The following is a 140,796-nucleotide window of genomic DNA, read 5'->3' as shown; positions in this document are numbered from 1 at the left end:
TTAGGTGGGGTTCATGAATGTCATGCTGTACATTCAAAACCCATGCCTTTTTACGAAACTTTGTCAAATTGTAGAAAAAGGGTTACCTAATGCAGAGCAATTGTAAAAATGGGGGCTTCATGCGCTCTCTTTTGTGCTAGCAGAGCCTCCTTGCGACAGAAATCATCGTAAGACCCCCAAATCTGGTCAGAACCAATGCAGGGATATACGTTGCTAGGATGCATGAATCTCATGCGGTTCACTCAAAACTCCATTTTCTTTTTTTTTTTCTTTTTTTTCAAAAAAAAACAAAAAACGTGTCACAATTGCAGTGATATGGTGGAAAAATATTCAGAAATTAAGGTCCATGTGCGTTTTTGTTATTTCCCTTACGCAACCATAGTGATATCATGTGGACGCAAGTGTGGAAAACTCCACATTAACATGCGTGTGTGTTTGTTTGTTTTACCCACTTGCTGTAACCATGTGCAGAAAATTATAATGGAGGAAGAAGAATAGATATACATCACATGCGCACAAACCCTTTTCTTTTATTTTTGTTTCATGTATTTGTTTGTAGTTTCATGAAGTCATTATTAGGTTTTTTTTAAGCATTTCTGAGGGTCCCATATCGTACAAGCTCGGCCGCCTTTTAGTGGGACCCTCCATTTCCATTACCATCCGTGTAATATGCATATACCTTATAAATGCAATTATGTTGTTACTCATCATCACATGTATCTTGTTGATGTACGTTTATTGAAATTACTATAAATTCGTTTTGTTTATGCATTGTATATAATTTCTCCTGTTTATTTGATGGAAATGAAAAATAAAGTTGAAAGTTGAAAGTTGAGAGTTGAAACCTAAATCCATTGACTGGATAAGATGTCTCTATGCGCATGCGCTGGCCGTCAATTCAGCGTAGTTCTCCCAGGTTCCTGTCTACCGAGTCACATTAAGTCATCAATTCGAACAGACAGGGACTATTGGCAGAACTAATCGTTGCACGAACCCTGTTGTCAATACTTCGACTTTACTGGTAAGTTTTCAAATTGAAGAAATTTTTCGATTTTAAGTTGATATTTCTCCGCTTTACTGCTCTGTCATGATCCTGAATGCTACAGTGCGCATCCTCATTACGCTATGCGTATGGGGCTGCTGGTCGTAGTTAGTATAGGCACCCTACCTCTACACCCCTAGTGGACTCACCTTTTTCACTTTTGATTAAGAAAACGTGCTTTTAATGTTCCGATAAATAAATGTTTGAATTTCCTTTCATTTTCGGACTAACGAACCGTCGTAATGCCAAGAACCATATTTCTTTGTCGGATTAACGAACCTTATTAATAACGAACCTTTGGAATAACGGCAAAGGTTCGTAAAACAAACCCTAGTTTGCTAGACTATTTGTCATTTCCGAACCAGAAACTGTCTAGCCTAAAATAAAAGCATGAGGGCCTATGTGCATCTCACACGTGTTGTCAATAGAATGTAGTTCTACTTCTAGGTGTATTGCCTTGGTTTTAAAATTACAGCGCAACTGTGTAAAAATAACAGTTTCGACACCCCTGTTCGCGTTTTTTCTTTATTTTTAAATTCAGAGCATTTTCTTTACAAGTGAGTCAAATCTCAGGCAAATTGTGACTATTGATAGGTTAGGGTGTCGGATGTGTAGGGACAGCCAACTAGAATTACTAGCAGCAAAACATGAAAAGTCATGGCCACTTTTATGTCACTGGTGATTGTCTTCCGGGTCAGTATCCGATTATTGAACCTGGCATGTTTCTACAGCGCTGAAACGGGAAACTGATCCGGAAAGAACTACCTCATGAGACGTTTAAGATAATCGGAATCGGTATCGGAATCTGAATCTGAAACAGGCCCCTCTATCGGATACAATCCGATAGACCCGGAATTTGGGGTTCTGTAGAAACACGCTGAATGAGAATGGGCCTTATTTTTATGAAGACGCAATGACGACGGGTGTCAGTGGTGCCCTGCGTAGTGCTCGCGTACTGTACTCGTGGTACTAGTACACCATGGACCTACTATTACGCATTTGGATATTCTTCTCTCTTCAATAAATTCATGCAGCCTTTTCTGTCAAAAGTGCAACAAAACATTTTAAACATGCTGTCCTATTTTGATCTCATCATTGCTGCCGAAAATCACCTTGGATAAAACGAAGACGGCCCATAAATAAACACACACTCACACATACACACACACACACACACACACACAAAGAACATAAGCAGAAGCTAATAAATCTCTTAAATCAACAAAAATGAATATGCAAATGAGTGTATTGGGAAATCACCTCCCAAGCAATTTCATTTGTGAAATGCACATACTCTGCGAGTAAACGTATTTTGGGCAGTTGATTGTGATTTTGTAGTGTATTTCCCCCCATTTTTGCTCATTGTTTCGAAAAAAACATGGACAGTGAGGATGACATGTATAGGACTTGTATGTTGTCAACATTGAACAACTGTATACGCGTGTAAAGTGTCCACTTCAGTAATTACCCATTTGGTGACGCACACGCTAAAACTTTTCATATTTTGAGGTTTGCTGCTTGATCCCCATCAGTGGTGCTTATTCAGTGGCATATGAGTTTGAAAAGGCTCCTTAGCCAAGTAAGACCGAAATGAGGGAAACGTTCTTCAGCAGTCAATGACGATGCACGGTTATGATGGTATCAAAGAAATTTCTCCGTTAATGTGTCGCAGGTTCATATCACCGATCTCGTTGCAATTTAATTTTCAGTATTGCATCAGAGCACGAAAACAACATTCATGGCGGACATGCCAAGGTTAGGGAGCAGCTTAAAGGAAACCGGATGATTTTCAGACTTTTGCATTTGAACAACAATAAACAGGGGCGTATCCAGGAATTCTGTAAAGGGGGGGGGGGGCGTGACTAATATTTTTTGGTGCCACTTCCGGGTTTCATTTCATTCTTTTCTATTTATTTTCTTTGTTTTTAACAAAAATTAAAGGGGGGCGTGCGCCGCTTCCGCCCCCCTCTGGATCCGCCACTGAATAAATTAGTTATACCAACTACAGAGTTTCAGAATTCATAGTGATTTGGTTTAGGAACAAGAACGTTTTCGAAATTTATAACAAATTGCAATGAACAAGGATGATGACATGGAAGCCTCACCATAAGAATGCATGAGTTGGAGCTCAAGGAAGCAGAATATAAGAAGATGGCATGCATACATTCTACACAGGCGAACTTGTTAAGCAAGTTGTATTGTAATGGAATTACACTGGTACACTTCTGAACTATGTGAGGCTCCTGTGATGTCATCAACACTGTTCAGTGTAATTTGTTTAAGATTTTTCAGAGTATTGTTTCTCTGTTGAAGGACCACAATAAATTCCACAAATCTATATATGGAGCTGTCGATTTATGTACTACATGATGTGAAACTATGAAAATAGTTATGCTATTGTCTGGAATGCCCCTTTAAAGAGAGATTTTGCAAGGTCTTTTGTTAATCATAATAAAACAGAGCTGCCAATTTTACTGATTCTGCAGAACGCTTCCCGAAAGCAGGGAGGTATCAGAGAAGGGGAGACAACTATGCTGCTCTCCTTAAGTCATGCTACTGTAGACAATGTTTTGCATGGTTCATTCGCCACCAAAGGGCATATTTTAAGTCTATCAAATATTATTCAAGTTGGCTTCGCTGCAACTCCTGAAACAATAGAGGGGGTCGGTGCAATATATTGCTAACCCACACAATAGTCATTTAGAGATAATCGCTGTTGAATATTTGGAAAGTTCATACATTGTACATTAATAAAACATGAAAGCATGCATTTTTTACCATCTAATTGGTTGAATTCAAATATGATATTTTCACGAAGGTTAGAGTGAAGGATAAGGATTATGAAAATGCATGTAACTCATATTTGACAAAAGTGTGGGGTAGCACTACATTGCACCGAACCCCTCAATAATGAATACATGAGGTATAAGGACTTGCCTCCACTATCAGTAAGTAAATCGCGACTGAGTGCACACGGTGGCGCGGTCGCATTTGAAGGTAATGATGGGGGATTTTTTTTCTTCGTCTGTATGTTTTCTTTTGATTTTGTTTTCTTTTAAAGGCGGGGGGGGGGTAGAGGTGAGCTCTAAAAAGAAAGATGGAAAAAAAAGGACTAAGGTACACTCAGTGATATTTGCCATTTACGTAGAATTTCTTTTTTTTACAGTGGAAGTTCATCATGACCCTACTTCATATGAATCAATTGTTGTAATTAAAGACGTATCATACAACTTTACGACAGGCATAAATAAAAATTATTGCCACAGCATAATTTCTTCTGTAGGACTATGGCGCATGAAATACGAATACGAAGAAAACCTTCATGTGCGATGGAGATAATGCATGATTATACATAGTGCAGATAAAAATCATTAAAAACAGTAAAACATGTAGGTCTTATCAGGGGCGGATCCAGGAATTCTGTGAAGAAGAGGCGCCTTTACAAAATTAAAGCGGCGCACGCATCCCTCCCCCATTTTTCCTTTTATTTCTTTGGTTTTAACTGAAGATAAAGGGGGAGGTGAGGAGCGCGCCCTGTGCGCTCCCCTCTGGATCCGCCACTGCGTCATAACCTGTTGACTGAATAATATATCGTTCGTGTTAGGTGCAATTTTGGAATAATATGCGTGCATTGTAGTAGTAGTAGTAGGGGCCCATACAGGCAGAAAATTGAGGCCACTGTAGAATGAAGTGAGGCAAGAATAGAATGAGCTTCGGTCTTATTTTGTTCTTAAATTAAGATTAAATTTGAGAAAAGCGAGTGACATTGAACGCTGCTATTCTTCCCTAAACAACATGCGTTCTGTAAATGAGATTAAAAATCGAAGCTATACAGCAGAGCGATGTGAGGCAACCAGTAGACTGAAGTTTGGTCGTATTGGTAGATTGTATTGTATTGTATCGCATGTATTACGATGTGATCTGAGCATTATATCTTAGTATCTATTATATTCCCATGTGTATGTGTTGAAGATTATAAAAAAATACTCTGGAGTAGAGTAAGTTTTGGTCATAATGTTGTATGTATACCAATGAAATCATATTTCTAACACACTTAGTATTTTGTCTGGCAACAGAAAAGCAAACAAGAGCTGCCTCAAATCATGAACGATGATGTGATTTGAATGAAAATGACAAAGATGACTATTCTTCTCATGTGTACAGTGTGTAGATTAAAAAAACTAGGTGACAGTAGAGTGATGTGAGGCGACAGTAAACTGATGAGGCTTGGTCATTGGTGGATTTATAGATGAAATTTTATTTCCAATATAAATTTCTGGTAGTAGAGAGACAAACTAAACACTTGTAGCTTGAATACATGCGTTTTGAAGGGATCCTGAGTGTGAAAATGAAAATATCTTAGTATCAAATACTCTTCGAGCAAGATTCCTTTATTTTCATATTTTTCTTTTCAGTTAAAAAGATGATACTAATAGTGTTTACTCTGAATTCATTACAGACACCCAACCCCTTCTTCGCCATTTGCATTTCACGTTTGAGCGAACAATAATAGAATTATCATGAAGTTATGACAGAAATGTTTAACATTCCATTTGTAGGCTGTCATGACACAGGTTGCTTATTATTTCCTCTCAGAATTCCAGACGCTCTTCGGAGCGCCAGAGGTATAGATTTGTTTCCCAAAACTATCTGTTTTTTTATTCTTCTTCTAAATGGTTGTTCCACAACAGTGTTGGCATCCCAACTCATTGATGTACTACAGCAAGACTCCTTTATTTTCATTTTCCCACTTAAAATACAGGAATCAAAGAGTGTTTATTCACGAATCATTATAGGCTTTGACCCTGAAGCCAACAATAACAGAATTATCATCAAGTCATGACAGAAATGTTTAACATTCCACTCATGATACAGGTTTCTTATTATTTCCTCTCAGAATTCCGGACGCTCTTCGGAGCGCCAAAAGTAAACTTGTTGCCCTGAATCATCTGATTTTATATTCAGGTCCTCACACTAACAATACTCTCGAAAAAAAAAATCGAGTGAAAATTTTCACTCTATAAGGAGTGAAGACAAAAAAAGAGTGAATTTAGAGTGAACTTGGACTGAATTTCGAGTGAAAATTTTCATTTTCACTCGTTTTAGAGTGACGTCAGGGATCACTCCAAAATCTTAGAGGGATCCCTGAGGTCACTCCAAAATGAGTGAAAATGAAAATGAAAAATTTTTACTCGAAATTCACTCCAATTTAACTCAATATTAACTCTTTTTTTTTTTTTGGTATTCACTCCTTCAAGAGTGAACATTTTCACTCGATTTTTTTTTAGAGAGTATCCCGTAAACAGAAATATATTGCGTATCCCTCAAAAATACATTCTAATACCTGTGTCATATTTCACGTTACCGTTACAGTGCATATACGATATGATAGTAATCATTTTCACCTAGAATATGATTACACATGCCCATATTAATGCTATATCAATCAACATGCAGGGACTCGAATTCCGACAAATAGAATATAGTACTAAGTAGTAATGGGAGCATATACCATTGTAAATGGTAAATCTATATGTAATACAATGTACATAATGTATAGTCAAACCTGCTTTAGCGGTCACCTGTCATTACGTCCACCAGCCGTATACGAAGACAGAAAGATCCCCCAAGAGAGAAGCCATGCCCTCCTATCTATAACGCGGCCAACGGCCAACTGTTGACAAAATTCAACAAAGAGAAAAGCATCTGAATTTTGCTGACAGTGCACGATCTTGTTTGAAACGAAATAAGAGTAGATTTTGTTCAAAGGGAATTGTAGAAACTAGACAGTTCAAAAATTTTGGGCAAGATGAAATCCATCCCAGATTTGTGAAAATACCCTTTATAGATAGCCTCATGTACCTTTAGCGCATATCTGTAAATGTAAGTTGCATGTATGCATTGTATTGCACATATACGTATCTATACAATATGAAGAAACGGGGGGCTGTCTGTTCAGCCATATCTGCAAAATATGACTGTTCTTCCACAGGGTCCCATATATACAATCGCTTTGCACGGCAATGGACATTTCTAGTTTGCATACGGCACGATTGCTTATACTGATTTTTTTCATATAAATGTTGCTATTGTCATGTAAAACTTACATTAAAGGGGATGGCTAGTATTAAACTGATGAGTGGAAATCAGTGAGAATGCTGGGGGATGATTGCTCCAACCCTTGTGGGATTCATTTAAGAGTACATTCTATATCTATTGTCATATGAAAATTATTTGCTTTAGAATGGTCGCATATTCAAGTAATGTGCCGTTTAATGCTTAACAGCCCGTTAACAATCGCCCCGTCACTGTACAGACATGCTATTGCTAATCTGGAAACATTAAACTTCTCGTTAGTTGAATATGAGACCATTCTGAAGCAAAACATTTTCACAAAAGAATAGATATATAATGTACTCTTTAATGAATCCCACAAGGATTGGAACAATCATCCCCCAACATTCCCACAGATTCCTACTGATTAGTTACTAGCCATCCCCTTTAAAGTCACATTGAATGAGAGAGAGAGAGAGAGAGAGAGAGAGAGAGAGAGAAAGAAGAGAAAGAAAAAAATAATCATCTACGAAACATAACATTCTATGTGTCCTTTCAGGGCATGACGTTATAGAGAACCATGATTTGCCCAGTATAAAATGAACAATGATGAATCCCACTAAGATCACAGGAGCACAATATACTGCTAGGGCATCCGCAAAGACTCAGAAATAAACATGATAGATATACAACAATGAATAAAGAATGAGTTGTTAAAGTATGGTGAATAAATATATATATGTACATATATATATATATATATATATATATATATATATATATATATATATATAGTGAAAACTTTGAGCCCAGAAAATGGGTTTCCATCGGTTTCGTTTTCTTTTCTCATTTTCTTTGCTCAAATTTTTCACTATTTATCATTTGTTTCTGGTCAGTTTTCCCTTTCTTTGTTTCAATATATATATATATATATATATATATATATATATACGGCCGCCATCATATTCGGTGCTGAATCAGGGTGCAATTATTGCAAAGAGGGTAATAACACACCTAATCTTATTTTGTCTTCATTTTTCCTTCTGACGAGATAGCTGGATAGCCCGTATGCAATTAGCTGGTCTGTTTGTTTAGCTGACCAGTTGTATGTGTTTTGGGTGGACCACCTGCCGGGTTATGCACCTTGAGTTTTCGGATAACGGAATGCCGATTCGGGATCTTTTAATGTGTCTGGGTTGTGATTCTTTCACACACGGAACTTCCACTTTCTTATCCTAGTGCTGAGGTGCAAAGTGTTGTGCCTCTTGGGGGGGGGGGGGGGGGGTATGACAACTCACACCATTGCTCAGCTAGACTTGACATAAGTGGGATTCGAACCAGCGCCGGAACACAAGTCTTTAGACTGCAAGTCATACGCTACTGACTGAGCCACCTCGTCACCTTTCATGGTCAATTATACAACTTTCCAGCTGGCAAGCGATATTGTTCTCCTCCTTTTCAAATTCCCTTGACGAGACAGCGTCTGCATCTTCAGTGAATGAAGCAATGGTCGAAGCTTAGATCGCAGGGAATCGAGCTCCTCTATCCAGGTCAGACCAGCATTCTAGGGGCTTATCAGAGTCCTTTAATGGCAGTATCTTATCAAAGTAGGTGAAGACAATCCAGCTTCAGGTTTTTTCTTATCTTTTTTCTTTTTTTTTAATCAAACGAAATCGTTTCTTTACTTAAGACTAATGACTAGGGAAACTTAACACATATTGATGTTGTATGGGATACTGATCCTAAAGAAAATAATAGAATAAAAGAAGATAATAACATTTTTGTGCAGCAACAATGTGCAGTCCTCTGACAAGAGATGGTGATGGCACCACTCAAACCTGAAAAATAAAATTGACAAATAAAGAACTGCCCTCATGATTTTATCAGCGCACAGATATCCAAGAATAAATGGGACGGAAAACTCATCCTGAGCACCTGATTCGAGACTGCAAAAAGGAGTATGGGTCAACAAACCAGAGCTCACTAATACATTAACTACACAGATTTCATCCTGGACCTGAGCTCGACGGTATCGAGTCCGTTCACATGCAACGGGTAGAACACTTTAATAATCGTGCTCACGTGCAGCAAGGACTGATGAGCAAAAAGGTTTATGGTGCAGCCAGCGTCAACGCGGGTAGGCATCATCTCGTCATAACGTGGGAGCAGATCATCAGAAACCACCCTATCTGCTCAAGCGGCGCTGTATCAACATTTCGAAGATGAGTGCTGCTACAAGCGAGTTTCTACTGGAAAGCATGGGTCATGATGTGATCCCTGACTTCAGGGAAAGGGTTGGAGTAAAGATGGCACAGGTACATGACAATTACTATCAGCCACTCTCCGCAATGCTTCAGTACCAAATTTCATTCCTCTGCACTACAGCTGTTTCAAGACATGCATTGGGAGGTGGAAAAATGGAAATGAAAAAAAAAATGAATGAAATGAATGAATGAATGAATGAATGAATGAATGAATGAATGAATGAATGAATGAATGAATGAGTGGAGGTGAAAATGCACAATGTAGAGGAGGTGTCAGACGAGCCATGATCAGTAGTTTGATATTGCTGCGAACTTAAATTGGGGGGGGGGGGATCGAGGGCCTAAGCTGACGGGAGGTGACATTGTCGCAATGTCAGCGTCTCGGAAAAAAAAATATTTTTGCTGTCGCAACTAACGCGATTTCCAGGGCGACGTCCGAGACGTCTTCAAACAAAGGGACAACTTATTTGCTTGGAAGTCACGGGGATGTCGGCACGGCTTTTGCAGTCGTATAAAGGGACTTGTCAGAGACGTCTCTTCTCAGTGACTTCTCCATCTCGTCGCCATTACGTTATTACTGGTCTCCACAAGATACGGGGCATCTCGAAGAGTTGCAGACAAATTTAGTCCCCACGACATGGCCACAGTGATGGAGACTTCGCGGAGGCGTCTCCGAGACAAGCTGGAAGCCGGAAATAGTCTCTGCAAAAATCGAAAGTGTTCGATTCTCCTGCGACTCCTAGAGATTGGGCTCGTCTCGAGGAGACGTGCGTTGTAGAGATGTTGCGGGGACTAGAGTTGCAACCTATAGTCTTCAGACCAACGAGATACCAACTTATATAAAGTCTTGTGATATCATAACCATTCGCGTCCAAGCACTTTGGATCGAATCTTAATAGACCCTAGACGGTGTCATGAAAGTTGTACTATAGCATAACTAATCTGTACCCCGTAAAATGGTGTCACTGTGGCACCTGTGAAATATGCTCGTTCCCTACATGGCGTCACCAGGACCGTCATATTCTCTAAACGGCATATTTAGCTGTGATGGCACATAAAAATTTCCTATAAGGACTTTAGAATCGAGCTTTCTTACACAAGTTAAGAAATAGCGAATTGACCCATAGCAAATTGACCCATGGACCCCATGGAAGACCAGCTTAGTGTAGATGAATATGGGATATCCGGCCGTCTTCACAGATGGAAGTAAACAACAACAACAATGCAAACATGATCTACTAAAAACTCTCTTATAACACGACAGAATGATTCTTTTTTTTTCCATCCAGATTAGGATCGATCTTAATAATTATTATTCTATTGAATTTAAATCTGGATTATGAAAATCTATTGTAATTGAAGATCCCTGAAGTGCAACAGAAAAATAAAAACACTTCTCTTTTTAGTGGCAACGTCAAGGAGGCTGGTAATATAGAGAGTAGCCCCCCACCCCCCTTATTGCTAAACTATTAATGTATTAGGCAGCAGTAGGATTCTATTTCTCATATAAGTATGTTTTCATCGCATTCCTTGCAGATGAAGATGAAAATAATTATCCAATAATCAAACCTTGAAAACTCTTTGAAAGGGCATTACCCATAATCCTATCTAGCTCCTTTGGCTGTCATTAAAGCGAACGCAAACATATCGAATTCCGCAAATATGACCAGTCGGTGAGGACCTTTCCTCTTAGCGCCTGTAAAAATAAAAAAAAAATAAAAAATGGAATAAATTTGACATGAACTATGATATTTCATAGCTTTGGACAGAACCTAACTTAAACTCTTGTGTAGCCATATGATAAAAGGCCATAATTGAAATGATGCAGAAAAAAAAATACCGTAAGTAATCATTAGAGTGAAATTGAAGGGTGACCAAGTCTTCAAATTGAATTGTGAAATGAGGATATGAGTAAGATCCGCAGAACCTTATTACTCTCAGAAAGGGGTTCTTATTAATATTATTCATGAGTGTATACCTAATGTTTGAAATCTTTAACACGAAAGCAGACATATTGATGTTACTCGTTAGAAAGCCCACTCCTCCCTCTCCCACAGCCCTCAACAACTGCAATTCTATTAGCAAGGCTTTTGGCCTTTTGCGCGTTTACACTGAAATGAAGGTGGGCTCGGCCACGACCGAGCCGCGGCCCAGCCCCGCACTGTAAACGGGGTCATATTCTCCAACTTGAACAATATGGAACTGCAATAGCAACACCATTTCAACAGCAATTACAAGAAATTTAAATTTGCTGGACCAATGTCAATATTTTAACCTTCATGGCCATGCAAATTGTAATTTAGCAGTTATTTGGTGTTGATATAACACCGGCAAATAAATCAAACCAATGTGTATTTGAGGAAAAAATTTTGTTAAATTAAAATAATTATTCTTTGAAATATGCCTGTGTTACTTTTTGTTGAGATAACTGTTTCTGTAACAGTACAAACTACCAACCTCTTTAAATTAAACATCTCTAATGATAATTTTAAAAATCTTAGGGCCTATGCTTAAGCAAAGTGAAAATATTTTTTTCTCATCAATTTAAAAAATCGTCAAAATTGTAATTGATCTCAAACGAATTAAGACGGAGAGTGGAAATGTGTTTTAGATATATAAGCCTAAGTGTGGCATATATTACCCCTGACACCACTGATGACAGTTGTTAACCACACAAACCAATAATATACCGTGCAATATCTGCAATGCAGGTTTAATCTGCAATTTAATATGAATATATAAACATTTGTTTAGTCAAATATGTCTCCATTGTTATAATTCTTCTTTCATCATGAACTGATTATGATGTTTGAATTTGTCTTTTTTTTTTAAATTGGGTAGGGTTATAAAACCATAAACGCCACCGATAAAATCACAATCGCTCTCAATTACAATCTAACAGGAGCAGTAGGGTAGTACGTCTCCGTAACAGCTAATTACTTATGCATCGTATCCATGGGCAACTGCGGGGTAATTGCAACAAGGTGCATGGAATTTAGACTTGAGACAAGAACTAATTGTATATATTACTTTTTTATTCAAAATAAAATGATTCCTTGAACTAAAAAAATAACAGGAAAACTCAAAATATCTTATATTACTCTTCCAAAATATATAATGAGTATATAAAGTATTTTCAATTGCGATTTTATGAAGAATTAGAATTATTACACAAATATAAATACTAGATGGGCTGTATAATGAAGGCCTGTGACAGGCCGCCTGTAGCAATTGCTAAAGCGCGTGCTTTCACTGAAGAAGATACTTGCCAGCAATTGTTTTATCCCTGAATAAGGCCCAATTCTTTCCATCCCATATCCAAATGACGAAAAGATCTGATAATGATGATGATGATGATGACGAAGAAGGAGAAGAAGAAAAGAAGAAGAAGAAGAAATTGGGGTGAGATATGGGACTACGCACCACTTCCACACCTCTGTTAGCTGCCCTTCCATCAAACATCAAAGACCATCAAACTCTGGCAACTATGTCAACAATATGACAAATATGACACTTTCATGATCATGTTCAACAAAGGAAGAATATAGCAATGCTAGAGATGATGTTCCATAATTATGAAAGCGGCGCGAAAGGAAAAGTCATGAGAGGAGAAGATAAAAGATCAACGTGACATAAATTATTGGTGTTTAGAATTTTACAGACGTTATGCAATTAGAAAGTTCAGCTTACAAACTGCGGTAAATTTTGGACACGTTAGTTGTTGGAAAGGTTAACACTTAGCACTTTGTTTAGTTTTCTTGCATTGACCAAACTATATACGATTCAGTCACCAACTAGATTCTGATTTATATCACGATTTATCTCTTAAAATAATCATGCTCTCATATTAGGGTGAGCATCAGGTAAACCCCAGAATTGAGGGTCTTCGGCCCCGGGGCTGGCGATTATGTTGAAGATCCAGAGTATGGAAGCTTGAAGGCATCGTTTACCATTGGGAGCAGTGATTTGAAAAATGTGCGAGTTATTACATTTGATGTATGTGTAGGTCAGTTTTAAAAGAGATAACTGTAAACAGTTTACGCTATAGAAACAATTCAGTTAATCATAACCATTGTTCACATTTTGTATATTTGTGACCCTGCACCACAAAACAAACAAAAAGTCGCCGGACATGATTTTTCAGTTAAGACCATATTCTAAAAGAACAGGCCTTAACCCTAACCAGGCCGGGCTTTTCTGGGTGTTCTGTGGCCGGGGAGGGGTTGATTCAACCCCCCCCCCCCCTGAGATCTCAGCCGTCGATCGCGCAATCGCCATGAAATTTGGCACGTGCATTACCTGTGGCGTAATCTACCAAGGTATACAAAAAGAAATGGAAATTTTCGTCATAATAATTAATTATGCTAATATATGCATAAAATCATACATTTTGCTCTAAATCAGAAATTAAAGCTCCTAGAATCCTAATTTTTGGTGAAAACATTCTTTGTAACATTCCTAACAATGTACTTGAAAAAAAAATTGGTATCAAAATCAATTTCTTATGTATTTTATTGTTTTATGAATTTCTTATGTATTTCTTGGGAGAGCTACATACACTGAATACTACGGCCAGCGCATGCGCACACATCACATGCGCACAAATTTCAAATTCATGAACGGATAAGATGTTTGTGTGCGCATGCGCTGGCCGTCAATTCAGTGTAGCTCTCCCAAGGTCCTCTCGACCGAGTCACATTCAGTCATCAATTCGAACAAAAAGGGACTATTGGCAAAACCAAACGTTGCCCGAAGCCTGTTTTCAATACTTTAACTTAACTTGTAAGTCTTCAAATTGAAGAAATTTCTGGATTTTAAGTTGATATTTACCTACGATACTAAATCTGTCATGATCCTGTATGCTACTATGCGAAGCCCCATTTTAAATATTGCTGAATTGATAATGATGATGATAATAATGATAATAATAATAATAATAATAATAATAATGATAATAACTAGAGATTGTAATTTGTCATCACTGACAAATTAAGGTGATCCGATTTTTTTTATCAATGATTCGACTCCTGATACTGCAAAGTCTCAGCTACAACATATCAAAATCTGAGAGAAATTCACCGAAGCATAAGTAAGATAGTGCTCGATAAAGAGAGTCATGTCAATTTTCACATCTAAAAAATTCCCTCCCATAGAGATAACACGTCATAGCGAACATAGAAAAACAAGTACATATGACCTTTGACCCCACTTTGCACAGACAAGATGGCATCTGAGCAAAAAGTGGTTATTTTATGAAATGATCCCTGTAACATGGATTTTACGTGTGCAAAATATGGGAAAGATAGGTCATGTATTCACCAAGATACAGGATGAAACATTTATGACCTTTGACCCTAATTTACATACCCAAGATGGCGTCTGATCAAGTAGTTGTTATTTTATGAAATAATGTTCGTGACATGAACTAAACATGTGCAAAATATGGTGGTGATAGGGTATGTTTTTCTTGAGTTATTGCACATAAAGTTGCAAAAAGAAAGGAATATCTCAATACATCGAAGATAAACTTTAATTTCAACCAAGTTTTTTCACGTGATCCCGACAACGTATGAAAAAACAAAGGGCACACTTACGATAGCCCTACGTCTCAGCTACAACATATTAAAACCTTAGAGAAATTCACTAAAGCATAAGTGAGCTAGTGCTCGATAAAGATAGTCATGTCAATTTTCATTTCCATAAAAATTGCACTCCCATAGAGATTACACGTAAACTGGTCAAATTTGACAAGGTTACCTTCAATCCATTTTTTCGAGGTGATGTCGTCATCTAATGAAAATTGTGTATTTAATTTATGAAAGAGCATTTCATAAGCTACAACATATTGAAATTTGGGTGAAAATTGGCAAAGGATAAGTGAGATACGCTCGAGTAAACTTGAAATTTGATGACGTCATTTTGAAAATTTACTTTTTTTACTTTATTAAGAAATTTGATATCTTTTAATCATTTTTTCAGCATCGCCAACCCATGAAATGACATATACAACTCATCAGCTTTCAGAATATGTAAAGGAAATGGGGGGTCACCGTCCATCCTGACGAGTAAAATCGGATTTAAGATTTGCGGTTTTTTGGCATAGTTGCACTGTCTATCGCCATTGACGCGCGCGCGGAACTTCAACTTTGACGGGCCCGTATGACGTCATATTGAGTCGGATTGACTTGAAACTTGGTAGAAATATTCCTTCACATTTCAGACATCTGATCACAGTGAAAAAAATGGGAAATTTCTATTGCATATGAGCTGTGCGTGCGTATATGCGCGCGCGCGTACGCGTCCGTCCGATTTTTTCATTTTTTCAAAAAATGCTCTAAATGGTCTGAAACGTGTGCAAAAAAATTTTGGGCTTGATTGGAGCATACAAATATTTCAACGCGCGCGTACGCGCACGTTTTAAGAGAAAATATAAATTTTGACAATATGAATAGAATTCGCTTGACTTGAAATATATGTGACGTAAATTTCATTTAAAAATTCCATCCCATTAATGAGATATGATTGAGAATGTGTTTTCATATAATGACGTCATAGTGACGTCACGGTCAACTGATCACAATGATTTTACTTGATCTGTCGTCTTTGGGACACGATACATACATGGTATAAGTTTGAACTTGATAGGCATAGCACTTTCTGAGCTAACCTCTGCACAACTTTTGAGGAGAAATAAAGAAAGAAACAAAGAAAGAAGAATAAAGAATCAGTACAGATACAGAAGGTGATCCGAGAGGATACTCGGATCACCTAATAATAAGGTCTTACTTATCCAGGGTAGCCTCTTCAGTGTTGCCACTGCTCTACCAGAGGGCCCTGCCATTATTATTACCCCCCAGCGTTGCCAGGTAGCCATTTATACACCTCGGTCAAGAGGGACATAGTGGGTAAAAACATCTTGTCCAAGGACGTAAGCACAGGGCTAGAATGGAACTCGGGTCCTCCGATTAGGAGTCGGGAGTCTTATCCACTATGCCACAGCGCCCCCACTCAATCCACACGTATAATATATGAGGTTAATTTTCCTTTAACAGGATATATCCCCGATCTTGCCATCTGATTATTCATTCTACACGATGCAGACATGACGGGATCTACGATCTTCTCATCTGATCAGCTCAGTCTTCTACTGGATGTCGAGATGACAAGATCCGAGATCTTGTCATTGGATCATGTGCCCTACTGGATGTCGACATGACGGGTTGATAATCAAAGACATCTGGATGGCACTTTCAAGTTTCCATAGCAGAGCAAAGGACAGCTTAGGAGTAATCAACCAACTGGTTCCCCAACCTCAAGTTCATATTCGTCATAGAAGATTTACATAAAAAATTAATATATCTTATACCATATCAAAGGTACTTTAATTTTTCTGGTGGTAGATCAGTACAAAGGGAAACTTTACACATGAGTGAACGCATTCGCCTTTGTCCTCCAAAGCACAAAAGTAAAAATTGCAAAAATCGACATGTCATTCATGTGCAAATGCCCTCCGAGATAACAATGGTAACAAAAGACCAGATTAATACAATGATAGACATGAACGAAATAACAAGAGTAAAGCTTTCGCTATCCTGCATCGCTTTATAACCTCACACAAAAACAAAATGGGAAACTGAAGGGGAAAATAAGAATTTTCTGTCAATTCCAACTTCAAATGACAAGGGGAGTGTAGCCAAAAGGTGACTTAATGGACAACATTTCTTTATTTCATCGTTTTAATTTAGGAATTCAAGAATTCATCAGTCAAATTCAAGAACCCAATATTACTTTCAAGTTTCCTAATTTAAAATAACTTAAATTTGTACCATTATGGTTAATACTGGTTCTTCTCTCTTGTCATTTGAATTTGGATTTGACAGATTTTCCATTTTCCTCTATCATCTTTAGCCTTTCTTTGTCTTTATGGGTACGAAGAAATCAAAGAAATCATAATAAGTTTATTTTCGCAAATCAATAAATGTTTCTTACTTTGATAAATTTGTCCTTTGTTCTCATTGTTATTTGGAAGATTACTTACGCATGGATAACAACTTGTTCATTTTTGCAATACATTGTGTTTACCTTCGTGCCGTGGAAGAAAAAACGATTGTGTTCATTCATGCGTAAGTTTCCCTTTCCACTGGCCTAGCAGGTTGATAGCCCATTAAATTACCTTCAATATGGTGTATAAATACAGTGTACATTAATTTCTTAGCAAAATATTCAATGAGAAAATAATATTAACTTGAAAAGTGTTTACTTTCTTTTTTTGTTAGTATATATACATAATATATATATATATATATATATATATATATATATATATATATATATATAATTATACATGTTTGCATGTATGTTTCTTTCTTATTAGGATTAAAGTGATAATGCAATAGAAATGCATGTTGAATTTTCAACATAATGATTCATAATATTCTCATCATTTCATGTGTGGTCAAAGTGGTATCTAATTATTTACCAAATTTTTTGATAATTTTCTAATATTTTTCTTCAGATTACTTATGGACTGTTATGTCTCCATGCAATGTCATTTGTCAATCATGATTAGTTACATAGAAACAAAAATCAAATCAATTCAATTCAATTCAATTCATTTCAATTTACCATACTTTATTCCCAAAGGAAATACAAAATACAAAGTGATAATAATATTCATCAATTCAGTTGTTAAACAATTAAACAGTACAAATCATTACGTATTGTGCCAATATGTGTATAGATAATAATTCAGCGGGAAAAAAAAAGAACAATTCCCATTTTGCAATCTTAACAAAAGCAAACATATAGATAATCGTACGGCGATGGAAAAGAGTAATTCACCGAAAAGCAAGGATTATAGGCCATAGATATTTCAAAAATTGAAGCAAAACAAAACAAAATACCACCACCATTACCAATATGGCGTAGTGCCTATTATTATATAGCATTTATATTCCATTGGAGCATTTGATATACGTAGATACTAAAAGCATATCTTTTACACCGTTGGAGCATTTGATCATTGATACAGTTACTAAAAGCATATCGTTTACACCGTTGGAGCATTTGATCATTGATACATAGGAAGACACTAAAAGCATATTGCTTACAGTACTTGTTTTAAAGTAAACGTGCAAGATATTATTATTCTCGGGAAAGGTAAGCCCCCTACGTACATTTTATTGTCATTTGTTTATCATTGGGATTTATACAGTAACAATGATCAACAGATGATAACAAAATATTGTTCTAACGTGCTTTTTTTCCGGCGTATCCGAATAATCTAAAGAAAAATAGTAGAACTATTATAAGAAATAATTTGACTTGGATATTTATTTGGCCATATAAGTGATATTTAGGGAATTATTTATTAATAGAAGTCAACTTGTATGTGCATTTCATAGTCCCTTTGATGGTGTGTGTGTGAGTTTCGCTGACTCAGCAAATTTCAGAATGAATTCAAAGTCCATTTAACAATTGGCGCTAATAATGAAATTGGCGCTAATAATAAAAGTCACGGTCATCGAATTGAGCATGATAGCACATATATAATTAGAAACATGAAAACACGCACAGTTGAATATCACTCACCTCTTCCGGAATGACAAGTCTAATTATTAGACAAAAACAAAGTAAGAGGTTTCCATGCGTGCAATCACGAAATTTCCGTTTAATCATTACATTGCCAGAGTTGCAATTACTCTGGCATTTTAATTCCCCCTGGTACAGCTGTATTTGATATGGCATGCATATTGAATAAAAAGGCGTCAAATTCTTAACATAAAATGTAAGTTTTGACATCACGATAACACAAATTATCTTATGTTATAGAACGTATAGGTTTATCATAAATCGAGCTTAGTATACCTTGCGCATCATAATGATTTAAGCCTGTCTTTCATCAAATTACACTACATTGTATATTCCCACTAGGTCCATTGATATACACTGCTGCAAAATCAGGAAAATATCGGAATATTTCACCTATAAAGTATACGAGTTCGACATATAGGGACGGAGTTACAGGCGAGAATGCAGTATTGTTCAAAGTATGTGCCCAAACCATTCAGAACCATCAAGAAATACAATGTTAAAGTATCCAATGTGAGCTCATTGTCATAGTGTGGAATTACCCCTTTATGTAATGATATTTTTACATCCCATTTGTCCAGGACAGAACAGTACTACATCCAACGGCGTAAATCCGTACTGAGGAGTGGGTGCAGGGGGGGGGGGGGGGGGGGGGATGATCGGCGATAGTCACCATCACCACGATTACAAGCCCATAACTGGACCCCCCCCCCCACACACACACATACTTTACAGGGATTAAATGTCCCACTCTTTTCCATGCAAAGTGGGAGGGAAGTGGCAGCAAAAATAGGAAGACTTTTTGTTCTTGTTTTTGTTTGTTTGTTTGTTTGTTTGTTTGTTTTTTGGTTGTCAGCCGACTTCTGGTGGAAAATCAGACTCTATAAGTATGAAGACTTTTTGTTGTTGTTTCTCTTGTCTTTTGATGTTCTTTCTTCTTGACTGACAGGCGATTTTGACACCCCCCCCCCTTTAAAAAACGCAGCGCAGTCCTGAGTATTGGCCAAATAAATTCAATAAAATGCTAGTATGGATATCCATTTCTTTGTACGTAATAACGTATCCTGTAGCTATTAATTATATTCTCTAATTTTCTTGATTTAAGTCAATAAAGCAATCATACCAGGGGCATCGTTCCGTTTTAATGATGGGGTGGGGGAGGGACTTTGAGTTTGAATATCTGTGCGAGGGAGAGGAGCGGCCTAGCGGGGGGAGGGGGGAGGGGGGAGGGGGGAGGGGGGTATCCCCCTCCCATACGAGGAAAATTTGGCATTTTCAGACCTGACATTCAGCGATCTGGTGCACACTTTTGGTGAAATTTGGGATTCTCTTCCTATCAAAAAACAAGTAAGAAAAAGAAATATTCATAGATAATTGAATGACTACATCGTAGTATTTCAGTTCTCGCTCCACCTGTGCGACATCACTGTGAAGGCCTACAAAATAGTGGGGCCTATCACCGGTGTAGCCAGGATTTGATCTTAGGGGGAGCGGTTAGATGCGAGGGAGCAATGCGATGCAATGCAATGCAATTTGGTGCATTTTGTTGCGTGTTTTATCGACTTGAAACAGTTCAACATGTTTAAGGTAGCAGTACATTTCATGCAGATTATTATTGAACAATTTTGCCTATAATCATTTAGATAAACTTCTTGTATTAATTCTTACACTGAAAATCATGAACGCGATCATAAATTTTGACATCGACAGTCCAAAAAAGGCCGTTTGTAGCTATATTTGAAGTGTTTGTTCGCAAAAACCGATAAGTCCATATTTGTCAAATGGAGATATTTGCAATTTAAGGTGAAAAAAATAAAGAAAAAAATAAGAAAATTTCTGCTTCTTTTAACCATAGCTTCAAAAATGTACCTTTATATGTGACCCTGCACCACAAAACAAACAAAAAGTCGCCCCAAACTTGGATTTTGGGTTAAGGGCAGATTCTAAAAGAGCAGACTCTAAGCTTTAAAATGATGTATAACTCAATTCAAATGGACTCTCCTAACCTATCTAAATGTTGGAAAGAATGCACACACTCTGGAAAAGTGTGAACTGAGAAAAGACGCTCTGAAGTTAAGAGTCTATTCAAGTGCTTAATCTTTCCAAGCCACAATAGCTGTGCCATGAATGGGACAAAAAAACAAGGTGTTTAACCACTGGAGCAATAATAGTGAAGGAATTATTAAATTAAGCTTAAATTAGTCATGCTTTATCGACACAGTTTGTCCATGATCAATAAAGCAGTAGCAGCATCCTTTCAAAAGTTATTACAGTTGAAAGTGAAGAGTGTGTACATGGTTTCTAAAAAATGAAAAGGGGACTCTATAAGAAACATCTAATCACACTGTTCAACAATAAAGTGTTAGAGAAAATCTGCGAAAAACACAGTTTCCTGTTTCTTTCTTGATCCCAAACTTTAACATAATGTAGAAGAAGACTTGCTCTTTCAGAAAATATGAAAAACTCAAGATTGGCTAGGTTGACCCATTTCACCTATTTTCAGTACTCACACAAAATCACTGGTTGCGACTTTTATTTATTTATTTATTTATCTATTTATATTTATTTATATGTTTTATTTTCACAGGGTGGCTCCATCAGTGGGTTAAACACTGTTGTTCTTGGATTCCCTGCATGAACACATACATACAAGTAGACACATGATAATTATACAATACCAACATCAAAATAAAGTTTGCAGTATCAAATCTGTATATATCGTAACATACTATATACTAATATATTATATTAAACTCAAAATTTAACAAATATTATGTAACACATTACATCCTCATATCCTTGAATTTCCCCTACCTAAAAAAAAAGCCCAAAAAAAAAAACAAACAAAAAAAAAAACAGAAGAAGAAGAACAGAACTATACTTGGGCACAGTGGAGTGCCCTCCAAAATTGGGCTGAGAATGAATGTGTAGATGGGGCATGCCTTAAGTTTATTGGTAGACTGTTCCATTCGAGTGCTCCGGTGTATGAAAAAGACTGTTTCCCAGCATTAGTTCGAGCTCTGTTTGTTTTGTTCGTTTTGTAATGCACGGTCACATGTAGTGGCCAATATATCATTTAAAAGGTATTATTTTGTACTTATGACAGAGACCGTACTTCAAAATCCTCAAAAATGGACTTATCGGTTTTTGCGAGCAAACTCTTCATTTTTTTCGCCAAGGAAATTAAGGGGGGTGGGGCGCACCGGGCGCAACTGCTTGCAATTACTGGCAGCAACATCAGGAGAATGACATGACGATTAAATGCGAACGAGCGAAGCAAGCGAGCTTGAAAATTTTGACATTTTACAGTCTAAAAACTGCAGTTTGTAGCTATATTTTTTCGCTTTGAAAATTAAGGAGGGGGGGGGGGGGCGCACCGGGCACAACTGCTGGCAATTACTGGCAGCAACATCAGGAGAATGGCATGACGATTAAATGCGAACGAGCGAAGCAAGCGAGCTTGAAAATTTTGACATTGTAGAGTCCAAAAACGGCTGTTTGTAGCTGTATTTTTTGCTTTGGAAATTGAGGGGGGTGGAGGCGCACAGGGAGCAACTGCTGCCAATTACTGGCAGCAACATCAGGAGAATGACATAAAGATTAAATGCGAGTGAGCTTGAACATTTTGATATTTTACAGTCCCCAAACTGCCGTTTGTAGCTATATTTTGTTTTCGCTTTGAAAATTAAGGGGGGGGGGGCGCACCGGGCACAACTGCTGGCAATTACTGGCAGCAACATCAGGAGAATGGCATGACGATTAAATGCGAACGAGCGAAGCAAGCGAGCTTGAAAATTTTGACATTGTAGAGTCCAAAAACGGCTGTTTGTAGCTGTATTTTTTGCTTTGGAAATTGAGGGGGGTGGAGGCGCACAGGGAGCAACTGCTGCCAATTACTGGCAGCAACATCAGGAGAATGACATAAAGATTAAATGCGAGTGAGCTTGAAAATTTTGATATTTTACAGTCCCCAAACTGCCGTTTGTAGCTATATATTTTTTTCGCTTTGAAAATTAAGGGGGGGGGGGGGGAGGCGCACCGGGCGCAACTGCTGGCGATTACCCTGAAGCAACATCAGAAGTATGGCATGACGATTGAATGCGAGCGAGCAAAGCAAGCGAGGCTGAAAATTTGGATATTGTGCAGTTCAAAAACGGCCGTTTGTAGCTATGTTTTTTCGCTATGGAAATTAAAGGACAAGTTCACCTTCATAAACATAAGGATTGAGAGAATGTAGCAATATTAGTAGAACACATCATTGAAAGTTTGAGGGAAATCGGACAATCCGTTCAAAAGTTATGAATTTTTGAAGTTTTTGTGCAGTAACCGTTGGATGAAAAGACTACTGCAGTGTGTGAATAACTTAGATGTCACATGCGTACAACAATATAAGGAAAATATAAAGAGAATTTCACAAAATTTCATTTTTTGAAAAAAGTACGCATTCCCCCGACTCGTTACCGACAAATGTTATGGATAATATTATTCCCCCTGCCTTTAGAAAGAGGCAAGTCAAGTGCTCTTTTATTATACGAAAAAAGTGAAAATATGTTGAATTTTCTTTACATTTTCTTTATACTGTTGTACGCATATGACTCACAAGCTGTAGTAGTCTCCTTATCCAGCGGTTCCAACACAAAAATTTTAAAAATTCATAACTTTCGCATCGATTGTCCAATTTTCCTCAAACTTTCACTGATGTGTTCTACTAATATTGTTGCATTCTCTCAATCCTTATGTTTATGAAGGTGAACTTGTCCTTTTTAAGGTGGGTGGGGCGCACCAAGCGCAACTGCTGGCAATTACTAGCAGCAACATCAGGAGAATGGCATGGCGAAATGCGAGCGATTGAAGCGAGCGAGCTTGAAAATTTGGGCAGTGTACAGTCCGAAAGTAAGTGAAAGATCTGCTGCACACTCTTTGATAGAGATAAGGAAATAAAACGTCAATTTCAAAAGTGTACAAAGTCTATCGAAAGGGACCCAGTAGCGGAGCTTTTGCATATTTATGATTGCAATTCAGCGATCCGGAGCATAATTGGTAATCTCGGGAATTGCTTGGGGGACAAATGATTTGTCTGCCCCCAACATTTCCGTAGGGGCGGGGCAATTCCAATGCCTCTTTGCCCCCCCCCCCCCAAGATAAATTCGACGACGCCCCTGATCATCCCTGGGTATGCCCATAGATGTATCAGAGTCATCATCGTTTCAGGGATGATTCAGGAAATGGAGGGGGGGGGGGTCAATTATGGCGGTAGAGTTTTTGTTATTTTTTGTTTGTTTTCGTACATAATTTGTGATGGTCCCGAGTTGCTCGCTTCATAGCATGTTTACATGTAAGCCTGTGCTATTTAACTTCTCCATTTTTTCTCAAATTTCGGGGGGGGGGGGGGGACGATTGTGCAGGCCATCCCCGGCCCTCCTCCATTTCAGGGGGATATATCCCCCCACCCCCCCCCCCCCCCCGGATTTACGCCCGTGCCTACATCTATTGCATAAGAACGAGAGGCAAGATCACTCGGCACAGGTAGGTGTCTGAATCTTGTTCTTCCTTTCGCAATGTAAAGCTTGAAACAAGCAAACAAACACAACGACTAAAACGTCTTGCATTTTCAAGCTATGTCTAACACAGACACAATGTCCCAATCCAACAAATTTTTGATGAGGATACTTTTTCATTCATTCATTTTTTTTTTTCTGCACTAAGTTTCTTGACTGTGGAATATCTTGTCTAAAATGATTTTCGCTCCTCACTTGACTTATCACATCACTTCATTTCAGGTCCGATCAAAAAGAAAAAGCAAAAGACAAAACATTTTGGTGCTTTATGCTCAATGGTGCATGACGTCAGAGCATGATGTAGGATACGTAAACACTCCTGACAGTCTTATGTGTATAATTGCAGTAGTTATGGCGTGACTGATCAAAAGGCGTGTGTGTGTGGGGGGGGGGGGGGGGGGGGAGGGGGTATGCATTGTGTTTGTGAGTGCGCGAATGCGTTTGTTTGCCGTCACATGTATATGATGTAGGCCTACATGTGTCATAAATGGCGCGACGCGAAGTGTTATCCTTCGGAGTACGTGCGAGTATGTGTGGGTGTGGGTGTGCAAAGGTTACGTAAAATATGCAGTCCCTCGGAAAGGACGGGCTTCACGTTTTCTAAGCTCTTGTTTTGTTGTTGATCGGTAATAATAATGAATTGTGGTGAATTATAGATTTGTAATGATGTATGTGTTTACTGTATTGTGAGTATGAATTATGCTTAATTTGTATGTTTGTGTATATATTGAAAATTGTATCTATTTATATGTGTACATGTACATGAATGTACGTATGTATGTATATATGCAGATATTCCTATGTGTATGCCCATATGCCAACAAGAATTTCCTATATGGACAATAAATGAATCTGAATCTGAAAACAAACAAACAAACAAACAAACCATCAACCGAATTCGTTCAGCATACATCCCTAAATAAAACTTAACTCGCATGCAGCCTGATAAATTGTAGATATATTACCTCGTTAAAAAACGATCACGTACATTCACGACCATACAATCTGAAGATTAAAATGTGTACGTAATGATAAGCAGCGTGTGAGTAGATGCATAATGATAACCACATTACAGTAACATTGATGTGAAGACCATACCAAAAGGAAAACTACTCTCTAAAAAAAAATCGAGTGAAAATTTTCACTCTAAAAAGAGTGAATACAAAAAAGAGTGAATTTCGAGTGAAATTGGAGTGAATTTTGAGTGAAAATGCTCATTTTCACTCATTTTGGAGTGACCTCAGGGATCACTCGAAGATTTTGGAGTGATCCCTGACGTCACTCCAAAATGAGTGAAAATTAGCATTTTCACTCAAAATTCACTCCAATTTCACTCGAAATTCACTCTTTTTTGTATTCACTCTTTTTAGAGTGAAAATTTTCACTCGATTTTTTTTAGAGAGTAACCATGCTACCAACCAAATAACGCTGAGTCGGCAGAAAATGGTACCAGTATCACATGATTTTGGCCTAGGCTTGTGAAGCTTCAGGGACGGCAAGAACATTACTTCATGTCCATGATATTCCTACCACAGAGCATCATTTCCTCAAACGAGGAAATGATGCGACACCACAATAAGAGGGAGGCTTCACCCTGCCCAGTATACTCACATACCCACAAAAACTAAAGAAATAGAATAAAAACAAGGATTTTTATTTGTGCCAATATATTAAACAAACATTGGTTCATGGTATTGTAACAAAGGTGTCAGTAATGCGAATGATTTCTTTGATTTTATTTAGATCAATTTCGTTTATTTCATTTCCAAAAGTTAATAATGTCGTCCATTGAAACACGTATTTGTAATTAGTAAAGAAACAAAAATTTAAACACTGCATAAGAATTTTACCACATAACTGAGGACCTGTGTGTCAGTATAGGACTCTTGCCAACCGAGGACTCATTCGTATAATACATGTATTACCATCCAACCGTGGACTTACTACAGTAATGCTAATCGAGGACCTACAAACATGTACCCCTACGTGTAAAAGCACACTGTTTGGAATGGTCTGCGTACAGAGGACGTCCTCGGTTCTCTGTGTGTCCTCGGTTTAAATGAATAGTTCGTATGTGTGTCCTCGTATTACACCATGGGTAAGTGCACACACACACACACACACACACACACACACACATACACACACACACACTTCTTGCGTTCATAAGTTCGCTATAAAACGAGTCCACCCCCCCCCCCCCCCCCCCCCCCCGCAGGAAGACTGTTGTATCCGGGCCACCAACTATATACAGGTACAGCACACTTTTCCCATCTCAAAGAAAAATGTGACATACGACGCATTTTACTCGAAGTTCTGTCCCAGGACTCTGATCTTTGACATGACGGATTCCCAGTCTAAATAACCTCCCTCCAAGTGGCGGGAAGAGCCCGATTTCATGGTGAAAGCCTCCCGACCATGCAACACCCGATGGTTGTCCAGTACGAGAATGTCACCTGTAGGGGTCAAGAGAGAGTGCGTGTACGATCGAGAGACTAAGAAGGAGAGAGGGGCACTTGAATGGCAGATATACAGATAGACAGATGATTATATTAAATGAGTTAGTTAAATACCGGTTAGTGATTGGCTAAACACAGTCACGTGATGGAGGCACATTGTTTATGTTCGCTCATGGGCAGAACATTTTTGTAATGTTCTCCCATGGTAAAACATTTTCACGTATCAAACAAATGACAAACGATACGGAACGATTGATACGATCATTTTTTCACGCAATCGATAGGATAAATTTGCCTATACATTTGACTAACTCATATAATATAACAGACGGTGACTTTTGATGTCGGGAACATGTACCAAAGTTAAACCAAACGTTCCACCTTCAGGGTTTGAAATGCTATTTCGGGAGGTTATAAGTCCCTCGACTTCGTCTCGGAAATTACATGTATAACCTCCTTTCAAACCCTTCGGGTGGGACATTCGGTATGTTCCCTCCCCCGACAGTCATCATCTATAGTATATTGAGTAGATGAAAGAAGACTATAATAAGGGAGCTTTAGATTTTCGTGCACGTGGACGATCAGGAAAAAGGTATTCTGCACATGCGCAAATTTGCATAAAAATCGACCTCTCAAATCGTCTGAGTTTGCACGCCCGCGGTCGGTTCTGGGCGCTGTTTCTGGGCCGTTTTGCGTCCGCTCGAATTCACACCGCAGAGAGCTACCAGTAATTGATGAACTGATCATAATATATGGGGGCGCCATTTTACTAATTTTCATAGGCTGCATTCTCGCGTAATAAACCTACTTTGTAACACGACGGAGGGAGAGAGGAGAACGACCAAAGCAGTCGTCGTCTTTGAATGACCGCGTCGCATATAGTACTAACCATTATCATCATCATCATATTGTAATTGTACCATTTCAATGGATTTCTTTATCACGGCTCTCTTAATGTCATCTACACCATCTTTCCACAGCATGATGAGTATGGTAAGGTCTCTTCTGCTGTATCATTATGTTTCCTTTGACCATACATCAGTGAGAAGCAGAGAGACCAGTCTGATGTCCCTGCATGGGCGCTATTTCACTAACATCGAGACTTACATCCAGCGGGAAAAAAATGAGCCTAAAGTTAGGACAGATTCAGATCAAATCTAGCTGTGATGGATGCATCGACATTCAAGATGTATTCCGGAACGCGGCAAGGGGGGCGCAAGATATTGTTCCCATCTGGCTTATTGAAACAATTACGAATACATGAGGACTGATTGATCTCATAACTGTCCTGAAGATTAATCGCAATTGAATTTAGGATTGATTTTATGACCAAGTGTAACAGACCCGAGGAGACCAATGCGTGAGTAAATTACCTGGAATGCGCTTGGCACAAGGACACTTACCACCTCTCATCCTATACCGGAAGACATTGATGGGGTCATGCAAAAGGTCCGCAAAGCAAGCCAGAGCCTCGTACGTCGCGACGACGTTGTCCACGTCCATGCGGAACATTGCACTCCGCCCGTGGTCACTGAATATGATCTTGTTGACAACGCCCTTGTCATTTAGTCTTTGTCCAAATCGTAAAAAAGAGGTCATTACAGATTATCTGGAGGATCGAGGGTCATCTTGTTTCTATCATCTTTATCAACGTTGACAAGAATAAATCCTCTGTGTGCCACATTTATTCCTGTCCACAGATTTATTTGTGAAATTTGTGCACATTTGACTCGTTGACATAGAAAAGGTTAGATATAACTGCAAGTGTCATTGAATCATTTTATAACTGGTGTAGTCTTCTACTTTTTTGTTACATTGCGCTATTGATGTTGCCTTATAGGCTTTTTTTTTTCGAACATAAACACAAAAAGATATTGGTAGAGATCATTTTGTACAGTAGAGAGTATCAAAGGTCTTAATTAATCTATGAACCCAAGAAAACAAATATCAAAAACGGAAATCTATTTGTTGATTCTTAATCATTTAACCTCCCCGTTTTGTCTCCCTTTTTATTCATTGCCAATAGTTAGGACTTCAAAACATTACAATAATGATCATCGTTTACCACGTTGTACTGTCTTTTAAGAACAAATAACAATAATATCGTATATGACTTGGCAACCATGGCAAGCGCGTAATGTGCGATGTTTACAGTAATAGTAAGATTCACGAAATTGTCCTTTAAAAGTCAACAACAGATGAAACAATAAAAACAACGACAATACTAACAACGGCAACAGCGGCAACAACGACAACTTTTAAGATATGTAGGCCTATACCTTATGGTTCGGACTCGTGAATGTTGGAAAAAGTCGCCCACAGCGTCGTGCCCGTGATCGTGGTACTCTAGCACTTCTGTCGTGAGGATGTCGAACAGTTTGGGAGCGCTCTGCCGGAGGTCGTTGGCGATCTTGAACCCGTCGACGAGCATGTTCTCACCTCCTTCACCGTCCGCCTGGGCAATGCAATGTAACATCAGGACCTGCGGAGACAAGACGTTGCTAATGTCAGTGAATGTCATAGTTACAATCCGCAAAAGCTTAGGCACAGCCATGCAATCTCGTGATACGAATTCCGAAAACCTACAAGTAGCTTATCATTATAGGTTTTCCCGGTCAATTTCATACTTTTGTCACTCAAATTCATCAATGTGCATTCAAATTCACGCAGCGCACGCACGCGAAAATATTGGGGCATTCAAATTCAGAATCCGAGCGATCAATTTCATTTATGAGCGTTCTATTTCGTTTTCGTGAAATCAAATTCACGATTGGCCATTCAATTTCAAAATGCGAGCACCAACTTTCCTACTCGTGCATTCAAATTCATGCGATAGTCACGTGATAGTCCCAATGAGCTTGTTTGGAGCGTTCAAATTCATTTTTAGGCGATCAAGTTCCTACTTCGTGCAATCAATTTAACGAGGAAAATGGAGGAGACTTTTAAGAAAGGAAAAAGGCCAACACAACCAATGAATGCTTGCATATAGCAGTGTATAGTGTAATTAGGACTGTTTACATGTTCTACATTGTTCTCTGTTCATGTATTCTTTGTTTTTCATCTCAATAAATTTCAAATTGCAATGTCCAATCAGCAGTGCATCCAAACAACACAACGACTAGTAATCATATTTCTTGACGATACTGCATGCTGACAACGCCCCAAACCAACCATATAATGACAATTCATCAATTTAAGACAAACTGACACACAATGATCTCACATAGTCCCGCAAAATTAAATCAATAAGACAGCAATACACAACAGACGACAAGTATAAAATGCTCATGTGTCAGTTTCAATATAGTCGAAATTGTTTTTTTTTTTCCTCGAAAGTGTCAACCAACCCTCCGTATCATGCTCGTCTGTAGGCCTAGTGCCTAATTTTTGTTTGTTTGTTTAATTTTCTATCAAAGAAGATGGCTGGATAACCCATATTCAGCTGCAAAAGCTGGTCTTCCATATGGGGTCCAGTTAGATGTTTTGCTCTTTGTGATGAATAAATGAAGTGGGATCTTACGTGCATGAGTTGTGACTCTTACACGTGGGACCTCTATTTTATGTCCAATCCCAGGGAAATGTGCCTGTATATTTCTATTTGATAAGCGCGAGTTCAAAATTGTCAATTAACAGGTGGACCTCTACTGCAAAATAAATAGTCATCATAAATCCCAATATTCAAGGCACCAAACTAACTAAATTCAGGGCTTCTTTTAAATTGAATGCAGTTATTTGGAACATGGTTGCCTATTCACGAATTTGAATGACCGACGAGATTCCGTCGCCAGCTTGACATGAATTTGAATGCTCTTTGATGAAATGCTTGCTCCTCTCTTAAATTTGAATGCTCCGATAGTGAATTTGAATGCTCCGATAGTGAATTTGAATGCTCCGAGAGTGAATTTGAATGCTCGGATAGTGAATTCGAATGACCGGATTTTGAATTTGATTGCTGATTCAGTGCTGCGAGCGTGGAATGCGTGAAATCGAATGCTCGGAATAGGAACTTGAATGACAAAAGTATGAAATTGACCGGGAAAACCTATATTACTTATCATTATTATTATAATCATCATTATTAGTAGTTTTATTTTATGCAGGACATGCAGCCGACACAGATGCAGAGCTTCGTGTAGTTTTGAGACATTGTGCAATATTTTACAAATTTAAAAATAATTTTACTACGTCTTAAACAGCGGGATCATTAAAGAAAATAAAAGCATCAAGAGGCTTGTTGAATATGAAATGTTGTGTTTTTTGAAATCCGGTCTAATGGGAGATGAATATTTTGAGCATTTCAAGTGTTAAATTCATGACTGCAACAATTCAAAATATATCAAGTATAATATCTTTCAGTAAAAGAACAAATATATTTAAGAGAAAAAAATTATATTAAGCATTGTTAAGGGCAAGCAACATCTTATAGATTAGAGGGGATGACATCATCTTAGTGATCTGTATTTTGATGCTTTGATCCCATCATAACCGCCGACAACCAGCATGGACAAAAAAAAAAAAAAAAACCAAGGAGAAATATACGAAAGCAAATACATTGTCAGGCTAATTGTGATTTGTAATCTAATTTGTCCCATTTTTCGCACATTGTTTCAGAGTAAATATGGACAGTAGCGATAGACGACATGACCCTGTATGTGTTCATATTACGCGACGTTACCGTGTCCATTATGTGTCCACTTCAGTAATTACCAATTCTGCAGCCAAAAATTTGTCAAGTTTTGAGGTTTGCTGCTCCCCATCATGAATGTATTATTCAATTGCGGAGGAATATGAAAAGGCACTGCAGCCCCCCCCCAAAAAAAACAAACAAACAAACAAAAAAACAACAACAACAACACACAAACAAACAAACAAACCCAAAAAACAAAACAAAAAAAAATGAGGGAAACATTTTTTTTTTAATGTCAGTGACAATGTACGATTACCAATCTAACTAATATAATAATAATTATATGATAATATGTATATGATATACGGTAATCAAAATTATCCAAACATCTGAATTAGTGGAGCGGCATAGCCGAACAATTGTGCATTTTGTGATAAAAGCACCAAATTTCGGACACAGGTTGACAATCACGTTCAGATTAAATCTAGATATTGGGCCATCGTAAATAGCGCCCTCAACGTCCATCGCAGCCATCTTTCAAAATGGCTGCCATAAATGCCATGTTTTCATAAAATTTGCTAATTTTAGGGGAGAAAAGTCAATAAGATTTTGGTTACAAATGGGAACTTACATTCAGGATAAATCTAGATATCGGGCCATCGGGAAATAGCGCCCTCAACGGCCATAGCAGCCATTTTTCAAAATGGCCACCATAAATGTCATTTTTTCAAAACATTTGCTAACTTCAAAAGGGAAAGGCAGTAAGATTTTGCAAACAAGTGGGAAGTTACTTTCAAAATAAATCCAGATATTGGGCCATCGTGAATAGCGCCCTCAACGTCCATGGCAGCCATATTTCAAAATGGCTGCCATAAATGCCATGTTTACGTCAAATTTCCTAATTTTAGGGGAGAAAAGTCAATAAGATTTTGGTTACAAATGGCAAACTACATTTAAAGTAAGTCTAGATATCGGGCCATCGGAAATAGCGCCCTCAACGGCCATGGCAGCCATTTTTCAAAATGGCCTCCATAAATGTCATTTTTTTTCAAAATATTTGCTAACTTCAAAAGAAGAAGCCAGTAAAATTTTGCAAACAAGTGGGAAATTACATTCAAAATGAATTCAAATATTTGGCCATTGCTAATTGCGCCCTCAACGTCCATGACAGCCATTTTTCAAAATGGCTGTCTAATGTGCCACTTCTTCGATGATTTTGCAAATTTCAGAAGGGAAAAGTTAATAAGATTTTGCCCATAATTGTTAATTATACATTCAAAATAAATCTAGATATTGGGCCATCGGAAATTGCGCCCTCAACGGCCATGGTAGCCATTTTTCAAAATGGCCGCCATTAATGTCATTTAAAAAAAAATGCAAATTTCAGATGGGAAAGCCATTTTTTCCTATTTTCTATTTTTGTTTTTTGCAAACAGCGGGAAATTACACCAAAAAATAATTCCAGATATTGGGCTATTGAAAATTATGCCCTCAAAAGCTATGGCAGCCATTGTTTTTAAATTTGCACCACAAGTGCCACTTTTTCATTGAAAAGAAATGCTAATTTCAAAAGGAGAAGTCAATGAAATTTTGCTTATACATGGGAAATGACATTTAAAATTAATCTCGATATTGGGCCATCGGAAATTGCGCTCTCAACGGTCGTGGCAAGCATTTTTCAAAATGGCCGTCATAAATGCTATATTTACTAAAATCAGAAGAAAAGCCAACGAGATTTTGCAAACAGGTGGAAAATTACATTCAAAAGTAAACTTATTGGGCCATTGCAAATGCCCCCTCAAAGGCCATTCCAGCCATTTTTCAAAATGGCCACCATGAATGTCATTTTTCGTAAAGTGTTGCAGACGTCAATCAGAATTTCCACAAAGATGGAAAATTACTTTCAAACTGAATTTGATAATAGGCCATCCAAAAGTGCACCCTCAACAGCCATAGCAGCCAAGTTTCAAAAAAACTGCCATGGATGCCCCCCTTTTTTATTTGCAAAATATTGCTGATGTCAGAAGGAAAAGTCAATACGATTTTGCAAGCAAGTTGAAAATCATGCTTAAGAATAAATCTAAGTATAAGGTCTTCTTGTAAGGCGCCCTCAAGGGCCATGCTGACCGCCATGGATGTCTGCTTTTTTATGGAAAGATTTGCTAATTTCAGAGAGAAAATCAATGAAATTTGTACATTAGTCGAAAATCATATTCAAAAGAAAATGATATATTAAGTCATTACAAATGGCACCATTAACGACCATGGTATCAGTCATTTTCCAAATGGCCACTATAGATGCTATTTATTTCGTGAAAATATGATAATGCCAGAGGAAGACAAAAACATTTCCTGTGCAAATTGACAAAAGACATTCAAATAAATGAAGTTTGAATTTGAATTTGAATTTGAAATGGAGATATTGAGCCATCATTTAAACATCGTCCCCAATGGCTAGGGTAGCTCTTTGTCAAAATGGATTCCACACACTTCTTCTAATGGAATCTGGTGTTCAAAGAAATCAAAATTATATAAAAAAAAAGGTTTCATTGATGGGTTAGTTCTAAATTCATGTTTTCAGTTAAGTTCTTATTGCAGTATTTCGCGTGCGTGTGACGGCTAACAGTATGAATATAAAAGGTATGTGTTTTTATGGAAGCATAGCAAGTAGATTATTCTTTTTCGTAAATTGAAAGGCCATTTTTTCGTATATTTAGAAAGTTACACTTTAGAATAGATACACGTCATATAGTCCCATATAGGCCTATTCAATGATATGGTGTTACTGTCAAAGTAAATACATGGCGCCATTATCCCCCGTTATTCATATTACTCTTTTTCGGAAATTTTTCATGTTTGCCACCTAAAATATGCATTCATCATTGGTGATATATAGTCGCAAAGCATTTGCCTTATTTCAGTTGTTCTTCAAATGATTTATTTAACACCATATTTCAGATTATATAATGTGTCTGTGAGTATTCTATTGCCTTCTCCTTTGAAGGTAAGCAAATTTTTAAGACACACACAAAAAAAGAAGAGTGTATTATAGCCAAACCATGTATTTATGGCAGCCAATTTTAAATATGGCCGCCATTGGCGTTCAGGGCAAAATTTTGCGATGGCCCAACATCTAAATTTTTCTTGAATCTTATTTCCAACTCGTTTGCAAAGTCTTATTGATTTTCCTTTCTGAAATTTTAATTTTTTGTGAAAAATGGCATTCATGGCGACCATTTGGGAAAAATGGCTGCCATGACCACTAGGGGCGCAATTTGCGATGGCGCTATGTCTAAATTCATTTTAAATGTTATATCCCACTCGTTTGCAAAATCTTATAGATTTTAAATCCTGAAATTTGTAAATTTTGCGAAAACTTGCATTTACGGCGGTCATTTTGAAAAATGGCTGCTATGGCCGTTGAGGGCGCAATTTGCGATGGCCCAATATCTAAATTTACTTTAAATTTTATTTCCCACTAGTTTGAAAAATCTTATTGATTTGCCTTTCCGATATTTGTAATTTTTTGCAAAAAATGGCATTTGTAGTATGGTGATCATTGTGTAAAAAAATGGCTGCCATGGCCGATGAGGGCGCTATTTACGATGGCCCAATATCTTAATTTATTTTGAATGCTATTTCCGACATGTTTACAAAATTGTATTGAGTTTCCTTTCTGAAATTTGTAAATTTTTACGAAAAATGGCATTTATGAAAAATGGCTGCCATGGCCGTTGAGGGCGCTATTTACGATGGCCAATTATATGAATTTATTTTGAATGTTATTTCCCACTCGTTTGCAAAATCTTACTGATTTTCCCTTCTGAAATTTATAATTTTTTGTGAAAAATGGCATTTATGGCGGCCATTTTGAAAAATGGCTGCCGTGGCCTTGGAGGGCGCTATTTACGATGGCCCAATATATGAATTTATTTTGAATGTTATTTCCCAGTCGTTTGCAAAATCTTACTGATTTTCCCTTCTGAAATTTATAATTTCTTTGCGAAAAATGGCATTTATGGCGGCCATTTTGAAAAATGGCTGCCATGGCCGTTGAGGGCGCTATTTACGATGGCCCAATATCTGATTTTTTTTTCAAATGTAATTGTCAACATGTGTGCGAAATTTGGTGCTTTTATCACAAAATGCACAATTCCTCTAATTGTTCAAGGTATGCCGCTCCACTAAATGTACTCGTAAAGATGCAGATATTTAGGTGGCTGCAGTGATGATGGGATGAAAGAAAGGCATTCGTTCATAATCCATGTGTGTAGTAGGTCCGTGGTGATACGAATCAAGTATCTACTATCGTGGACATTCCACAAACAAAACAGAATCACGCTCCGACTGATATCTCATAAGCCTCCCCTTCCCTCCCTGTTCCTTTATCACTCTTTTATCTCCCTTCTTGTATAAAGAGAGAGAGAGAAAGAGAGGGGAGAGAGAGAGAGAGAGAGAAAGAAAGACAGAAAGGGGGTAGAGTTTGCCTCACGATACACTCATTCCTTCTTATTAATAAAAATGCAGTTGCTGACACTCACATCGAGTGTGTCATTGAAATACGTCAGGTCGGTGTGAACGCTCAGGTAGCTCGACGTGTCGGCTATGCTACTCGGGTCCACCTTTGCCTTCACCTGAAACGCCTCCCTGTACGTGTACGTTGAGAGAGAAAAAAAAACAACATCCCACCTTTTTAATGCAAATAGCAGAAAAATTAAGCAAGTTCGGGACTCCAGTCTGCACAGGGGCAGAAAAAGGGCATTTGTACTGAGAGACCGGTTGGTTTTCATATTCACTATAGGCGTTTTTACATCAGCCCGATGTTTCGAAATAGCGCGCTATTTTCTGACTTGGGAAATTAACCCGATCACGAAATAGCGCGCTATTTGATAATGTGAAGACAAATTAGCGCGCTAATTGATCGAGAAAATTTCTCGAGTCCAACTCGGGAAATTTCCGAAATAGCAGGATAATTAATGCGAACTAGCGCGCTATTTGATTATGATCGGGATGATGTGAATAGGAAATGAAAAAGCGCGCTAATTTGCGATGGCGAAAAATATCTCGAGCTGATGTGAAAACGCCTACTTAAGCTACCCTGACAATTGCACGAATTTGGGTTTTGGCATGGTTTCAGCATTGTCACGTATCATTTCGTGCCAATGCGAGAAACACTCGTGACAACCTGCAGGAGAATCCTGGCCAATGCCGTCAATGCGTGAAAAATTTTCGAATTGTTCAAAATTTTGGCACGACAAAATGTTTGGTCAAGTTTCGCGAACCCTTCTTGAACTATGCACAACATATGCCCAAACTAGCCGAACCAGTACGTACTAATGCGTGCCCATCAACCTAGTGGCACGCAGGTCACGAATAAATCACGACCCCTAGTTCACGACTAACTTGCGTGTCCTTTGCCCATAAAATGCGCATACTCCCGCATAGTTTTCGCATGTCAATCGCACAGTCTACGCATGATAAGCGCGTTAAAGGAAACCAAAACCCAAATGTGAATTTGGATTGAGTGAAAGCAGCGGTATTAACAGATCATATCAGCTAAAGTTTTTAGGAAATCGGCTGTAAATTCAAAAGTCATGATTTTTTTTTTCGATGCAGTAATTGCTGGATAAGGAGGCTACCATACAGTTAATGAAAAATGTTTCATTTTTCTTGGAAAGTACACGTTTAATCGACCAGCTACTGACATTGGTTAAGGGTAACATTATTTCCTCTACTTTCTGAAAAGAGGTAAGCCAGAATGCTCTTCATAATGCTAAAAAGTGAAAATATGTGGAATTTTCTTCCTGTTTTCTATATTGTTATCCATAATGATGCATGGGATATGAACTGTGGTAGTCTCCTCGTCCAAAGATGGCGGCACCGAAACTTTAAGAATTTATATATATATATTTTTTGTATATTTATATATATATTTATATCTCTGTTTTCCTTTAAGTGATCAAGAGCAGTCGTCACAATACAGATTAATAAAAATCTGTTCGTATCATGGCATCACAGCAACCAGCTCATCCTCTGACAGAACCTCTGCAGTCCAAGACCAGTTGTTCAAAGGCCAAAGACAAGGGAAGGAAGACAGTTGGTGGGTCAAGGAAGGCCATTTCGGGATACACGATAATGTTGTTTGTTGAATTTTTTCAAACACATTGTGTTAAAAAAGAGGGCAAAGAATCGATTAAGGTGTATAAACGAAGGCCAGATTATGAACTCAAGTTTGGGCTTAACAATATAGGATTACACTTTGTTATGCCGTAGTTTTGTAGATAATCCGAATGTTTGTTTATCCTATTGATGCAGGGCTCGTTCATTCTGAAAACTGGAGATCCACAATGTTCCTTATTTAAGACGAAAATGGATAATGACATACATTTGACAATTCTTATGATGAAAAAAACAAACCTTCTTTTAGTGACAAAGTACGGTGGTATCATTAGATTTGTAGATAAAGTATGATATTAAGCATTTGAAAAGTGAATGAAAACATGAACACACACATGCACACACACACACACACACATATATATATATATATATATATATATACATATATACATATATATATATATATATACATATATACATATATATACATATATACATATATATATATATATATATATATATACATATATACATATATATACGATATACATGTGTTATGTAATGTTGAAACATAAATACAAACATACAAACACATTTTGTTTTGCGACCTGGGATGTTAATTTGTAATAACTGAATTCTAATGAACAAAAATAACATCTCCTCCTCTCTTACATTATCATCGGGATGATTCACACAATTGTTTTTGTACGGAATAACAATAAACTCAAAGGCAGACTCCCCTCCAAAAATTACACATTTATGTAGGGCCTATTGATCGTTACTTTTGAAAGGATCCTGCATGTTCCCCTATATAGTCATGATGGATCAGCCCCTTCCCACTCTTATATAACTACTCAACAGAAACAGTCATTGTTAACAGATTATTAAATGACCTTCGGTTAACGAAGCTTTTTCATTGTCGGATTAACGAGACTTTCGAATGAGGAAAACTCAGGACAACGCGACAATTGTTGCGATTTTATGCTATGTCATGTTAGGATTACCGAATCTTCGGAATAACGCACGTATTTCATTTTTAGACTTGCTTATCTTCGGAATAACAAACATGCCGGCAAACATCATTGCAACTTTACCCACCTTCATTTTCTCAGGCGTCCTTCTCCTTTTAAGATTTGGTGTTGCTCCAAAACAATGAGCCCTACAGTCACTACATTATAAACATTTTCTTAATGTTTCTTTGATGTTTCTTATTATCATTAGATACAATCAGGTACTAGGAAATGGAAGCAAGTTTTATGATCCAGAAAATGAAAGGACAAATATATACTGCAAGTGGTGTACTGGCAACGAATACGAATACGTAAATAATGCGTAAATGTGTCGTAAACATGACGTATCATTGAGTTTCATTGATAATACTCATTTCTTGAACTATTCGTAAATTCGAAATGACTAAACTCGGCCTGTGCGCCACAAAATACCACGTACTGACACGCCATAATGCGGTGCAGGTCGCAAGCCAAAATTCATGCAAGTGTCAGGGTAGCTTTTGACCGCGTTTACAGTGCGGGGCTGGGCCGCGGCTGGGCCGCGGCAGAGCTCTCCTTCATTTCAGTGTAAACGCCCAAAAGACTAAATGCGGGGCCAAAATTGGCCGCGCATTTGGCCACGCTCTGGAGCCCGGCCTTTTCTCAGACCCCGTTTACAGTGCGGGGCTGGGCCGAGCCGCGGCCGAGCCCAGCCTCAATTGCGGGACCGAGCCCCGCAATACACTGCCGGACTCGGCCGCGCTTTTAATTCAAACCTTTCACTATTTTGTCGTAGTGGCGCTCTACTTGTAAACAAACGCAATTTGGTATAATCTGGTTTTCAGACCCTTTGCCAACTGAATTCCGTTCATTCGGGCAAAGGCCTTTGCCGAAGGAAAAATCCTTTGCAGGACAAAACCCCTTAAACTATACTAATTTTTGACGTTGAAGGGGTTGATATCCTGAATAACGAAATAGTACGGGCAGAGGGTTTGGAAGCCACACTAAAATCGGCCGCGCATTTGGCCCTGTTTGCGTTTACGCTGAGAAAAGGCCGGCCAAATGCGTGGCCAAATGCGCGACCAATTTTGGCCCCGCATTTGGCCTTTTGCGCGTTTACTGAAATGAAGGCGGGCTCGGCCACGGCCGTGCCGCACTGTAAACGGGGTCTTTGTCCATGGGCCAGGCCAGATATTGGTACCACCTGAGGTGGCAAAACCTTTTTGGTGTCATTTTGTTTGTCGGGCATAGATATGCTTATCACGCTATGATAGCACTTCTAAATGAGTAGCTTAGCCATAATAAATGAATTTTTAACCAATTTGGTCTCGTTGTTATATTCCTATACTTCTGAATCGAGACTAACTGCTATACAAAGAGAGCACTGTCTCCTGTATGTCCACAGGTGTTCTGTTGTAAACGCGGTGCGTTTTAACAAAGTGAGGCCGTTATCCCGGTCAAACAACTTGCTTAATGATGACGGTCTCCTCCACCTGTGTCTTCAAATGAGTTAAAAATGTTATCGTTTACACGTATAATTACATTCATTATTTTATAGTACCCTTTAAGCAATCTTATTTATATGTTGAGAACGTTGTTTTTCATCTGTCATAATCATTTCATTTGAACAGATGGTGAATAACAAACAAACTGAAAGTAGTTTGTCAAGATTTTCAAGACTTTGTTAAAGATTCAGAATATTTTAGCGTTTCTTATGTTTCGCTGAGCAGTGTTATCGATTGTAACTATAAATGCGCAATATGGTATGGAGGAATGATGTTTAAACAAAAACGTTATAACCCATGGTTTTTGGTGATGATTAATCTTTTGTTTGCTAAAACTCTTTCCCCCATACTCCGACGTCATTATTTCTCAATTAGCAAACACATTATGATGTGAAACATGCACGTTGGTTTTTTTTTTTTTCTGAGGTTTGTTTCAACATATGGGAATGGAATGGAAAATAAATGTGTGCATGGCCGGTCAATGGCAGATTAACTTACCAAATTTGCATATTCGTTTAACACGTATAATTACATTCATTATTTTATAGTACCCTTTAAGCAATCTTATTTATATGTTGAGAACGTTGTTTTTGATTTGTCATAATCATTTCATTTGAACAAATGGTGAAAAACAAACAAACTGAAAGTAGTTTGTCAAGATTTTCAAGACTTTGTTAAAGATTCAGAATATTTGTAAGTTTCTAATGTTTCGCTGAGCAGCGTTATTGATTGTAACTATAAATGCGCAATATGGTATGGAGGAATGATGTTTAAACGAAAACGTTATAACCCATGGTTTTTGGTGATGATTAATCTTTTGTTTGCTAAAACTCTTTCCCCATACCCCGACGTCATTATTTCTCAATTAGCAAACACATTATGATGTGAAACATGCACGTTGTTTTTTTTTTCCTGAGGTTTGTTTCAACATAGGGAATGGAATGGAAAATAAATGTGTGCATGGCCGGTCAAAGGCAGATTAACATACCAAATTTGCATATTTATAAACTGATTTCAAAAACGTGAATACGTTTATTACATCAAACTTGAACGTGCGTTTTTCATGCAAAAAATTCGATGAATTAACCTCTGTACCACATCACAGGTTGGTTCTTACTTGTTTTCACTCAAGTTTACTATGCATGAAGCGGAATTGCACTTTTCACAGAATTGACCCGCTGATTTGTAAGGGCGTACCCGTAGTTGCAAGGGGTTAGGTAGCCACATCTCTCCGCCAAACGATGAATCTGCCGGACCTTTTGCGGGACGTTTTCGATGATGGCGATTCCAAGTCCTTTCACTTCGCGCAGGAGTGCGAAGAGGGCACGGTCGTCGCTCAGGAGGTTGTTGAAGTCGAAGATTTGAATTCGGTCCCGACACGTGGCCGCGTCCCACAACTGAGGTGGCATGTCGGCAACGGGGTCGGGGTCCGACTCGGAGAAAACATTGCAGCGAAGCCAGGTAGCTGGGTAGTGGCTTACATGGCCATCCTTCCATTGTATCGTCATCTGGAAATCATTATTATTCATCTGCCAGTACTAACTAAACAGCGTGATGGCTCAAAAATAGGAAAATGGTGCATCATAGGCAAGTTTCTGCGACTTTCTACTTTCCAACATACTGGTATGGTAAAGGGCTACTGGCATGCTGAAATTCTATTCAAATCTCAGTTTTGTATGACAACAGTCATACAATACCTGTAATTATTCCATTTACAGGGAGTAATTGCTAACAAAGCCAGCATCATTTCAACATTTTGATATAAGCTCTCTTTACAATTATATACATGATAATTATACGTATTTATAGTTTGCCAGTATACTTAAGTTTGGTGTGTACAGATAGCAGCACAAAGTGGCTCTTGCATCATATGTGGCATGAAAGGGATATATTGTACCATCTTTTCAGAGCTCTGCTGATCAGGCTTCTGCACAGAGGGCCCCGTTTAATCAGGATAAAGTTAGCGTCGATTGTGAAATCAACTATAACTTTGATCAACTTAAAGTCGACTTTAACTTTAAATCAACTTTAAGTTTCCGTTTTACGAAGAGACTTAATAGTCGATTATAGTTATAGCTAATCATCATTACTTAATTATTGATTTAGTCAAAACAAAACAAAGACAGGACGAGGCTGGTTTCCGGTACTGTCTGCCTAAAAACAATACAATACATAAAGCAAAACAAACAACAAAAACACAAGTGTACATGATTGTTTGCCACGGCCACGGTTCAAGCGGAGTCTGCTAGTGCGCCGCAGTATGATTAACGCTACAGCCGCTGAAACTGATTCATGCTTTTCAAATTACCTCCAGCAAAATTGTACACGATTGAGCTATTGCTCATGTCAATGTCAGTGTTATCTGATTTATAGTTTTTGAACTATAAAGGATCAAAAGTGTTTTTTTTAACACCTTGTATAAAGCTAATCACCATTGTACTTCTTAAATGTAGGCTTATTTTTCACGGCAGGGAGCCACCTCCCCGTTCACAGCACTACCTCAGCTCTATCCCTTGTTCTAGATAAAGAATGTTTTTTCTTTTTCTTCTTCTTCCTTTCTTTCTTTAGGATTCCTTCACTTGGTGCCCATTTGGGGCCCCAGCCAGAGCCAGTCGGGAGGGGTTTCCAAGGAGACGCTGAAAATGGAAAGAAATGACATCACACGACGCAAGTTACATGACGAGCGTCTTACGATGAATGATCGATCGCAATAGTTCACTTTGCTAGCTAATCACTAATAAGGGGAAATGTATAGATAGATTGGTCAATAATGTCATAATCATATTGCTTTCGGAGATTATGACGTGTCATGAATTTTGAACCTTGAAATTAAGAATCTTCTAACTTGATTTTATACAAATCTATACATGTTTCTTTTTCAAATTCTACGATTCTGACCTTCGCTGATTTCACTTCCCTGATCTATTCCAACCAATCAAGACATGGGGTAGAATTCCATTTTAATTCTGGACTTGTTATAAAGAGGGATTCTTGAGACTTGAGTAAGGTAGTAGAGCCATATCCGTGTGACTTAAGTTTATAAATTTACTTGTTGATGATACGATAACTTACTGATTTGCCATCTTCACTTCGCCTCACCGTCTCTACTCCACACCTCGCTAAGAGCCCATGCAGATTAACCGTTCGAGACTTGGAAGACTTGTTGAAGCATTCGTTACATCGACAGTTATCTCTCAGCCAGCTGTAGGGAAAAGAGTTTTTCGTGGTACCCTCGCTAACCTCTATTTCACCATCACTCTGCCCATCCCGTGCCCATGTTACTTCAACCCGGTCACCAACATCAGACCATTCGACATTGGCAAGCCTGAATTCAGAATATTCCCCCCATCGTGGATGCAGGAGCCTTTCGGAGGCGAAAGTGGTGTCCAGGACCGACTTCTCCTCCTCGGTCAAGAAGGGGACGTCGGATGACCATGAGGAACTCTGAGAAGCCGAAGCGAGCGAAGCCGACACGACTCTGTGACGTCCATTAAAGTTTGGAACATTGAGGACCCTCGTTTGGCATTTCTGCGGCTGACTGTCGCAGCTCGTAGCGGACGAAGCCCAAGAAGAAGACAAGTAACGACTGTTTTGTCTTCTAATGTTCAATGCAGACGAAAACCGAGAGAACTTGAAAGCAGGTATGTTACGTAATGATTCCTTTAATCCTCGAGAGGCCCAAAATGCGGCCATGTTGCTGGGGATGTTTGGCTGGTGTGGAAGCTGACGCAAAAGACAATTGAAAAGTATACCACAGTAACACAGTGTGCGTCTGTTGACAATTTGAGGGAGGAAGATACTATACAATGACGGGTGTCAGTGGTGCCCTGTGTAGTGCGCGCGTACTGTACTGGTGGTACTAGTATACACCATGCACCTATACTACACATTCGGACATTCATCCCTCTTTAATAAATTCATGCACCTATTTCCGCCTGTTTCCTGCTGATTTCCCACTTTTGTTACCCACCAGTGATCACCCTCTATAATGCAAGATAGAGATCGCATTTTGCCATTAAATGTACAGGTATCCTATGAGTAGTATACTCACCCTCATGAATTTATATCATACGGTGCTTGTGCAATAAGAAATGATTTATTAGTTTGTGTATTTCTATTGTAAAGTATTCTTTGTTTTGTGTTTTCTGTAATAATTGATATGAGTAAGTGGATTTGGGGAATTGACGTTAAGTTCAGTTAAAAATGAATGCAAACACAGTTATTTGAGTATCAAATTGTTAATGGTTAATGAGGTTTTTTTCTTTTTTTTAAACAAATGATATGTATAATATATTTAATGAATTTTTATATTGCATTGAATTAATCATAGGGAAATGTAGTGTATTTGTTATTGTTAAAATGTTTATATAATGTCTGTTGTTTGATGCAATTTATACGTTTTTCATGTGATGCATTATAATTTAGCCTTCGGGCTACTACTTTGCATGTTTATTCCAATAGACCATTATCAATCAAAAGTGCCGCAACATGCTATCCTATTTTGATCGAAGTATCACCGCGGAAAACCAGCTTGGATAAAAAGAAGACGGCCCCTAGAGAAATACAAAAAGAAGAAGAAGAAGAAGAAGATAACCACATGCGCAGAAGCTAAGTAAAAAATCTCTTAAATCAAGAAATGCATATAATATAGGTTTTCCCGGTCAATTTCATACTTTTGTCATTCAAGTTCCTATTCCGAGCATTCGATTTCACGCATTCCACGCTCGCAGCACTGAATCAGCAATCAAATTCAAAATCCGGTCATTCGAATTCACTATCCGAGCATTCAAATTCACTCTCGGAGCATTCAAATTCACTATCGGAGCATTCAAATTCACTATCGGAACATTCAAATTCACTATCGGAGCATTCAAATTTAAGAGAGGAGCACGCATTTCATCAAAGAGCATTCAAATTCATGTCAAGCTGGCGACGGAATCTCGTCGGTCATTCAAATTCGTGAATAGGCAACCATGTTCCAAATAACTGCATTCAATTTAAAAGAATTCTTGAATTTAGTTACTTTGGGGCCGTGTATGCATGTTTTTCTCACTTGGCTTTGAATATATTGGGATTTATGATGATTATTTATTTTGCAGTAGAGGTCCACCTGTTAATTGACAATTTTGAACTCGCGCTTAGCAAATAGGAATATACAGGCACATTTCCCTGGGATTGGACATAAAATGGAGGTCACACGTGTAAAAGAGTCACTACTCATGCACGTATTCACCCCACTTCATTTATTCATCGCAAAGAGCAAAACATCTAACTGGACCCCAAATGGAAGACCAGCTTTTGCAGCTGAATATGGGTTATCCAGCCATCTTCTTTGATAGAAAATTAAACAAACAAACAGAAATTAGGCACTGTATAGGCCTACAGACGAGCACAATACGGAGGGTTGGTTGACACTTTCGAGGGAAAAAACAATTTTGACTATATTGAAACTGATACATGAGCATTCTATACGTGTTGTCTGTTGTGTATTGCTGTCTTATTGATTTAATTTTGCGGGACTATGTGAGATCATTGTGTGTCAGTTTGTCTTAAATTGATGAATTGTCATTATAATATGGTTGGTGTTGGGGCGTTGTCAGCATGCAGTATATCATCAAGAAATATGATTACTAGTCGTCGTGTTGTTTGGATGCACTGCTGATTGGACATTGCAATTTGAACTTTATTGAGATGAAAAACAAAGAATACATGAACAGAGAACAATGTAGAACATGTAAACAATCCTAATTACACTACATGCAAGCATTCATTGGTTGTGTTGGCCCTTTTTCCTTTCTTAAAAGTCTCCTCCATTTTCCTCGTTAAATTGATTGCACGAAGTAGGAACTTGATATCCTAAAAATGAATTTGAACGCTCCAAACAAGCTCATTGGGACTATCACGTGACTATCGTATGAATTTGAATGCACGAGTAGGAAAGTCGGTGCTCGCATTTTGAAATTGAATGCCCAATCGTGAATTTGATTTCACGAAAACGAAATAGAACCCTCATAAATGAAATTGATCGCTCGGATTCTGAATTTGAATGCACATTAATGAATTTGAGTGACAAAAGTATGAAATTGACCGGGAAAACCTATATTATATGCAAATGTTATGTGTATCGTGAAAACATCGCTCAATTTCATTTGTGAAATGCACATACTATACAAGCAAAAGTATTTTGGCAAGTTGATTGTGATTTTGTAGTGTATTTTCCCTCATTTTCGCTCATTGTTTCGAAAAAACAAAACAAAACATGAACAGTAATGATGGATGACATGTATAGGACTTGTATGTCTCAACATTGAACAACAGTTAAACGCGTGTCGACAAGACTTAGTGCATGTCCACTTCAGTAATTTCCCATTTTGTGACACAAAACTTGTAATATTCCATGTGTGTGCTGTCGTAGGTCCATATCACTGATCTCGTTGCAATTTCACTTTTAGTATTGTATCAGAACACACGAACAACATTCATGGCGGACATGCTAAGGTTAGGATTTTGCAATGTGTTTTGTAAATCATAATAAAACAGCTGCCAAGTTTGACTGATTCTGCAGAACGCTTCCCGAAAGCAGGGAGGTGTTATTATTATTATTATTATTATTATTATTATTATTATTATTATTATTATTATTATTATTATCATTATTGTTATTACTATTATCATTATTATTATCATTATTATCATTATTATTATTATTATTATCATTATTATTATTATTATCTATTCGACCAGGTAAAGAATATAGGATACATATCATTAACATCACAAACATGAAACAAAAATCAGAATGAACATTACAAAGGATACACTGTACTGTACACGTTACACAAAATGAAAATGAAATGAATGGAGACTACATGAGGGTCAGGGCACACAAAAGTAAATACAGTGTTGGAGAAGGAGTGACAACTACTGCTCTCCTTTGATGTTATACTCGGCATCGCCGAGATGTTTGTGCGTTCCACTACGGTAGACAATGCTTTGCAGGGTTCATTCGCCACCAAAGCACATACATCAAATATATCAAATGTTATTCAAGTTGGCGCCGCTGCATCTCCTGAAACAATCGAATACATAAGGTGAGACTTCTACGCTCGCCTCCACGATCGGTAAGTAAATCGCGACTGAGTGCACGCTGGCGCGGTCGCGTTTGAAGGGAATGATGGGGGATTTTTTTTCTGCGTCTGTATGTTTTCGTTTTAAATTTTGTTTTCTTTAAACGTGTGTGTGGCGGGGGGGGGGGTAGAGATGGGCTCGAAAAAGAAAGATGGAAAAAAGGGAATAAGGTACACTCACTGATATCTGTTATTTACGCAGAATTTCTTTATTACAGCGGAAGTTCATCTTGACTCTACTTCATATGAATTAATTGTGATAATTAATGATATATCATACAAGTTGACAGGCATAAACGGAAATGATTACAACGGCAAAATATCTTCTATAAGACTATGGCGCATAAGATATGAATACGAAGAAAGGGATAAAAGGACAAGTTCACCTTCATCTGTTCCATTGCTGCATTATCTCAATCGCACATGTTTATTATACATGTGCGATTGAGATAATGCAGCAATGGAACAGATCAGTGAAAATTTGAGGAAAATTTGGACAATCCGTTCAAGAGTTATGAATTTTTACAGTTCCTGTGCAGTCACTGCTGGATGAGAAGACCACTGCATATTTTGAAAAAAAAAAACAACAAAAGTACACATTCCCTCAACTTTTAAGTTCAAGTTGATTTATTTCACTTCCAACAAACAAATAAAAAATACAAAGAAACGCTCATATACACAGACGTCATGAAATCAGTATACCACAATGCGATGAACAGAATAACATTGTAAGAAAAATATAGGTAAATTATCAACAGAGATACAAATAACTGTTACGTCACTGTGGTAAATGCATAAACGATATTGCTGGAAATGGAGGGGACTGCTAAAAAGCAGAGCTTGTAGAATGCAGTCCCCTCATAGAGAAAAAAAATGCAAAAAACAACAACAACAACAACAAATTTCCCTAAGCGGTAGCAAAAAAAAAACCAAAAAAAAAAACCCACAAACAAACAAACAAACAAACAAAAAAGACAGACAGAGTAATACACACATACATGCACACATACGGACGCACATTAACAAACACATGGTGGCTCTCTTGTAAGGAAAAACTTGATGAGAGGATAGAAAGATATAAAGATATAGTAGTGAAGAAGGTAGTAAGTCCGAGGTGGAAAAGGGGGGGGGGGGAGGGAGAGGAGAGGAAAATGGTGGGTCATAACCAGGGCACTGGAGGCACAGAAGCACGGGTTCGCTGATGAAGAAAGAGTAGTGAGAATAACGAAGCAACAACAACTTTGAAAATCAAAAGTAAAAAAAGAAAAATGAATTATGCTGCGTACGAAGTTTTTAGATGATTCTTTAACTTTAAAGAAAATGTATAAAAACTTAAAGCTTCTTTTATATTATTATCCAGAGAATTCCAGAATTTTGGTCCAGAAAAGGAGAATAAATATTTTGCGAAAACCGTCCTAGTCAAAGGCAAATGATATTCATGGGATTGACGGGTTGGGTATGCATGAACAGTTTCATTCTTTAAAAACATGGAATCAAGCACAAGGAGGAGAGAATGGTTGGTGAGTTTATACATGAATTGTCCTAGTTGCAAACGATAAAGATCATGAATTTTCAAAATATTATTTTCGTGGAATAAATTATTAGTATGACTTCTCCACGATTCGTGACAAATGATACGAAGAGCTTTTTTCTGTAATAATAATATTCTTTCTGTATAAGTAGAAAAAGTGTTTCCCCATGCGAGTATCCCATAATTTAAGTAAGGTAGTATCAAAGTTGAATATAACATAAAAAGTGCATTTTTGGGAAGATAAAATTTAACTTTGTTTATAACACCTATATTCCTTGAAATAACACGACATACAGAATCAATATGCGAACCCCAGGTAAGTTTATTGTCCAGGATCAAACCTAAGAATTTGATGGAGGAAACTTCTTCTATGACCGTGTCTTCCAAGAAAATATTTCTCGGTAAATTTTCCAGCGAATTACTGAACAACATGCTTTTTGTTTTTTGCAAATTTATTGATAATTTGTTCGCTCTTATCCACTGAAGTAACTTCATTAATTCACCATTTAGAATATCAATTAATCGATCAGAATCAGAATCGGATAAAAACTCATTGGTATCATCCGCAAATAATAAGAAAGAGAGGATGCTTGAAGAATTTGACATATCATTAACATAGAGAATAACTTAATAAAAGGGGACCTATAGTAAGCTTCCTTGAGGAACACCACAGTTAACATTTTGTGTAGTCGATGCATGTCCGTTGATAAATACAAACTGTTTTCGATTAGTAAGGTAACTCCTGAACCACTCCAAGACCTTTCCTCTGATACCATAATGTGATAATTTGTGAAGTAGTATGCTGTGGTCTATGGTGTCAAAGGCCTTGGAGAGGTCCAGGAAAACTCCAATAGTATGATGAAATGTGTCTATCGCTTTTGAAACCCTATCAAGGAAGGTAAGGATTGCATGAGATGTGCAATGCTTTTGCCGAAATCCGAATTGATAATCAGAAATAATTTTATGGGTGTCTAAGAACTTCAAAAGCCTGGTGTAAACAACCCTTTCTAATATTTTCGAAACAGAGGTTAGCAGGGATATTGGTCTATAATTGGAGACATCTTCCCTTTCCCCTTTTTTATGGACGGGAATTACTTTGGAGACTTTCATAGCCTCAGGGACAACACCATTACCTATAGACAAATTAAATACATATATAAGTGGATCAACAATATAATCAATAATACTTTTTAAAAGGACATTATCAATGCCGTCATATCCAGAGCTTTTTTATTTTTCAAATTCTGAACTATATCTAATAATTCATTTCTATGCAAAGGCACGAAAAACAATGAGCTTGGATTGGGGACTTCTAAATAATCTTGAAAATTCAGATGACTATGTGGAATATTTTGGGCAAGATTACTTCCTATTTGTGAAAAATACTGGTTGAAAATATCAACTATTGAGGAAACATCATCAACAAATACATCACCATATTTGATTGATGTAATACGGGGTTTGTCCTTATTTTTGTTGATAGCCTTATTCATAACTTTCCAAGTATTTTGGATATCATGTTTAAACAAACTTATCTGAGTGGTGAAATATTTCCGTTTCTCATAACGTAATATTTGTGTGAGGACGTTTTTATATGAAGTGTATTTATCATGAGATTGCTGGGTACGTTTAATTTTGTCAGCATAATACAAATTATTCTTTCGATTGATTGATCGCAGTAAGGACTTAGATACCCATGGAAGTCTAGGGGATCTTTTATAATTTCTGGACTTCTTTTTAACAACAGGAACATGCTTATCCATAACCGAAATTAAAGTACTCATAGTCAAGTCATATAAGCCTCATTTGTATTTTCGGTATTATATACAAAAGACCAATCCACATTACCGAGGTCATTTTGCAACCTCTCTATATTTCCAGGTGTCACCTTCCGGAAAGTTGACACGGGGTCGTTTATGGTGATTTTTTTTCTGAAGGGGTATGTGAGTGAAAATAGGATAATGATGTGATAAATCTGAAAGGATGATACCGGAGACCGGTAAGGGGTTAATATTACAAAATATATTATCAATAAGAGTAGCCGAGTGATTGGTTACTCGAGTTGGTTTGGTTATAAGGGGTAAAAAAGATGTGGACATCATAATATCAAGAAAAGATTGAGCAGTATTCATTGTTTGAAACTTAGATAAATCTATATTGAAATCTCCCATGATATAACAGTCTTTATTATGAAATATTGGATTATGGAATAGAAATTGCAAATAATCCAAAAAATCTTGGGTGTTACAATTAGGAGGTCTATACATTATAAATACAAGTATGTTTTTGGCATGGGCGACCTTAATTTCAACACATAATGATTCAACGATTAAATCTTTTTGTATAACGTAATCAAGGTTTTGTTTAACGTATAAACCAACACCTCCGCCCATTCTATCGCGTCTACTATTCTCTATAAAATCATAGCCTGGAAGAGAATATGCGGAAGCAGAATCCTGAGTAATCCATGTTTCAGTAAGACCTATTACAGAAAAAGATATGTCATGAGTATTATTCAGAAAACAACAGAATTTATCAAAATTCTTGTTCAAACTCCTTATGTTCAAATGCAATAATGAAAAACAATTGGTGAGTCCGGTTAAAGATTTGAATTGATTCATAGTATAACACTTGGAGCTTAAATATCGTTCATTATTATCCTCATCAAATTCTACATCTGTTTCACAGCAATCGAAATCATAGACAGCAGGATACTCATCATTTTGGGAGTCATTGATTGTGTTTGATACTGGATCTTGATGAAACATTTAAGAAAATTCGTCGTTATTTAGTGAACTGAAAGCGAAGTTTTCAATTCGCATCATCTAAAATATAAAGGATGAATGGCAAGACCGAACTCGAGTTTCAGCGAGAACCAAGCAGAGTGTGTTCGAGTGCACAAGGCAATGACTCAAGGAACAGAAGAAAAGGGATAGCAGAACATAATGTTCCGTGACATAAGTGACATAATAATGTTAAAGGTAATAGTACTCCCCCTGCCTTCTGAAAGAGGCAAGTCATGTGCTCTTGTGTTATGCTAGAAAAGTGAAAATATGTTGAATTTTCTTTATTTTCTTTACATCATTCACACATATGACATCACAAGCTGTCGTAGTCTTGACATCCACCGATCGCGGAACAAAAACTTCAAAAATGCATAACTTTTGAACAAATTGTCCGATTTTACTCAAACTTTCACGTATCATGTGTTCTCCTAATATTGCTGCACTATCTCAATTCACATATTTATAAAGGTAGACTTGTCCTTTAATAATTATCATGACTACCGCGCAGATAAAAAGCATTAAAAACAGTAAAACATATAGGCCATATCAGGGGCGGATCCAGGAATTCCGTAAAGAAGGGGTACCTTTACAACAACAAAAAAAAGCCGGGGGCGCACGCACGTACCCCTCCCCCAGTTTTTCTTTTTATTTCTTTTGTTTTAACTAAAAATAAAGGGGGAGGTGAGGCGCGCGCCCGGTGCGCTCCCATCTGCATCCGCCACTGCCCTTTGAGGTGCAATTTTGGAATAATATGCGTGCATTGTATAGTAGTAGGGACCTATACAGGCAGAAAATTGAGGCCACTGTAGAACGAGGTGAGGCAAGAATAGAATGAGGTTCGATCTTATTTTGTTCTTAAATTAAGATGGGTTTTACTTGATATTCGAAGATTTGAGAATAGCGAATAATAAAGTAGTGTTAAGGCTGCGTTTAATAAACAACGTGCGTTCTATAATGAGATTAAAAAACGAGGCTACAGCAGAGCAATGTGAGGCAACCAGTAGAGCGAGGTTTGGTCGTATTGGTAGATTTACAGATACGATTTTATTTCTCTCATAAATATTTGGTAATAGAGTGACAGATTTCACCCCCAAGCAGCATTAACGCATGTATTGTGATGTGATCTGAGCATGTAAAATGAGAATATCTTAGTATCAATTGTATTCCCATGTGTATGTGTTGAGGATTAAAAAAAAAGAGGCGGCAGCAGAGTGAGGTTTGGTCATAATGGTGTATGTATACCAATGAAATGAGATTTCAAACACATTAAGTATTTCTGGCAATAGAGAAATAAACGTAAGCGCCTGCTGCCTCAAATCTTGCATGGTAATGTGATTTGAATGAAAATGACAAAAATATGGTTAATATTCTTCTATGTGCGTAGTGTGCCAGGCGACAGTACCATATGTCCCCCCCCCCCCCAAAAAAAAAAAAAAAATACAACGGGAGCTCCGCAATGATATCTTTAAAAATAGTGAATCAATCTAAATACAAATCCAGGGTATGAAACTATAACTCATAGCCCACATCTTACCGAAAACCCCATTCGATTTGCTTCACTGGTCAAAGAGAAATGAGGAATTTTGTAGAGGATGTCAGGAATCTCTTCCCTCCAAGTTTTGTCTATTGTATCCACACACAAGAGCATCGAAGTGCTAAACTTGGAAGAATCAGACTCATGACATGCTTTACAACAATCCACATTTCTCTGTGACCGCTTAACCAAATTTATCGGAGTTTTCTGCAAAATAGAGCTAAGATGTTATATTTTAAGACCTTGAAGTAACATTTAGACAGTTTAATCATATTGGGTGTTGTCAGTGCGAAAATCTTATTGTAATTTTTGCGGGACATACTTTAGAGTGATGTGAGGCGACAGTAAACTGAGGTTTGGCCATTGGTCGATTTGTAGATGAAATTTTATTTCCAACATAAATTCTTGGTAGTAGAGTGACAAACTAAACACCTGCAGCTTGAACACTTGCGTTTTGATGGGATCCTGAGTGTGACAATGAAAATATCTTAGTATCAAATGCTCTTCCAGCAAGATTCTCTTTTCATTTTCACTTTTTTTTTCTCTCTCAGTAAATAAAAAGGATTACTAGTGTTTATTCCGAATTCATTATAGATTCCAAACCCCTTCTGGATGTGGTGAGGCAATCGCCATTTGCATTTTGACGTTTATGAGCATATTACCAGATTTATCATTAAGTCATGGCAGAAATGTTTAACATTCCATTTGTAGGCTGTCATGATACATGTTTCTTATTACTTCCCCTCAGAATTCCGGACGCTCTTCGGAGCGCCAGGGGTATAGATTTGTTTCCCCAAACTATCTGATTTTCACGCTGTTTTTTTTTTCTTCTTTCGTATTAAATAATTGTTCCGCAACGGTGGTGGCATACCAAATCATTGATGTACTACAGCAAGACTCCTTTATTTCCAAATTCCCACTAAAAAAAGAAGAATTAAGAGTGTCTATTCAGGAATCATTATAGGCTTTGATTGTGGCAAGGCAATCGCAATTTGCCTTTGACCCTTAAGCCAACAATAACAAACTTATCATCAAGTCATGACAGAAATGTTTAACATTCCCCTCATGATACAGGTTTCTTATTATTTCCTCTCAGAATTCCGGACGCTCTTCGGAGCGCCAGAGGTATAAACTTGTTGCCTTGAATTATCTGATTTTATATTCAGGTCGTCACACTAACAATATCTCGTGAACAGAAATATATTGTGTATCACTCAAAATACATTCAAATACCTGTGTCATATTTCACGTTACCGTTACAGCGTATATACGATATGATAATAATTATTTCACATTATAGAATATGATTACATGCTATGATGCCCATGTTATATACTATATCGATCAACATGCAGGGACTCGAATTCTGACGAATAGAATATAGTTCTGTAGTAATGGGAATATATATCATTGTACATGGTAAACTTATATGTAATACAATGTACATAATATATAGTCGAACCTGCATTAGCGGTCACCTGTTTATAGCGGCCAACTGCCATATACGAACACTGAAAAATCCCCCTAGAGAAAAGCCATGGCTACCTATCTAACGCGGCCAACGGCCACCAATAATTCAACAAAGATAACAATTTCTGAATTTTGTTGACAGTGCACGATCTTCTTTTTGTTTAGACAAAATAAGTGTAGATTTTATTTAAAGGGAATTGTAGAAACTAGACAGTTCAAAATTTGTGGTCATGTGGTCATGTGATATTTAAAGGGAATGGCTAGTAACTGATCAATGGGAATCAGTGGGAATGCTGGAGGATGATTGTTCCAATCCTTGTGGGATTCATTTAAGAGTACATTAAATATCTATTGTTGTGTGAAAATTATTTGCTTCAGAATGGTCTCATATTCAAGTAATGTGCAGTTTAATGTTTCCAGGTTAGCGTGCCTGGTCAGTGACGGGGCATTCATCTGCAAATTACTTGAATATGAGACCATTTTGAAGGAAATAATTTTCACACAACAGTGGATATATAATGTACTCTTATGATTCCCACAAGGATTGGAACAATCATCCCTCAGCATTCCCACTGATTCCCACTGATCGGTTACTAGCCATCCCCTTTAATCCATTACAAAGGGGCGAAATGACCTTGGAGTTACTCTGGACAAAATGTTACGCTTTTGGGATCTAGCTGAAACATACGACCAAACAAACAAAGTTAACTATGGGTCGAACTGTTAGAAATATTTCCTGAAAGCAAAAACAAAAGGTTATGCGTGCAGGGATTAAAAGGCTCTGTCACACAATTCCAGGTAAGCCTTGCGTTTGACTTGCGGAGGACATCCCGCAGAACATCTCCCCCATTTTACCCGCAACCACTTTTAGGCCCTGTCACACCTTTCCGGACAAGTTACACATGCTTGTTACGTGTGGAGAATTTCCAGGATGCAGGACAATTTCTGAGAGTGGACAAGGATTTAGGCGAGTCTTTTACTTGCTGGACGCGTGCTACCTAAGTTCTACTTGTGGGTTTTCTGTGTGACATGCGTGCCAGGCGCGTGGGGGCTGACAATCAGTGAATGAATTCCTCTGAAGGAGTCTATTTGGCAGAGGTGCCAGAGAATGTCATTATTCTGGCCGCATCCGACTCTCAACTAATTAGCAGCATGGCAGTAATTGAACCTCAGCATGCACGTAATTTGCTCTTATATCTTGTCCCATGATTGCAAAACTGACAAGGTACATGGATGTTGCATGCCAGTAAAACACCCCTATTATGCTCGTAGAATGTCGTCTGCGTGGATCTCTGCTGACAATCTCCACGACTCACTCGGAACAAGTTTTGAGCATGCTCAAAACTTGGCCGCAGGTAAATCGGACGTGCGTGCGCAACTACGGGCGACTACATGCTAGGTTCTGTCACTGTGTAGGCCATCTGCGGGGACTTCCAGGTAGCAAAAATTGTTGCCCGCAAGTCACAAGCAAAGCTTGCCCGGAAAGGTGTGATGGGTCCTTGAGTATGGTCAAACTTATTCCGGGTGGGTCGCTGGGGTTGTTCATAAAAGTCCATGCAGAACACCCCAGTAGAAGGGCCGCAGCGGTAGCACCTAGCGGGCAACCCCTATGCAACTTGCCCGTAACTAGAACGTGAGTATATAGAACGTATAAAAGTAGTACACGTCCAGCAGTTAAAACGCACACGAAACTCGCCCGAATCCTTTTCCGCCGCGGAAAATTATGCTGCGTGCTATTAGAAAATCCATGCACGCAACAAGCCTGCGTAGCTTGTCCGGAAAGGAGTGACAGGGCCTTTCCGAGCAAGCTACGCGGGCTTGTGGCGAGGAGGGATTTTACGGCACGCAGGAGATTTTCCGCGAACGAACAAGAATGTTTGCAAGTTTCGCACTTTTTTCTTATCTATACTAGACGCGTGCTACTTAGCTTCTACTTGCGTGCATTCCGTGTGACCTGCGTGAGATCTTTGAAACCGATCCGTTTTCTCTTACGAGCGACTTATGGGTACTGAGAAGTACCTGCGTTGGAGTTGCCTGCGATGCATGTGCTGCCGGTAAGGGTCTCCTACTGGTGTTCTGCGTGTACCTCTACGAGCGAACCCACGAGACTCACTCGGAACAAATTTTGAGCATGATCAAGGCCTTGTCATACCGTATCTGGGGAAGTTTTGCGGCTTGACTTGCGGGGAAACAAGTTCGCTACCCGGAGCTCTCCGCAGTTGGTCCGCACCTGACAGTACCTAGCGCGTATCCCGCCTGTAGTTGCCCTGAGGTGCGCACGCAAGTCCGATTTAACCGCAGCCAAGTTTTGAGCATGACCAAAACTTTTTTCCGGATGAGTCGCGGGGATGCCATGAGAGGTCCACGCAGAACGCCAGTAGGAGACCCTTACCGGCAGCACTTCGCAGGCAACTCCAACACAGGTACTTCGCAATCCCCGTATGCAGCCAAGATAATGACATTCCGTGGGACGTTTGCCATTCCTTCAGAAGAATTCCTTCACTGAGTTGTCAGCCCCCACCCGACTGGTGCACAGGTCACACAGTATACCCGCAAGTAGAATTTAAGTAGAACGCGTCCAGCAAGTAAGACACATGCACTTTGTCCGCCCTCAGAAATTGTCCCGTATGCTGGAAAATCCCTACAAGCGTAGCTTGCCCGGAAAGGTGTGACAGGGCCTAAACATGGTCGCGGGTAAAAAGATTTGCGTGCGCACCTCCGGGCGACTACGGGTGAGATACGTGCTAGGTACTGTCATGTGCGGTTCATCTACGGGGACCTCCGGGTAGTAAAAATTGTTCTTTGCAAGTCGCACGCAAGGCTTGCCCGGAAAGGTGTGACACGGCCTTTAGCATGCATCTGGCAAAGCGCGTGCCTGCACTGAAGCAAATGCTTGTCAGCAATCATTATATTCCTGAATAAGACCCAGTTCTTTCCATCACATCACAATGACGAAAAAACGAGGGAGAAGAAGAAGAAGAAGAAAATGGGATGAGATGGGACTACGTAGCATTTTCCATACCTCTGTTATCTGCCCTTCCATTTCACGTAATAGTCTATCGATCTCTGGCAGCTTGTACACAATATGACATTTTCATGATCATGTTCAACAAAGGAACATTATACAGCAACGCTGGAAATGATGTTCCATAGATAGCAACGCCAGAGGAAAAGGCATGAGAAGAAAAAAATCAAAGATCAACGTGACATGATCTGTTGGTGTCTGGAATTTTACCGACCAGCAACATGAGCAATGAGAAATTCTCGACACATTCGTTGTTTGGAAGGTTAACATTAAGCATTTTGTTGAGTTTTTCTTGCATTGTCCAAACTATATACGGTCACGAACTAGTTTTTTTTTTTTTATTACATCATGATTTACCTGGCATCTCTCAAATTATGCTGTACGTCATATTAGGGTTAACATCAAGCATAAACCCCAGAATTGAGGGTCTTCAGTTGCTTGATTTCAATCAAAGCAGCACTTTCCTCCAGCTATTTAAACATTAAACAACATGGAGTTGGCATGCCATGAGTGTTCGAACTTTAAAAACTGTAAAATTTCATATTTTTGTCGGATTTTCCTTACTTTCATTCACGTGTTCTATGTTATCACTGCTTGCTGCTTTCACCATAACCAAATCTATATTTGGCTTTTTGTTTCCTTTAATGGACACAGGTTGTGCACCGAATTTGCAAAGATTGAAAAGCAAAAGCTTTTGCTAGCAAGCGCAAGCAATTGCTCACTGCCCGGCCGCAGGCAATTGCTTAGAGGTCAAGCATTTACTCAAAAATCTATGCATAAAGCAAATATTTTACTTGTTCTTGCTAGCAATTTTCCAAGCTGTGTAAAATGAGCTTGCGCTTTTGCTTATTAAACTGGGATGTTCGCTTTTTTGTGTAAGTATCATTTTCATATTAACAAAAGAAATACCAAACTTGTGAAGGAGTGGTATAAATCCACAAGAAATTCGTCTGAAGTTGTGCAAAAAGTTGGTTTTTTTTTTTCAGCAACGAGAATGTACATGCGGTTTATAGATGTGTGTGAGCGTCTGTGCGTGTGCATTATGAGTATCATTTCATAGCTCTTGACCTGCTATGTCAGGAAAATGTTTAAGCACACACACACCCTTTCAAAATAATACTAGTACATGCTCTCACACGTATACCGCCTTTATTCTTGTGTTCGCACAGGCGTGACGTCCCTTTTGTTGAAAACGTAAGCTAGTGCAGGACAAGCAAGAGGTATAAACAAAAGCAAAAATAATCAATATCATGATTATGTATAATGATTTAAGCAATAAATTGCTTCACCTATAGATCTTTTACTACACGAGCTTGTGCTTGTGCTTGAAGCAATTGATTATAAGCAACTGCTAGGTTTATGCATTCGGCCCAATACGCTCGGTGTGGGAGAAGGTCATGGAGCGAACGACGTATACCAAAATCTTTGTCAGGTGTTCACGATTTTGTGAGACAATGATGTCCGTTCAGCTCGCTTTCCTGCTCATAGCTTTTCCATAAACGTCGATGTTACCAGCATATCGTTACAAGAAATAGGACCGAATGCATAAAAAAAACTATCAATTGCTTCAAACACAAGCACAAGCTCGTCTAGTAAAAGATCTTTCTCAAGCAATTGCTTTAGTCCACATGCATACACACACAACCTAAATGGGTCAATTCCTGGCCTGACTAGCATTAAACTAGTCGAGCACGGTTAGTAAAAATTGCTATACGAACATGATGATAGTAAAATGCGGCAATGCAGCTAGTAATGCTCTGCTGGATTAAATCAGGCCATGGTTTACTAACCCAAAGCTAGTCAATCAAGTCTGACTAGCATAAAATTGTATGCTGTACTAGTTTGCAGTGTATACGCCAAGAATTAGTCAAAGTGGAGGAACTAGTGTAAAGCTAGTCGAAGTGGAGAAACTATCATAAACTCGTTGATCTTACGAAAACAGCGCATGTTAGTAAAACTGAAGGAACTACCGTGAACTAGTAAGTCAAGCTGGCAGAACTAGGGTGAATTCCAGTGAATACATATTTGAATGCATTTAGTTAGGCCAATAGAAATTGAGAATTCCCCTGTCATGTGTTTACTTTAAGCCAATCACCAGCCGCAATTTCCCCTGGTTTGGGCGCGGGAAGGTTTACCTGAGCGACGCGTCGCCTGTGCGTGGACGTACTGTGTGCATATGTGTATACGATGTGCTGTGCGTGTATATATGCATTAGGATTTACGTGCGTGTGCAATCGTGAGAATCAGCGCCTGGATGTAATGGACGTGAGAAAATGTCTGTCTTCAAATGGAGTGGGGCAGAGATATTATTCACATTTTTGAAGGTAAGCAAACCATAGATCGATCTAATTATAACTTGTTGAGTTTTTCCAGTATTATGGGCTAGTCTACCTCTCCGTAAACGACCATCTAAGTTACCTTACGAATAACCCCGGGCCCGGGACGCTCCTTGTAACGTTAGTGTACACAGTTAGCTATGGGGCTGGTCGCAGTTACCTTACGATCTAACACCTAACAGCTAGAATCCGAGGCCGAAACTCAACTGTTAGGTGTCAGGATCTAATACTACAGTAATACTTTGAGTCTTTGTGCATGTTGGGATGGGGCTCGGCCTATTCGCGGACTATAAAGTCTTTAACTTTTTTCAAACAAAATAGAGTCTAGACCGGGTTATGATTTCCAAAATTAACAAAAATGAGTGACGAATGTAACCGGCACCTATAACAAACTGCTAGAGCGAAGTTGAAAAAATGCCTCATGATACATCGATCATCAGGAGCTATCTTCTAATAGAGTTCTAAAAGTTCTAACGTTAACATTATGCGTTTCAGAAAATATTGGGACACACTAAACTCTGAGTCTAAATTCTCCAGAACGTTAGTCGTAGGCCTAACGTTAACTACAATGTACTAACAGTGTAATGTTAGATCTTAATAGAGAAACAATAGAACTAGACACGGTCTAGTCTACATGTACAAATGTACTTAAGTTGGGGTTCTACCGAGGTAGGGCTTACTCTAAGTCTAACTGTAAAAGTCTAACCGTTAGTCTAAACAAGTCTCACAACCGTTGGCGTTAATTGTAGGCCCTACTCATTTATTCTATTCCAACTAGAACAGCATTAACGCGAAATAGACCTACTATTACTAACGGGTTAGGCCCAACTAGTATTAGTAGGTAGTCTTAGAACTCCGGTTAGGTCCCCACTCACCCTTCACCGCTATAGCTGGGGACTTCTTTCAACCTCCATAGACTTTGCGCATTAGTGGAGACACACACGCAGAATGAGAGGGGACCGATATCACGATTTAGCCCTAGAACGTAGTAGAAGCAGAACCTAGACCACTGTTAAACATCTAGGGCCTACATTGAACGGTTTTCCAGGATAAGCTATATCCTAGGGCCTAGGTCCGGTTCTCATTGCGGTATTATAGACCTAACGTTAGGCCTACAGTGCAGTGCTATGAACTCTACATGGACTACAAGCATAGCATCATGCACACAGAGATGATCACTGTAAAGTATGTAGAGGGAGACGTCTAGTCGAGTTTAGACCACGGTTAGAGATCGACGTATATAAAGCTGTGCTATAATTAACCCTATTTTAACTGGGGGGGGGGGGGGGGGGGTCAAATTGACCCCTTTCTCGACATTTCACGCCACGATTCCGCAACGCGCAAAGATTTTACCGCGTCATTTCATGACTTTTTTCATTGAAGTCTCCCGCATATTTTGAGACCAAATTTGCGACGTCCGGGTACACCGTTTTGAAGTTACGCAATGTTTTGCATATGCATGTCAACCTGAAAACAGGTCAAATTCATGATTTCTGTGCAAATCCTATGCAAATTGTGGTTTGTTTGTTTTTTTGGTTTAATTGATATAAATTAGATTATTTCAACTTTTAACCATTGAAATTAATCAATTGTAATGTAGATAAGCTTGAAAAAGTGCCTGCAACAAATTTTTGAAAAAAAACAAACAATGGGAAACAAAAGATCGAAAAAACAGTAAAATACATGAAAAATTAACAAAACAATAAAAAAAACAAAAGAAACTGATTTTGACTGCGCTCTTTTTTTAAAAGAAAATTGTTTGATGTGTCTTGAGGAACTCTGACACAAAAATTTAGCAATCCTTCAGTCTTTTTGTTGGAGTTATATGTAAAAATATAATTTCATGCATAAATTTGCATAATTAATTTATTCAAAAATATAAAATCAACATTTTTTCTATTGTATGACCATGTAATCTTGTAGTTGACATCCGGCTCTATTTTCAGGCAAAATTTTGCGGCGATCACGCGATCGGCGGCCAAGATCTGAAGTGGGGGGGGGGGTCAAATTGACACCCCCCCCCCGTAAAAACTTGGTCTCCAATAGCCCAGTTGAAATAGGGTTAATGCAATAGACTAGAAGCGTCTAGAAACTCTACATTGCTATTGAGTCGACAGCCGAATCACTGACACTGTGTTGCCAGACGGTGATCTAGATTGATACGGTAATAAAAAAAAATGGTGAAATTTGGTGATTTATATAATTGTGATGACCTATGTAGTAAAAAGGACTTTTATTTGCCACCACATTCGAGCATCCACACAGCTGGGAGAATACCATAGTGCTATTGCACTCCCACGTCATGTGTGGCAATCATCTAAGTAAGAAATACGATGCATGCACTGTTAAGTGTTAGTCCACTGTGACATCACACTTCTAGCTGAAGATCAACGTGCTCACACATCATGGAGATCGATCCCCCTTTTAGCAGACGACAACGGGTACTATATTTGAACATTGTTTTTTATGAAAGTTACAGGTGACCTTAGGCATTGAAATTTGGCAGAGATCATCTTTGGGTCTTTCTAAATATGCTGATCGATGTAGCTAAAAAGTAATTACTAGCTTTTCTATTGATGCACACTTAGTATTTGTGTGGACAAAACGGAACTGCATATTGTCTTGTGGAGATGAGTTACAGTTCTAAATCCATTTCTGAACATTGTGTTTTCATGCTTTCCTCCAGATAAAAAGACGTAACATGACAGTTCTTCGGGTGTGATGGTGATTTAAAGGAACTCAGTATAGGGGTCATCATTTGGAGAACGAAGACAGATTGATAGCTGTACAGTCTCTGTCACACCACTAGGGTGCAGATCACCAGATTGAAGAAGTACATGTAACAGATGTGGCCAACGACTAGCCATTGAATGCAGGGTTGACGAATGCTGGAAACACCGGGCCAACATCAGCAAAGGAGCCTCTGAGATATGGACTTCCATTGCACTAACCCTGCTGTAAGCTATTCTGTTGTTTTCCACGATGATTAATGAAGGGAGACTAGTTTGAAATTGATTCACATTTATTTTACATTCTAGAGTCTCAGTAATTACATAAGAGGCTACATTAAGAGACTGAAAGCTTTGTTGGTTTTGTTTTGTTTGAAGAAATGATTTTCAAGTATTAATTATTCTTCATGGAGCAGTTTTGGAGCTGTCCTTCTCTCTGAAAATGAAAGCCTTGAGAGGTAGATACTCGTATTTAAGAAAAATGTGTACTTGCTGTATCGACAGAAGTGAAAACCATGTTATGGTCAGTCTTGAGTTGTGTAAGTAGAGCTGAACGTTGCTTATGGCAAATATGTATATTAAATGATTTTGCACTTCAAGTTTATAATGTAAACTGGAGGGACCTATTATCCTCATGCCATAATTTGTATGATTTGTAAAACCTTTAAATTTTACTTATTTGCCCAGGAATTCAACACACACATCACTCCAAGGGGGAGGAGATACTTCAATAGCTGATGGAAGGACTTCTGACTGCTCCAAGGAGACACCTGCTTATCCAGATCATTGTAGCATATTTCTTGTTGATAATGGAAGCAGAAAACTGTACAGCGTAAGTTCAATTGTTTGAATACTGGTCTGGAAAACCCGTTTCCCATTGTCATGTCTTGTACTATACATTTCCATGCAATATAGCACCATCTAATTTGCCTGTTCACTTTTGTTTTTGTCTTCTCAAATATAGAGAATAACAGACTAAAATGTGCCCCCCCCCCCAAAAAAAAAAAAAAAAAAAAAAATAAATGAATAAATAAAAAAAAATAAAAATGAAGGGACCGGTAAGTATAACGTTGTAAATGAAGTGATGGTTATAGATTTAAAAATAAAGACTGATATACTTGTATGAAACATGTAAACAGAGTGTACCTACAAGACTCCGCGCTGACTTATTTTCTTGGTAGCCCCATTGGGCCACATGTAAAGGATAATAGTCCTAATACTTATGATATAATTATAATAATGATGAATAAAAAAAAAATGGAAATTGATTTGCCATAAAGTTCGATGGATAATCACATCTTGTATTTTTCTACTAACTGTGCACATCCCCACTTAACCCATCTGCATGACATTTTCATTTGTATTAACTGATATTTGGTGTAAGAAGCACATGAATAAATGTACTTGAAACAGCGGTACTGAATAGCAATAGAAATTAATGCCAAGAAAAAAAAAAAAACATGAAAATAGTTCAGCCCCTTAAAAGATTGAAATGAGGGTCAATTTTTTGATGTTATATATAGTCTGGGTGCCAAAGGCTGAACCTTGTTTTACCGTCCACCCAATCTTTTTTGACGGTTTTACCCTATATCGGGGACGCTGAATCCGAATCTGCATGATGCAACTTTTGCATCCTTGAGGGTTTTGAGATATTCAAGATGGCCACCAAAATGGCCGCCCAAACCGGAAATTCCCATGTATTTTCTTCTAAATGGTGAGGAAATTGAAAACAATTGATGGTTTTACCCTATATCGAGGGTGCTGAATCCGAATCTGGCTGATGCGACTCTTGCATCCTTGAGGATATTGAGATATTCAAGATGGCCGCCAAAATGGCCGCCAAAACCCGGAAATTCCTATGTATTTCCTTCTTAATGGTGAGAAGTTCAAAACAATTGGTAGTTCTAAGCTATTTCAAGGGTGCTGAATCCGAATCTGGCTGATGCGACTCTTGCATCCTTGAGGATTTTGAGATATTCAAGATGGCCGCCAAAATGGCCGCCCAAACCGGAAATTCCTATGTATTTCCTTCTTAATGGTGAGTAATTGAAAACAATTGATAGTTCGAAGCTGTTTCGACAGTGGTGAATCCGAATCAGGATAATGCAACTCTTGCATCGTTAAGGGTTCTGAGATATTCAAAATGGTCGCCAAAATGGCCGCCAAAACCGAAAATTCCCCTGTATTTCCTTCTAAATGGTGAGAGATTGAAAAACTGTTGGCCCAAATGGCCGTCAAAAACGGAAATTCCCATGTAGGCCCCCTAATCCGTTCTGAATGGTGTAAAATTGAAAACAATTGGTGGTTTTACCCTATTTTGAGGGTGCTGAATCCGAACCTGGTTGATGCAACTCTTGTGTTTTGGGTTTTTTGAGAATTCCAAGATGACCGCCAAAATATCTGTCAATATTGAAATTTTTGAGACCCCATTCAGCACCCTCGACATTTTGTTGTTGCCATTTTTGCATTCCTTATAGGGTTATCAGATGTGCACGATGACCGCCAAAATAATTGGCAGAAATTGAAATTCCAATGTTAATATTTTTTTTTCTAAATGGTGAAAATTTGAAAATAAATTGATGGTCTCACCCCATTTCGAGGATGCTAAAGGCTTTGAGATATTTACAAATGTCCTGTATAAACGAAAATTCCTTGATATTTTCTTATAGATTGTAAAATATTGTGCTATAACGTGAAACGAGGGATTAAAAGCAATAATCCGTATTCTTGAATTCAACTCGGTTGAGCAAATTTGTCAAATCAGCCAACAATTAATGGCATCCAAAATGACTGTCACAATGGTATTGTAATATACTGAGATATTCCGATATGTCTCAAACGGAACTTTAACACGCAATGGAAAGAAAAATGATATTGACATCATATTGAAACGTACAAACACAAAGATAAGACTGAATTTTTTTATGCACAGTTGTTATAACGTAATGCCTGTGGTAGCCAATAAGAGCTCTGCAGACTGATGTGAAGTTAATCCTTTTTGGCAATAAGAGTAATATCAAATTATGGCCTGCTGGTATTTGGTGTCGAATTTTTTTTTTTGTATTTTTATGAGTCTCGCCGCGTACTCTTATGAAACTTGTGGCATATTCTGATTACGTCACTAGAAATGGTTGCATCCATGACCACTATAGTAGATATCAATATAAGGGTAATTTCAAAAGCACTCTGCGTGATTATGATATTCGTAAGTACTGGACTATCAACTATTACCTTACATGTTGTCGTTTGTTTTTACTGCGAGTTACCTGTGATTTTTCCATCCCCTCGTGTGTATATATGATATCGTCGCTTGGTCGACAAGACCCTATATCTGAAATTTTAGTGAAAATGACTTTTTTGAATAAACAGTCAGATAATCAGTTAATGATGTCCTGTCCAAACCTTAGCTGTCTTACCCCAAAAATGAAGCTACCATGGCATGTCAAAGGAAAAGTTCTCTCATTTGTTATAGTGCTTTGGCTGCCATGTTTGTTTGCTTTTTGTTTTTGTTTTTGTTTTTCTCTCCTGAACATGTGACATTTTGTAGATACGAGGTTTGTCGCCACATTTATTATATATGATATTACATCATATTGAAGAAAAATTTGAAGCAGAACTATAAAAATGTCCAACTCTTGTCTTCAACAATGTCATCAAGACCACCAATATAAACCAATTAACCAATGTGAGTGTTCATGGATGAAACGATTAAAACTGTTCATGGATTAAAACAGGTAATGTTGGGAATCTCGGTATACTTCTCTACATCACTATCACTATTTGATCGAGATGGGTATGTCTTGTCCACTGATTGTTAGTGTTCAAAACGTATCCATGATATGTAGATGAAACAGTGTAATCTTTCAAACATTCAACCGCATCTGTAGTCTTGCAGGATTCATTCCTGGCACAGCTGTATCTTACAAACTCCAAGATATCCGGTAAAGCTGGTTTCACAGTACAGCAAGTTCAAACTGGGATGTACAATATGCGTTCGTTTATCAGCAGAGTATGGTTGGGTTTAGATTTTGCCATTGACGAAAACCTGAAATAGGGTAAAACCATCAATTGTTATCAATTTCTCACCATTCTGGCGAGCATTTTGGCGGCTATCTTGAATATCTCCAAACTCTCAATGATGCAAGGGTGGTATCGTCCAGATTCGCATTCAGCACAGTGATCAAAATAGGGTAGAATCATAAATAAAATTGTTCTCAATTGCGAAACATTAGAATTGGAATACGTGGAAACTTCCGGTTTTGGCGGCCATTTTGAAATCGGAATAGGATAGAACCATCAATTGTTCTCAATTTTAAACCATTGAGAATGAAATAACGTGAGAATTTCCGGTTTTGGCGGCCATTTCGGTGGCCATCTTGAATATCTCAAAATCCTCAAGGATCCTTGAGTTGCATCATCAAGATTCGGATTCAGCACCCTCCAAACAGGGTAAAACCATCAATTGTTTTCAATTTCTTACCATTAAAAAGGAAATACATCGGAATTTCTGGTTTTAATCGGCGGTCATTTCGGCGGCCACTTTGGCGGCCATCTTGAATATCTCAAAACCCTCAAGGTTGCAAGATTTGCATCATCCAGATTCGGATTCAACACCATCGAAATAGGGTAAAATCATCAATTGCTTTCAATTTCTCACCATTTAAAAGGAAATACATAGGAATTTCCGGTTTGGGCGGCCATTTTGGCGGCCATCTTGAATATCTCAAAATCCTCAACGATGCAAGAGTTGCATCATCCAGATTTGGATTCAGCACCCTCAAAATAGAGTAAAACCATCAATTGTTTTCAATTTCTCACCATTGAGAATGAAATACGTGAGAATTTCCGGTTTTGGCGGCCATTTTGGTGGCCATCTTGAATATCTCAAAATCCTCAAGGATGCAGGAGTTTCATCATCAAGATTCGGATTCAGCACCCTCCAAACAGGGTAAAACCATCAACTGTTTTCAATTTCTCACCATTTAGAAGGAAATACATCGGAATTTCTGGTTTTAATTGGCAGTCATTTCGGCGGCCACTTTGGCTGCCATCTTGAATATCTCAAAACCCTCAAGGATGCAAGAGTTGCATCATCCAGATTCGGATTCAGCACCATCGAAATAGGGTAAAACCATCAATTGTTTTCAATTTCTCACCATTTAAAAGGGAATATATAGGAATTTCCGGTTTGGGCGGCCATTTTGGCGGCCATCTTGAATATCTCAAAATCCTCAAGGATGCAAGACTTGCATCATCTAGATTTGGATTCAGCGTCCTCGAAATAGGGCAAAACCATCAATTGTTCTCAATTTCTCACCATTTAGAAGGAAATACATGGGAATTTCCGGTTTGGGCGGCCATTTTGGCGGCCATCTTGAATATCTTAAAACCCTCAAGGATGCAAGAGTTGCATCATCCAGATTCGGATTCAGCACCCTCGAAATAGGGCAAAACCATCAAAAAACATTGGGTGGACGGTAAAACAAGGTTAGGCCCAAAAAGTGGCTTTGGCACCCAGACTAATATTTGCTTCGTAGAATATGATTAACATTCTTCTTGCTTCCTTTTTAAATTCAGATACCCAAGTAGTAAGCAAAAGACGCGTTGAAGCCAAGGCAGTTGCGATGCAGTACCCCACTTTGTGAGACACCACACAAGGTGCACAAGGATATGTAAGTTTATGTTTATGATCTACAACTTTTTAGCCCTCTTTAGCAGAAAGCTTAAGTGACATACATGGTATCTTATTCATCTAGCTTGCAAAAACTTGAACATTTTCAACTTTCCTCCAGAGATAGTGGACAGAATTCAACCATACTAGGAGTTGATCATCCTTGTTTAGTTAGGGGGCAAGGACCCAAAGTTGTTCAGGATATGGTCATGAGCCCCCCCCCCCCCCCCCCAAAAAAAAAAGGGCCTTTACAGGGAAATTAATTGCATCTGGTTCATGTCTTAATTAAAGGACAAGTTCACCTTCATAAACATAAGGATTGAGAGAATGTAGCAATATTAGTAGAACACATCATTGAAAGTTTGAGGAAAATCAGACAATCCGTTCAAAAGTTATGAATTTTTGAAGTTTTTGTGCAGTACCCGCTGAATGAGAAGACTACTGCAGTGTATGAATAACTTAGATGTCACATGCGTACAACAATATAAGGAAAATATAAAGAGAATTTCATAAAATTCCATCTTTTGAAAAAAGTACACGTTCCCCTGACTCGTTACCGATAAATGTTATGGGTAATATTATTCCCCCTGCCTTTAGAAAGAGGCAAGGCAATTGCTCTTTTATTATGCGAAAAAAGTGAAAAATATGTTGAAGTTTCTTTTATATTTTCTTTATACTGTTGTACACATATGACTCACAAGCTGTAGTAGTCTCCTCATCCAGCAGTTCCAACACAAAAATTTAAAAAATTCATAACTTTTGCATCGATTGTCCAATTTTCCTCAAACTTTCATTGATGTGTTCTACTAATATTGTTGCATTTTCTCAATTCTTATGTTTTATGAAGGTGAACTTGTCCTTTAAATCATTGGGCAAATATACAGGCAATGTGGGGGCTTTGATGTACATGTTCATAGATGTCTAATAAATTTTGTGTGCAGATTGGTCTGATTCCATGACTTAGGTTGGATGTACGTAAACTCCAACGTAACTTAATGTAACGTAAGCTCCAACATGCCAGTTGCGCCGTTCATTTATTATAAACCTATTCTCGTTTTCTTCCATAAGAATGCCACTACATGTATTTCTACTGCTATCAGATCTTCATCAGTTATAGTCAACTCTGTGCCAAAGTGAAATTTGTTGAGACTCGAGAAAAAGCTTTGACCTATAATGCATTCTTATATTTCAGGAGTACCTGTATGACAAGGATCTCGGGATTCATTGAGTATCGTTTGGAGTTCTTGAGGAGCTATGACACCACTCATCAACTCAGGCAGAGAGAGAGTAGTTGCAGCTCCCACCAAGCCCCTGACTGAACACAATTCCAACGTTAGATTAGAAGCCCAACGAGAAGAGACAGCTACCATCGGTGTATAGGCCTACGTACATATCCTTGCTTTTTCCTGTTTTGAGATACATTAAATGCTCCTCTGAAGTTGGAACTATACATTCTTGTTGAAGAGTCAGCCTCATCAAGCTCATCTGTAGTTGAACATGAAGCTGTTACCAGGACGTACTGCAGCACTTCAACACTAAAAGTAGAACAGGGCTCGTCTATGAAAAGAGTTTGTTTTGAAACTTCAAGCTGCCCTGAAAACAACCTTATTATAGGGAAGATTTTATTTTCCCAAACAACTGGCAGTATTCACCAAATATTGTGATGACACATAACGATCCAAATTCTGTATGTACATCCATGCTTCCTTCCATGTGTCCATCTGTTACAGTTTCAGTAACTTTTTTGAACTTCAATCATAACCAAACCTGGATAATAGGTGCACTATGGTAACTTTCCCCTTATGACACACTTTGAAGTCACATGACAGGGTCAAAGCCTCAAAAGTAAAAAAAAAAAAAGGTCATTTGAGGTATAATTGTTAGTTTATTTTGGTTAACTGTTTCAAATTGCTCCCATTTGAAGAAGTTTTTTTGTCAATTAGTGCTAGTTGATATTTAATTTGAATATTAGATGATCAAATATCAGTAACACAATAAACTGCCTTTAGTCAGAAACTGGCTTTCTGGTGAAAAAAAAAAAAGATCTATTTTTAGGACAGAGACTGGTCGATCCCTGTACTGTTTTCAAAATGTGGTCTTAACAACTGCTAGTGAAGTGGGTAATGTTCATTGTGTCTATTTTAAACTCAACTGAGCCAAAGGCTTGAGTGAGCTATTGCGATCGATCGCTTTTTGTTCGTCATGCGTCGTGCATAGACTTTTACATTTTCATCTTCTTCTCAAGAACTGGTGGGCGGATATCAACCAAACTTGGTGGGGATCATTCTTAGGGGGTAGGGACCAAAAGTTGTTCATGTGGAGCATGTGGCCCAGGGGGACGGCCCCAAGGGGAAAAAGGGGGTAATCTTTAAAAATCTTCTTCTCCAGACCCCAAAACAATGCAGTTAATATGTTATTTGTAGATCTATACATTTACCTATAAAGAATATAGTTTGTTCATGGAAAGACCCAAGTTTCGGTGGTGGGGGCCAAGGGGAAAAAACACATGTCCATCTTCTTCAAACCGGAGTCCAGATTTCAGTCAAACTTGGTTGGGATCATCCTTAGTGGGTAGGGTCCCAAGGTTGTTCATGTTGAGCATGTGATCGAGGGGGGGCAAGGGAAGATGGGAGAAACTTTTGTGCTCCAGATCCAAAAGCATTATAGGCAAGATATGGTGTATGTGGATATCTTTATAGGTGAAGAATATACGTTCATGACAATGCCTCAATACCTATGATAACCTCCTTAGAGCTCGGGGGGGGGGGGGGGGGGCAGAGGATAGGGCCCCCAAGAGAGGAAAAAAAAATCTTGCTCTCCAGACCCGAAAGCATTACAGTCAAGATACGTTTTAAGTAGATACCTTAAAGATAGAGAATATTCATGAAATGTTGTTCATGACAATACCTCGGAAAACCCCTTTGGACAGACTGTTTTGTGTACTAACATCGGTCTTGTACTAGTCTGATTTCATACCTTGATACCACCTTCAGAAATGCATCCTTTCTGTACAAAATGGCATGATATAAAAAGAAAGTCAAAATCTGAAATTTTTAGAGAATTTGTTCCGTTTGTTGTATTTTTAGATCAGATTAATACATCACATGTACCTACATTTGTATTGGATGTTACATCACTGCAAGCCTCATTACATCTTATTCTTATATGGACAGTAATGGGTTTGTGTGTGAAAGTTTATGAAATATACTCTGTAATAACGAAATTGTATAGGAACCACACACATTATCTCAATGAGTTATTACTATATGCCTATGTTATAATCATTTGTAAGAAAGCAACCAGAGTCAGATTTCTCTAATTAACTTCCAAAATACATGTACCGGTACTGTACATTTAGTACACAATCCTTGGGAATGAATTTCTGCTTTAGTTTCAGACTTTGCCTTGCGGCTACTCCTTGACACAGATTTCGAGTTGTATAGCCACATATGATTTATAGTTCTTAATACACTGTACAATAAAACATGCGTTATGAAGCTGAAATAATGAGAAGGATGAGAAAGACTCAAATCAAGTTTGTAGCCCATATTATACCAAAATTATGAATTATAATAAATTTGCTCTCATAGTGTTAAGTTGACTTGGTCATATGATTAAAGCTTTTGTGACTTGATTTGAGATAATTCTCATTGAGAAATTTGTAATGCATTTGGAGTTGGATTATTATACCTGTCCTAGCTGTAAGATAAAACCAAAATCAACTGCCTAGTTCCTAGTATAGCAAAGTTATTCACATAATTAAAAAAATCGCTCCCATAGACTTTATGTGTACCGTTTCTCTCCCCTCTCCCCCTCACCTCCCCTGCACCTTCATCGTTTTTTTATTCTGTCACTTGCCGTGTCACAATTTCATGTGCTTAATGAGCTCATATAACAATGAATCATAACATAATTTTTTTTTTTTGTCCACCCTTTTGGGTTGCAAGTTCACAACACATGGCCATTTACGGGTTCAATTTTATATAAATGTTGTATATAAGGAGATATGCAGTTGTAGAGCTTGACTCTTGATTTATTTCATGCTTCCCATTGTGCATTGAGTGTTTCTATGTAACCCTGTATATTCATTTGTGTATTCAATGCTGCAATTCAATTTCTTTTCAATTATGTAAGATTCATTTGTGATATTCATGATGCCTACATTAATTTGCTGCATTCGTTGGATGAATAAAATTTGAGATTTTTAACCTGATATTATTGTTTTTGTTTTAATGTATTTTGGTCACAGTTACATTATCTGCATACATGTAATTTCATTTCAGATTCATCTCCGAGACCTTGACTAGCTTTCGCTTGTCACGCATGCTGCACTAGGTTTGGTGAAAGCTAGTCAAAAGGGCCAGACCAGCAATAAGCTAGTCTAGCTGTTTGTACTAGCTCTATGTTAGTGTAACTTGACACCATCTACACTAGTTTAAAGCTAGTCGTTTTCTAGTCAAGCAGCAATGACTAGCCTTACTCAGCATAGTCCAGCGTCCATTACAAGTCTCATGCTAGTTCAGCAGTCATGACTAGCATGGAAATCCAAAGCTAGTAACTTAGTTCAGCAGACATGACTAGCTTTGTGCTAGTCCAGCACTCTTTGACTATCTTTTGCCTAACTAGTCCAGCAATCACTACTAACATGATGAGTAGTTTTATGCTCATTACTAGCTTGATTTCCCTAGTCCAGCAGTGTTAACTAACATGATGACTAGCATTATGCAAGTCCAGAAGTCATTACTTGCCTTGGCTTACCAAGTCCAGTAGTCATTACTAACTTCACGGTAGTCCAATAAGCAAGTCAAGCTAGCATTACTAGAATAACACTAGTCCAGGGTGACACCATCTGGACTAGCTTCTTATTAGTCCTGCCTACCAATTTAGGTTGTGTGTGTAACCTTTTGCTTGCATGTGCTTATACCTTTTGCTTGTCCTGCATAAGCAATTGCTTGCGGTTTTTTTTTTACAAAAGAGACGTCACGCCTGCTGTGCGAACAAAACCGGGAGTGACAGCATGATGTTTGAAAGGGCGAGTGTGTGCGGAAACATTTCGTGACATAGCAGAAGAGCTGTGAAATGACATTCATAACTGCACACACATAGAAGCACACACACATCTAATAAACACACACGTTCTGGCTGATTCCCAACACTGCTGTAGTAGCTCGGATCTGCCAGATCGCACAGGGAGAGAGGTCTCCACAGATGCAGACATCCTATCTATTTTTCATCACATTTTCCGTGCCAACCATTGGACTTTCCCGTTGTTGAAATGAAAAAAAGTTCCTATATGCAACTTAGGAGATTTTTTTTTCTGTAGATTTATACCACTCCTGCACAAGTTTGGTCTTTTATGAATATGAAAATGATACTAAAAAGTGCGACGTCCCAGTTAAGCAAAAGCTGGAGCTCATTTTACAGAGCTTGGAAAATCGTAAGCAATTGCTAGCAAGAGCAAGCAAAAGGTCTGTTTTATGCAATGTTATGCATACGTTTTTAAGCAAATGCTTGCGGGCAGCAAGCATGCAGCAAACAATTGCTTGTGGTTGCTAGCAAAAGCTTTTGCTCGCAAGCAATTGCTACATTTATGCATCCGGCCAATAGACTCTCTCCTGGAAGTGATGGCGATGTTTCAGCTTGTAAGATTTCATATTGGGACCTCCACGGTTTAACAAGAGGGAGATGGCGACCCTACCCCGGGGGCTGGCGGTCGTGGTGAAGATCCAGAGTATGGAAGCCTTAAGGTATCGTTTTGCCACTGGGAGCAGTAATTCTAAAAATGTGCGAGTTATCACATTTGATGCATATGTGCAGGTCAGTTATATCACAAAACATCCTTCCATATAAACACTTTGCAATTAAGCCTAAAACATAAGGAGATATCACTATTTTCTTAAAAAAACATATTGGACGGTTTACTCTATATTAGAAACAATTTACTACAAGCGTCTTCAACATTTTGTATATTTTATAATACTTAGCATGAAATAGATTATACTGATTATAGCATTTTCATTCTGGTGTTTCTATTCCTAACTCACATTTTAGAACTATTTTGAAGCACAAATGCTGGGTTTTTTGTTTCATCTGCAGGTGGTAAATAATGCCTTTAAAAATGTCATCCAGATGTCCAGATAATCAGTTCACCATGTTGACATCCGGTAGGATGGCAAGATCTCGGATCTTTTTTTTTTTCAAACTTTTTAGCCCTCCATGGACAATTGTCTCAATGTTAACATAGTACAACTCATAATCTTCAGCCACGATCAAATTTTTTCTTGACATTTCCCTCGTTATCATTTACACAAGCAAATATAGGGTTGACTGCCACTTTAAATTGAAATTGTTTTCCCCGACACAGCATAAATATATATTTCATCTGCATAATATTCAAGAATTTTTCTTCGTAAAGTTAAACCCAGGAACTTTGTTCTTTAACTTTTGTACCTCGGATCTTGTCTTCTTGGTATCATGTAGAATAGATGATTTGATGACAAAATCTATCCCGGATCTAGTCATGTTGACATCTTGTAGAACTAGGGAGGTGGAAGGTGACAGGATCTCATATCTCGTTATGTCAACATTCTGTACTATAGGAAAGATGATTAGTTGACAATATTATTTATTATTGGAAAATTGAGCCAAGAAAACGGGATTCCATCGGGATTCGAACCCGAGTTGGATCTCTTCATGTCTACACTCTGTAGAATAGATGATTAGATGACTACATCTGGGATCTCGTCATATCGATCCAACAGATGATCAGATGACAAAGATTCGTCATGTCTTCTACTTCTAGTTATGGTTCTCCTTCATTAAGCTGTAGATTCTTGCAGACTATGTTATTTACATATAATACAATTTATTTACGGAGGTTTACAAGCACATAACAAATTTTGAAGAACAAAGACCAGTCACTGTGATCAACCGTTAGTCGGTTAGGGAGTGCTCCCGCAGATGGCGTTGCAACAATTTCTGACGACAGGGAATTCCAGCTTCTTACGGTTCTCGGAAAGAACGATTGGCGATGCAATTCAGTTCTCGAGTATGGTATCTAAGAGGAATGTCTTTGGGTGACTCTCGTCAACCGAGTAATTTGTATGATAGTATTTAGTCCTGCGCCGAAAGATGAGTAAGATTGTGTATTTTGTACATCATGGTTAGCCTGTCATTTTCTCTGCGCTATTCCAGAGTGGTCCAAGTTCTTGCAGCATTTTAGTGACACTTGAGGTATTATGGTAGCGATTCAGAGTGAATCTCGCAGCTCTTCTCAGGACCATTTTCACTTTGTGGATAAGGTTCTTAGAAGATGGGTCCCAAACTGAGGAAGCATACTCTACAGTTGGTCGAACCAACGTTTTGTAAGCTGTGGCTTTGACATAAGAGGATTTTATGTGATTGCGTCTTAGAAATGCAAGGACATTATTGGCTTTATTGACAGTATCGTTGATGTGTTGGGTGCTCTTCAAATCAGAAGTGATGGTTACATCCGAGTACTTCACGGCTTCAACATATCCGAGACGGGCGTAGTTTAGATGATACACGTGTAGCATCTTTCTTCTTTTCCTGGAAATTGTCAAATCCGTGCATTTATCTTTATTCAAAACCACATATCAGAGAAGATGATTAGACACTGTTAGATGACTTAAGTCAATCTCGTCATTTCTACATCCCTTAGAAGAGATGATTAGATGACCAGATCTTAGATCAATGTCCACGAGCTCGACATCCACGAGTCATTAGACCCACGAACTCGACATTGAAAAAGGGTCTGGGTCATAAAGCCCACGAGTCATGCAGCCAATGAGCTCCACACTATCCAAGAAAGACCCACAATCTCGACGCTAGGCAAACAAGAGTATAAAAAACTAAAAACAAACAAACAAACAAACAAACAAACAAATGTACAAGGCCAACGAGAGGTCTCTTGCAACTCCCTTTTGCCTCTTTAGTGTTGGACTCGTATAGCCTTATTATTTGCATAATATCGTACTCATGGGCCTTACTTGCCTAATATCGAGCAGGTGGACCGTATAGTGCGTGGGCCAATGCTTCTTCATATCGAGCTCGTGGGCCTTGTTCGCCAAGTGTCTGTGTAGCTCGTGGGCTGTATGACTATGTATGACTCCTGGATGTCAGTCCCGTGACGTGACGTCTATACATACCTTTTACTTTTGGATAGTAGATGTAGATATGAAAATATCCGAGATCTATGTAATATAGTCATCTGAATGTCTCTTAAGGACAAATAACCTAAAAAAAAACACGTTGATTGAGTGAATGGAGCAATATCATTGTAGTAGAATACATCAATGAAAGTTTGAGGAAAATCGGACAATCCTTTCAAAAGTTATAATTTTTTGAAGTTTTGGCGATGAGACCACTGGATCAGAAGCTTTTTTAAAACTTTTCTAGCATAGTGAAAGAGCACTAGACTTACTTCTTTCAGAAAGCAGGGGGAATAATATTTCCCTTAAAGGGATAGTACAGTTTTGGTTGAGATGAGAAATAGGCTTTCGAATTTTTGCAAGATACCAAGAAAACACTTATGATATAGCTCAGAGCATACCATTTTAAGAGGAATTCAAAGTTTATTTGATGAAAATCGGGTTTGGAATAACTGAAACATCCAAAAACAAAGTAAAACAAAGCGATCGTTACAAAGTGTGGGCCCCACACTTTATTAGAATCGTTCTTTTTTAGATATCTCAGCCATTTCAAAACCAATTTTTATCAAATTGAAACGTTGAATTCCTCATAAAATTGCATGCTCTTTCATATTTCATATGAGATTTCTCATTATCTCACCTAAAAATGTTAGAAACCTGAAATTAGGTCTCAACCAGAACTGTACGATCCCTTTAACATACGACATGTCAGTAAAAAGTCCAGGGAATGTGCACTTTTTATATGAAATTATATTTTGTGCAAGTTCTTTTATATTTTTTCTGATATCATAGTCCAATTGTGATGTCATGATATGTAGCAGTCTTCTTATCCAGTGGTCTCGTCACGAAAATTCCAAAAATTCATAATTTTTCAACGGATTGTCCCATTTTCCTCAAAATTTCACTGATGTGTTCTACTAATTACTGCTGAATTGATAATGATGATGATGATGATAATAATAATAATAATAATAATAATAATAATAATAATAATAATAATAATAAGATCTTATTTATCCAGGGTAGCCTCTTCAGTGTTGCCACTGCTCTACCAGAGGGCCCTGCCATTATTATTACCCCCCAGCGTTGCCAGGTACCCATTTATACACCTCGGTCAAGAGGGACATAGTGGGTAAAAACATCTTGTCCAAGGACGTAAGCACAGGGCGAGAATGGAACTCGGGTCCTCCGATTAGGAGTCGGGAGTCTTATCCACTATGCCACAGCGCCCCCACTCAATTCACACGTATAATATATGAGGTTAATTCCCCTTTAACAGGACATATCCCCGATCTTGCAATCTGATTATTCATTCTATATACACGATGCAGACATGACGGGATCTACGATCTTCTCATCTGATCACCTCAGTCTTCTACTGGATGTCGAGATGACAAGATCCGAGATGTTGTCATTGGATCATGCGCCCTACTGGATGTCGACATGACGGGTTGATAATCAAAGACATCTGGATGGCACTTTCAAGCTTCCATAGCAGAGCAAAGGACAGCTTAGGAGTAATCAACAAACTGGTTCCCCAACCTCAAGTTCATATTTGTCATAGTACAGGCCCGTAACCAGGGGGGGGGGGGGGGGGGGGGGGGGTGTCGGGTGCGTACGCACCCCCCCAATTCTGAAAGGTCCAATTTTTCATAATAACGGTTTTTAGCAATTCTCAAGATAACAATCCAAATAAATATAAAGACACATTATATGCTACGTAAATGTGGAAGAGTACGTTTAACAATTTTAAAAATAATTGTACGAAACCCTTTTGTTGTATGAACCATCGGATCGTCCCCATGCACACAAACACAAATGTTATGTATCAATTTGTGCGAGCTATTATTATATTGGTACTGCATGCCATGGCCCTTGGCGCGTGTGACCGGTGTTTTTTTTTTTCCACTGGCCGCCCGAGTACGTGCGATTCGTGGATGACATTGAGGTTGACACTTGCATTTTTTCACAGGAACAGAGGTAAGTGGATGAAAATCTAATAGCCTCAAGTTGACATATATGATAAAAATTAAAGAAATTTCCTCGAAATTACTATAATCGAAAACCTGAGACATTTTATATCTACGTCTCACAAAGATATAGTACATGTATATATAAGTACATGTTGGCATGATAATGCCTGGGGATAGATTATTATGTCAACTATTTTCCATTATGAATGCATGTTCCAATCAAATTGTGAAAAGGTGGTCATGAATTAGCATTTCTTACGAACGATCAGGAGAGACAAAACAAAATGAAAGGCCTGTCTTACTCCAGTTCTCTTGTAACACTCATTGGGCCATTATGCATGCCTAACGAATTATAATAGCTGCTTTTTCTAGCCCTTTTGCTAGTACCAACATTCGAGAAAAGATCATCTATCAAGTAACTGTACGATCTCCGTGCATAATCTAATGCTTTTAAACACACACTTATTCATATTTTTCATAAAAAACACAGGTAATGAGCCGGATTGGGTTAAAATTCTCACTTACAGCTTTGTAGAAGTCTGAGTCAACAGTATCACACAGTACTTCAAGACGTATTAGTACAAATGATTTCTTGAGCCTGCACCGTTTCAGGCTCTGTTCTGGATACGGCGGTAGAAACTCATTCTTTTTTGTTGTTTATTTTATCATTATTTACTAATCTCTTTTCTAACTTACAGGTAGCGGATTTCTTTGCAGGCCAAATTCGGAAATGTTCTGTTGATTATTACTTATACATTTTCTCATGTTGTGACAGTTCTATTGGTTCTCATTTTAAAGTGAGCCAAAACCTAAGAACATTCTCACTTATAATTTCCAAAGAGAATTATGCAGGCACGCAAACTCACTTTAGTTGTATTTCATTTAAATGTAATGGGTAAGAGGGTATGAGAGAGAATGGAAAGTGCAGAGCTATGAAGTAAAATGGTAAAGTAAAAAGTTTGTCAGATAGTATTACAAAAGCCTGAATATTGCAAGAGCTCCGGAGTAAAAACAGTCAGTGAAAAACCCTATGTATGATAGCATTGTGAGAGCGTTAGACTGCATTGTGACGCATCGTTATTTAATTTACATTCTTTATTGATATATTTTCATAAATATCTCAGGTAATGAGTCGGATTGGATTACAATTCTCACTTACAGCTTTGTAAAAGTCTGAGTCAACAGTATCACACAGTACTTCAAGACGTATTATAGTACAAACGATTTCTTGAGCCTACACCGTTTCAGGCTCTGTTCTGGATACGGCGGTAGACACTCATTCTTTTTTGTTGTTTATCATTTTTATCATTATTTACTAATCTCTTTTCTAACTTACAGGTAGCGGATTTCTTTGCAGGCCAAATTCGGAAATGTAGTGTTGATTATTACTTATACATTTTCTCATGTTGTGACAGTTCTATTGGTTCTCATTTTAAAGTGAGCCAAAACCTAAGAACATTTTCACTTATAATGTCCAAAGAGTATTATGCAGGCACGCAAACTCATTTTAGTTGTATTTCATTTAAATGTAATGGGTAAGAGGGTATGAGAGAGAATGGAAAGTGCTGAGCTATGAAGTAAAATGGTAAAGTAAAAAGTTTGTCAGATAGTATTACAAAAGAAACTCATTCTTTTTTGTTTGTTTATTTCATCATTATTTACTTATCTCTCTTCTAACTTAAAGGTAGTGGATCTCTTTGCAGCCCAAATTCGAAAATGCCTAGAGACAGCTAGTAACCAAATATGCTACTATAATTTGATAAATAAGAAATAACCATTCCAGTATGTATCTTAGTGTGCACAGTAAGACAGATCAAATCAAATAGGAAAACATCTGAGCATTAAGCCTGAGGTCTGAATTTGCACTCAACTTCTTCCAATGGCTAACGTATGTTTAATTTTTGAATTTCACTGACCTCCAAATTTCACAAAGAAAACCTTCTTAGCATGATGGTTAATATGACATTTGACTGATATTGGAGATGTTTGCGAATCGGATCTACTACCTTTAATAATTATTAAATCTAAAATGATTATTTGAAAGTTCGGAAATGCTGGAAATATCCTACCACAAGGAGGCAAAATATAAATGGTTCACATTTACAATTCATTTTGTTTTAAAAATTTTCTTATTTATTTTCGTTTTTGACAAACTCGCATACCAACGGCTGATATACTGTATAGTAAAGTGAATGTTTCATCTTCCAAACAGCATCCAATGGGATGGAAAACTCCAACTGAAAAGTGGACACCGTGACCATACTCGCTAAAGAAAACGCGTAATAGGGGTCGTTTTTTTTCTCACGGATTAGATGGAAAGTGTGATGTACGAGCGTATATAATCAAAGGGTATCAAAAAGGCCGAAATTTGGGAAAATGGTATATTGTTCAATCATGATGAAGTACTTCTTTAGGGTGCAGGAAACATTTAAGGAATACTTGTTTTTAAGGCCCGAAAAAATCATATGATCATTACTCGTTTAGGGGCCATTTTGAAAGTCCATGTATGAGCATGGTGTCCACCTTTTAATTGTCGCTACCCCTCCCGGGACAGTATCAAAGGACCGTTTTGTTAATTAACGCAATCCCCCCTTCCTTTAAAAATCCTGGCATCAGGCCTGCTAACGCGGGTATACAATAGAAAAAATAAAAGTTAAAACAACACCAAGAAAATCACTATTCTCAATTTTGCGGCGCGCTACGCGCGCAGAGTCTCGAACACAATTAAACTTTGCAACTTCCTGGCAAAATGAGTTTTTACTACTTCCTAGATGAAATACCGTAACGTGATTGCATGCAACAGACAAAAATACAAATTTCCTCGAGACTTTAAAACGTCATTAAAACAGTCAAAATTCACAATTTGCGCAAATTCTTATACAACTTTTGTAGTTCGGTCGTCCAAAGAATATATATATATATATATATATATATATATATATATATATATAATTGTGTGTGTGTGTGTGTGTGTGTGTGTTTGTGTGTGTCATCATTGGTGTTGGTACCGAAGGTCCGTTTTTTTAGTGACCGCACCCCCTTGAAAAATCCTGGCTACGGGCCTGTAGTAGATTTAGATAAAAAATCAATGTATCTTATACCATATCAAAGGTACTTTAATTTTCTATATTCTGGTGGCAGGTCAGTACAAAGGGAAACTTTACACCCGAGTGAACGCATTCGCTTTTGTTCTCCAAAGCACAAAAGTAAAAATTGCAAAAATCGACATGTCATTCATGTGCAAATGCCCTCCGAGATAACAATGATAACAAAAGACCAGATTAATACAATGATAGACATGAACGAAATAGCAAGAGTAAAGCTTTCGCTATCCTGCATCGCTTTATAACCTCAAACAAAAACAAAATGGGGAACTGAAGGGGAAAATCAGAATTTTCTGTCAATTCCAACTTCAAATGACAAGGGGAGTGTAGCCAAAAGGTGACTTAATGGACAACATTTCTTTATTTCATCGTTTTAATCTAGGAATTAAAGAATTCATCAGTCAAATTCAAGAACCCAATATTACTTTCAAGTTTCCTAATTTAAAATAACTTAAATTTGTACCATTATGGTTAATACTGGTTCTTCTCTCTTGTCATTTGAATTTGGATTTGACAGATTTTCCATTTTCCTCTATTATCTTTAGCCTTTCTTTGTCTTTATGGGTACGAAGAAATCAAAGAAATCATAATAAGTTTATTTTCGCAAATCAATAAATGTTTCTTACTTTGATAAATTTGTCCTTTGTTCTCATTGTTATTTGGAAGATTACTTACGCATGGATAACAACTTGTTCATTTTTGCAATACATTGTATTTACCTTCGTGCCGTGGAAGAAAAAACGATTGTGTTCATTCATGCGTAAGTTTCCCTTTCCACTGGCCTAGCAGGTTGATAGCCCATTAAATTACCTTCAATATGGTGTATAAATACAGTGTACATTAATTTCTTAACAAAATATTCAATGAGAAAATTATGTTAACTTGAAAAGTGTTTACTTTCTTTTTTTGTTAGTATATATACATAATATATATATATATAATTACACATGTTTGCATGTATGTTTCTTTCTTATTAGGATTAAAGTGATAATGCAATAGAAATGCGTGTTGACTTTTCAACATAATGATTCATAAATTCTCATCATTTCATGTGTGGTCAAAGTGGTATCTAATTATTTACCAAATTTTTTGATAATTTTCTAATATTTTTCTTCAGATTACTTATGGACTGTTATGTCTCCATGCAATGTCATTTGTCAATCATGATTAGTTACATAGAAACAAAAATCAAATCAATTCAATTCATTTCAATTCACCATACTTTATTCCCAAAGGAAATACAAAATACAAAGTGATAATAATATTCATCAATTCAGTTGTTAAACAATTAAACAGTACAAATCATTACGTATTGTACCAATATGTGTATAGATAATAATTCAGCTTAAAAAAAGAACAATTCCCATTTTGCAATCTTAACAAAAGCAAACATAGATAATCGTACGGCGATGGAAAAGAGTAATTCACAGAAAAGCAAGGATTATAGGCCATAGATATTTCAAAAATTGAAGCAAAACAAAACAAAATACCACCACCATTACCAATTATATGGCGTAGTGCCTATTATATATAGCATTTATATTCCATTGGAGCATTTGATATACGTAGATACTACAAGCATATCTTTTACACCGTTGGAGCATTTGATCATTGATACAGTTACTAAAAGCATATCGTTTACACCGTTGGAGCATTTGATCATTGATACATAGGAAGACACTAAAAGCATATTGCTTACAGTACTTGTTTTAAAGTAAACGTGCAAGATATTATTATTCTCCGGAAAGGTAAGCCCCCTACGTACATTTCATTGTCATTTGTTTATCATTGGGATTTATACAGTAACAATGATCAACAGATGATAACAAAATATTGTTCTAACGTGCTTTTTTTCCGGCGTATCCAAATAATCTAAAGAAAAATAGTAGAACTATTATAAGAAATAATTTGACTTGGATATTTATTTGGCCATATAAGTGATATTTAGGGAATTATTTATCAATAGAAGTCAACTTGTATGTGCATTTCATAGTCCCTTTGATGGTGTGTGTGAGTTTCGCTGACTCAGCAAATTTCAGAATGAATTCAAAGTCCATTTAACAATTGGCGCTAATAATGAAATTGGCGCTAATAATAAAAGTCACGGTCATCGAATTGAGCATGATAGCACATAATCAGGAAACATGAAAACATGCACAGTTGAATGTCACCCACCTCTTCCGGAATGACATGTCTAATTATTAGACAAAAACAAAGTAAGAGGTTTCCATGCAACAAAATAAGAGGTTTCCAAGCGTGCAATCACGAAATTTTCGTTTAATCATTACATTGCCAGAGTTGCGATTACTCTGGCATTTTAATTTCCCCTACAGCTGTATTTGATATGGCATGCATATTGAACAAAAAGGCGTCAAATTCTTAACATAAAATGTAAGTTTTGACATCATGATAACACAAATTATCTTATGTTATAGAACGTATAGGTTTATCATAAATCGAGCTTAGCATACCTTGCGCATAATAATGATTTCAGCCTGTCTTTCATCAAAATACACTACATTGTATATCCCCACTAGGTCCATTGATATACACTGCTGCAAAATCAGGAAAATATCGGAATATTTCACCTATAAGGTATACGAGTTCGACATATAGGGACGGAGTTACAGGCGAGAATACAGTATTGTTCAAAGTAACTGCCCAAACCATTCAGAACCATCAAGAAATACAATGTTAAAGAAACCAATGTGAGCTCATTGTCATAGCGTGGAATTACCCTTTCATGTTTTTGTAATCACATCTTTACAGCCCATTTTTTCCAGGACAGAACAGTACCACATGTATTGCATAAAAACGAGAGACAAAATCACACGGCACCAGACTGGTGTTTGAATGTTGTTATTTCTTTCGCAATGTAAAGCTTGAAACAAACAAACAAACAAACAAACAAACATACAAACAAACAAACAAACAAACATACCGACTAAAACGTCTTGCATTTTCAAGCTATCTTTAACACAGACACAATATCCCAATTCAACACATTTTTGATGAGGATACTTCTCCATCCATTCATTTTTTTTTTTTCTGCATTAAGTTTTTTAAAAGTGGAATATCTTGTCTAAAACAATTTTCGCTCCTCACTTGACTTACCACATCACTTCATTTCAGGTCCGATCAAAAAGCAAAAGCAAAAGACAAAACGTTTTGGTGCGTTATGCTCAATGGTGCATGACGTCAGAGCATGATGTAGGATACGTAAACTCTCCTGACAGTCTTATGTGTATAATTGCAGTAGTTATGGTGTGACTGATCAAACGGTGTGTGTGTGTGTGTGTGTGTGTGTGTGTGTGTACATTGTGTTTGTGAGTTCGCGCATGCGTTTGTTTGCCTTCACCTGTATGTGATGTACATGTGTCATAAATGGCGCGACGCGAAGTGTCATCCTTTGGAGTACGTGCGAGTGTGTGTATGTGTGGGTGTTCAAAGGTTACGTAAAATATGCACTCCCTCGGAAAGGACGGGCTTCACGTTTTTAAGCTCTTGTTTTGTTGTTGATCGGTAACAATAATGAATTGTGATGAATTATGAATTTGTAATGATGTATGTGTTTACTGTATCGTGAGTATAAATCATGCTTGTATGTTTGTGTATATATTGAAAATTGTATTTATTTATATGTGTACATGTACATGAATGTACGTATGTATGTATGTATGCAGATATTCCTATATGTATGCCCATATGCCAACAAGAAGAATTTCCTATATGGACAATAAATGAATCTGAATCTGAATCTGAATCTGAATCTGAATCTGAAAACAAAAAACAAACAAACAAACAAACCATCAACCGAATTCGTTCAGCATACATCCCTATACAAAACTTAACTCGCATGCAGCCTGATAAATTGTAGATACATGACCTCGTTAAAACACGTATGTTACGTGAACTTAAATATGAGCGAGTACATTCACGACCAAGCAATGTGAAGATGAAATAATGTGTACGTAATGATAAACAGCGTGTGAGTAAATGCATAATGATAACCACATTACAGTAACATTGATGTGAAGACCATACCAAAAGGAAAACTAACCATGCTACCAACCAAATAATGCTGAGTCCGCAGAAAACGGTGCCAATATCACATGATTTGGGCCTAGGCTTGTGAAGTTTCAGGGACGGCAAGGACATTACTTCTCGTCCATGATATACCTACCACAGAGCATTGTTTCCTCAATCGAGGAAATAATGCGACCCGACAGGAAGAGGGAGGCTATACCCTGCCCAATATACTCACATACCCACAAAAACTAAAGAAACTAGAGATTGTAATTTGTCATCACTGACAAATTAAGGTGATCCGATTTTTTTTTATCAATGATTCGAGTCCTGATCGCAATAGGCATGACCATACAAGTTTCATCTGTGTTTAGAGACATTGGCCATGTGATGTTTGCATTCTCATTTAGAAAAGGGAGTCATATCTGCCATCTTTGGTACCAAATTCTGTATACACTGAATAACGAAGATACAGCAATGAATACATATGACCTTTGACCCACCTTTGCACTCCCAAGATTGCATCTGATGAAATAGTGGTTATTTTGTGAAATGATTCTCGCGACATCGTCTATACGTGTGAAAAATATGGGAAAGATAGGACAGGTATTCACTAAGATACAAGATGAAACATTTATGACCTTTGACCCTAATTTACATACCCAAGATGTTGTCCGATCTAGTAGTTGTTATTTTATGAAATAATGTACGAGACATGAACTAAACATGTGCAAAATATGGGGGTGATAGGGCGTGTTTTTCTTGAGTTATTGCAAAGAAAGTTGCAGAAAGAAAGAAATATCTCAATACATAGAAGATAAGCTTTAATTTCAACCAATTTTTTATCGTAATTCCGACATCGTATGAAAAAACGAAGGAAATGAAACGATAGCGCAAAGTCTCAGCTACAATATATTAAAATCTGGGAGAAATTCACCGAAGGGTAAGTGAGCTAGTGCTCGATAGAGACAATCATGTCAATTTTCACATTAAAGAAAATTCCCTCCCATAGAGATAACACGTCATAACGAAGATACAAAAAGAAGTACATATGACCTTTGACCTCAATTTGCACAGACAAGATGGCACCTGAGTAAAAAGTGATTATTTTGTGAAATGATCCTTGTAACATGGTCTTTGCGTGTGCAAAATATGGGAAAGATAGGACATGTATTCACTAAGATACAGGGTGAAACACCTATGACCTTTGACCCTAATTTACATACCCAAGATGGTGTCCGATCAAGTAGCTGTTATTTTATGAAATAATTCACGTGACATGAACTAAACATGTGCAAAATATAGAAGTGATAGAGGCCGTTTTTCTTGAGTTATTGCAAAGAAAGTTGCAGAAAGAAAGAAATATCTCAATACATCGAAGATAAGCCTGAATTTCAACCCAATTTTTTGACGTGATTTTGACATCGTATGAAAAAACAAAGGGCACACTTACGGTAGCGTAAAGTCTCAGCTACAACATATTTAAATCTGGGAGAAATTTACCGAAGCTTAAGTGAGCTAGTACTCGATAAAGATAGTCATGTCAATTTTCATTTCCAGAAAAACTGCACTCCCATAGAGATAACACGTAAACTGGTCAAATTTGACAAGATTACTTTTAATCCATTTTTACGAGGTGATACCGTTATCCAATCAGAACACTGTAATTTTATGTTTGAAAGAACATTAAATAAGCTACATCATACTGAAATCTGGGTGAAAACTGACAAAGGACTAGTGAGATACGCTCGAATGAACTTGAAATTTGATGACGTCATTTTGAAAATTTACTTTTTTTACTTTATTAAGAAATTTGATATCTTTTAATCATTTTGTCAGCGTTGCCAACCCATGAAATGACATGTACAACTCATCAGTTTTCAAAATATGTATAGAAAATGGGGGGTCACCGTCCATCCTGACGAGTAAAATCGGATTTAAAATTGGCAGTTTTTTGGCATAGTTGTACTGTATATCGCCATTGACGCGCGCGCGGAATTTCAACTTTGACGGGCCCGTATGACGTCATATTGAGTCGGATTGACTTGAAACTTGGTAGAAATATTCCTTGACATTTCAGGCAGCCGATACGTGTGAAAAAAAACGGGAAATTTCTATTGCATATAAGCTGTGCGTGCGTATATGCGTGCGCGCGTACGCGTCCGTCCGATTTTTTCAATTTTTCAAAAAATGCTCCAAATGGTCTGAAACGTGTGCAAAAAAAATTTGAGCTCGATTTGAGCATACAAATATTTCAACGCGCGCGTACGCGCACGTACCAAGAGAAAATGTGAATTTTGAGAATATGAGTAGAATGCGCATAACTTGAAATATATGTGACGTAAATTTCATTGAAAAACTTCATTCCATTAATGAGATATGACTGAAAATGTGTTTTCATATAATGACGTCATAGTGACGTCACGGTCGACTGATCACTTTGATTTTAGTTCGATTGCCGTCTTTGGGACACGATACATACATGGTATAAGTTTGAAATTGATAGGCAGAGTACTTTCTGAGCTAACCTCTGCACAACTTTTGGGGAGAAATAAAGAAAGAAGAAGAAGAAGAAGAAAGAATCCGTACAGATACAATAGGTGATCCGAGAGGATACTCGGATCACCTAATAAAATAAAAACAAGGATTTTTATTTGTGCCAAGGTATTTAACAAATATTGGTTCATGGTATTGTAACAAAGGTGTCAGTAATGCGAATAATTTCTTTGATTTTATTTAGATCATTTTCATTTTATATAATTTCGTTTATTTCATTTCCAAAAGTTAATAATGTAGTCACACGTATTTGTAATTAGTAAAGAAACAAAACTTAAAGCACTGTATCTGGACTCGCTGTTAAATTCCGAGAACGATACCCATCGGCGCAGACGGTGGGCTTTCCGCCATCACACCAGACGACCGAGCCGATGGAGAGTCTAAGATCGGACGTGAAACCTTTCTCTGAATTAAACAGTGAGTCCAGATTAAATTCTTCTTTCTTCAAGTGAATGTTACCTGGATGAATCAGAATTACATCAGTTTATAATACGTGCAAATAGATGGAAATATTTATTCATCATTTCGCATCGCCGAGTATATGATATGACCCGCTTCCATTCATCTACAATATGTCTCATTCAAGCTGTAATGGTCCTCTCACGGACCAACACCACACACACACTCACACACACGCACACACACACACATACACACACACGCACACACACACACACACACACACACACACTTCTTGCGTTCATAAGCTCGCTATAAAACGAGTCCACCCCCCGGAGGAAGCCTGTTGTATCCGGGGCACCAACTATATACAGGTACACCACACTTTTCCCATCTCAAAGAAAAAGGTGCCATAAACCACGTATTTTACTCGACGCTTTGTCCTAGGACTCTTATCTTTGACAAGACGGCATCCCAGTCTAAAAAACCTCCCTCCAAGTGGCGAGAAGAGCCGGGTTTCAAGGTGAAAGCCTCCCGACCATGCAACACCCGATGGTTGTCCCGTACGACAATGTCACCTGTAGGGGGTCAAGAGAGAGTGCAATACGAGAGACCGGGAGAGAGGTGCACTTAAAAGGCAGATGGGTATACAGATAGACAGATGATTATATTAAATGGATTAGTCAAATACCGGTTAGTATTTGGCTAAACACAGTCACGCGATGGAGGCACATTGGATATGTTTGCCCATGGGCAGAACATTTTTGTAATGTTCTCCCATGGTAAAACATTTTCACGTATCAAACAAATGACAAACGATACAAAACGATTGATACGATCATTTTTTTCACGCAATCGATAGGATAAACTTGCCTATACATTTGACTAACCCATATAATATAACAGATGGTGACTTTTGTTGTCGGGAACATGTACCAAAGTTATTTTAAAACCAAACGTTCTACCTTCAGGGTTTGAAATGCTATTTCGGGAGGCTATAAGTCCCGAGACGAAGTCTCGGGACTTAGGCCCCTACATGTATTGTATAACCTCCTTTCAAACCCTTCGGGTAGAACATTCGGTATGTTCCCTCCCCCGCCAGTCATCATCTATATATAAGTATATTGAGTAGATTATAATAAGGGAGCTTTAGATTTTCGTGGACGTTTACGATCAGAAAAAAAAAGTGTTCTGCGCATGCGCAAATTTGCATAAAAATCGACCTCTCAAATCGTCTGAGTTTGCACGCGCACGGTCGGTTCTGGGCACTGTTTCTGGGCCGTTTTGCGTCCGCTCGAATTCACACCCGTCCGCAGAGAGCTACCAGTAATTGATGCACTGATCTTATATGGGGGCGCCATTTTACTAATTTTTATAGACTGCATCCTAGCGTAATAAAGCTACTTTGTAACACGACGCAGGGAGAGAGGAGATCGGCCAAAGCAGTCGTCGTCTTTGAACGACCGCGTCGCATATATTTCTAACCATTATCATCATCATCATATTGTAATTGTACCATTTCAATAAATTTCTTTATCACGGCTCTCTTAATGTCATCTACACCGTCTTTCCACAGCATGAGGAGTATGATAAGGTCTCTTCTGCTGTATCATTATGTTTCCTTTGACCATACATCAGTGAGAAGCACAGAGACCACTCTGATGCTCCTGGGAGCTATTTCACTAACATCAAGACTTACATCCAGCGGGGAAAAAAAATGAGCCTTAAGTTAGGACAGATTCAGATCAAATCTAGCTGTGATGGATTTATCGACGTTCAAGATGTATTCCAGAACGCGGCAAGGTGGGCGCAGGATATTGTTCCCATCTGGCTTATTGAAACAATTACGAATACATGAGGATTGATTGATCTCAAAACTGTCCGGAAGATCAATCGCAATTGAATTTAGGATTGATTTTATGACCAAGTGTAACAGACCCGAGGACACCAATGCGTGAGTAAATTACCTGGAATGCGCGTGGCACAAGGACACTTACCACCTCTCATCCTATACCGGAAGACATTGACGGGGTCATACAAAAGGTCCGCAAAGCAAGCCAGAGCCTCGTACGTCGCGACGACGTTGTCCACGTCCATGCGGAGCATTGCACTCCGCCCGTGGTCACTGAATATGATCTTGTCGACAACGCCCTTGTCATTTAGTCTTTGTCCAAATCGTAAAAAAGAGGTCATTACAGATTATCTGGAGGATCGAGGGTCATCTTGTTTCTATCATCTTTATCAACGTTGACAAGAATATATCCTCTGTGTGCCACATTTATACCTGTCCACAGATTTATTTGTGAGATTTGTGCATATTTGAATCGTTGGCATAGAAAAGGTTAAATATAACTGCAAGTGTCATTGAATCATTTTATAACTGGTGTATTCTTCTACTTTTTTTGTTACATTGCGCTATTGATGTGGCCTTGGGCTTTTTTCCAACATAAACACAAAAAGTTATTGGTACAAATCATTTTGTAAAGTCCTTCCAGAGTATCAAAGATCTTGATTAATCCATGTACCCAAGAAAACAAATATTAAAACGGAAATCTATTTGTTGATTCTTAATCATTTAACCTCCCCGTTTTGTCTCCCTTTTTATTCATTGCCAATAGTCAAAACATTTATACTCGTTTACCACGTTGTACTGTCTTTTAAGAACAAATAACAATAATATCGTATATGACTTGGCAACCATGGCAAGCGCGTAATGTGCGATGTTTAGAGTAATGGTAATATTCACGAAATTGTCCTTTAAAAGTCAACAACAAATGAAACAACAAAAACAACAAAACAACGACAATACCAACAACGGCAACAACGACAACTTTTAAGATATGTAGGCCTATACCTTATGGTTCGGACTCGTGAATGTTGGAAAAAGTCGCCCACAGCGTCGCGCCCAACATCGTGGTACTCTAGCACTTCTGTCGTGAGGATGTCGAACAGTTTGGGAGCGCTCTGCCGGAGGTCGTTGGCAATCTTGAACCCGTCGACGAGCATGTTCTCACCTCCTTCACCGTCCGCCTGGGCAATGCAATGTAACATCTGGATCTGCGGAGACAAGACGTTGCTAATGTCAGCGAATGTCGTGGTTAAAATCCGCAAAAGCTTAGACACAGCCATGGGCAAGCAACATCTTAGAAACTAGAGGGGATGACATCATCTTAGTGATCTGTATTTTGATGCTTTTATCCCATCATAACCGCCGACACCAGCATGGACGAAAACAAACAAAAAACAAAAAACAAAACAAAACAAGGTGAAATATACGAAAGCAAATATATTGTCAGGCTAATTGTGATTTGTAATTTAATTTGTCCCATTTTTCGAACATTGTTTCAGAGTATGAATATGGACAGTAGCGATAGACGACATGACCATGTATTTGTTAACATTACGCGACGTTACCGTGTCCATTATGTGTCCACTTCAGTAATTACCAATTCTGTGGCCAAAAATTTGTCAAGTTTTGAGGTTTGCTGCTCCCCATCATGAATATATATTCAATTGCGGTGGAATGTGAAAAGGCACTGCAGCCCCCCCCCCCCCCCAAAAAAAAAACAAAAAACAAAAAAAAAACAAAAAAAAAAAAACCCCCCCAAAAAAAAAAACCAAAAAAAAAAAAAAAAAAACCCCAAACACACTAACAAGCAAACAAACCACAAACAAACAAAACAAAACAAAATGAGGGAAACATCTTTTTTTTTTATGTCAGTGACAATGTACGATTACCAATCTAACTAATGTAATAATAATTATATGATAATATGTATGATATAGCCTACGGTAATCAAAATTTTCCAAACATCTGAATGTACTCGTCAAGATGCAGATATTTAGGTGGCTGCAGTGATGATGGGATGAAAGAAAGGCATTCGCTCATAATCCATGTGTGTAGTAGGTCCGTGGTGATACGAATCAAGTATCTACTATCATGGACATTCCACAAACAAAACAGAATCACGCTCCGACTGATATCTCATAAGCCCCCCCCCTCCCTGTTCCTTTATTACTCTTTTATTTCCCTTCTTGTATAAAGAGAGAGAGAGAGAGAGAGAGAGAGAGAGAGAGAAAAGGGGGGGGGGGTAGAGTTTGCCTCACCATACTCTCATTTCTTCTTATAAATAAAAATGCAGTCGCTGACACTCACATCGTATGTGTCGTTGAAATACGTCAGGTCGGTGTGACTGCTCAGGAAGCTCGAGGTGTAGGCTATGTTACTCGGGTCCACCTTTGCCTTCACGTGAAACGTCTCCCTGTACGTGTACATTGAGAAAAAAAAAAACACCCCACCTTTTTTGTGCAAATAGCAGAATAAATAAGCAAGTTCGGGACTCCAGTCTGCACATGAGCAGAAAAAGGTAATTTGTACTGAGATACCGGTTGGTTTTCATATTCACTAGGCGTTTTCACATCAGCCCGATATTTCGAAATAGCGCGCTATTTTCTGACTTGGGAAATTAACCCGATCACGAAATAGCGCGCTATTTGATAATGTGAATACAAATTAGCGCGCTAATTGATCGAGAAAATTTCTCGAGTCCAACTCGGGAAATTTCCGAAATAGCAGGATAATTAATTGATTATGTTCGGGCTGATGTGAATATGGAATGAAATAGCGCGCTAATTTGCGATCTCGAGAAATATCTCGAGCTTGGAATTTTATCGGGCTGATGTGAAAACGCCTACTTAAGCTACCCTGACACTTGCACGAATTTGGGTTTGCGCATGGTTTCAGCATTGTCACGTATCATTTCGTGCCAATGCGAGAAACACTCGTGGCAACCTGCGGGAGAATGCTGGCCAATGCCGTCAATGCGTGAAAATTTTACGAACTGTTCAAAATTTTGGCACGACAAAATGTTTAGTCAAGTTTCGCGAACCCTTCTTGAACTACGCACAACCTATGCCCAAACTAGCCGAACCAGTGCTTACTAATGCGTGCCCATCAACCTAGTGACACGCAGGTCACGAATAAATCACGACCAATTCGCAAGTAGTTCACGACTAACTTGCGTGTTCTTTGCGCGTAAAATGCGCATACTCCCGCATAGTTTTCGCATGCCAATCGCATAGTCTACGCATGATAAGCGCGTTAAAGGAAACCAAAACCCAAATGTGAATTTGGATTGAGTGAAAGTAGCAGTATCAACAGATCATATCAGCCAAAGTTTGAGGAAATCGGCTGTCAATTCAAAAGTCATGATTTTTTTTTTTATTTCGATGCAGTAATTGCTGGACAAGGAGGCTATTATACAGTGGGTTAATGAAAAAGGTTTAATTTTTCTTGGAAAGTACACGTTTAATCGACCAGCTACTGACATTGGTTAAGGGTAACATTATTTCCTCTACTTTTTGAAAAGAAGTAAGCCAGAATGCTCTTCATAATGCTAAAAAGTGAAATATGTGGAATTTTCTTCCTGTTTTCTATATTGTTATCCGTATTGATGCATGTGATATGAACTGTGATAGTCTCCTCGTCCAAAGATGGCGGCACCGAAACTTTCAGAATTTATAATTTTTTTTATAACTCTGTTTTCCTTTAAGTGATAAAGAGCAGTCGTCACAATACAGATTAATAACAATCTGTTCGTATCATGGCAACAACCAGCTCATCCTCTGACAGAACCTCTGCAGTCCAAGACCAGTTGTTCAAAGGCCAAAGACAAGGGAAGGAAGACAGTTGGTGGGTCAAAGAAGGACATTTCGGGATACACGATAATGTTGTTTGTTGAATTTTTCCAAACACATTGTGTTAAAAAAGAGGGCAAAGAATTGATTAGGATGTATAAACTAAGGCCAGATTGTGAACTCAAGTTTGGGCTTAACAATATAGGATTACACTTTGTTATACCGTAGTTTTGTAGATATTCGGAATGTTTGTTTATCCTAATGATGCAGGGTTCGTTCATTCTGAAAACTGGATAATGACATACATTTGACAATTCTTATGGTGAAAAAAAAAACTTCTATTAGTGACAAAGTACGGTGATATCATTAGATTTTTAGATAAAGTATGATATTAAGCATTTGAAAAGTGAATGAAAACATGCACACACACATATATGTATATATATACAAACATACAAACACATTTTGTTTTGCGACCTGGGATGTTAATTTGTAATAACTGAATTCTAATGAACAAAAATAACATCTTCTCCTCTCTTACATTATCATCGGGATGATTCACACTATTGTTTTTGTACGAAACAACAATAAACTCAAAGGCAGACTCCCCTCCAAAAATTACACATTTATGTAGGGCCTATTGATCGTTACTTTTGAAAGGATCCTGCATGTTCCCCTATATAGTCATGATGGATCAGCCCCTTCCCACTGGAATATAACTACTCAACAGAAACAGTAATTGTTAACAGATTATTAAATGACCTTCGGTTAACGAACCGTTTTCATTGTCGGATTAACGAGACTTTAGAATGAGGAAAACTCAGGACAATTGATGCAATTTTATGCTATTTCATGTTAGGATTACCGAATCTTCGGAATAACGCACGTATTTCATTTTTAGACTTGCTTATCTTCGGAATAACAAACATCCCCGCAAACATCATTGCAACTTTACCCACCTTCATTTCTCAGGCGTCCTTCTCCTTTTAAGATTTGGAGTTGCTCAAAAACAATGAGCCCTATAGTCACTACATTATAAACATTTTCTTAATGTTTCTTTGATGTTGTCGAATTTCTTATTATCATTAGATACAATCAGGTACTTGGAAATGGAAGCAAGTTTTATGATCTAGAAAATGAAAGGACAAATATGCTGCAAGTGGTGTCCTGGCAACGAATACGAATACTTAAATAATGCGTAAATGTGTCGTAAACATGACGTATCACTGAGTTTCATTGAGAATACTCATTTCTTGAACTATTCGTAAATTCGAAATGACTAAACTCGGCCTGCGCACCACAAAATCCCACGTACTGGCACGCCATAATGCGGTGCAGGGCGCAAGCCAAAATTCGTGCAAGTGTCAGGGTAGCTTTTGACCCCGTTTACAGTGCGGGGCTGGGCCGCGGCTCGGCCGCGGCCGAGCCCTCCTTCATTTCAGTGTAAACGCCCTAAAGACCAAATGCGGGGCCAAAATTGGCCGCGCATTTCGCCACGCTCTGGAGCCCGGCCTTTTCTCAGTCCCCGTTTACAGTGCGGGGCTGGGCCGAGCCGCGGCCGAGCCCAGCCTCAATTGCGGGGCCGAGCCCCGCAATTTTGTCCGTTTACACTGCCGGACTCGGCCGCGCTTTTAATTCAAAGTTTTCAATATTTTGTCGTAGTGGCGCTCTGCTTGTAAACAAACGCAATTTGGTACAGTCTGGTTTTCAGACCCTTTGCCAACTGAATGCCCATTATTCGGGCAAAGGCCTTTGCCGAAGGAAAAGTCCTTTGCAGGACAAAACCATCTTAAACTATACTAATTTTCGACGTTGAGGGGGTTGATATCCTGAAAAACGAAATAGTACGGGCAGAGGGGTTTGGAAGCCACACTAAAATTGGCCGCGCATTTGGCCCAATTTACGTTTACGCTGAGAAAAGGCCGAGACTACCTCCAGAGCGTGGCCAAATGCGAAGCAAATTTTGGTCCCGCATTTGGCCTTTTCCCCGTTTACACTGAATTGAAGGCGGGCTCGGCAGCGGCCGAACCGCGGCCGAGCCTCGCACTGTAAACGGGGTCTCAGTGTCAACGCAAACTGGGCCAAATGCGCGGCCAATTTTAGTCTGGCTTCCAGACCCTTTGCCCGTACTATTTCGCTATTCAGGATATTAACCCCCTCAACGTCGAAAACAAGTATAGTTTAAGGTGGTTTTGTCCTGCACAGGATTTTTCCTTCGGCAAAAGCCTTTGCCCGAACTGCGACTTCGTCGCCACGGAATCCAGGTGGCAAAGAGTCTGAAAACCAGACTGTACCAAATTGCATTTGTTTACAAGCAAAGCGCCACTACGACAAAATTTTGAAAGGTTTGAATGAAAAGCCAGTGCCGAGCCCAGCAGTGTAAACGGACAGAATTGCGGGGCTCGGCCCCGCAATTGAGGCCGGGCTCGGCCGCGGCTCGGCCCAATCCCGCACTGTAAACGGGGTCTTTGTCCATGGACCAGGCCAGATATTGGTACCACCTGAGGTGGCAAAATCTTTTTGGTGTCATTTTGTTTGTCGGGCATAGATATGCTTATCAAGCTATGATAGCATTTCTAAATGAGTAGCTTAGTCATAATAGATGAATTTTTAACCAATTTGGTCTCGTTGTTATATTCCTATACTTCTGAATCGAGACTAACCGGTATACAAAGAGAGCACTGTCTTCTGTATGTCCACAGGTGTTCTGTGGTAAACGCGGTGAGCTTAGTATTTATTCAAGGCAGCGAAGGGAATATCCAAAGGTTATGATGTCCACAGCCCTTAGTTTTTATTCAAGACGGCGAAGAGAATATCCCAAGCTTATATACAGTGTATATCCCTTTATCTAAAAACAAAAAAGAAAAAAGCAGTTCCTCGTGGATTTTGCCGTATTTTTCAATTATTCATCATTTTCCGGTGAAAACGCTACGGTGAAAACGCTAATGCGCTAAATGAACAGAGTGATTTTTGTTTAAAAACTGATGTATTTGTTGAGAGGGTAGTATAAAAACAGTACTTTTTCTAATTCACTCCCTCTCTCTCTCTCTCTCTCTCTCTCTTGTCATGGCATTCACGGTATTTTATGTTCATGAAACAATTGTTCTGTCCTGCATTATCACCTCAAAGATTTGCTGCGTCGAATACCCCCCCCCCCCCCCCATGCCGGGAGAAAGGACAGGAGACTTCGCATCTTCAGCCCAGGGCTGGGTGTATAATAATGTTATCGTACAAAGGAAGTTACGGAGAGTGCATAAATGAGCTAGGTGAATAGTACCTTTGTTTTGTTTTTTGTTTTGTTTTGTTTTGTTTTGTTTTTTTAAGATTGTAGTGTGTGTTCTTACGCCTTTGGTTTTGTTTTGTCTGGTCTTTGGTAATATTTGGTGTTTCCATTGAAGCCTATTTTTTTTCCCCTCGTTTTCTGTGTATACGATTCTAGAACTATTGGTGTTAACGTGTATTAGAGACTATAGTCCAAAAAAGGATCAGACGCCTGGTAGTTTTACTATCATTGAATGCTATCAAACTTTTGCTTTGTGATTTCAAAAATGTATTTGTCATATACCCTGTGAAAAAGCACGATGTTCTTCGATCTGATCAATAAAATCCAGAAATACAAAAAAAAATAAAAACAGTATAGATAATCCCTTTTATTAGGAACTTTAGATATGATAACGGTACATTGTTTTGTTTGTTTTTCTTTTGAGCAGTGTTTACCAGAATATTGTTGTTAATCAGGCAAAACACACACACACACACACACACATACACACACACAGACACGGAAACAATAGTCACATAATGTAAAGACGCAGTATTGTAGCAGAAATTAAGAACACATTGACAGGACAATGAAAAGGTCAAAGAGACAAGAGAAGGGGGTGAGAAGAAAGAAAGAGAGATCTGATGCCACGCAACTCCATCACCAGCTGGAAGTACGAATGGAAGTCGTCCCGGAGATCAAGGTGAGTTGTTACTTTTCACTGTGCTTCTGTTTTAATATAACCGGTGAAATTTTGATGGTGTCCTTTTTTAGAGCATCATATGCTGAATATAGTGTGCCAAATTTCAGAGGAATTGGTTTAAAAACCTTGAAATTATCAAAGGTCACACTCGACCTGTCTTTGGTGAAAGAGCGTCAAAAATATTTGGTCTTGGTCGGGTTAATGGCTGAAATCTATGACTAAGCTACTACTCTCGAAATGCTATCATAGCAAAATATAATCCTAGATAGATATATGCCATTTCAAAATGCACAACATATAGAACTTGCCACCTCAGGTGGTACCAATAACCCATTTTTTGGGTCTTGGCCCATGGACTAGTTTATTATGTGACAATTGTTTCCGTGTCTGTGTGTGTGTGTTTTTTTTTTTGTTTATTGTTTTTGCCTGATTAACAATATTCTGGTAAACACTGCTAAAAAGAAAAACAAAACAAAACAATGTACCGTTATCATATCTAAAGTTCCTAGTAAAAGGGATTATCTATACTGTATTTATGCTACCCTATAATTCGTGTTTCAAATTGTAAGTATCTGGGTGTGCAAATTGATCAATATCTAGAGTGGACAAATCAAATCGATTCATTGCATAGAAAATTACAAACTCTTTTATACTTGTTAAAAAGAATTCGACCCTGTATAACAGAGCAAATGGCATTGATTTTTCATAAAATCATTATTCAAAGTAGAATTGATTACTGTATTATAATTTGGGGAAACGCGGGGAAAATACGCATTGATAAAATTCAGAAATTATTAAATAGGGCACTAAGAGTTTCTATGAATGTAAAATGGGAGATTTTCAAGTGCAGCATTATTTGATTTGATACAGACAAAATTTAAAGTTAAAGATTGATACATTTACTGAAAGAAGTGATAAACAGTTATTGTATGTAATGTATAGAATTGTAAATAGTATGGTTGGGTGTTCATAATACCGGACACCTAACGTTTTTCTATCAATAGAAACGTGAAAAATCTCACAATTTGCCTGAAATTTTACTCACGTGTGGAGAAAATACTCCGGATTCTCAAGCGCGCACTGAAAATGCGATCTGAGGTACGCGCTCTTAGATGGCGGCTTCGAACGCGTGGGGTGTCATTTTTTCCGCACTCAGTTGCCCTGCTCATTTCTACCGACCACCCTGACAATGCGTATAAAGGGCACTTAAATGCGTTTTTTCGACAGGCCGCTGTTTTTTTCTATCCGTCATTTTTTCCCCAATAATATTTGAATATATTTTGAATCCTTCGATATTACTTTTGAAGGACTGTTTGATGAATTTGACTTGATTTTTATTAGGAAACTTTTCATCGTAATTGAAATAAATTAGATGAGTCGGTTTGTTTTTTCACATTCATTTCTCGTTTCTGCATCAACTCGTACGGTCGTAGCGGGCGACAAAATGTTTGTCATGTGTATGTGTAACGTGTGTGCACGATCGTACAAGCGGCGGTGACAATTTTGCGGTCAAAATCGTCAAATTTATTACGGAAGGATACTCTACATCTAACAACGAGTCAGCAATGGTAGGCCTAGTTATATGTAGTTACACGATAAACCTTATTCGATTTTGCTAAATTTCGGTAATTTAGAGGGAATACTTAGTTGTTTTCGCCACATTTTACTCGGTAGCGTAGCCCAGTGAAGAATCGAACACCGTTGCGCGTAGTCCCATGCGTACATTTTCTGTCTGTACGCGCAATGCCATTATAATGCGTGGTCGGTCGTTATGGACCCGGTCGGTGGGTTGAACACCTACCATACCATGCCACAAATTATATTGTAGTGGATATCCCTCATCCTGGCAACGCGCATCATACTGCGTTGCCAGGCAGCGCACAGCGCGTCATCCATGGCCATGGATGTGCGCGGAGAAGATGCACCTTGGGCGGTTGGAGACCTGCAGTGGATAAGCTAACACATAAGTCAATTCAACCCGCTGTTATTAATTCAGTTTATTTGTAACCCGTTGTAACAATTATGTAATTTATTTCCATTTAAGCAGACTACTTATATACTGAGAAAAGGAATAATGAAACTAGATGTTCCACACCCAAGAAGTAATTTCAAGAAACGTAGTGTAACATATCGAGGCGCTAAACTATGGCATAATTCATCAGATGGTGTGAAGCAAAGTGTATCTCTTTCTATATTAAAAAGTCATCTCTTGAAGTAATGTATTTTCTGTTTGAATTTCTTGTATGCATGTCATTTTGTAATGCGCAGTAGAGTATATTATTATAGTAGCTGCGCAATATAAATGTCCTTTATTATTATTATTATTATATTTAAGAATAAGGTGGATAAATTGTATACGTAGTAATTGTTTGCATTGAACTGTAACATCAGGGAGCTTTAGATTTTGACGCGCGGACGTTTGAGCTGACGCTTGCACTGGACGTTCTCCTCTCCCTGCATCGTGTGGAAAAGTTGCTTTAGATTACGCTGGGACGCAACGTATAAAAAATAAAATCGCGCCCCCATATGATCAGTGCATGAAGAAGCTCTCTACGTCGCAAACTGTGCGGACGTGAAAATAGCCCAGTACGCGTAGTGAAAAACTCAGGCGACGCAAGCTAAAAATAGATTGACTTTACGCGCGCTACTGCGCACGCTCAGAACATGTTTTTTTTCCTTTAAACGTCCGCGCGTCTAAAATCTAAAGCTCCCTATTGTGCATCAATCATTTTTTTTTCAGTATCTTAATTCCCATTTTCTTTATGTAATATGCATGATTTTGTATCATTTGTTTTTGTGTGTTTGTTTGTTTTTGTTTTTTGTTTTTTTGTTGTTCTTTTTTAACGTTTCCTATACTATGTATAAAATGTTGTATTTTGTAATTGTATATTTTTTACTTCGCGGACTCACAGAAGAACAGCCATTGGCTGAAGTGAGTGACCCGTGGTGAAATAAAAAAAACTCAAACTCAACTCATACCCTCTCAACGAATACATCAGTTTTAAACAAAAATCACTCTGTTCATTTACAATATTATTTATCATAATGTATATTGTAGTGTGCCGGTACATTGTTTTTGCATTATCTTTCACTGTTGGATGGAAATAAAGCGATAATTGGCGTGATATTAGCGTTTTCACCGTAGCATTTTCACCGGAAAATGATGAATAATTGAAAAAATACGGCGAAATTCACGAGGAATTGTTTTTTGTTGTTGTCGTTGTTGTTAATTTTAGATAAAGGGATATACACTGTATCATAAGCTTTGGATATTCCCTTCGTTGTCTTGAATAAAGACTAAGCGCACCGCGTGACAGCTGTGGACATCATAACCCTTTGGATATTCCCTTCGCTGCTTTGAATAAAGACTAAGTGCACCGGGTTTACAACAGAACACCTGTGGACATCCAGAAGAAGTGCTCTTCTTTGTATAGCGGTTAGTTTCGATTCAGAAATATAGAGATATAATAGCGAGACCAAATTGGTTAAACATTCATTTATTATGACTAAGCTACTCATTTAGAAATGCTATCATAGCTTGATAAGCATATCTATGCCCGACAAACAAAATGACACCAAAAAGGTTTTGCCACCTCTGGTGGTACCAATAACCCATTTTTCGGGTCTTGGCCCATGGACTAAGTGAGATAAGCATCTGTGATGTTATAATTATTCATGTCATCCCTTTAGATGGTGCTTACCAGTACATCCACCTGACAGCGAGTCTGGCATTTGGCAATGTTAAAAGAAAAAGTTTGTTGTGATGCACTTGATACAAAACAATGAAACGAATGCTCCCCTGAGTGTTGATTGACGAACCATTCTGGTCACCTGGTATATGAAGGTCCATTATTTGTTTGAATACGAATTCCATGAATTGCTATGTTGGGCAAGCTGAACAATCATGTCGCTTTGAATCGAGTGAAGTGCGTAACCAACTGGGAATTGACCTCCGATCCTCTCTTAGACCATCATTTCAAATTGCTATTGACATCGAATGCATGCTGGCTGTAGATATTACATATAAACAGGTTTAATGTAATATCTAGACGGAGATATCAACACAAATATTTCGATCACAAATTCTCTTAACAAGATTCATGAATGCGAATTGTGGCACCCAGGTGAGAGACGGACTGAGGGCGAGCGAGAGAAAAGCGGATACCCAAGCGCAACAGACCGGTTCTGTAATGTATTCAGATTTTATGCATGCTTTGTCCACAAAGGTTACCCTTGGCAACCACAAATCTTGCAGGAATCTACATGTATATCCCCGCCTACCAACAATTCCATACATGCCATACACGTGAATTCCTACTCATTGTGAAGTCAGAGGGAGCAGGTCAATGAAATGCTTAATTACAAGGACGTAGGGAAAAAATACTGTATTCAGATACACATGTATAGAACCGGTTTATTCCGATTCAAACTGACATTGGCTTTGTTTACAGAAAAAAATCTTTTCCATACGCGAAACAAAGCCAGAAAGGCTCATCAAAATCTCACATTAACAGTAAACATATCTTAAACCGCAAACGTCAAAAGGCAAAACCGCAATGTTCAAGTGCAAACATAGTTGTAGGCCCCTATTCAATCTTGAATTTTTGCAAACAAACTCTCCTTAAACATTAAAAAACTCATTATATCTTGTTTAGTAATTCCCCACCTGTGCTACCTATCTCTGTCAAGACCAATTTACAACATACGATGTGTCACAGGTCAATAGTACAAGATTTTTGAAATTGATTTTTCTTTGAGAACCCATGTTGGTTATAAAGTAGAATTATTGCTGGAAATACAGGGGTTCTAAACAAACTTAGTTTTATATTATTTTCCATGTAATATTCTACAGAGTACATATTCAACTTTGATATCCCCTTATCTTAATTTTGGGATTCTGGCGTGGGGAAATGCTTCTAAAAACCTTATCGATTCGCTATTTATTGTGCAAAAACGCGCTATAAGAATTGTAAACCAGGCTGGATACTTATCCTACACGTATGAACTTTTTGTGAGTAATAAAATTTAGAAAATTCCTGAGTTTTTTTTTTGTTACAACGTTTGTCTATTCATGTTTCAATTGGCCAATTACCATATGTATTTTCCCAAATGTTTACAAGAAACTATGCAGTTCATGATTATCCAACGTTATGCGTATCACTTTCCACGTACCCGAACAATTTTTGCGAAAAAAACAACATTATGTTCGCTGAGCCTAAGTACTGGAATGAACTCCCATGGAACTTATAAGCTGCACCACTTTAACCTCATTCAAACGAAAATTAAAACAATATCTTTTGAGCAGCTACGACATGCATATGGTATAGTACTTGTCGCTCAGTATTTCCCCCTTGTCTATATTCTATTAGTAGTCCGACGGGATCCTAAACATGTACATTCATTATGTTTTGATCAGTCTGCCTGTTGCGTAAGCACTGTACTTATTGTTACACTCGATTGTTGGAATTCTTGCGCATGGCAGCTGTCTATTATCATGGTCACACGGCCTGCATGGTTTAGGACCCTTTTTATTCTTATTAGCCCACCTTCTATTTATGTATTTAAGTCAAACTGTTACGCCATCATCTATACCATCACACCCACTTGAATCCCTACAATCTCTGTCGTTGTTCTCCCAATGTCCTTACTTGTAAAAGGTTATAGATGCAACATGTGACCTTTCTGTATTCTATTTAGAAACACTTGATCTGATTTTTGTTCGTTTCTATCGGATCCCCCGGTTATAGTATGATCTTTAAAAAAAATATCTGTACTCATACTTCCCCTAATCTGATTTTATCACGGGACCTGCGCGGCTCTGTACAAGCTTGCTTTTACGCAGGCCCCATCATATTTTTCGCATTATGACCTCAGTTTAAAGTGAAAACTAAGTTTCGGTAAGTGCTTGAGAACCCGTCTAGCACCATTTCATTTTTTCTTGCAATATATCGAAAGAGTCCACTAAGAAACTTACCTGGCTGACGCGGTTTGCCGGAATAATGAGTCGGTTTGGAGTATTTTGAGAAAAATGATAATAGTAGGAAAACCGACTTTTATTCCAGAAGGCTCCAGACTAACTCGGTCTCGGGAAAAATTCGACCCTACTTCAGACAATTCACACGCAGTTCGTGATCGCCACAGTCTACTGGCCACTGCATAATACCAAATGAGGCCTAACTGAATGGACAGGAAAGTGCGTGCTAACGTAATCCTGTACAAACAAAACAAAAAATGACAGCGCGCGGTCCTCAGTTGCTGACACGCGCGGTCTTTGGAGTTTTTGTTGTTGTTTATCATAGTAGGCCAGCCAAGACGATTTTTTTTACTTTGGACGGCAAAATTTGTTAATGCTAAGTTTTCCAGCTGAAAGTCTTGCAAAAATACTCAAGTTTAGCGTACGGCCGGATGTCAAGCGCGTTTTTGCCGAAAAATGTCTTTTTTAGCACAAAATTTGAAAGAATGTAAAAAATCACGATTTTTATTTTTTTACCGAAATAAGTAATGGTTGATAAGTACCTTTCAAACTAGAAATGTGTTATCTTCCATTTCAAGTTTAGAACCTGACTAATATGCATTTGAATGTAGAATTTTTACACGCACATATATGGCGCAATGAAACATAAAAACTTGATTTACTCAAAATTGTACTTTGTAAAATCTACCAATATTTCAAAGTTTTTTTAAACTACCTAAATCAATCTATTCAAAAGTTTTTATTATTCCGAAATATAATATATATTCTGATATCTTATGCAGCAAAGAAATTACAAGATAAGGCGAAAGATAACTCGTTTTATGTTATCCTAAATGGGACGATGTATTTTTACCGGACGCGCATTTTGAATGAAAAATCGAATGTATAGCGTAAGCCCATATATATTGTACATGGTATAGTGCGTGTAGGTATTTATCTTACATAATTGGCGAAGTCAATGGACAGGTTGGATAGCTGACTGCAAAACCCTTTGTGGCACCTTGATATGACTGAAATGTGCTTCTTCCCCACCCCCCCCCCCACCCAAAAAAAAAAATAAAATCAGCAGTGTTGTTACCATGGCAACTGATCATCATTAGGTCACTCCCTGAAAATTTCAAATATTCATAATTGTAAAACGTACGAAAGTGTTGAAACATTTTGTGTGTGTGTGAAAAATGTGTCAATCTAACTAATCTATGTTTAACAATGAAACCTAAGAGTTATATAAAATTGTTTACTATGTTCGGAAATGGTTGTCATGGAAACCGTGATAACAAATCACATGTTACTGGGAAAAATTACGATACCAAATCTCCCATCCTGCATACTCACCCCTTCCCCCGAGAATGCTTTGGAATTCGTAATGCTATATAGTTTGCATTCTCAGGCCCTGAAACGGAGCCCTGCAAGGGATAGGCACGAAATCACTTTTACTTTGGTAATGTTCTAAGGCGAGGTGTTTGCATTTTATTTTGATTTATTCTCCCGCAGAAGACTTATACTAAATGTTTCTTTTATGATGGTTGATTGTTGACATGAACGTTGTTTAGAACGCACACTTAGTCGGCGACATAAAAATGTTATAATGTATCCCGGATTTGTGTGAAAAAGTAAGGCAAATATCACCCTCAAAAGAGAAAATAAGAAGCGAAAAGGAAGTAGAAGTGAAATGCGTACAATGCAATAACAGCTTTATTTCCCCTTCCCATCATTAAGTCGGTTATATCATCGAGTCTATATTGCAGATTATATTAATCCTTGGCCAAGTTCTATGTCCTTGGAGCAGACATGTAACAACTTGTTTGTTTGCAATTCGATTTTTTTTCTATATTATCACAAATTTGTGAAAAAAAAAATCATTTCAGTTATCACCAACACTCTAAATTCCCAGTCAACCAACAAAACGTACTACACAATGTGCACACGCCCGCAACCACCGTCTCAAACAGCGTTCACGAATGAAATACAGTAAACAGTAAACGAGGCAATTTCTCTTTTTTAAAGCAATGATTTGCCATTAGCGTACATTTACTAGAATAGCAGCACTTGACATCTATGTTGCTGGTTACCAAAATGCTGATTAGAATACCATACACAGTAAGAACATGCTTGAATCCTGCAAAATATATATAATTATTTCTCTTCAACAGTATTTCGTTTTGAAAGGTAAAGAACCTCAGTCTCCATTTGTGGACGTCTAAAAACAAACAAAAAAATCCATCTGAAAGCAATCTTCTTAAATGATTAAAAGCTTTAGAAAAGAATGAGTCCTCAGTGAAAATGTCTTTCATGAACAAATCTCTGTGATATACATCAAAAGAGTTTGAAAAATACAAATTGCGCTGACTACATTAACTGCATTGACAGCCTCAATTTTTTTTTTAATGTGACATATACTATAATGTGTCCAGCATCACAAACGTTACACCAGTTAGAAAAACAAAATGTTCTCTTTAAGCAATATTTCAATATCTCTATCTTTTTAAAAATTTGTGGTTACATATCCTAGCTAATTATGACTGTACGCTGTTGCATTGAACTTTCGTCAATGTACAACTAAATTAGAATGGTGACTGCCAAATTTTTAAAAATCTACTTTTAGTCTGATATTATTTTTGTGTTCTGCAAACCAGTGTGATAAGGTATCTGTACTGAATACTCGTCTCTCAATGAAGAAAAAAAAAAATCACCTCTCCAAAATGCATGGTACCGGTATTTCCCTCTAATACTTTCCCTCATTCCAAGTAACAGAATACATTGCTGGGGCCCTGAATAGCTAACATATATTACAGTATTACCAACATCATGACAATTATGGCACATGTGAAAGAAAACCTGGCAAAACATACATCTTGACCAGTACATTTTCTTTTCACTACTTCTTGTACTTGGCGTTTGGATTGAAACATTTTACTTATGTTCGTTCCTTTAAGCTACATACTATTCTTTTATATCTTAAACTAGAAAAGAAAAAACATGCTCTATGCTATTTCCCTTCAGATTCACCAACTGTTACTTTGTGAAATGTTCTCTTTTTAAGCTCTTCAACGTGCAGTTTTTTTTTTCTGACTAACATGTCACATATTTTCCTCCATCTGATGAAGAAAGGCAAAGTTCACTTCCCTTTTGTTGCCCCCCCCCCCATAAAAACAAAAACAAAAGACATTCCAATCTGACAGGATTAAAATGTTGGCGTTTGGGCTTCAAAGGAAATAACAGGATCAATTTCCATGAACTACTAGTATGCGGCTTGTAACTGTGAGTCTCCAAGGCATGGTATAGTTTTGGTTGAGATGGAGATTCAGACTTTAACTTTTTGCAAGCAAATAAAAACAACTTATGAAATATGAAAGAGCATCAAATTCTTAGAGTAATTTGAAGTTTGTTTGATTAAAGTTCTTGGTTTTGAAACGGCCGAGAAATTTTTTTTAAAAGTGACACAGAATGATAATAATTAGAAGTGGGTGCCACCTTTATTAGGACCTCTTTGTTTTTGTACATCTCAGCCTTTTCAAAACCAATTTTTAACAAATAAATTTGGAATTCCTCTTGGTATTGTTTACTCTTTAATATTTCGTAACAGGGTTCTCATTATTTTACAAAATCTCCATATCAGCCCCCATCTCAACCAAAAGTAGGCCATCCCTCATCCCTTTAATGCTGCCATCAAAATTGGAAGTAGATCTACATCAAATCATATTGTAAATGCTCTTTGCCAAGTAGTGTTGTGCACATTTTGATATCAGGTCTTGTTTTACTTCATCACTAAGGGAAAAAAAAAAGAAAAAAAAGATTAGAAAAGAAGCATTTAATCTGGATTAGTAGAAATGTCTAATATATACACATGTCTTTTATATATTCAACTTCTATAATAGTTCTGAAAGCACATTGTGATTATATTTGAGAAGTTTAGATGGATGCATTCCACATGTAAGTTCAGGTTCTGATGACATCCTTCATACGGAATCTGGATGCGGACCGGATAGCCTGGCAGGGTTGTTTCTGGAGAGAGACAGAGAGAGAGAGAGAGAGAGAGAGAGAGAGAAAGAATGGTGTATCTGTCTTTACTTGATGAGGAAAGTGACATGGGCATTTTAATCTTTGGTGAAGACACAGTGACATATAGGCTAATAAAGACATACGGTTACTTGATTTCCTCTATATGTAGTGTTTCCTTGAAACTGTAAAGTATATTATTTTATACAGTAGATCCTAATTGTAGCAATTTAACCGTGAGTACACGATGAAATATAAAATGTAGGAAACTTTCATGATCCAAATATCCAATTCTTTCCATTAAGCTTTTTATTCCATTCAGAAGAATTTCAAGGTAGTGCTTGCCTGATACTGCAACTGGATACATTCAACACTTTCGTGCATATAATGTCCCTGTGACCTTTCACATCAATACCCTCATAACTAATCAAAGTCAAATTGCTTAGAGGTTATGGTAACTTTGCCATCCGAAGGTAAATATAATGTCATGGTAGCAATGCTCTACAGTCAATAAAAATCAGGGTTTCCCTGTAATTTACAATCAGCAGCAAAATCACAACAATAACTAAAATGCTACTTGTACAAGGCTCAGCAGGTAATCATCTCTTCTGTATAAAACCAAAGTTGAAGATGATCTGCTGAGTAAATGTTAAGTTATTGCAAGATGAGAATAGGACAGATGTGCGTGTGAATGATGATTGCAACAACATAAAAACTCCTGCAACCATCTTTGACAGAGGCTAAAAAAAAAATAATAATCAGCGTTAATTCATGTAAATCTTCGTTGTTGGAGTGATTGACTACATGCATATGCAGTACTGCATTCATTTAGCAAAACATGCGTTAATTTTCTGCCCAATGAACGATCGACAGTCAAAAATTTGGTCAAGATGTCAAAGGCTTGACAAAATATTCCAACATATTTGGGGTTTACATTTTACATGTACATGTATTATTGCTTACCTCCCACATTTCCTTTCGAAATAGAGTGCAGGATGCACAGATTAGAGGTTGGTAGTCAGGACATCTCTCTCTTTCTTTTTTCTCTCTCTCTCTCTCTTGTCCGTAGTTGGCTGTGGTTTGCAGGGTCCATTTTGTCCACTTTGTGCTAATTCTGGTCGAAAATACAATTAACAAAAACTTAAATAAGTTATCATTTTTATGAGTGAAACAGGATAATCATACTGCAACATAAACAAACACATTCATCATGAATTAGAATTAATCATCACGATCTCATGAATCCCTTAGTATGAGATTTTGGATCTTCAGGTCACTGTCAACATTAATTTGTCTTACATGTAATACATTAATCATGTCATTGTTATTATCATCTTTGATGCTCTAAAGCCATATCTTACTGAAAATGAATTATGTAGGATGGAAGTCATCTTGACACCTGTAATTCCTGTACACAAATATTTGATTGTATCATGCTCTCATTTGTATGTGGATTAGGATATGATTTCCTTGCATAAATCGATTTGTATTCATGAGATGATATTCCTAATTTCAAATCGATGACACTTACTTCTGAGCTGGAAAGGGCATTCACATCGCAGTCAAGACATCTTTCTATCTCCCCCTCACTCTAGTGGATGTGATCTCAAACTCAGCATGTCCATTTGTTGGTGACACCTTGATAAAAATAAAGAACAATACATCACAGCATATCACCCTTACGTCATACTTAACGCAACATAATAACAATGGAAAGTTAATTGATCTGTGACTACAGACGTATTTTCATTTGTGCACACATTAAACACTTGTGCCAATTGACATGGTTGAGAAATATTTCATTACATATAATATCTTACTTGATTACATTTATGTTTGATTTTTATATGATCTCATCTTCAGTAGATAGAATACCGTTCTTTCATATGATCCTCTACAATAGAACATGCAATGAATTTACAAGAAAACAAGAATACACATCCGATCATAGATTTGCTCCCCTTATTATATAAATGGAGATACACGTGTATAAGATTATTCTCCTCTCTTTGTTTGCAAAGTATTTGTACACTGCATTGTAATGCAACTGTCAAAGCGAAAACATGCTTGTTACAATTTATTCAAATGGAATAGGAATATTTGATACTCAATGTATTTAGATTTGGCATTATTTTCAACTGGGCACTGAAGTGATACATTTGATAATCAAACACTTAGTAAGTTAGTATTTAAAAGATATTTCAAATTAGACCGCTATTTAAGACATTTACCGTTTCTTACCTTCTGGTTGTTCTGCAATTTGTTGCAGGTAGAAAGAGCTCAGTCTTTACAATTAGATTTTGGCAAGTCAGAATAGGCATATGTCTCTCTCTTTGGTGAAGTTTGAAGACAAGACTCAGTCTGTCCACTTGTTGGTACATCTAGCTGAAAACAGAAATCAACATGACTCAAATAATTTTTTTTTTCATCTTTAAAGCAGAGCATTATAAGCTAATAGTGAACAAAAAATAAAATCAATTTGAAATTTAATTGTTTTGAAAAGGCATCTTGACATTGACATAATTTTCTTTGTTTCCCATGCAAATCAATTATAACTAAAAATATATCTCTTTCATTAAGATGATATTTTTTTTTTTAGCTTTTTAAAAAGTTAAAAAAGAAGAAGATATTTAGGTTTCAGTGAGTCGGTATAAATGATCCATTTAAAATGTAATATTTACATTTTTTCAAATGAACCTTTATTCTTTGAGACATTAACATAAGAACTTGGTACTTATGAGTAAAGACATTTCTAAATAGTTTCTCTTTGACTAGATCTATTTGTAAACTAGAAGAGTACATGTAAATGATTCACAGATTAGGAGAGGTTGGCAGTCAGGACTGAACACTTTCTCTCTCTCTCTCTCTCTCTCTCTCTTTCAGGCATATTCGAATGGCAAGATCACTTGGTTGTAGACTCGCTTTTATATAAAACACCTAGGCCTAAATCCTAGACTCTTTTTCTGAACCCACAGGTCTACAAATACCAGAAAGAGTGGAATCAACCTTAGACCTCTGCTCTAGAGACTAATATTAGCCTAGATAATTCACGTTAGAGCTAATGTTAGGATCTTCAAATGTTAGATCTAACATGAACTTTTTGATCAAAGTTAGCCTACATATATAGTATAATTATTATGCATAGATTTTAGAACCTCTAGATGCCTAAACTTAGGTCTAGCTAGGCCTAGTAAGCTGGGTCTTTACAACAAAACTGCCTAGATATGAGTAGTAGATTACTAGAAACCTCTAACGTTAGGTAGAATCAGTGGCCCAGATCTTGACTAAGGTTAGACCTAGATCCCAATTCCAGACGCCAGCTATTTATGCTTCAGACCCCGGCCCAAGATTTTATATTGTAGGTCTAGTATATTACTATTAGACTCTAAACGTTGGTAGATCTACATCTACATCTTCTGTAACAGTTATAGTCTACAGCCCCTTGCCCTGGACCTGGCTCTAGCCCTACAAATAGAAATACATCTAACCAGCGCAGTAACGTTAGTAGTAGTGGACCTGTACTGTCCACGTTACACAACTGCTAATGTGCTAACGTTAGGTGTTAAGTTCATTGTGATTATACTACTAGTGTCATAGGGCCTAGCCCGATTGAATTGTTTTGGCATAATAACAGGCGTAGCCGTACATTCTAGCACTAACACTAACATTCGTCGTTAGAACACTACCCCTACTAGCTAGAATGTCTAACACTAACGTTAGTATTAACAGTTAGAGAGAGTGTATTACCGTTAGATAGATTAGACCTAACAGTAGACGAGGATTCAGTCCAACTGCATGTGATGAGGCCATAAATTACAAACCTAGATCGAACTAACAAGACACCTAAATCTAGACGTAGACCTAATGTTTGTTAGGCCTCTTTTCGCACCGTGTCAAGACGTGCTTTACGGAATAATCGCTGTTCCACTAACAAACACCGCCGGCACGGTCGGGTGGCGGCCCGGGGGTTGGTAGGCATGCCCGCGCCCACGGGATCGGTGCGAAATACAGTAATTAAAGACATCGGCCTAACGTAGTACTAGCGCTTGAACCTTGATATTAACCAAGTCTCAGATCAAAGTTGTATATCTAACTAATAGATCAAAACAGATTTTTAAGTTCCGTTATGCAGTGCAATAAGGAACTATGTATTTATTTACTAAGTTACTTACATTCGAAGGAAATAGTCCCTTTTCCAGTCACCACGTTTCCAACTCAACGACCGAAACATGCAGCTCTCGCGCGAGAGATTTTACCTGTATGTAGCTAGATCGTAGGGGTAGTGCGTGGTAGACGTACGCACACGTATTAAGTATTCGCGCGCACACAAGCTGCGCGGGGCTACTGGAAAATGCTCGGAAAATGCATTTTCTGAGTTCCTGCAAGTTCAGAGTTTTGATTAAAAGTAAAGATTTCTTCAAGAAAACTAGAAATAATATTGACACATTCAATTAAAGAAGCACTTGTAGTTTTATAAAACATTAAAGTACTTTTGGAAGATCATCTAATTAGCTTGGAAAAGCAAACTTTGCAGAACGTTAAGTAATCTGTGAATATTATTTCGAGAAAACAACACCCAAACATTTGAGAGCCCCATATATGGCTGTACAAAATGACTTTTCAAAATGCTAAGGAAACACATTTAAATTGCAATTTCATTAAAAGGGACAATTGAAACTCATGATCTTTCAAATATCAATTGAATGCAAGCAAAAAATAAAAATCGTGATTTTTGACATGCTTCTGAATTTTGTGCTAAAAATGACATTTTTCGGCAAAAACGCGCGTGACATCCGGCCGTACGCTATTCCTTAGTATTTTTGCAAGACTTTCAGTATGAGAACGGAGCATTAACAAAAAATGCCGTCGAATCCTTATCTAGAGCCTTTTTTGAGGTTTGGCTGGTCTACTATCAAGCGCCTTTGATTGTTTTAGAGGTGCTTGATCGGCGCACACTAATTTTGCATGCGCGCAAAAGAGGTTTTTGATGAGCGCGTTGTAACAACTCGGACCATTACTGATAAAGGTAAAGGTCGCGTTACATGTGCAGATGTTAGCACCATTGACTACGCAATAGCCTCATCTGAACTATTTATGAACCTCAGTAATTTTTATGTGGATATGTTTGATGAACTCTTGTCGAACAAACATTGCCCGATCGTCTTAAGAATCCATGCAAAAACGTCAACCGTTCCTTGTTTGAAAAGTGTTGACAAAACGGCCAATAGTTCCGAAAAAGATGATAACAATTATAACACAAAAATGAGAAGGATTAAATGGAATAACGATAGGAAGTCTGAGTTTGTAAATGGTTTGAACGCTTTTGCTATATCCGAATTAGATTCCTTTATCGAATCCATAAATGTTGATAATGTTGGTCAAGAGGACATCGACAAAGCGATCAATCTATTGCAAGAAGTGTATGTTAATGCGGCTTCTTCATCTGGAATGCTGCACGAGATGAAGAGTAAATCGCATATTAGCAAAACGACTCTTTCTAGCTCACAGCCATGGTTTGATAAAGAGTGCGAAGAATATAGGAAAAAATTCATGCAAATTAAAAACAAATGTCGAGAAAATAGATTAGATTATATGGATGAAAAGAGAACAATTGGCAAGAGTTATAAAAACTTTGTACGATCAAAGAGAAGAAAATACTTTGCTGACTTACATACTAACATAAGGAGTTTGAAAAGTAAGAACCCCAAAGATTACTGGAATATTATAAGTAGAAACAAAAAAGGAACTACAGCGCCTTCGAACATTTCAACAGAAGATTTCTTTGAACACTTTAAAAGCTTAAACAGTCAAGCTTCGAATACTGATGTCGTAGAACTTGATTATGGCATTGGTATGAATTATGAATTGAATCGAAGAATTGATGAGTCTGAAGTGATACAGCAGCTTAAACGTCTTAAAAATGACAAGGCTCCTGGGGATGATATGATTCTAAATGAATTGTTAAAGAATAGTTCTAAATCTCTTTTGAAACTTGTTACCAAGCTGTTTAAAGTGCTTGACACAGGTATAATACCCTCAAGCTGGGTGGTAGGCTTGATTAAACCTTTGTTCAAAGGTAAAGGCTCACCTGATGCTACGGATAACTACAGGGGTATCACCCTCTTAAGTTGTGTTGGTAAGCTATTCACTGCTATTCTAAATGAACGCATTACTTTGTTCATTGACTCTTATGATCTACTTGGTGAAGTTCAAGCCGGTTTCCGGTCAGGTTATTCTACGATGGATCATATTTTTTCATTGCGCGCAATTATTGATTGGCATTTACAAAAAAAGAAAAAATTGTATTGTGCTTTTGTGGATTATAAAAAAGCTTTTGATTTAGTTGATCGAAGTTCGCTTTGGATTAAATCATTGAAAGACGGGATTGATGGAAAATTATTGCGTGTTATAGTCAAAATATACGACAACGCTAAATCTTGTATTTCATATGGTGGTAAGAAATCCGATTTTTTTCAGAGTAACGTAGGAGTAAGGCAAGGTGAAAATTTGTCTCCAATCTTATTTGCACTGTATCTGAATGATTTTGAATCTTTTTTACAAGAGAGATACAATTGTCTGAGCTCTCTATCTACATCAATTCACGATTGCTTTTATGAGAATGAAATGGATGTTTATATAAATTTATTCACTCTTTTGTACGCTGACGATACTATTGTACTTGCTGATTTGATTTTGATTTTGATTTGATTTATTTATTCACCGTAAATTCAGCATAAAAAAGAGTACAGTAAAAGTATGACAAGCAATATAAAACATATGATCAACAGTAGAATAATACATAGAATGCATCAAATATGGAAAAGAGGAAGAAAACAAGAGAGGGAAATAAGCAACGAATATGTACGGTAGGATAGCCCATTCAGCTGCCAGTCTACGAAGACATGGCTGTTCTTCCATGGGGTCCTAGTATAAAATTGATATTGACATCAGGAAAAAAAAAAACAAACAAACAAACAAACAAACATTCAAACTGTAAAAAAAATATGTATATCACTGACAAGAGAAAAAAGGACATTGTATGTCGACTAAGCTACAAAGAAAGTAAACATACTATAAAAGGATTACAAAAAATCTGGAACAAATGATATCAATTTACTAGAAAATAAAGCAGGACTACAAACAACTTTTAAGCTTGGAGGGAGATTGTTGTATTGCACAGCACCCCTATAATAAAAAGTTCTTTTACAGTATTCTGTCCTGGGTTTTGGCAATGCTAAGTTACCTGTTGACCTAAGTAAATAATTAAAATGACAATATTGAAATTGATCTTTTAAATACGGAGGTGCAAAATCATGTAATGTCTTAAAAACCATGGTGTTTAAATGGCAACAACGACGAGCTGCTAAAGACTTCCAGCCTAGACGTGCATGCAGCTCTCTGACCGACATATGTCTATACGGACTTATTCCTAATATTATTCGACATGCTCTGTTTTGAAGTTTCTGTAATAACCTTGTGTGTTTAAAACTGGTTGAACCATATATGACATCTCCATAATCAAAGATAGGAAGAATAATTGCGTTATAAACAACTTTTAGATTGGACAGATTGATTGTATGTCGTAATCGGGATAACAACCGTACCAATTTACTTATTCGAATGCACATCTTATCAATATGGAGGTTCCATTTCAGACATGGATCTAAGATCATGCCAAGATATTTTGTAGAATGTACCTGACAGATAATATTTTCATTTACCAATAAATGTAGTTTATTGCACTTTTTTAACTTCATCTGAGAGCCGAATAACATACAAACAGTTTTATCTTGATTGAGGCTCAACTTCGATTCACACAACCAGCTAAAAATGTTCTGTAGTTCAGAATTCAAAACAGACTCAATCATAATGATGTCTGAATGTGAAAAATAAATAACAGTATCATCAGCGTATAAATGTATTGAACAGGAATGGACTTGTTTGACTATGCTGTCAATATATATGATGAACAAGAGTGGGCCCAAAATTGACCCTTGCGGAACACCGTAATCGATATTGGCTTCCACTGATGTTGATGAACTAAAATGTGTATATATTCTGCGATCAGTTAAATAACTAGAGAACCATGACAAACAACTCTCAGCAACACCTATAGCAGATAACCTTTTTAACAGAATGCAAGGATCAACAGTATCGAACGCTTTGCGTAAGTCTATAAACACTGCACCGGTGTACTGACCGTGGTCTATGGCGGTCAGCCAATCATCAGTTACTTTTAGTAAAGTAGAAATGGTTGAATGATTTTTCCTAAAGCCCGACTGGGCTTGGGATAAAATATTGTTATCTTTCAAGTAATTAGTCAGTTGGACTTGAACAAGCTTTTCCAATATTTTAGATACCGAAGACAGAATAGAAATGGGTCTATAATTATTTGGGGATGCTCTGTCTCCAGTTTTATATATTGGAATTATTTTTGATCTCTTCCAATTGGAAGGAAATGTACATTCTGATAAAGATCTATTGAATATGTGGGTCAATGAAGAAACAATAACCGGAAGAGCCATTTTTAGCATTATCATAGAAATATTGTCTACTCCCGTAGATTTCTTATTACTCATTCCCAGAATTGTTTTCATTACATCATCTTCTGTTACTGGATTAAATTCAAAACATGATTGGACAGAATTAATATCAACAATATCATTTCTGAAATCCGGAATAGTAGCCGCTAGTTCGGATCCTATATTTGCGAAAAAATCATTGAATTGATTAGCCAAAACTGAACTGTTATTGCTATCAGTGCTGTTGTTAACAAGCTTTTTTGACGGTAGGAGCGGTTTAAGCACCGACCAAACATTTTCACCGGAAGAGCAATTAAAAGCATTTGATAATTGTTTAGAGAAGTATTCTTTTTTTGCCAATCTGCATTGCTTTGTTACTAAGTTTCTGACTTTACGATACATATTCATAATATATTCATCATTGTATTTTGAGGCCTTTCGTTTCAGATCATCTCTCTTTTTCATTAACATTTTAATATTTGCGTTTATCCAGGGGGCAGGCTGTTTTCGTACGCGTTTCTTTTTAACCGGGGCAAATTTTTCAATCGAATCCATAAAATATGTTTCCCAAAGTTCAATTGCTTCATCAATAGTTGTGGCTGCTGATATTTCATGCCAAGGGTGATTAGACAAATGAATACGAAAGGCTTCCAAATCTACATTTTTTAAATTTCGGTAACTTATAATCCTAGGACTTTGCACAGATTTAAAATTCAAAATCAAATAACATAAATTGTGATCACTCAGTCCAACATTAATTACTCCATAAGCTTTTACTATATCAATCGCATTGGTCATCATATGATCTATTAAACTCCTCGTATTATGCGTGACTCGAGTAAACTGCGTGGTATTTATTTGCTGCAATGAAAATAATGTATTTATTTCTTCAAAACGCTTCAAAACATTCGACTTATATTTCTTGCGAATATCACAATTTATATCTCCCATCACAATAATATTTAATCTGAAAGTATCAACAAAGGTTAAAACATTTTCATATATATTCATAATTTCAATTTTGCTGTCAGGAGGGCGGTACCAGGACATAAACAAAAAAGGTGTGCATGATTTCGGTCGGACTCTGATCAAAATAAGCTCCAGCGAATCAGTTACATCAGAATGTATCACCTCATAAGGAATTGAACTGCGAATATAAATAGCAACACCACCGCCATTACGATTCCGATCTTTACGGATTATATCGTAATGTTGAATACCTATTTCATTATCACTTATAGAATCATCCAAAAGTGTTTCATTCAAAGCTAAAATATGAATATTATTATCATATAAAAACAGTTTTATTTCTTCAACATTACGATATAAGCTACGAATATTAAGGTGAGTACATTTAAAATCATTATTTTTGAAGTGATCGTATTGTCGTGATACATCAGAACTATCATGCTCATTATCGTAACGAGAGCTCACAGGAGGTGTGATGAATTCTCTAGTATCAATATTTGACTCATCAGGTATACAATTAGCAAAAGGTAAGCACTGAAAAACGCATTTTGTACATCTCCAGTTCAAAAATTCATATTGTACATCATCATAATGTTCATTTTTTACGCCTTCACATTTTGTGTGCGACCAGGCTGAGCATTGGGTGCATTGTAATCCTCTTTGGTTGTTTTTGACTGCCTTAGTACATATAACACAAGGGTATTGCACAGTCATGTAGCAAAGATATGTATTTAAAAGGACCGGGTAAATGAAGAAATAAATAAGTAAAAGAAAAAAAAACACAGAAAGATATATAACAAAAGACTGAAGTTACGCAAGACTTGAGAGAGAGAGAAAAAAAACACTACAGTCAATTTACTAAATGAATAGAACAAAGTTGAGAATGCATCATAATCACTTTTACACTTATTTGGAAGCAAACTCTTATACAATAGAGCAGACTGATGTGGACCGGCATATCTATACAGTGCCAAATTCAGAGAGTCATATCAAGTCTAAGTCACTTTCGGAATTTATCGCACGCTTGATAGTTTTCCCGCCAGTAGCAGGGAGCAGGGCAACCACTCTCCCATCGGAAGTCCAAGCTGACAGCACCTTGCGACACGCTTTGGTTTTGCGAAGCAGCGAAGCATTTTCCTTTGTAAGATCTTCATCGATGCCCATCTTGGAACCCTTGAGTGCACGCCGTTTGGAAATGACAAGCTTCCTTACGCGATATGAAACGAACTTCACTATAATTGGACGAGGCTTCGTTTTGTTGTTCCGCGAAGCGCGACTGCTCCTCCTCAGAGATCCGTCCGGGCTTTCACTATCGCTAGGGGATCCGATGCGGTGTGATCTTTCGATGTCATTCTTTGTGAGCGGTATTTTGAGGATTTCGTTCACAATGTGGCAAACTTGATCATCTGTGCTCTCGCCCTTTGACTCCTCCACGCCATAGAATCTCAGACAATTACGTCTTGAGTATTGCTCTTGTGCGCAGACACCTCGCTGAATGCTCTGAACAAGGTTGCGCTCCTTGTCAAGAGCTTTGTGTAGATTCGTGATTTCGGTTGACTGGACCTCAATGCGCTTTTCCAAGTCCATTATCTTAGCCTCATTTGCCTCAACACGTTGGGCAATGCTTGATAATTCAGCTTGCACGGTTTCACGGACAGCATTCCTGATTGCTTGGAGGAATGCATCTCCTTCAACAAAAGCTTTCATTGTCTCATCAATGATGGCTCTGACCTTTTCCTGAGTCATCGACGCATTAGGCATGATGGCGGATGAGTTATTTGCAATGACGATATAAATCGTATGACGGGTAGAGCTATACAAACGCCCAAGTGAGAGAAGTCAAATGACAGTTGAAAGTCGTAAATACAAATAAGGTTGTATCGTTGAAAATGACTCAAAGATGACAGATAAAACTCCCGTAGCTCCAAGAGTCAAATCAGTTCACACGACCATTTTCAACATGGCGTCGGCCATTGGTGTGTGTAGTACCCATTTCAACAAGTGGTTACATGCGGAGTTCAAAATGATGAATACGGTGCATTCTCAAATGGAGACATTAGGCAGTGTTAATGTATCATAGATACTGCAAGAGTGGCCATATGATAACAATCACAGACTATGCAAAATGTATGTCGGAAAGGTATATGCACGAGCTATATACGCGGTGAGTAATGGACATTTACATACCACGCTTGCATATAGGTTCCAACACGATTGTACCGCCTTTGGCCGCCACAGTACGCAATCACGTCCAAGTTCCACGATCACTCTCTCTTGAGAATATGAGTTTATCCAACAAGTTTCAGACACATGGCCGCTGTGATTTTGTAAGAAATACAAAATCCAAGGAAAGTTCTCTGAGTCTATGGACGAAAATTCCAGTTTCTTCAATAAAAATTCAGTGAAAGTAGAGTGATAATTGGAGAGACTCGTTTCTGTGCGTCCGTCCGCGACACTTGAAACTGAAAGTGCGAATGATTTACAAGATGCTCTTAACGCTCTTTCTGATTATTGCCAATTGTGGCATCTTACTGTTAATACCACAAAGACAAAGGTTGTTATTTTTTCTAGAGGAAAAGTTAGAAATATTCCAAAGTTTTATTTTGCCAATGAACTTTAAGTGTAATTGATGAGTATGTGTATTTAGGAACAATTTTCAACTATAACAATAGCTTCAAAAAAGCTATAAATAAACAAGTAACTCAAGCACAAAGAGCTATGTACTCCATGAAGAGCAAAATTGCATCTCTTTGTCTACCTGTTGATATTCAACTTGAGCTATTTAATCAATTGATATTACCAATTCTGTTATATGGATGTGAGGTTTGGGGTTTTGAAAATGTAATTCAAATTGAAACGTTTTATTTGAAGTTCTGTAAAGAATTGCTTGGTCTGAACAAGAGAACTCCCAATTGCATGACTTACGGAGAACTTGGGCACTACAAATTAGAAAAAATTGTCACTAGTCGAATGCTAATGTTCTGGTACCGTCTTGTAAACGGGAAATCAGCTAAATTATCAAGCATCATTTATAGGTTTGAATTTTTCTCCTTTTTGAAGGGGAAAAATCAGATGGGTTGGATTTTCAAAGTAAAGAATACTCTTGATAGCTTAGGCCTTTCTGACGTGTGGAAGAGTCAAGCAAGTAATCTATCGTTATCTTCATTCAAAAGAATAATAAATACAAAAATTAAAGATATGAGTCAACAGGAGTGGCACAGTGATGTTGAGTTAAACAATCAATGCACTGTTTATAGAATTTTTAAGCAGCAATTATGCTTTGAAAAGTATCTGATTCGTCTTAATGAAAATGATAGGAAATCTTTAACACGTTTTCGTTGCCTTAATCATAAGCTTCCAATAGTGTCTGGGCGTTACAAAGACATTCCAAGAATTGAACGTTTGTGTACCTATTGTTCTCAAAATGATATTGGTGATGAATTTCATTATTTGTTTGTATGTCCCTTCTTTACGACAGAACGTAAAAGATTTCTCGAAAAATATTATAGGAAGTATCCTAACACATTTAAATATGATCAATTGTTCAATTCCACTAAGAAAAAGACTTTGTCAAACATTTCGAGGTTTTGTAAGGTAATAATGTCCTCTTTTAGATAGTTACTGCACTTTATTATTTCGTTTGATTTAGTTTATTTTATATACCCTTTGCATGATTATTTGCATCAGGCAGTGCCTGCATCGTTCGTAATTCATGTGATAGATTTACATTTGTATAGTGTATTATTTATAACATACTTTTATGCAAATTATATTTGAAAAGTATGTTGATATCTTGTATATATTTGTATTATACATGTATATATGTTAATTCTTATTTGAATTTTTCTATTTTGTGTATTTTCAACTGACATTGTACTCCCATACCCCATGAGGGTCGTTGAGTAATAAATCAAACTTCAAACTTCAAACTTCAAACTGCGAGTAGCCAGAACACGAAGCGCTAGTTTATACAGGCCGCTCCCATAGGACAACACTGTACAATCAGAGGGACAACCATTACAACTCATCCCGCCGTCAAAGCGAAGCCGAGTTATCCCCTAGTCCGAGTTTAGCCTGACCCCGTTCGGGTAAGTACTGAGACTGAACCTTTTTGGTTAATATTTCGCATTTTCGTCGTTACCCGTCGAATATCTTGTCATGACATCGTTATCCTGCACATTTCCTAAGCATACGTTCACATTTGGGAGCGAAATTTGAAAACTTTTGCAGGCGTACCAAAACTTTGTTTGGGCTTTAACTCGCATGTATACAGACCTTGTGCTTATACCAAGACAAACTTTTGAACATTCCGGTGAAGTTCTATCTTAAATTATGTTCTGTATAATTTTCGTAACCATATACTTTATTGTGATATATGTGATAAATATGAAAATAGATTGAAATGAAGAAAAAAATGAAATAAATTGTTTCTGCGCAACTGACTGACAATTGCCTCACATCGACGTTAAGCCAGGCTGACACTTGCACGATTCTGTGGCACGCATTGTCACGACTCGAATCGTGCCAGTGCGCAAACTAGTCGTAAACTGGCGTGAAGTGTGCGTAGACCCGTCGTGACCTGCGTGCCATGTCGGGACGAGACTTTTGAATTGTTCAAAATTTTGGTCACGACTTGCCACGACAAAATCGTGGCCAAAAGTCGTGCAAGTGTCAGCCTGGCTTAAGGGGGTATCTAACCGGGCTTGAAACTAGTTCGCGACTAGTTCGCGACTCTATACAGGATGGCCCAAAAAGAACGGAACACCTAAGATCTTTAATTTCAGCAATATTGTTGCAAATATATGATTATTTTGCATACTATTGGAAAGGCCATTCTTTTTCCAAGACAATGACACCAAGTTCTTGAATTTTGGTTAATGCGTTATGATTTTAGGGCCATTTTTATCAACCCTTGCAATTTTCAAAATGAGATCATTTTGCACTCTCAGAGATACCGAAACTAGCGACAATTCGGCTTGTCATAGAACCAGTAGCGTTCACAATGTGTGGAATGTGGGGCGGACGGTGTGATAAATTAAAGAACTTGGTGTCATTGTCTTGGAAAAAGAATGGCCTTTCCAATAGTATGTAAAATAATGACATATTTGCAACAATATTGGTGAAATTAAAGATCTTAGGCGTTCCGTTCTTTCTGGGCCACCCTGTATAGATTTTGCTAGTTGCAGAAACGTCTCCGCGACGTCTCCGAGACGTCTCCTGAAAATTACAGAGTCTCCGATTAGTCGCAAGAAATTGAAACATGTTCGATTTTTCACGAAGTCTCCGCGACGTCTCCGGGACGTCTCCATGAGTTGCGGAGAGGTAGCGGAGACTAATCATATCCGCGACTGCTGAGACGTCTCCGCGATGTCTCCGCGATGTCCCCGAGACGTCTCAGAGACGTCGCCGAGGCCTGCTGAAGACCAGAAAAACTGGTGAGAGGTCGCGGAGACGTCTCCGCGACTTATTTGACGCTGTTTGACCTACTTTAGAAACCACGTTAACCATCTGCGTACTGACATCCTGCCTAGATCAAGTCAGGTGATCCTGCGACGGCTCCCTCATATTTTGAAATCTTTTGACAACTGCCATAACTCGTCTCAGAGACGTGATGAGACCGCAAGACATTTTATGTTGGAGACGTCTCCGCGACTGCTGCGACTGATAGTTGGAGACGTCGCGGAGACGTCGCGAAGCCCGGTGAGATACCCCCTTGAACAAGCACCGAATTAATCAGTGTTAATAGAAGCAGTCATGATAAAAATACATACTCGGGCTAGCCGAGTATGTATGGTCATGAGTTTGCGATATACATGATTGTAACCAGCTCCCTGCAATGTTTACAGATACGCTTACAGCATCTATTCATATCCCACCTGTTACACAATTTACTATAATTGAGAAAATCCCGAGTTCATCATTGCATTATATTATAAGTCGATTATAAGCTCTACGGATCTGTCTGATGATCCTGGACGCACTGTTTTTCTTTAGTGTTTAACAAAAAAACCATCTTAAAAAACTCCACGTATTGTATCATCCGAATAACAATTTATTATAGCTCACTAATTCAGTTCCATAATACATATTACAAATCATAACCATACCTTGTCTACTGCACAATTCTTCATTTTATGCTATGTTCACAATAAATTCTCAGATAAGGTAATATTCCTCTTAATGATTATAATACAGCTATAAACCGTGAATATCCCTTTTCTTCTCTGGCAACTTATCTTTCTTCAGGTATCCCCTTTATATCTCCTCGTATTCGTTTCTGTCTAGTTATTTTCCCTTTAGGTTATCCTCGTTGGTTTAATCATATTTTATGTATTCGAGGTTTAAAGGGATCGCATATAGAATTGGTTGAAACCTAACTTCAGGTTTCCAACGTTTGTTTGGTGAGATAATGAGAAATCTCTTATGAAATATGAAAGCGCATATATAATTCCCAAAGGAATTCAACGTTTATTTAATAAAAATTAGTTTTGAAATGGCTGAGATATCCAAAAACAGAGCATTCCCAATACAAGGTGGGCCCTACCTTTTATGACGATAGTTTTGTTTTTGGGTTCTTGGTGTCTCGCAAAAAGTTAAAAGCTCAATCCTCATTTTCACCAATACTATACCACCCCTTTACGTTGTTAATGTGTGTGTGTGGGTGTGTGTGTGTGTGTGTGTGTATGTATGTGTGTTTTAGCAGGAGTATAATACTTATATGACTATACTTTAGGTGTTTTGTTCCTTTAGTGCTAAAAAGACTCAAGAGAGAGAGAGAGAGAGAAAGAGAGAGAGTTACAAAGTGAGGCCGTTATCCCGGTCAAACAACCTGCTTACTGATGACGGTCTCCTCCACCTGTGTCTTTAATTGAGTAAAAAATGTTATCGTTTACACGTATAATTACATTCATTATTTTGTAGTACCCTTTAAGTAATCTTATCTATATGTTGAGAACGTTGTTTTTGATTTGTCATAATCATTTCATTGATTTTGAACAAATGGTGAATAACAAACAAACTGAAAGTAGTGTGTCAAGATTTTCAAGACTTTGTTAAAGATTCAGAATATTTTTAAGTTTCTAATGTTTCGCTGAGCAGTGTTATTGATTGTAACTATAAATGCGCAATATGGTATGGAGGAATGATGTTTAAACGAAAACGTTATAACCCATGGTTTTTGGTGATGATTAATCTTTTGTTTGCTAAAACTCTTTCACCCATACTCCGACGTCATTACTTCTCAATTAGCAAACACATTATGATGTGAAACATGCACGGTTTTTTTTTTTTTGCTGAGGTTTGTTTCAACAAAGGTAATGGAATGGAAAATAAATGTGTGCATGGTCGGTCAATGGCAGATTAACTTACCAAATTTGCATATTTATATACTGATTTCAAAAACGTGAATACGTTTATTACATCAAACTTGAACGTGCGTTTTTCATGCTAAAATTCGATGAATTAACCTCTGTCCCACATGCAGGTTGATTCTTACTTGTTTTTACTCAAGTTTACTATGCATGAAGCGGAATTGCACTTTTCACAGAATGGACCCGCTGATTATTATAAGGGCGTACCCGTAGTTGGAAGGGGTCAGGTAGCCACATCTCTCCGCCAAACGATGAATCTGCCGGACCTTTTGCGGGACGTTTTCGATGATGGCGATTCCAAGTCCTTTCACTTCGCGCAGGAGTGCGAAGAGGGCACGGTCGTCGCTCAGGAGGTTGTTGAAGTCGAAGATTTGAATTCGGTCCCGACACGTGGCCGCGTCCCACAACTGAGGTGGCATGTCGGCAACGGGGTCGGGGTCCGACTCGGAGAAAACATTGCAACGAAGCCAGGTAGCTGGGTAGTGGCTTACATGGCCATCCTTCCATTGTATCGTCATCTGGAAATCAGTGTTAACAAAGGCATACTGGTTTAAGTCTATGAGAATTTTTCGTTGTGAAAAATACAACATCCTCGACTTGTTATACTGATACTATTATAGGTTAACTCTCCCTAACCTATGGAAGAGTTAAGTCAGTGCTCTTTCACTATGCTAAAAAATGTGGAATTTTCTTTATTGAATCGAAATGATTTGATTTGATTTGATTTGATTTGATTTGTTTGTTCTGTTTTTACGAGGCCGCTATAAGGAAGTGATGCGTGTTTGTTGGTAAGCAACCACAATACCTGTGAAGGACTGTAGAGTGAGATGAAGTGTCTTGATTTGGCGTACCTTCGTTGCAGCCATGTACGGGACTCGAATCATACCTCCCTGACTCTCGCTAAATGCATATTGAATGAACGCTTCGCGAAGTTGGAGAACTTTCTATATTAACTTGAATGGCAACATATTAGATTTGAATACAGATTCGGCTGATCAAAATAGAAGGCCCAAACCCTCAAAATTGAATGATCGCACTATCAATTTGATTGGCTAACTTACGAAATCTCAAGTATACACCAAGCAGACGTCTGTACACTTTTTTTTTACGGTCGTAGATTTTGACTCTCCCGAAACACAGAGTATGGTTCAAGTACAAATGGAAATAGGCACTACACACCGACACCACCAAGTGTATACAGATCTAAATGGAAAAGAGTTCAATTTGAATACTTACTGTATATTTCTTATATAATTTGTTTTGTAGTATCTTGTAACTATAGCGTTATTATTAGAATGATTGCAAAGCGCTTAGAGGTTTAAAGGTATAACATGCGTAAAATAGAAGTATTAGGCCTACTGTTATTATTATCACTATTATTGTTATTAATTAGTAGTAATCCCGCAATGAATTTTCTGTATTGTTTTATTGGGTGAATAAAATTGAATTGCCTTGATTGAATTTGATTATTTCATTTGTAAAGCAAATTCAATGCAGAAAGAATTCGAATAAATTCACTTGAGTTCAAAATATGGAATTCAAAGTATAGAATTACATTGATGTCAGCAAAATTACCAAATACAAAATAGTAACTAGGTATTGCAAAAAAAAAAAAACATTTCCCACTTTTGGTCGTTAATAGTTCGAAAAACTATATAGTAAAGTTGATAAAGTCCATCAACGCTGCTATGTCATGGGACATGAGGAGAATAGCTGCATAGTGTACAGTTGGAGGTGATTTGAATAGGAAAGCAATTCTGAATCAGTTTCATTAATTCCATGATTACTTCTAAAGTTAAGCTCGAGATTTATGCCAATTTGAACCATCTGTACAAAATTGAACTTTAAACAGGAGCCAATGATGCGTATGTGAGTGTGTAATTACAATCGACTTGCAATTTGTATGAATGCCACGAATACCATCTTTTCAGAGCTCTGCTGATCAGGCTTCTGCACAGAGGGCCCCGTTTTTTCAAGATAGAGTTAGCGTTGATTGCGAAATCAACTATAACTTTGATCAACTTAAAGTCGGCTTTAACTTTAAATCAACTGTAAGTTTCCGTTTTACAAAGAGACTTAATTGTCGATTATAGTTATAGCTGATCATCATGACTTAATTATTGATTTAGTCAAAACAAAAACAAACACAGGACGAGGATAATTTCCGGTACTGTCTGCCTAAAAACAATGCAATACATAAAGCAAAACAAACAACAAAAACACAAGTGTACATGATTGTTTGCCACGGCCACGGAAGCGTAGTCTGCTAGTGCGCCGCAGTATGATTAGCGCTACAGCCGCTGAATTAGAAGTATGTTTGCAACAGAACCGCAAAATACGCCATACACTCACCATTATTGACCCCTGTGCAAAATTTGTACAAAGGGTTGAAATAGAGCAAAATCTGAACCCTAACTTAAAAATAAATCATGAATTTAATGAAACTGATTCATGCATTTATTTTCAAATTACCTCCAGCAAAATTGTGCATGATTGAGCTATTGCTCATGTCAATGTCAGTGTTATCTGATTTATAGTTTTTGAACTATTAAGGATCAAAAGTGTTTTTTAACACCTTGTTTAAAGCTAGTCACCATTGTACTTGTTAAATGTAGGCCTATTTTTCACGGCAGGGAGCCACCTCCCCGTTCACAGCACTACCTCAGCTCTATCCCTTGTTCTAGATAAAGAAGGTTTTTTTTCTTCTTCTTCTTCCTTTCTTTCTTTAGGATTCCTTCATTTGGTGCCCATTTGGGGCCCCAGCCAGAGCCAGTCGGGAGGGGTTTTCAAGAAGACGCTGAAAATGGAGAAAAAATGACATCACACGACGCAAGTTACATGACGAGCGTCTTACGATGAATGATCGATCGCAATAGTTCACTTTGTTAGCTAATAAGGGGAAATGTATAGATAGATTGGTCAATAATGTCATAATCATATTGCTTTCGGAAATTATTACGTGTCATGAATTTTGAACCTTGAAATTTAGAGTCTTCTAACTTGATTTTATACAAATCTATACATGTTTTTTTTTTTTTCAAATTCTACGATTCTGACCTTCGCTTATTTCACTTCCCTGATCTATTCCAACCAATCAAGACATGGGGTGGAATTCCACTTTAATTCTGGACTTGTTATAAAGAGGGATTCTTGAGACTTGAGTAAGGTAGTAGAGCCATCTCCGTGTGACTTAAGTTTATAAGTTTACTTGTTGATGATACGATAACTTACTGATTTGCCATCTTCACTTCGCATCACCGTCTCTACTCCACACCTTGCTAAGAGCCCTTGCAGATTAACCGTTCGAGACTTGGAAGACTTGTTGAAACATTCGTTACATCGACAGTTATCTCTCAGCCAGCTGTAGGGAAAAGAGTTTTTCGCTGTACCCTCGCTAACCTCTATTTCACCATCACTCTGCCCATCCCGTGCCCATGTTACTTCAACCCGGTCACCAACATCAGACCATTCGACATTGGCAAGCCTGAATTCAGAATATTCCCCCCATCGTGGATGCAGGAGCCTTTCGGAGGCGAAAGTGGTGTCCAGGACCGACTTCTCCTCCTCGGTCAAGAAGGGGACGTCGGATGACCATGAGGAACTCTGAGAAGCCGAAGCGAGCGAAGCCGACACGACTCTGTGACGTCCATTAAAGTTTGGAACATTGAGGACCCTCGTTTGGCATTTCTGCGGCTGATTGTCGCAGCTCGTAGCGGACGAAGCCCAAGAAGAAGACAAGTAACGACTGTTTTGTCTTCGAATGTTCAATGCAGACGAAAAACGAGAGAACTTGAAAGCAGGTATGTTACGTAATGATTCCTTTAATCCTCGAGAGGCCCAAAATGCGGCCATGTTGCTGAGGATGTTTGGCTGGTGTGGAAGCTGACGCAAAAAACAATTGAAAAGTATACCACAGTAACACAGTGTGCGTCTGTTGACAATTTGAGGGAGGAAGAGACTATACAATGACGGATGTCAGTGGTGCCCTGTGTAGTGCGCGCGTACTGTACTGGTGGTACTAGTATACACCATGCATCTATACTACACATTCGGACATTCATCCCTCTTTAATAAATTCATGCACCTGTTTCCGCCAAAAGTGCCGCAACATGCTATCCTATTTTGATCTAAGTATCACCGCGGAAAACCAGCTTGAATAAAAAGAAGACGGCCCTTAGAGAAATACAAAAAGAAGAAGAAGAAGAAGAAGAAGAAGAAAACCACATGCGCAGAAGCTAAGTAATAAATCTCTTAAATCAAGAAATGCACATAATATTATATGCGAATGTTATGTGTATTGCGAAAACATCGCTCAAGCAATTTCATTTGTGAAATGCACATACTATACAAGCAAAAGTATTTTGGCAAGTTGATTGTGATTTTGTAGTGTATTTTCCCCCATTTTCGCTCATTGTTTCGAAAAAACAAAACAAAACATGAACAGTAATGATGGATGACATGTATAGGACTTGTATGTCTCAACATTGAACAACAGTTATACGCGTGTCGACAAGACTTAGTGCATGTCCACTTCAGTAATTTCCCATTTTGTGACACAAAACTTGTAATATTCCATATGTGTGCTGTAGTAGGTCCATATCACTGATCTCGTTGCAATTTCACTTTTAGTATTGTATCAGAACACACGAACAACATTCATGGCGGACATACCAAGGGTAGGATTTTGCAATGTGTTTTGTTAATCATAATAAAACAGCTGCCAAGTTTGACTGATTCTGCAGAACGCTTCCCGAAAGCAGGGAGGTGTTATTATTATTATTATTATTATTGTTATTATTATTATTATTATTATTATTATTATTATTATTATTATTAATATTATTATTATTATTATTATTATTATTATTATTATTATTATTATTATCATTATCTATTCGACCAGGTAAAGAATATAGGATACATATCATTAACATCACAAACATGAAACAAAAATCAGAATGAACATTACAAAGGATACACTGTACTGTACACGTTACACAAAATGAAAATGAAATGAATGGAGACTACATGAGGGTCAGGGCACACAAAAGTAAATACAGTGTTGGAGAAGGAGTGACAACTACTGCTCTCCTTTGATGTTATACTCGGCATCGCCGAGATGCTTGTGCGTTCCACTACGGTAGACCATGCTTTGCAGGGGTCATTCGCCACCAAAGTGCATACATCAAATCTATCAAATGTTATTCACGTTGGCGCCGCTGCATCTCCTGAAACAATCGAATACATGAGGTGAGACTTCTACGCTCGCCTCCACGATCGGTAAGTAAATCGCGACTGAGTGCATGCTGGCGCGGTCGCGTTTGAAGGGAATGATGGGGGATTTTTTTTTTTCTGCGTCTGTATGTTTTCGTTTTTAATTTTGTTTTCTTTTAAACGTGTGTGTGGCGGGGGGGGGGGTAGAGATGGGCTCGAAAAAGAAAGATGGAAAAAAGGGAATAAGGTACACTAACTGATATCTGTTATTTACGCAGAATTTCTTTATTACAGTGGAAGTTCATCTTGACTCTACTTCATATGAATTAATTGTTATAATTAATGATATATCATACAAGTTGACAGGCATAAACGGAAATGATTACAACGGCAAAATATCTTCTATAAGACTATGGCGCATGAAATATGAATACGAAGAAAGGGATTAAAGGACAAGTTCACCTTCATCTGTTCCATTGCTGCATTATCTCAATCGCACATGTATATTATACATGTGCGATTGAGATAATGCAGCAATGGAACAGATCAGTGAAAATTTGAGGAAAATTTGGACAATCCGTTCAAGAGTTATGAATTTTTACAGTTCCTGTGCAGTCACTGCTGGATGAGAAGACCACTGCATATTTTGAAAAAAAAAACAAACAAAAGTACACATTCCCTCAACTTTTAAGTTCAAGTTGATTTATTTCACTTCCAAACAAACAAATAAAAAATACAAAGAAACGCTCATATACACAGAAGTCATGAAATCAGTACCACAATGCGATGAACAGAATAACATTGTAAGAAAAATATAGGTAAATTATCAACAGAGATACAAATAACTGTTACGTCACTATGGTAAATGCATAACCGATATTGCTGGAAATGGAGGGGACTGCTAAAAAGCAGACATTGTAGAATGCAGTCCCCTCATAGAGAAAAAAATGCCAAAAAACAACAACAACAACAACAACAAATTTCCCTAAGCGGTAGCAAAAAAAAACCAAAACAAAACAAAAAACCCCACAAACAAACAAACAAAAAAGAGAGACAGAGTAATACACACATGCATGCACACATACGGACGCACATTAACAAACACATGGCGGCTCTCTTGTAAGGAAAAATTGATGAGAGGATAGAAAGATATAAAGATATAGTAGTGAAGAAGGTAGTAAGTCCGAGGTGGACAAGGGGAGGGGGGGGGGGGAAGGGAGAGGAGAGGAAAATGGTGGGTCGTAACCAGGGCACTGGAGGCACGGAAGCACGGGCTCGCTGATGAAGAAAGAGTAGTGAGAATAACGAAGCATCAACAACTTTGAAAATCAAAAGTAAAAAAAGAAAAATGACTTATAACCGGGGGGCCAAAAGCTAAAAACAGAGGTCGAGTTGCACTCTCTCTACAAACTAAGTAGACCATGCTTATTTTCAAGTTTTTATTGTAACAAACAACATTCCACTGGTCTACCTCAAAAAATTTGTTGCGAAAGCCTCCAAATCCAAGATGGCGTCCAAGATGGCCGCCATATTTACTGAATTTGTTATTTAAATGATAGAATTCGATAGAAACATCAGATTTCAACAAATGTGATGGCATATGAAAGAGAATAAAATTTTCTACAAGTTGATACCATTTTCGTGGGTTATTGTGATAACTGGATTGAGATTTTAAGGAAAAAAACACTCATTTTTGATATTTTTCTGAAAAAAGGATAATCATGAAAATGCTTGATTCAGCATAAATCAGAGAAAGACTGAAGAATTATCTTGATACGTTTCAAGAATTTTGTTTGACATATAATTAATATTTGGAGAAAATTAGGGGTCAGTACCATTTTCGGTTCAGGAGTTATAATGTCTCAAACTTGAAAACTCACTACGTAAAAATGGCCACTTTAGTTGTGACCAAGACCTTGTTGGTCGTAAAAACCCTGCGCGCGCAGGTGATACTGATCGCTATTATTTCAAAGTAGATTGTTCTGAAGCAGATGAGATGAAGCCAAAAAAAAAAAATCAAACAGAGGTACACGTAGTAGCTTGAAACTTGGCACCAATCTTGTTATAGATAGTTTAAGACAGAATTTAGATCAATCACTCAAAAAAAAAAATCAAGATGACAGCCATCAAAGTTCAAGTTCAAGTTCAAGTTCAAGTTTATTTAACCAATTCATTAAACATTTGACATTTTACAAAAGGATACAGCATTAAGAATAATGAATGGTTTGGGACCCCAAAAGAAGCAGAGCTTGTAAAAAAGGGGTCCCGGATAAACATATAAAACAAAGCAAAACATACTAAAGTTTTAAACATATTAACAAGAAGTGTAATAGTAACATATTTACATAGGACAGATGCAACACGCGCACACACACACACACACACGCACACACACACATTCAATCACACAAACACGTGTCACAAAAACTCTCATGCACATACATATAATATACATGAAATTGCAGAAAGATACTTTCTATTTTACTATACTTTTAAATTCAGCTTCCCTGATCATTCTTGTTTTACAAATTTCCCTCAAGATAAATGCGACATGTACGTTTAAAGTTGGATAGTGATGAGGCTGACCTAATTCTCAATGGCAAATTATTCCATTCTCTAATACAAACATATACAAATGAATTTTGGGCAGTTTGAGTTCTTGCAAAGGGTTGATGAATGAGATTACTTTTACGCGTATTATAAGCATGAACGGTAGAATTTAACACAAACGCATCCTTCATGAAAGATTTCGGATCACCTTGTGTCTTAAACATAAAAATCAAGCAACTCAAGATAACTAATTTTTCAAATGGCAAAATATGAAGTTGAATAAACAATGGCAAACTTGGACTTCTAAAGTTTGAATTCGTAATATACCTTACAGCTTTTTTCTGAAGAACAATCAACTTATCTATATGAGTCTTATAAGTATTTCCCCAAGCTACATTACAGTACATCAAATGAGGCATAACTATGGCATTATACAGAGTAATTAAGGTTTCTTTTGGTAAATAGAGACGTAACTTGGATATGATACCAACACTTATACGAGAAACTTTAGTACAGACGTAACTGACGTGGTCTTCCCACGATAAATATTCATCGACTATAACGCCTAGGAATCGTACATTTTGGCTTCGATCAATCTGGTTACCGCCTATAACAAGTGGAACAATGTCATTTTGGATTCTTTTCCCTCTTAATCTAAATACAACATATTGAGATTTGCTAGTATTCAATAATAGTTTATTACAACAAAACCATTCAAATATATTACCAATTTCATCATTTACAGAGTTGACATAGTGTATTGCGCCAAATTAAATGTATTATTTCGATTTTGACACAATTTTGTCTGTTGCGCTATCTTAAACCGTCTTAGGTTTTTATGGACACATTTTTAAAACCAGTGATATTCTACTCTCCGAAAAAGAAAAAAACAAATCGAGTGGAAGTTTTTACTTTTGATGTGAGGAGTGAATAACAGAAGACGGTGAATTTAGAGTTAAATTGGAGTGACTTTTGAGTGAAAATGTTCATTTTCACTCATTTTAAAGTGACCTTAGGCAGGGCTCCACACCAACTTTTATTTTTGGTGGCCCAAAGGCAAATATCCGACCTTTTTCGGTGGCCCGATCAGGCCACCAAATTCTTCATTTCTGACATTTTTGGTGGCCCGACGTGCGTTTTTGGTGGCCCTGGGCCACCGGATCACCGTTAGTGTCGAGCCCTGCCTTAGGGAACACTCCTCACTCTTCGAGTGATCCCCGAGGTCACTCTAAAATGAATGAAAATGAACATTTTCACTCTCGAGAGATCCTTATATCTAATATGGGAAAACATCTACCAATGGCATAAGTTCAGATCAATTGTGACACTATAACCCACATGAAATCAGCCTAAAACAATGTAAGAAAAATCTGATAACAGTAAATACAGTTTCAGCATGCTTATTTGTAAATGCGAATATACAGCACGAATAATCAATTTGTACAATTTTATACGAACATTATACAGAAAAGTAATTTCGCATAACACATTTAAGAGCAAAGTTGAGAAATTGCCGCCATGTCGGATTTTTTTTTTTTTGAGGGGGGGGGGGGGGTTCGGATCAGAACGGCTTTCAAGGACATCTGCGGATCAGACATTATTACACATATACCATCATCATCCACGTTTCTACAACAGCAGAGTAACATACAAGTAAAAAAGCATATCTTTGATACAGTAGCATTTCTTCAAACACTGGAATGAGCTCCACCCCCCCCCCCCAAAAAAAAAGACCCTCAATATGGTTTACACTAGTACAATATCGTTCGGATGTATAGAAACATGTAGTAGACAGCAATATAAGAAGATTAAAAAAATATATCAAATTATAAGTTACAAGTTGAAATCTAACTTTCACGCAACACACTAAAGGTATTGTTAACCATTGGGAGAGATATCATATTCGATTTATATGTGCAGGTTAGTTGTATCACAAAACATTCTACCATGTAAAAAAAATTATAATAAAGCCTAAAACATACGGAGATAGCACCATTTCTTTTCAAGAAACCATAACGATGATAACTGTTAACAATTCAGTATATAAAAAAAAAAAAACATTCTTATCAGATCTATTTAGTATATCTAACAATATTTAGCATTAATTATACTGATTTAAGTTTGTACATTAGTTGTTCTATCCCTAACTCACAGTTTAGAACTAGTTTGAGGAATTAAGTAAAGCTGGGTTTTTGTTTTACGTGCACTAATGGTAAATAATGCCTTGAACGACAACCTCGATTAATTACCGCCATCTTGAATTTTGTGTGGATACTATTTTTATCGCTAAATATTACACATTGGAAAAATTTGTTCCAAATTCCAAGCTCCTATCTGTTTTTGGAAAATACTTTCTGTTCAATCTTATCTGCCTCAGAACAATCTACTATGATGAAATGATACAGTAATAGCGACCAGCGTCACCTATCACTTGGCATGAAAAGTTAGTTTGCAGGTACTTGCAAGTCACTAGACCATAACAATATTACATGTGACCATGTAAACACATTGTATGCAAAATTTATAATGCATGAATACAATTTTTTCAAGTTTTAAATGTTAACTAGCTTGTCAACAGTGTATGATATTGCCTATGATTCCAGAAATATGAATTATGTCTCAATCTCAGTAAATCTCAATCTCAATCGCAGGTTTCAAAAGAATTCTTCAGTTGTTCTTTGATAAATATTAAATCATGCATTTTTGCATTCCTTCCTTTTTTCAAAACAATATAAAAATATGTATCCCCCCCCCCAAAAAAAGAGAAGCAAACAACCCCCCCCCCCCCAATTTATCACAATACACAGCTAAAGTGGTATCAACTTTTCGGAAGTTTTGCTCTCCTTCATTATGACATCAAATTTGTTGCAATCCAATGTCTCTATCAAATTTTATGTTTGAAAAATGGTGGCCCTATTGGACCGCATCTGTACTTTGGAGGTTTTTGCAACAAATCTACTGAGGTGTACTTACGAACATTGCTTAGTATACTTAATATTATGTATGGTCTTGTTTATAGAGAGAGTGGAACTCGAGAAGTAAGCACAATCTCGGATTTGACCCTCTGTGACGTCTTTGGGAACAGATGCGTGCAAATATATATTATGTAAAATTGGATTTCAAGTTTTAGACATTATAACTCCTGAAACAAATACAATACTGACCCCTAAATTTCTCCAAATATTGATTATATTATGGGAAAGATGTTAATTTCTGCATGGTTTTCATAAACATATTTATTTTTTTTTTTACTTTTTAGAGAAATATTCATGGTGCATTCTGAAAAATGTCTCCATAAAAACCTAAGATGGTTTGAAATACCATTAAAACGTTCAGAATATATAAAAAACATATAAATAGACAGCAAAACAGACAAAATTGTATCAAAATCGAAATGATACATTTACTTTGGCGCAATACACTATGTCAGCTTTGATGGCCTGCAACTTTAATTTTTTGAGTGATTGATCCAAATTTTGTTTTAAACTTTCTATAGCAAGGTTAGTGTTTCAAGCTTCTACCTCTATTTGAAAGATATTTTTTGCTTCATCTCATCTGCTTCAGAGCAATCTACTTTGAAATAATAGCAATCAGCGTCACCTGAGCTACCACTTGGTATGAAAAGTTAGTTTGCAGGCACAAACCCTTGTTTGTCAAACAAAAAGTCTGCGTTTGCCAAGACTACTACACGCACCACTGGCACTGCTACAAGCGCCAGTGCCAGTGGTGCGTGTAGTAGTCTTGGCGCGCGCAGGCTTTTTTTACGACCAACAAGGTCTTGTCACAACTAAAGTGGCCATTTTTACATAGTGAGTTTTCAAGTTTGAGACATTATAACTCCTGAACCGAAAATGGTACTGACCCCTAATTTTCTCCAAATATTAATTATATGTCAAACAAAATTCTTGAAACGTTTCAAGATAATCCTTCAGTCTTTCTTTGATTTATGGTGAGTCAAGCATTTTCATGATTTTCCTTTTTTCAGAAAAATATAAAAAAGGAGTGTTTTTTCCTTAAAATCTCAATCCAGTTATCACAATAACCCACAAAAATGGTATCAACTTGTAGAAAATTTTATTCTCTTTCATATGCCATCAATTTTGTTGAAATCTGATGTTTCTATCGAATTCTATCATTTAAATAACAAATTCAGTAAATATGGCGGCCATCTTGGACGCCATCTTGGATTTGGAGGGTTTCGCAACAAATTTTTTGAGGTAGACCAGTGGAATGTTGTTTGTTACAATAAAAACTTGAAAATAAGCATGGTCTACTTAGTTTGTAGAGAGAGTGCAACTCACTCGTTAAGTAAGCGACTTTTTGGGGTTTGGCCCTCCGGTTATTATGCTGCGTACGAAGTTTTTAGATGATTCTTTAACTTTAAAGAAAATGTATAAAAACTTAAAGCTTCTTTTATATTATTATCCAGAGAATTCCAGAATTTTGGTCCAGAAAAGGAGAATAAAGATTTTGCGAAAACCGTCCTAGTCAAAGGCAAATGATATTCATGGGATTGACGGGTTGGATATGCATGAACAGTTTCACTCTTTAAAAACATGGAATCAAACACAAGGAGGAGAGAATGGTTGGTGAGTTTATACAGGAATTGTCCTAGTTCCAAACGATAAAGATCATGAATTTTCAAAATATTTTCGTGGAATAAATTATTAGTATGACTTCTCCACGATTCGTGACAAATGCTACGAAGAGCTTTTTTCTGTAATAATAATATTCTTTCTGTATAAGTAGAAAAAGTTTTTCGCCATGCGAGTATCCCATAATTTAAGTAAGGTAGTATCAAAGTTGAATATAACATAAAAAGTACATTTTTGGGAAGATAAAATTTAACTTTGTTTATAACACCTATATTCCTTGAAATAACACGACATACAGAATCAATATGCGAACCCCAGGTAAGTTTATTGTCCAGGATCAAACCTAAGAATTTGATGGAGGAAACTTCTTCTATGACCGTGTCTTCCAAGAAAATATTTCTCGGTAATTACTGAACAACATTCATTTTGTTTTTTGCAAATTTATTGATAATTTGTTCGCTCTTATCCACTGAAGTAACTTCATTAATTCACTATTTAGAATATCAATTAATCGATCAGAATCAGAATCAGTTAGAAACTCATTGGTATCATCCGCAAATAATAAGAAAGAGAGGATGTTTGAAGAATTTGACATATCATTAACATAGAGAATAAATAAAAGGGGACCTAGTAAGCTTCCTTGAGGAACACCACAGTTAACATTTTGTGTAGTCGATGCATGTCCGTTGATAAATACAAACTGTTTTCGATTAGTAAGGTAACTCCTGAACCACTCCAAGGCCTTTCCTCTGATACCATAATGTGATAATTTGTGAAGTAGTATGCTGTGGTCTGTGGTGTCAAAGGCCTTGGAAAGGTCCAGGAAAACTCCAATAGTATGATGAAATGTGTCTATCGCTTTTGAAACCCTATCAAGGAAGGTAAGGATTGCATGAGATGTGCAATGCTTTTGCCGAAATCCGAATTGATAATCAGAAATAATTTTATGAGTGTCTAAGAACTTCAAAAGCCTGGTGTAAACAACCCTTTCTAATATTTTCGAAACAGAGGTTAGCAGGGATATTGGTCTATAATTGGAGACATCTTCCCTTTCCCCTTTGTTATGGACGGGAATTACTTTGGAGACTTTCATAGCCTCAGGAACAACACCATTACCTATAGACAAATTAAATACATATTATAAGTGGATCAACAATATAATCAATAATACTTTTTAAAAGGACATTATCAATGCCGTCATATCCAGAGCTTTTTTATTTTTCAAATTCTGAACTATATAATTCATTTCTATGCAAAGGCACGAAAAACAATGAGCTTGGATTGGGGACTTCTAAGTAATCTTGAAAATTCAGATGACTATGTGGAATATTTTGGGCAAGATTACTTCCTATTTGTGAAAAATACTGGTTGAAAATATCAACTATTGAGGAAACATCATCAACAAATACATCACCATGTTTGATTGATGTATTACGGGGTTTGTCCTTATTTTTGTTGATAGCCTTATTCATAACTTTCCAAGTATTTTGGATATCATGTTTAAACAAACTTATCTGAGTGGTGAAATATTTCCGTTTCTCATAACGTAATATTTATGTGAGGACGTTTTTACAATTATGAAGTGTATTTATCATGAGATTGCTGGGTACGTTTAATTTTGTTAGCATAATACAAATTATTCTTTCGATTGATTGATCGCAGTAAGGACTCAGATACCCATGGAAGTCTAGGGGATCTTTTATAATTTCTGGATTTCTTTTTAACAACAGGAACATGCTTATCCATAACCGAAATTAAAGTACTCATAAACAAGTCATAAGCCTCATTTGTGTTTTCGGTATTATATACAAAAGACCAATCCACATTACCGAGGACATTTTGCAACCTCTCTATATTTCCAGGTGTCACCTTCCGGAAAGTTGACACGGGGTCGTTTATGGTGATTTTTTTTTTCTGAAGGGGTATGTGAGTTAAAATAGGATAATGATCTGATAAATCTGAAAGGATGATACCGGAGACCGGTAAGGGGTTAATATTACAAAATATATTATCAATAAGAGTTGCCGAGTGATTGGTTACTCGAGTTGGTTTGGTTATAAGGAGTAAAAAAGATGTGGACATCATAATATCAAGAAAAGATTGAGCAGTATTCATTGTTTGAAACTTAGATAAATCTATATTGAAATCTCCCATGATATAACAGTCTTTATTCTGAAATATTGGATTATGGAATAGAAATTGCAAATAATCCAACAAATCTTTTGTGTTACAATTAGGAGGTCTATACATTATAAATACAGGTATGTTTTTGGCATGGGCGACCTTAATTTCAACACACAATGATTCAACGATTCCGTTCATACAAATTAAATCTTTTTGTATAACGTAATCAAGGTTTTGTTTAACGTATAAACCAACACCTCCGACCATTCTATCGCGTCTACTATTCTCTATAAAATCATAGCCTGGAAGAGAATATGCGGAAGCAGAATCCTGAGTAATCCATGTTTCAGTTAGACCTATTACAGAAAAAGATATGTCATCAGTATTATTCAGAAAACAACAGAATTTATCAAAATTCTTGTTCAAACTCTTTATGTTCAAATGCAATAATGAAAAACAATCGGTGAGTCCGGTTAAAGATTTGAATTGATTCATAGTATAACACTTGGAGCTTAAATATCGTTCATTATCATCCTCATCAAATTTTACATCTGTTTCACAGAAATCGAAATCATAAACAGCAGGATACTCATCATTTTGGGAGTCATTGATTGTGTTTGATACTGGATCTTGATGAAACATTTCAAAAAATTCGTCGTTATTTAGTGAACTGAAAGCGAAGTTTCCAATTCGCATCATCTAAAATATAAAGGATGAATGGCAAGACTGAACTCGAGTTTCAGCGAGAACCAAGCAGAGTGTGTTCGAGTGCACAAGGCAATGATCCAAGGAACAGAAGAAAAGGGATAGCGGAACATAATGTTCCGTGACATAAGTGACATAATAATGTTAAAGGTAATAGTACTCCCCCTGCCTTCTGAAAGAGGCAAGTCATGTGCTCTTGTGTTATGCTAGAAAAGTGAAAATATGTTGAATTTATTTTATTTTCTTTACATCATTCACACATAGACATCACAAGCTGTCGTAGTCTTGACATCCACCGATCGCGGAACAGAAACTTCAAAAATGCATAACTTTTGAACAAATTGTCCGATTTTACTCAAACTTTCATGTATCATGTGTTTTCCTAATATTGCTGCACTATCTCAATTCACATATTTATAAAGGTAGACTTGTCCTTCAATAATTATCATGACTACCGTGCAGATAAAAATCATTAAAAACAGTAACACATATAGGCCATATAAGGGGCGGATCCAGGAATTCCGT

At 37.6% G+C, this 140,796-nt stretch overlaps 2 protein-coding genes and 1 long non-coding RNA gene across 3 annotated transcripts; all 3 read right to left on the bottom strand.

Moving 5' to 3' along the window:
• Window positions 1–26,813: 26,813 nt before the first annotated feature.
• On the bottom strand, window positions 26,814–43,902 carry LOC139745513 (gamma-butyrobetaine dioxygenase-like). The gene is made up of 6 exons (XM_071655903.1): window positions 43,282–43,902; window positions 41,407–41,717; window positions 36,137–36,242; window positions 29,248–29,450; window positions 28,372–28,538; window positions 26,814–26,965 (listed from the first exon to the last, which is right to left on the bottom strand). Exons 1-6 carry the CDS (start codon window positions 43,900–43,902, stop codon window positions 26,814–26,816), a joined length of 1,560 nt encoding a protein of 519 aa, XP_071512004.1.
• A 45,171-nt stretch (window positions 43,903–89,073) lies between these two features.
• On the bottom strand, window positions 89,074–128,935 carry LOC139745512 (gamma-butyrobetaine dioxygenase-like). The gene is made up of 6 exons (XM_071655902.1): window positions 128,315–128,935; window positions 125,291–125,601; window positions 92,804–92,909; window positions 91,502–91,704; window positions 90,645–90,811; window positions 89,074–89,225 (listed from the first exon to the last, which is right to left on the bottom strand). The coding sequence occupies exons 1-6, from the start codon at window positions 128,933–128,935 to the stop codon at window positions 89,074–89,076; spliced, it is 1,560 nt and encodes a 519-aa protein (XP_071512003.1).
• Window positions 108,046–112,805, bottom strand: LOC139745519 (uncharacterized). The gene is made up of 5 exons (XR_011711897.1): window positions 112,395–112,805; window positions 110,464–110,607; window positions 109,754–109,860; window positions 109,186–109,336; window positions 108,046–108,228 (listed from the first exon to the last, which is right to left on the bottom strand). It is a non-coding gene; the product is annotated as an uncharacterized lncRNA (long non-coding RNA).
• Window positions 128,936–140,796: the final 11,861 nt, after the last annotated feature.

The sequence above is a fragment of the Diadema antillarum genome, unplaced genomic scaffold, assembly GCF_040938485.1.
Source record: "Diadema antillarum isolate AM-2024a unplaced genomic scaffold, OU_Dant_1.0 seq00001273_RagTag, whole genome shotgun sequence".
Taxonomy (NCBI): domain Eukaryota; kingdom Metazoa; phylum Echinodermata; class Echinoidea; order Diadematoida; family Diadematidae; genus Diadema; species Diadema antillarum.
The sequence above is the reverse complement of the archived record's forward strand: the minus strand, read 5'-3'. Positions and strand labels throughout refer to the sequence as shown.

Bases quoted from the DNA above. Each gene is read 5' to 3' on its own strand.
- LOC139745512 (XM_071655902.1), bottom strand. From the start codon at position 128,935: ATGGCCGCATTTTGGGCCTCTCGAGGATTAAAGGAATCATTACGTAAC. The intron at 92,910-125,290 runs GTACGCCCTTAT...GTACACGTACAG, and splicing joins CTGACCCCTTCCAACTACGG to GGAGACGTTTCACGTGAAGG. The intron at 90,812-91,501 runs GTATAGGCCTAC...ATTTGGACAAAG, and splicing joins TCACGAGTCCGAACCATAAG to ACTAAATGACAAGGGCGTTG.
- LOC139745513 (XM_071655903.1), bottom strand. From the start codon at position 43,902: ATGGCCGCATTTTGGGCCTCTCGAGGATTAAAGGAATCATTACGTAAC. The intron at 41,718-43,281 runs GTAAGTTATCGT...AATGATTTCCAG, and splicing joins GAAGTGAAGATGGCAAATCA to ATGACGATACAATGGAAGGA. The intron at 36,243-41,406 runs GTACGCCCTTAC...GTACACGTACAG, and splicing joins CTAACCCCTTGCAACTACGG to GGAGGCGTTTCAGGTGAAGG.